This window comes from Cheilinus undulatus, linkage group 16 (genome assembly GCF_018320785.1).
Source record: "Cheilinus undulatus linkage group 16, ASM1832078v1, whole genome shotgun sequence".
Taxonomy (NCBI): Eukaryota; Metazoa; Chordata; class Actinopteri; order Labriformes; family Labridae; genus Cheilinus; species Cheilinus undulatus.
In genome coordinates, this window is record NC_054880.1 from 45,367,712 (window position 1) to 45,511,890 (window position 144,179).

The following is a 144,179-nucleotide window of genomic DNA, read 5'->3' on the forward strand; positions in this document are numbered from 1 at the left end:
TGATTTGACATTTGCTAATGTGTCGATGTGGGAAGGCATGAGGAATTTGAGTAAAAACCGTAGACTGTAAAAATAAGTGGACAAAGCCTGTGTGACATCAGCCGTCTGCTTACAATAGGTGGCCTCAAACAGCTCTTGAAGCCAATCTGTGGAGGCTTCCATATTGAAATCGCTGTCTCGACCGAATTTTGGATCAATCTAAAAGTCTGCACACTAAGCACAACTTCCTGTCAGCTAGCTAGCTAGCATTCTGGTTGACAGAAAGGTAGCTCCTACCTGTGAAGCCATCTGTCAATCAAATGAGGTGAGCCAATCAGTGTGCAGTGAGGTTTTTCCCAAGCAGCAACCTTCCTGTCCTGAAAAATAAAACCAATGTGGAAATGCAAAAAATTGCAATACTGAGAGTGTCCACTTGAGGCTGGCTGCAGGAACACGCAAAGTCCCATCTGGACACCTGTATGGCATCCCATTCTTCAACCAGCATTGGTCACCAGTCAGCCAACGTGGTTGCGTTGGACACTCTGGCGCCAACAGCACGCCCAAGCTGATCCAACAAATGTTCAATGGGGTTCAGGTCAGGACTGCTGGCAGGACATCCCAGCCTCTCCACTCCCAAGTTCTGGAGGAAGTTTCTGATAAACCCAACTCTGTGGGGGCCAGCTAGGTCATCTTGGGATAGAGTTTGGTCCCAGACTGTGGAGGTATGGGATTACCACTGGTTCCAGAATCTCATCAGGGTATCTCTCTGCATTGAGGTTGCTTCCAATGATGCCAGTCAGGCACCTGATTGTTAACACCTGGGGGAACCAGAAGCTCAAATCAAGAGTCAGTACTAACAGCAAGGTAAGCCGTTTGGCGTTGGCTGATTGTCCTCCAGGATTTTCCCACATTTTGCTGGATTGATTTTAACCTCTACCTTTACAAGCCTTCCAGGGTGAGCTGCTGAGAAGCATCCCTACAGCATGATGCTGCCACCACCGTGCTTCACAGTGGGGATGGTGTGTTTATGTACCGTGTTTAGTGTCCACCAAACACAGCGTGATGTCCATTGGCCGAATAGCAGCATACCCACCAAAATCTTTGATGACAAATCGCGACCCAAATTTACAATACTTTTCAACAATTTAGGTTTAAATAAATAAAAATGTTGCACATAAGATCTTTGATGGAACTGAATTTAGGATAGGAACAAGAGCCAGGACAAAACACACATTTTACACCCTCTTTCCCCATGATAATATGTAAATGTTAGCCAATTTTCCAAAGATCTTGAGAAATTACTTCATTAACATGATAAAAGCATCTTTTTATTGCAGAAATTAGGGCTGGGCAATGACTCAAAAATTAGATGAAATTGCAAAATGGCCTGCTGCAATGTGTTAAAATACCACTTTTTTGCAACAGCAGCAGCAGCAGAGGTGTTATGCATGACATATTCAATCATTAGAGTGCAATTGTTTTTTAGATTAGTCAAAAAAAATCTCAGGAGCTCAGTGAATTCCAGCGTGGTACTGTGATAGGATGCTACCTGTACAACAAGTCCAGTGGTGAAATTTCCTGGCTCCTAAATATTCCACAGTCAACTGTCAGTGGTATTATAACAAAGTGGAAGCCATTGGGAACCACAGCAACTCAGCCACTAAGCGGTAGGCCACGTAAAATGACGGAGCAGGGTCAGTAGATGCTGAGGTCATAGTGCGCAGAGGTTGCCAACTTTCTGCAGAGTCAATGGCTACAGACCTCCAAACTTCATGTGGCCTTCAGATTAACTCAAGAACAGTGGTAGAGAGCTTCATGGAATGGGTTTTCATGGCCGAGCAGCTGCATCCAAGCCATACATCACCAAGTGCAATGCAAAGCATCAGATGCAGTGGTGTAAAGCATGCCGCCACTGGACTCTAGAGCAGTGGAGACGCCTTCTCTGGAGTGACGAATGGCGCTTCTCTGTCTGGCAATCTGATGGACCAGTCTGGGTTTGGCGGTTGCCAGGAGAACGGTACTTGTCTGACTGCATTGTGCCAAGTGTAAAGTTTGGTGTGGGCTTATTTTTCAGGAGCTGGGCTTGGCCCCTTAGTTCCAGTCAAAGGAACTCTGAATGCTTCAGCATACCAAGAGATTTTGGACAATTCCATGCTCCCAACTTTGTGGGAACAGTTTGGGGATGGCCCCTTCCTGTTCCAACATGACTGTGCACCAGTGCACAAAGCAAGGTCCATAAAGACATGGATGAGAGAGTTTGGTGTGGATCAACTTGACCGGCCTGCACAGAGTCCTGACCTCAACCTGACAGAACACCGTTGGGATGAAGTAGAGTGGAGACTGAGAGCCAGGCCTTCTGGTCCAACATCAGTGTGTGACCTCACAAATGCACTTCTGGAGGAATGGTGAAAAATTCCCATAAACACACTCCTAAACCTTGTGGAAAGCCAGAAGAGTTGAAGCTGTTATAGCTGCAACGTCATATTAAACCCTATAGATTAAGAATGGGATGTCACTTAAGTTCATATGTTTGTCAAGGCAGGTGAGCGAATACTTTTGGCAACATAGTGTATGTTGAAATTGGGCCTTCAAATTGACCCAATATTACAATAAAAAAGCAGTACGGTTGCATGTTCTTCATAGACTTTTGCCACCATTTTCTTCCAGACAGAAATCCACGACCCATTTCTGGGTCTCGACCCACCATTTAAGAAACACTGGATTCAAGAACTTTCTCCCTCTTGACCATGGAGTCTCCCACAGTCCTTCTGGTGAACTCTAGTCCAGATTGAATCTGAGTTTTCTCCAACACTGTCTTTCTCTTTCCTACTCTTCCACAAAGCTCTGACTGGTGAAGAACCCAGCCAACAGTTGATGTCTGCAGAGTCTCTCCATCTCAGCTGCAACTCCTTCAGTGATAAGAGTCTCTGACTTTTCAAGAACACTTTTCTGAGTCCCTTCATGGTGCAATGGAAGCCATGACGTCCCAGGTACAAGTGTCTTTATTCTACAGTCACTTGTGTCCTTGTGATCCATGAGACTTGAGACTACTAGCACCAACGGCTGGAGCTCTGTTGAATTAGATCCATTTTCTATACCGCTTACCCCGTTGGGGGTTGTGGGCGGCTGGCGCCTATCCCAGCTGTAATTGGGCGAGAGGTGACGTACAATAAGGCACGCTCACACTCATGGCCAATTTAGAGTCACCAATTAACCTAACGAGCATGTTTTTGGTGGTGGGAGGAAGCTGGGGTACCTGGAGAGAACCCACACATGCACAGGGAGAACATGAAGACTCTGCCCAGAAAGGCCCTGACTGGGAAGCGAACCAGGGACCTGCTTGCTGTAAGGGAACAGCACTAACCCCTGCACCGCCACGCAGCCCTTGAATTAGGTCAGTCACTTTAAAGGGGGTAAATTACTTTGTAGAAATCTGTTTCCACTTTGACATGAAAAAGTTTATTCTTTTTGTCAGAACAGCCAAATTTTATCGACCATGCTTGATTTATAAAATCATCAAAAGGCTAAAACATTGATACTTTATACATGCACTGTAGATTCACATGTCAGATACCGCTGTAATGCATTCTGGGTAGTCGTGTCAAATGGTTACATTGTTCCCTCTTTAGAGTGTCCTCCTTTAAAGTCTTTGTCAGATTAATTTTTATTTTAAGTTCATTTAATTTAGATCGAAGAACAAAAATTTCATACCATTACCCAGAATGCATTGCACAACAATAGAAGTCAACATGTGAGTCTAATTTTTAAAGGTTCTCAAAGTGTAGAAGTCAAGCGGTTTGTCTTTGCAGAACATGCGTGTAAAAGACTTCAGTGTACTTCGAATAACGCTGATGAATCTGGGTTCCCTGAAGTGCAACACAGCTGATGATCCAGCAGGGGGAGGCAGAGAGCTTAAAGATTCAGGAAATGTAGAAGAAAAAAGAAATGAAGCAAACTTGTTGGTATAAGTAGAAAAGAAAATAGGCCTCTGCTTAAATAACTGAAGCATTCTCAACATGTTCCAGCAAGAATACAACTTTTCATAGCATTCTAGTATTTATTTATTTGTATATTTTTATTAATGGTTAGACATTAAATTTAAATTTGAGACTTCCCTTCACACAGAGAAGAGACTTATAATTGTTCTGTTTTGGTAAAGTGCACTCTGGCCTGATCTTAATCAGTGTGAGTTACAACAATCATCATAGTTACTGTAAGTGTCTGTCTTTATGCACCATGCTGAATCAGATGATGTGCAGTACATAATGGAAAATAAATGTTTTGACATTAGAGGCACAGTTTAGTGAGCATCCTGACACAGAGCCTCTTTATTTTCTGCCTTTCAGTAGCCTTGACTGCCCTCCAGGGTTGATTTCATGTCATTAAGAGAATAAGTCATCTTCAAACATCAGAAAAGCCAAGCACCGAGCCGTGATTCTGCAGCCAGGGTCATGTGGACTTGTCAGCTGCCTGCTGGGGCTTTCTGACGGCTGCTGTGAAACTCACTCACTCATTATTGGGTATTTCCCAGGAGATGACAGCTCTGATCTGGCTTTGACATAGAAGTTTAACCTCTGGCACATTTTTAAACCGATGGCCCTTTTATTAACCCTTGTTTGCTAGTCCTGCAAAGTGTCTGTAGATCACCGCCTCCTCCTTATTGTCTCAGTCACTGTTCTATCTTTTAACCCCTCAGTACATAAAAGTCAGTGTCTCATTTCATCTCACTTAAGAGAATAACCCCACTGTTCTTCTCTTCATCTTGCAGTGCTTTGAATCTGTTGGTGTAAACTTTGTTCTGTCAGAGATCTGTTAGCTGACTTTCTCCTCCTCTTAGCAAAGATCAGACTAAAAAATAAAGACCCTGTCTAGGGCTGAGCCATGCAAACATAATAAACTATAAAAATGATCAAAATCTGCAGCTTTTACTACAATAATTGCGCAAAAAGTAACAAAGTTCCAACACACATAAAAGCAGTTGCCAATTGCAAACTTAATCATGATTATCTACCAGGAGAAATGTATTACATATATGGGAAGGTAAAAATCACTGTCTCTCAAAATTCTACTAACTTCCCACAAATGTAATAAAACGTGAAAAATGGTGTCATCTTTGTTTATTGCAGCCTTTTTATATCTGTAAGTGTGTTCAACTCAGCTGAAGATGAAGTCCCATCAAAAAACAGTCAGTTTTTGCTCGCCATGAAACAGGAAGTTTTTCCACAGTCTCAAACACTGGTAGAGCCATGAATCTTAGCTCCACATTTTTGAATAAGAAAAAGGAAAGGTTTTTGGGGGCAGTTTGTGCAGAAGTTACCACAGCAATTGGCCAGCAGGTGTCAGTAAATCCACTTCTTTGTCTACTTGGAAAGATTCCTGTCTCTCTTAAAGGTACACTGTGTAAAATTTGGCATTTTAGCGACATCTAGCTTTCAGATTTTAGAATGAGCCGATCTGTCACCGATCTGCGACCCGCGGTAATGTAAATTTAAAAAGCGAAAGTTTAAAGGGGATGATTGTGCACTTATTTTAACATACTTCACATAAATATATAAACATTATATCCCATGTACACTGTTTCTGCTCGGCGAAATGCTGCCAACACATTGTACCTTTAAGAAAAAGAGGATGTGGTCCAGTCTCTTCTGATGCTAGCAAGGAAAACAATAATGGTGAAATGGATCATGGATGACCCTCCAACTGTTACTATGTGGAAGTCTCAGATCTCAGGGGTTGTTACCTTGGGAAAACTTGGACACATGTTGATGGAAGGACTCATCTTTTTCAGCAGAAATGGAAGAAGCCACTGGAACAGTTGGGACTTGACTATAATTTGGACCTTAATAAAAAAAATACAGCGGACAATTATGGGATTTGTGGATCTTGAGTAATGGACATGAGAGCATCTGAAGCCCATAATTTTAGTTACTTTGCAAGTGCAGTGTCCTGTTTGATTTTATTATCTATGTCACAACACATTTTAGTTTATGGGCTATCCAGACTTGTAGCTCTATTATTATTTGTTTGTGTGTTTACTTTGTTCTGTTAAAAACTCAATAAACAGAATTTACAAAAAAAAAAAAAAAAAACAGAAAAGGAGAGGATTGATATCAGTTTTAGAAAATTGTGCAACATCCACTCAGTTCTTGAATTAAGCTGTCAGATGAGTTTAATGTAATTAAAATCTAGTTAATTTTTCAGTTTATAGAAAGCTGAAAAAAAAAAACACTTTTTGCAAAACTCACAGGACGAGGTTATGCTTGCTCTCCCTATGAAAGCAAGCTACGACTACTAAACAGGGAGCAAACTACCTGAGACTAAGATAATATTTTGAGTGATATGAGTTATTATAAAACAGTTAAAAATGTGTAAACAGTGTTTATGTACATCACTATAATTTCCTCAGAGGGCTGTTTTGACACATTTTAACTCTACCAGTGTTTTAAGACTACTTCCTGTTTAATGGCGAACAAAAAAAATTGCCATAACTAAATTTTTGAGTAACCCTGCAAAGCAGATGGATTCGCTTGTTTCTGTGTTTCTCACTGGTGAATCCATCTAGCTCCCGTCGGAACCATTTGGGCCCAGTTAGAAAGTGACAGGACCAATCAGAGTCGTGACGTAAGCAAGCAGCGACAAAAGATCGTGCAATTATGGCGGAAGAGATTAATGTGAATGCTGCTAAAGTGCCAGTTTTATCAGAACTTTTCAAAAACGAGAAAAAGTTGTGTACTGACATGTCTACAGTCGCCATGGTTTGTGTTATGCAGTTCTCTGTGGAGTTTACACCTCGGCAGGGGCTATGACGCCACATGTTTCGTTGCTCTGATTGGCCCATAAAGATGTGACAGACAAAACGTTCATCCAATCACCCTATGATTTTTGTTTTTCCAAAGGCTCTGCCCTTTCCCAAACACTGTCTATGGGAAGTTTACCAGATAGATGAGTGAAACAAATCCAGGTTAGTCAGGTTAGTTTAGATAGATAGATAGCAAGATAGATAGATAGATAGATAGATAGATAGACAGATAGATAGATAGATAGATAGATAGACAGATAGCTAGATAGATAGATAGATAGATAGATAGACAGATAGATAGATAGATAGATAGATAGATAGATAGATAGATAGATAGATAGATAGATAGATAGATAGATAGATAGATAGACAGATAGATAGATAGATAGATAGATAGATAGATAGATAGATAGTCATTTATTGTCATTGCATGGTAAAAACACAATGAAATTATGTCTGACAGTCTTCTCTGTAGTAGCAAACACAGTTGTCCAAGAGGGGGTTAGAAATCTGCAGCCTCACATCATTCATCCCACTGGTGAGGGAGCGGGCACCCAGGAGAAGAAGCTTGGTACAACAGGTTTGTGTTGGACCGTTCTTAGCCAAGCCTTGCTCAGTTTGTTTGCCCCGCTTCCACCTTTTCCCACAACCTCATCTCCCCATCTCTCGCCTCCTCCCCACCGGCTGTAGGTGTTGTGCTGCTCAGCATCCTCCTCCTTTCAGTCCCTGAGTGCCCCGTTCTCCGGATAATCTCCGTCGAGAAAGATGTAAACTCTGTGGGCACGCTGTCAGTTCTGGTGTAAGTGTAGGGCTTTGTTTTGCTGCTAGTGATGGTTGTTGGGCCGCTGCGTTTGTACGCACTGCCCCATGCTTCCTTAATAGGTAGCATTCAGTTTTTGGGGTGACTTGAGCTCAAGCTGACTTGAATACAGTGGCAGCTGTAAAAAGGCTACAACAAACAACAATGCTACAGACATTTATTTTCATGTTTCATCTTACATTTGTGGGAAATGATTACAATTTTTAAAGCCAGGGGTTTTTACCTTCCCACAAATGTAATAAATCCCTTTTAATATAAGAAATAATAATAATAAATCCCTGTAAATGTCACACTTAAAACTTTTGTGGGAAGTTTGTTATTCCTTTTGCAGCAGGAAACTGCTATTTAGTGGGATTATGATATTAAAGCTGCAGATTTGTATTACATTTGTGGTTCATCACCTAAAGTCAAAAGGCGTCACATTTGTTGGTTTGGGCCAAAGCTCATTTAAAATGGACTGAGGCAAAATGGAAAACTGTTCTGTGGTCAGATGAATCAAAACTAGATTATTTGGGGGGTGGGGAGACTATGTACACTGTGTCCTGTGGACTAAAGAGGAGAGGGAGCATCCAGCTTGTTCTCCTGGCTCAGTTCTAAAGCCTGCATCTCTGATGGTATGGGGTTGCATTAGTGCCTATGGCATGGCAGCTCTAACATCTGGAGAGGAACTATCAATGCTGAGAAGTAGAGAGAGCTTTTAGAGCAACATAAGCTCCCATCCAGACAACGTCTCTTTCAGGGAAGGCCTTGACAACACTAAATAACACGCTGAAACCATTGCAATTGGCTTTAAAAAAGATGAGCCCAGGTGTTGAACTGACCTGCCTGAAGTCCAGACCTTTAACCAGCAGAAAACAGATCCTTAAATGAAAATTCTAGCAAAGAAGACCCACAGTTGAGCAGCTAGAATCAGACAAGAATGGGACAAAATTTCTCTCCCAACTGGTCTCCTCGCTTCCCAGATGTCTACAGGCTGCTGTTAAAAGAAGAGGGGATGCTACACAGTGGTAAACATGGCCCTGTCCATACTTTTTTGACATGTGTTGCTGCTATTAAATTCAAAATGAGTTATTAGTTTTCACTTAAAATGACACAAAACCTGATCCAAATTGTAATTAATGAGATGTAATTTGACTTAAACAGAAACACATCTTCGCTCAGACTTGCTTTGAGTCAGAGGAGTTAGGAGAAGCAGGATGAGAGACGTAAACGTCTCAGACCACGCTCCAAGCATCTGTCCATCTACGGATATAAAAAACAGAATCATGCAGCAGATGTGTTTGTGTGACTTTCCTGATGAGTCCCTTGGCTGGCCCTGAACTTTCAGAGCTCCACATTTGTCCAGCAGGGGTCAATGTTTCCTCTGAGAGAGCGGCTGTGACTTCAGCAGTGAGAAAGACCAGAGAGTCCAGGACACCAGTGAAGTGTGCATTTACTAGTATATAAAAGTCTGGAGACCAGGGGGAAATCAGATGCTTTTGTTTTTACTTTTAAAGCAATCATTTTAAATGCACCAGCTTACATTTGAGCAGATTTCTTCTGAAATATCTCTTATTTAACACCTTATTTATCATGCCTAAGGGATGCATGCTACCAAATGACAAATTAAGAAAACAGACCATGTTTAATTGTTCAATTTCAAGTTATCCGGACCAATAATAACTTCATTAGTGCTCACACAGTGGACCGGTTCTTATGCAGCCTCTTTTAAAATGTGCATTTCTCTGTTAGACTTTTGAATTAGACCTGCAGGACCAAGCCAGCTCTAAAAAGCCTGAGAGTGAGCCGTCACTGTGCAGTAGAGGTGACAAGACTCTAGACTCTTACAGGTTGTGGAGCAGCAGCAGGATGACTGATGGCTGCAGGAGGATCATCATCATCATCGAGCAGCTCAGAGAGTTTAAACTGTGGAGACAGAGGGGAGACTATCAGAGCATACTCTGTGCACCATGCCTGTCATGAAGCTACAGTAAACTAGCAGCCTGCAGCATCAGAGATGCAAACATTATAACTTCAGTTATGGACTTCAGAACTTAAGACATAAATTCATTACTCAAATTTGTTCTCAATGTGTAAAATTAAGACATTCTGCAGAAGCTATCCTTTAATTTTTGGGATTAGAAACAATAGAACTATAGAATATCAATACTGGAGTTTAAATCTGTTTTTGTGACTCCAAATATGGGCAAGAAAAGGACTGAGTAAAATATCAGATTTAACAACATTTGTGGAAAAATGTCTAACATATCCCAGGAAACACTTCTTTAAATATTTACAACTGAGAAGTTTCATATACACTATATTGCCAAAAGTATTCACTCACCTGCCTTGACAAACATATGAACTTAAGTGACATCTCATTCTTAATCCATAGGGTTTAATATGACGTCAGTCCACCCTTTGTAGCTATAACAGCTTCAACTCTTCTGGCTTTCCACTAGGTTTAGGAGTGTGTTTATGGGAATTTTTCACCATTCCTCCAGAAGTGCATTTGTGAGGTCACACACTGATGTTGGACAAGAAGGCCTGGCTCTCAGTCTCCACTCTAAATCATCCCAAAGGTGTTCTATGGGGTTGAGGTCAGGACTCTGTGCAGGCCAGTCAAGTTGATCCACACCAAACTCTCTCCTCCATGTCTTTATGGACCTTGCTTTGTGCACTGGTGCACAGTCATGTTGGAACAGGAAGGGGCCATCCCCAAACTGTTCCCACAAAGTTGGGAGCATGGAATTGTCCAAAATCTCTTGGTATGCTGAAGCATTCAGAGTTCCTTTGACTGGAACTAAGGGGCCAAGCCCAGCTCCTGAAAAACAAGCCCACACCATAATCCCCCCTCCACCAAACTTTACACTTGGCACAATGCAGTCAGACAAGTACCGTTCTCCTGGCAACCGCCAAACCCAGACTGGTCCATCAAATTGCCAGATGGAGAAGCATGATTGATCACTCCAGAGAAGTTGTCTCCACTGCTCTAGAGTCCAGTGGCGGCGTGCTTTACACCACTGCATCTGATGCTTTGCATTGCACTTGGTGATGTATGGCTTGGATGCAGCTGCTCGACCATGGAAACCCATTCCATGAAGCTCTCTACCACTGTTCTTGAGATAATCTGAAGGCCACATGAAGTTTGGAGGTCTGTAGCCACTGAAAGTTGGTGACCTCTGCGCACTATGCACCTCAGCATCCTCTGACCCCGCTCCGTCATTTTACGTGGTCTACCACTTGGTGGCTGAGTTGCTGTGGTTCCCAATGGCTTCCACTTTGTTATAATACCACTGACAGTTGACTGTGGAATATTTAGGAGCCAGGAAATTTCACCACTGGACTTGTTGCACAGGCGGCATCCTATCACAGTACCACGCTGGAATTCACTGAGCTCCTGAGAGCGAGCCATTCTTTCACAAATGTTTGTAGAAACAGTCTGCATGCCTAGGTGATGATATTATACACCTGTGGCCATGGGAGTGATTGGGACATCTGATTTCACCTATTTGGATGGGTGAGTGAATACTTTAGGCAATGTAGTGTATCTGAGGCAACCCAATCACTAACCATTCCAGCTCTTTCAGCCTTAGAAGAAATTATGATCAAGAAAGCAATGGTTTGATCTCATTAATATAGAGGTGGCTTACATTTGGTTCGAATGAATCCTCTGTACCAAAACTGGAGACATGGAAGTTAAACTTGAATGTCCATCCATTTTCCTGTTGGCGGTCACGGGGTCTGGAGCCTATCCCAGCTGTGATTTGGCAAGACGCGGGTAAACCCTGGACTGGTCGCCAGTCAGTCGCAGGGCTGACATGTAGAGCCAGACAATCAAGCATGCTCACATTCACACCTACGGCCAATTAGGAGTCACCAATTAACCTAACGACCATGCAAACCCCACACAGAAAGGCCCTGACCGGGAAGTGAACCAGGGACCTTCTTGCTGCTGGGCCACCGTGCAGTCCTACACTTGAATGTGAACATAAAGATTGGAACAAGATCTGTGAGAAGGTTCAAACAAAAACTAGCAATACCAATTTAAAGCTTCTGTAATATAATTGGCTAACGCAGACTTACATAACGCTGTTAATTCCATAAATATAACAACAATAAACCTGACACATGTTTTAAATGCAGAGATTTCCAAACAACTTGCAATGCATTAGGGAATGTACTGAAATCCAAACATTTTGGAGGAAAGTTGTAAATATTCCTTTAGAATCTAAAATGATATTGTTGCATCTTTAGCCATCAAATCTCAAGTTAAGGAAAAAAAAGAAGAAAAGTTGATGATTTTACTATACTTCAGGCAAAACGAATGATAGCTATCAACTGGAAGGAAACTGTTGCACCTACATTAGGTGCTTTAAAGTGTGGTAAACGGTATGTTGACGGAGAGAATAACATCTATCCTGAAAAATAAATTGCAGATTTACAAGAAAATATGGAAATCATTTGAGGAATTCATTAAAAATGGCAACCTAGGAGAGCTTCTACAGGAGCGAAACTGAGAATAAGATATCTAGAGAAACAAAGTGAAAAAAAAAACAGAACAGATGGAGCAGGAAAAAAGGTTAGGAACCACTGATCTAAACAGATGAGAAACAGAGTCATTAATGTCTGCCAGTCTGGAAAGGGTTACATAGCCATATCTGAGCCTTTAGGACACCAGCAACCATGGTGAGAGCCATTATCCACAAATGGAGAAAACTCAGACCAGTGGGGAATCTTCCCAGGAGTGGCCGCCTGCCGGAATGACTCCAAGAGTGCATCAGTGACTTATCTAAGGGGTCACAGAAGAATCCAGAACAACATCTGAAGACCTGCAGGCTTCCTCAACTCAGTTAAGGTCAGAGTTCATGACTCAACAATAAGAGAGAGACTAGGCAAACATGGCTAACATGGTTTGTGAAGAGTTGTTTGGTCCTCTTCTTGGAGGGTTGCATCTTCAAAAGAGAAAAGTTGGAGAAAACACACCTCAGACTCTTTAAAGGTGAAGAGGTCCAACTCTCACCTGCCCGGTGGTCCAACAGGAGACAGACCAGATGGTGGTCTTCTCTGTAGATTTGCTCTTTAGTGTCAAAAACCCAGAAGGTGACAGTCATCAGGGGGGTCTCCTGTAGAGTTGAGAGTCCACAGACGCTCTGGGCCGAGAGCCACCAGCTCTGGGATGCAGTATGGGAGTCTTCTTATTGTTGCTGTGGCTCAGCACAGAGACCTCTGCACCTTTACAAAGAAATAAAGAGTAGTTTTTTAGATTTACACTTTAAACCATGTAATCATGCTCCTGGCTCTCCTGACCTTTGAGAAAGAGTTGCATGCAGTCCACAGATTCCCAGCTCCTCATATGGATCTATTTTCTAGAAAAGGAAAAGAAGAAATAAAGTTACTAAGTGTATTGAGTTAACTCCATGCATGAAATCTGGTACACATATCAAATCCATAGCTGTTAAAAACCCCATGTGCCCCACCTTAAAGCTCAATGTCTATTATTTTTGTTTGAGATTGAAATTTCTGTGATTTTGCCCCTTTCCAGGGAACTTCAGGAGACAAGAAACATCATAGTTAACACTGCAAGGAGGCCAGCCATATCCACCTGAAGCCAGACGTAGAAAAACCTAGATGTTTTCATCAGCAGCATGGCGACCTTAAAGTTTACGATGTCTTTGTGTGAAAATTACAACTTTTTATACTTAATCTGAACTGTAACTATAGCCCAAACACACATTTACTTGGGTTATTGCCTTTTAACTATCAGTTGCAGTTCCTACCCTGCTGGTCAAATCCAGTTCTAATTTGATAAGATAAACTCTAAGACCTTTACCATGAATTCCACAAGTCTAAAAATACTATCGTTGCCTTGGAAATGCCTTCCTTGTCATGTTTTTAAGGAGCTTAAATACTCATGCAGTAAACACAAATAGCACACACAAACCCAGAGCTGAATTTAAAACTTGGATAGTAGTATTCTCAGTGACCCAGTACTTGAAGCATGCTTTTTAAAGCCAGCCAAACAGGCTGGGTGGTCAAATTGATTTCAACCCATGAATTGGGATGCCATGCACTGATAAGATAAGATAAGCCTTGTGACAAATAGCAGAGTTTTTTTTTTTTTTTATGAAGACGCTGCAGCTGTAGAATGCTCTGCAGCTGAGCAACATTCCAGCATGCACCACACCCTGGATATGGCCACAAGTACGCACTCATTGCCAGCACAAACATGGCAGTGCCTTTTTCAGAGCGTTTCTCCCTCATTACAAGGAATTTATTTATTTAAACCAAACATTGGTTTTCTGTTTAGTAGATCCGCCTTATGAAGTGATGTTTTAATTGAACAGAGTCCTCACTTCAAAACTAGAACTAGAATAGAGGAGGCCATAGAGCAGTCATACTCAACATGTGATTCTGGAGCCACATGTGGCTCTTTTGTGATGATTTGTGGCTCTTTTGTGATGATTTGTGGCTCTTTTATGTCTTAATTTGAAATATTATTCCCCTGGAAACATTTAAAAAGGGAATATTTGACCTCAGAAGTAATCCATTGCAGGTCACATTAATCAGTTTTTTTCCCACTCTTCTCCAGTAGGCTTTCATTGTCAAACTTGATTGTCAACCTTTTTTTTGCCTTTGTCTCAGTTGCCCTTATTTGCAATTTTGCAATTTGTAATCATTTTTGCTGCTCTTAGCCCATTTTTGTCACTTCTTTTTGCCACTTTCTGCCAATTTTTACCATCTTTATCCCATCTCTGCCATACAGTATATTTTACCACTTTTTGCCTCTTTTATCCTGCATTTTGCAATTTGCATTTCCCCCTTTTTCCCATTTAAGCTGCCTCTTGCCATTAAATGTCCCTTTTTCCCATTTTCCCACCTTTTTGCTGCTTTTTGCCCATTTTAAACACTTTTCAATATTTTTTTGCCGCTTTATGACCATTTTTGCCACCCGTAACGCATTTTTTGTCACTTCTCAACCATTTCTGCCACTTTTTCTCTCCATTTTTGTGACCTTTCACCCAGTTTTTTGCCATTTTATGCCTATTTTTACTTGGTCACCCAATTTTAGCCACGTTTTTGGTGCTTTTAGACCTGTAGTGCTTTTAACCAGCTTTAACTTACTTTTATTGCCATTTTAAACCATTTTTTCACCACTTTTCACCACTTTGAGGCTCTTTGGTAGTGCGGGATTGAGTAACAGTGCCATAGAGTATTAGGAAATATCTGAGATACTGCAAGACATCAGCTTAAAAATTATAATAATATAGGAATGGTTACTCTTTATGTAAAGAAATATGGTGTATATATATATATATATATATATATATATATATATGTATATGGTAGGGATGGGCGTTTGGAAAAACCTGCCAACTCGAGCATCTACGATCTTAACCTTATCTATTGTTGTGCAGCGCAGAGTAAGACGTGTTTAGTCTCTTTATTAAATGCCAACATCAGATCGACTAAAATCCCCGTGATCAACCAATGTCTTAATGACCAATTAATCGATCATTGATTAATTGTTCCCATCCCTAACATATGGTATATATATGGTATATATATATATATATGTATATATATATATGTATATATATATATGTGTGTATATATATATATATATATATATATATATATATATATATATATATATACACAGTATATAAATATGCTATATACCACATATATTCAACTGCTGAAATTCTACATACTGGATCCTTAAAGGGCCACTAAAAATGACCATGGGGGCCTGATCTGGCTCCAGCCCCTCCAACTGAATAGCCTGGTTAAAGGCCATTCCTGATCACAGAATTGCAATAGCATTTTTGGAATATTAAATCCATCTATGCTATGTAATTATCGCCTTTCTTAAACTGTGCATAGTTTGCTGGGGGGGGGGTGCCCAAGTTCCTAAATTGAACTAAATCTGTCCTGTCTGTTCTTGGGCTGAGGATTAGTCTAATGATCTAATTTTTTATCTTGCAGATTTTTAAAAGAAATAGCCATGTGCATCATCAACTTTGAAAAGCTTCAGTGGATAATGTTTTCTAATATGTGGGTTGGTTCAGATGGCTCAGTTGATCATTACATGGCGTTTCACTGAAAGTATGCCTATTAAATCAACACATTCTTGATTATAAACCATCAATATTCAACGGTTGACAGCTGTAGATGTTGTCCAGTTGAGGTAATAAGGCTAGCCTGACTTTACTAGATCCTCTAGAGTGAAGTTCAGTAAACCAGACTGTAACAGTCAATATTAACCTGCATTTAGAGGCGCAGAGTTAAATCTAATAACTTACATGTCGCTGCATCTCTTTATCTTCACTTTTCCAGTTTAATACTAAAACAGCTGGATTAAATTTGACTCAGGCGGGATTTTCAGCCCATCTTTCTGCTCAAAAGCTAACCACCGCTTGTGAACGCTGCGGCACGCGCGCGCCCGCGTACACGACCACCCCCCCACTCCTAGCAGGAACGAGCGCTCGGCGCACACCCCTCTCTCCTCCCCAGGGCGGAAGTGGGTCCATTTTTTTTTCTCAGTCGGATAAGAGCGGCTCGAGGAGCTGCAGCCAGAGCGACACGCGCCCACCAGAGCGCTCTCCTTACGTTAACGTTAATTCGACCGAAGGTAAACAACGGCAACCACGACGAAGCGAGAGAGGTCATAAATGCTTGTACGGTCGCTAGACCGAGTTTTTCGCGGGTGTGGGGCGTCGTATTTCACGGTAGCGGAGAGAAAATCCTGCGCATTCCTCCACGCAGAGACTCGGAGGGAGACCAGCCGACCGACTGAACGGGGAAGGAGCGCTGGAAGCGGCCTCTTCACAAGGTGGACTGGTGCATTGAACCGCAGAAGCTGGTGACACACGTCCACTGTGATCATTTGACTCTATCAGGGATTCTCTTTTTGTTTTTTGATACCTAACTGACCCGAGGCTCACCATGAGATCGTTGCTTTGATGAATAATTTACGGTGCCGCTGTCCGAGGCTCGCGCAGCGACTACCAACCGACCGTTGGCTGCGCCCGGAGCCGTCTAAACGGGCCCCCATGGTGGACTAAAGAGGACGCCATAACAACCAGACGGGCCTGATTGGAAAGCAGATATAAACCAACAGAAACTGTTCCATGAATGCTCGAGTGGCTGCAGAGCCCAGAAGTCATGTTGCCGAAGCGGTGGGGGAGGAGAGACGGAGCCTCCAGTATTTCGACGCCGATTCCGTGTCACTCCAGTTTCAGGTTTATCTTATGAACCTCCAAAAAGTACCTCTGGACATTTTTTTCCCTCCACAGATGCGCCAACATTGTCTTTATTGTCTGGTTGGTCTCTGTGAAAGGATGACGCGGATGTTTCCCTCACAAAACGCCTTATACAACTGAACCAGGCTGAAATGATCTGAAAAGCATAAAGATTTTTCTTTTCTTACCTCAGAAACAATCTTTGAAAAACCGTTTAGTAGAACTGCCTACCTCCTTTTATTCCGTCAGGTCAGAGTTATATAATACAGAGAAGAATCTGTAAGTCTATGAGCACCGTTTTTACTGTTGAACTGACTTTAATACCTCATGAATCTACCTCAGTGCAACTTTGTTTTCTACCAAACATAACGGGCCAATGTGTCCACGAATAAATACCTCAAACTTTTTGCTGCGCGTGTTGTGAACTCAGTCTGCAGATGGCTTCATTTCCAGACTCGGACCTGCAGACGTGCCCGCTCTGCAAGGAGCTGTGTGGCTCTTCTGCTCCTATTTCATCTAGCTCTTCTACCTCCTCATCTTCCTCGCATACCTCTTGCTCCTCCAGCCAGACCTCCAGGAGGCTCCACGTCCTGCCCTGCCTCCACGCCTTCTGCAGGCAGTGCTTGGAAGGTCAGCGGAGTCCCGGGGATCCGCTGAAGCTTAGGTGCCCCACCTGCGACCAGAAGGTGTCCATCTCTGAGTCGGGGGTCGACTCCCTGCCTTCCACCAACTTCCTCTTCAGCAACCTTCTGGATGTGGTGGTGAGCTCCGAGGAGCAGATCCAAAACAAGAACGGTCACCACCACCGGGGAGGTTTAGGTGGAGGCTCATCCAGCTTCCATCTCCCTCATGGAGGCCTGCTGCACCCGCACAACCTTGGGGAGCCTCAGTGCAGCTCTTGTGATGAGGAGAACCCTGCCACGTCTCACTGCATTGACTGCCAGGAGTATTTATGTGACAACTGTGTGCGGGCACACCAAAGGGTGCGTTTGACCAAGGACCACTTCATCGAGCGCCTCGGAGACAACCTCCACCTTGGCCGGATCAATGCCAACAGCAACCCCAGTCAGCCGGGGGTGTCTGTGTCGCTCGCCCAGTCCCTGCAGAACAACTTCGCCCTGCTGTCCCTGTTCCAGGACCGCATGAGCTTCTGCCAACACCATGACAATGAGGTGAGTATGCGTGAGGGTTAAGGATGCACATGCCAGCATGGTGGGACAGAGGGTGGGCTCACTGTTATGATTACCACATCGCAGACAGGGATGGGAATAGGAGGCCTGGCACTCTGGGACTTCTGACAAATGTGAGGATGTCTTGGCATTTTAAAGCATCCTAGCGGACCTGGTGGCGTTCTCACAGTGTCCTATGGGTAATAGCATTATGTGTATAGCATAGAGGCATACTGGGGGCCATATGGCCTGAGGTTCAAAGGGAGCTGAGTGGCTCTTCACCTAGTTCCCTGGAGACAAAAAGGCACGTGTGCTGAGCTGGATTTATGCACACACATACACACATTAATGCTTGGGTACACACACACACAGACACACACACACACTTATAAGCATAGACACATGCAGAGTCTGGTTAATCTGTACCACACCATCCATTCAGGGCAGAAAGAGGCCCCCAGAGTTACTGCACACATGTTTCTATGACTGTTGGAGGTTCTATCCATGGACACATTGTGGAGATCTAGCTTTTTCTCATAATGGAAAAGACAAGTTGGAACTTAGGGCCTAAAGTTCTTTCTTTTTTGAAGAGCATGTGATCAGGGCAGAGGCAACTACAAAGGCCTTAAACAGGAAACCAGCTTCTTCTTGGTTTAGTCATATGGTCAGGAAGAATAACAAATAGCATTTGTAAGGGTTCTTGGAATGTCCTTTTTCTACCACTTCTGGTTCCTGTTAAGACGTTTGCAGAGAGAGCCTCTCCTGCTGCTCTACAGAGCACTTCAAGGCCCCAACAGCATAGTTCAGAAAAATGTTTTACATAAAGGAGACTTTCCAAATGTCTGTCCAACAGACGTTTCTGTGTGTGGTTAGGCACGTCAGGAATATTTCATATTTGTACACTAGTCTATCAGGCTGTATTATAAATTGAATATATGACTCTCAGTCATAAAACAGATGTGTGCCATGTTTACTGTCAAATAACAGAAACAAGTAGACACTTGAATCAGACAATTCAAACTAAAGTGGCCTTCATTAATGATAAACTGATCAGAATTACTCAACAGCTAAGAATCTGAGCATTTGCTAGCTCAAACACATTTTTTTAACTTATTTAATGTTTAGCTTTAGCTTCCTCTGCCTGTGCTGAGCAGACATATTATTAGCTTCTTGGCAAGTGGCCACCTCCTGTCAGCTATTCTGCCATCCCTGTACACAAAACAGTCGAATCATGAATATAGGAGAAATAAAATCACAGCTTCACAATGCCATGTCAAAAGCTTGTGGCCTTTTAGTACTAGGGCTGAACGATCTAATTGCAATTTATTTCCCCAATATTGCAATTTAATATCTGATTATTTTGAGGTTCCCCATCTTATGTATTATTCAGCAAACATAAGCAATAGATCATTCAATATTATAACCAACACAAGACAAATTAAACTAGGCATGAAAGATTTGAAAATAATATCTAATTGGGATTTTGGCTCATATTGTATATTTGATATTGATTGTGATACTGATGATAATTTTTTGAGTTATTCTCAGTTTGATTAAGAAAAACATACACAAACTGGAAAAGTAGGATTTTAGTTAACTATTCAGAAAAAGACACTTGTATGTATGCATACAGTGTAGAGCAAAACAAACAAACAAACTGGTATTTGATCGGTATTTGAGAATTGCAGCATTTATTGCGATTTAAACTCATTTGTGATCAATTGCCCAGCCCTAGTTGGTACCAGAGATTGTGTGCTGCTCCAAATCGATATGTGCAGATTAGGGCTGGGCAATTAATCGCAAATTAGATCAAACTGCAATATGTCCTGCTGCGAGTTACAAATCGCAGTGGATGTAATATTTCTTTAACCTGAAATTTGTGTCAAAATTCAAGTTTGGAGGGTTTTTTTGCAGCAGAGATGTTATGCATTATATGTCATGCGATCATTCAAGTGTCATTTTTTTAGAATGATCCAAAGAAAAATCATACTTTATTTTTTGTACTTTTTTCTTATTAAATACGAGAAGGACATAAAAATGATCATTCCCTTCAATACAACAATTTATACCCAATTTGCAAAATGAGTCAGAATCATCAGAATTAGTTATTTTTTCAAAATTGTTCAGCTCTATGGGGGCGTGCCGGTAGTCGAGTGGTTAAGGCGCACCATGTACGCGGGCGGCCCAGGTTCAAGTCCGGCCTGTGGCACATTTCCCCCATGTCTCTCCTCACTCCCCTCCCTGTTTCTGAGTCTATTTACTGTCCTCCTCTATCTAATAAAGGCATGAAAAGGCCCAAAAATTAATCTTAAAAAAATGTTCAGCTCTAGTTTAATCTAATATTGTCTTGGTTATGGTATAGAATGACTTACTGCTTGTGTTTGTTGTAAAATATGCAAGATGAGGAACCAAAGAAATAACAGCATATCAAGTCAGAATCGCAATATTAGGTAAAAAAATTGCAACTAGATTATTTTCCCAAATCACTCAGCCCTAGTATCCGCAAACCCGATATCAACAAAAATCTGCCATTATATCATTATCATGACATCAGAATTTTAAAACCGACACATGGGAAAGTCTGAATTATAATTTTAAGTAAGAGAAATATTTAACTGAACAAGCAGTGCTTTCACACAGTAAACCTGTCAGACAAAGGCCAGGGAATAGTGACCTTTGCAATTTATCAGCTTCTGTCAGATTGATTGTTAATAAATGTGTGTTTTAAAAAAATGTTCAGATTAATTTTGGAGTCGGTAGGGCTTATTGCAAACACAGATGGGTGTAAAACTAAAGAGCATTCAGCCAAAAACAATAAAAAAAAATCTAATATGCACTCTAAGGCTGGATGATATGGTTAAAATTTAAAACTCGATTTCTGATTTTAATCTTTTTTCTGTTTGTTTTCAAATGAAAAAGAAACTGCTCAAACAATTTTCTTTTTTTTTATCAACAACATGTAACAAAATTGAGCTGAATGTTCCTTTAAAGGTCAGAGTGGAGCTGTAAACATGCCTTTAAAAGTGCACAATAAAAGGTTATTTAACTCTGAAAGTTTTTATCTTTTTATGATTATTGACACTGAGCAGGACGTTTTTCTTTGTTTGAGAGCACGGTGGTTTAACTTGAGCAATATGTAGGAAAAAACATGCATTTGTTACAGGGTCGCCACAATTAAAATAAAAATAAAGCTTCTTCCAGCAGCTTTTAGTTTTGGTATTACTGCAGTAAAGTTTGACAGAAAATCTCGATTTTAAAAACCTGATTTAATCGACATATAGCCCAGCCCTAATGCTCTCTTTAATTTAGTTCACTCTGCTTATTTCCCCAGTATTGAACAATGTAACTGCACATCACTGGTTTTCCTGCTAGCGAGCTGCTGATCACAAAAGAGCAGCTGAGATTTCCAATTAGTTTTTTTTTTTTTCCACGACCTCAACCCCCCCATGTACGTCCCCTGTCCACTGCCAGTAAATAGGTGGGTTCAGTTTTCCAGTAAGGGCTTCATTTCCCAGTAATGCCTCACTGTGTGTGCTTCAGCCCTGGGGGAGGGAATGACACAAGAGAAGGAGAGTCTTTCTTTACCTTTGAGCACGGAGTGAGCAATCATTGTCTTTCAGCCAGCTCCACATCCATCATGAGCTCAGACGCCAAACCGAAAAACCAGTTTGGCCAATTTGGGAGTATTTTTAGGGTTTTTTTTCCTTTGAAAAGGTAGTTTGTTTGTTTTATATCACGATTTTTAAATTTTAGCTTTTGTAATCTTTGCCAAGGTAACAGTAATGTGCAGTCAGAAAAGACTGAAATAATAATATTAACCTTTAATTATCGAGTACTTCTTAAAATCAGTGTGAAACATGAAGGAACTCCTAAACAGTGCTTCCCAAAGTGTGGTTTAGGGCCTACCGGTGGGCCCCAGATGAACTGTAGACGGGCTGCAGAGGTTTTTTACAGCAACTAAAAATCATAGAAATTTAGTTATCACTTTTAAATACTCAGAAAACAGCCAGAAGTTTTAACTCATGCCTCCTTTTTACAGCTTATTTTGTTTGACATATACAACTGGTGTCATGGTTTAATTGGTGTTTGATTAACTGATGACACTTGCCCCAAATTTAAGAATTTATCAGTGTCAGTGGGGCAATTATATCACTTAGGATGAGTTTGCTGGGCCACAGCGTATGTTAACAGAGAAGAATGTTAGAAATGAAAATTTCTGTGACATTTCAGATGCCTGATTTAACAAAATAAACGGTGGAGATGGTCAAGTGGTTTAAGGCGTGCATCATGGGGCGGCCTGGGATCGATTCCGGCCTGTGGCCCTTTGCAACAGATGTCTCTCCCCACTCCCATCCCTCTTTCTGAGTTAATCCACTGTCCTCCTCTATCCAATAAAGGCACAAAAAGGTCCAAAAACATCAAAAATGTTTTATGAGCCACTGCCAATTTTTTTAATGATCCCACAAACACTTTCCAAATAATGTTACTGTATCTGAGCCAAAGCATTTGCCTCAATTTCCTGCAAATTCTGCAAACATATAAATAAAAGGTGCATATTAGAGTCTCATGTTATGGTTGTACGGCAGCTTTTGGGTGGCCTCAGAAGATTTTCAGGTTTCAGTTTGGGACAGGCTGCTCTAAAAGGTGTAAAACAACATGGTTACCTTTTCCATTGCAATAGCCCTGCTAAGCTCCGCCCACCTCTGACCTTTCTGTTGTCTTGTTTTATGGGCGGTGGAGGCGCATGCTCTAAGAAGTTTGTTGCTTGTAGTGAGGAATCTCCTGAAGTATGCTCTAACTTTTCCGGCGTCTCCTGTCAGCGTTGCACTTTCTGTTTCCTCTCTAAAACCAGAACATACATGTGCAGCCAGCTGACCATCAGCTGGAGCCTCTGCAGTGTTGTCTACTTCAGTTCTTTACAGAATACACACGCTACTCCGCCTGCTTTAGTCCTGGCTGCTTCTCTGAGGTGTGGATGGTGTGTCAGGGCCCTCATACCTCATGTGTAGTGAGAATTATTGAGTTTTTCCAGGAGCTGGGGTCTGTCCCCTCAATAGTGTTACGTAACCCCACTGAGGAATTTCTCCTCTCCCAGGAGATCGGTGGTGACGATAGTTAATGCTCACGGCTCGCCGCTTTAGCAACCAAACAACAGAAAGAATTTGCTTGTTAGGTTTTCGTAGAAATTTTGTCTTTGTCTCCAGTAAATTAGAGCTGCATGAGTGGCAATGCGTGGAGTAAACAGACTAAAGAGTTTGGTTCCCGCTGCTAAATACTGCTTTCACAAGCAAAAATGCAATTTTGACTGCTCCAATAATAACACATTATTTTAGGAAATAATAAAGTCCAAACCACACTTGTGATTAAATGAAAGCACTGGATAATTCTGGCTGTTAACAGGACGCCCAGTATAGTGCTTGATTCAGTTCATTGATACTTTACTCCATTTTATAACCAACTAAACAGGTTAAGAGTGTTATATTTAAAAGGCAGAGACAGTACTGACCATGTAAAATCTCTAGCTTCATTTTAATTCCATCAAACATAAAGAAGAGAGTAGCTAGTTTCTGACCTTTTTTTTTTCTCTGCTGTGGTTCCAGAGGAAAATTTGCTCTTCAAATCCTGCACTGACATTTCTCACAGTCCTTACATCAACATTTTTAATCCCAGAGCCAAACAAACCATCTATTTAAATAAAAACTGTGACTTTAAAACATTTAGCTTAATTCTATGCAGAAACAGCGTTTCAAAACAGGATAAGGCAAAGGTACAAGACTCTACAGGATGTATCCTGATTCCTTTTATTCACTGTTAATGAGAGTTTTTTAGACTTTCAAACTGTGCATGCACCTTCTCTCTACACTTATCTCTATTGTAGTGTTTACATTTTAAATACTAATGCTGTGATATGTTGTAGTTTGTTCTCGTATACAGTTGTTGTAAGACACTCTCAGGATTACAGCAGGGCCCACCAATCTAAGACACTCTGGGAACGTTGGTACTGTAGTATTTTTGGCTGAGATTGCAAATAAACTGTTTTTCTTTGGAGGTTTGTGTCTCATAGGCCTTAGTATCATATCACAGCATTTTTCTTGTCCTTTATGGTAACAGTATTACATTTCAGTGTTCCAGGATTAAAAAGAGATAATGTGTTTAAATGCATATTTACATGTTACAACCCCCTCCCTCCCCACAAACAAACCTGTGATGGCATACTCAACCCATGCCTGAGCAGAATGTCACAGGAAGTTTTTTCTTGGCGTCTCTGTGCTCTATAATTTCTTCTGAAGTGTCGTCTCTCCCCTCCTCTCACTGACTTTCAGCACAGTTCCTGATGTGGGCGTTCACATTAAAAGCATCTGAGAGAAATGACTCCAGACTTGTTGTGAAGAACTTGACTTAAGTAGCGTGTTTGTGATTGAATTAGCTTCGCTTTGGTTGGTGCATTAATGCAGCTAAAGTTTACAGCTGAGCTTCTTTAATGCCACAGCCTGGATCTCTGACACATCGTTGGTTTCAAACAAGTCATGAGTTACAAACTAGTGCCGTCATTTGATTAAAAAAACTCAAATTTGAGGCTTAGTGGTTAATCCCAATTAATTGCATATGTGGATAGTTTGAGAAAGATTGCATTACTGATAGATTTAAAGATAAAGGTACCAAAATATTAGAAACAACAACATGCTTCTGAAACTTTCTACCAGCATCTGAAACATAGAGGTGGAAACCAAGGAGAGATTGTCGACTTACTATTCAGTCTCATTTACGGATTTCATCCATAGAAGTGTAAAAATGAACAGCACATAAAATTTTACATGTTCAAGTTACAAAACAACTTCAGCCAGTTGTGTGATGGCATCAGAGTGCAATTAATCAGCATCTTTTGTTTAATCACACTTTTCACCGCTGTGATTAATAAAAGAAAATGTTGACAGCACTAGTTTAAAACTAAGTCTGAACAATCAAGTTTTAATTTAATATGACATTATGTTTTAACTTCCTCATCTTATGTATTCCCAACAAACAAGCAATAAATCATTTTACATTATAATGAACACAATGTTTGGTGGATTAAACTAAAGCTGAACAACAAGGCAAGAAGGATTTTTTTTAAAAAATTAGTCTAGAGAAAATTTACATCTCAAATTTATCAAACTGAAATTTTGAAATGCATTTCAGGTTAAAGAATAGGGCTGAACAATTTGCAAAAATAATCTAATTGCAATTTTTTTCCCCTGCAATATTGCGATTTAATATGCAACTATTTTTAGGTTCTTCATCCTGTTATATGTGTTGTTCAACAAACATGGGAACAAAGAAATCATTCTATCTTATAACAAGCACAATATTAGACAGGTTCTGCTAGAGATGACCGATTTAGAAAAAAATGTGTGATTTTGGCTCAGAAAGCAAATTTGAAGTATTGAAGGGTGATAATTTTTCACATAATTCTCATTTTGATGGAGAAAAATAAATACAAAAGCCAGAAAAGTAGGATTTTTGTAGGAAATAAAAATCTAAAGACACTTGAATGTTTGAATTATGTGTAGGCCCAAAGTATGAAAAAGTGCATCAAACTTGTATTTTTAAATATTTCAGGTGAAAGAAATATTGAACTGTCTGTGATTTAAAAATTGCAGTAGGACATTGTGATTTAATCTAATTTTCAATCAATTGTCCAGTTCAGTTAAAATACAGCCTTTAAGAGATGCTTAAGCTGTTTTGTTTTAGTAATTGAGGTTTTATTTTATTCTGTTTTAACTTTGGAATGATTTTTAGTTGTTTATCCTCTTGTTTTATCATTTTTCTTTAAGTTCTTCTTAAGTTTTTTATTTCCCTATTTGAGCATCTGGCCCTGAGTTACCTTTTACTGTTTTTATCTCATTACAGCACCCTTCTATTATTTATTTTCTTTTCATTTTAATTTTACTTTTAATTTTGTTTTTATTTATTGTTTATTTGATGTGGACATCACAATTACATTGGACAAACCAGGTGGATTGTTTGAGTGTTTTAGCACTGATTCGCAACACTTGTCCACAGGAGGCTTTTGATTATTATTTGATTATTTGAGGATATTTTATTCTACACTTTAATTTAACCTCCATTAGGGCTGGACAATTAATCAAAAATTAGATTAAATCGCAATATGGCCGGCTGTAATTTTCAAATCGCAGAAGGTGCAATATTTCTTTAACCTGAAATTTGTATCAAATAGTTTAAAACCTTCATTTGTAGCAGAGATGTTACGCATTTCATATCATGTAATCATCCAAAGGCATTTTTTGGAATAGTCTACAAAAATACTGCTTTTTTGTATGTTTTTCTTATTAAATATGAAGTGACATAAAAATTATAATTCCCTTCAATACATCAGTTCCTATCAATTTGCAATACGAGTCAAAATCATCACAATTAGATATTTTAAAAATTTGTTCACCTCTAGTTATATTTAACATTACGTTGATTATAATATAGAATGATTTATTGCTTGTGTTTGTTGGTAAAAAATATAATGTAAGGAACTTCAAAAAATAATTGCTTATCAAATCTCAATTGCAATACTGGGGGAATAAATCATAATTTGATTATTGTCCCAAATCGTTCAGCCCCCAGTGTTTACTCATTTTAAACCTTTAAGGCAGTGTGTTCTTGGTGCATACTGGGTACAAAAGTGTCCTGTTCTTATAGAGCAGTGATACTCAACGCATGGCTCTTTTATGTCTAAATTTAAAATATTATTCCCCAGGAAAATTATAAAAAAAGGAAAATATGACCTCAGAATTAGGCCTATCCATTGCAGTTAGTTTCCCACACTTCTACAGCCGGCTTTAATTGTGAGCCTTTATTTTTTGCATTTACATTTCCATTGCCCTTATTTGCAATTTTTTTGCCCTTTTTACTATTTTAATCCCATTTTTGCCCTTTTTCACCAGTTTTGCCTCTTTTATCCTGCTTTTCACAAGTTGCATTTTTTTCCCTTTTTGCCCATTTAAGGTGCCTCTCGCCATTATATGTCACGTATCCTATTTCCTCTCGCCTTTTTTCTGCTTTTTGCCAATTTTAGTCACTTTTCACTCATTTTTTCATCACATTTTTGCCGCTTTTTACTGTTATTGCCACCTGTAAGGTTTTTTTTTTGTCACGTGTCACCAATTTCTCCCACTTTTCTCCACATTTTTTGCCACTTTTCAGCCAGTTTTTGCCATTTTTTGCCTATTTTACCACTGTTCACTCATTTTTGGCCACTATTTTGCAGCTTTTCTTGCCAGTTTTAACTTATTTCTATTGCCACTTTCACCCACTTTTTACCACTGAGATTGTGCTCTTGCAAAGGTATTTTTTAAAAATTTGGCTTTTTGGTTGAGCAGGGTTGAGTAACGCTGTTATAGAGTCTTTTATTTATGATGCATTTTGCAAATACTGTGTATGGATTGCGGGGTGGGTGGGTTAGAGGGTTATCTTCTTTTATTCATCTGTCTGTTTGTAAAGCACTTCATGCTGCATTGTCTTGTATGAAAAGTGCTTTATAAATAAAGTTTGATTGATTATGAGATGAATCTCTGTAGCACTGGGCTTATCATTGCAGCTTGCGTTCAAGCATCAGACAGGCTGACAGACACTGCAAAGCAAACTTACTCGCTGCATGTTGCTGTTATTACAGCCGGCAAACTTGTGGAGGAAAGAGCGCACGTTTTACTTGTTTATGCTTGATTACAATCGCACGAATGGGTGACGCTTGGTTAGAAACCTAGCTGCCTGTAATGTTAGAGAAAAGCATCCTAATGTCACAGATCACTCTTGCTATGCCAACTGTGGCAGCAGTTGTACCTCATGTGTGTACTAAATAATGCATGCATTTTAAGGCAGTGATGATGGCGCTGCAGAAATCCAACCAGTGGCAGAAATTGTACTTGAGACGGCGACCACTAATTTTTTATAAACGTTTGCCTTCTACTGGAGTATATGCCATCGTTTCCCACTCAGGCATCACGTCTCAACTCTGATCATTCTGACATTATGGCTAATAATCTAATCCACGTTGTAAAAGGGAATGGGGTTTTTCCTTCTGGAACTGTTGAGCTCTATTGAGACTGTGGAGTGGATCTAGTTTGTCTAACTCTGCACACAGACATGGATGATTAGAACTGCATTAACTCCACATAAATATTGATGCTGAGCAGCAAAGAGAACCAGCCGCATCTTCAGAAGAATACTCACCATAAGTGCAGTCATGAGTGAATATGTTTGCCTGTTTAAACAGCATAAATGTCAGCTGTTACTCATCTGAAGATCCAGCAGTCACATTGTGTGTGCTGTATGTGTGTGTGTGACGTGGAAATGGAAAATTGGATTACATCAAAGAACTGCCCTCTGCTCGCCGTGATGTCACCCTCTGACATAGACGTACATATGAAGCTCAATCTGAGAGACACCTAATGACATGATAATCCTACAAAGTGTCACTCTATGCTTTAGATTAAATTGTTGTCACCATGACGACACCCTGGCTGTGCACGTGCATCCCAGCAGCGCACACGCGCACCAATAGTCTTTACATAGTAGGGGAGGGGGGCGTCTCTGAGGCGGACCGAGAGCAGAGAGAAAGTGGTTGCCGGGCAATGATTGCCGACAATGCACCGCGTTAGGATGAGGTGAAGTTGAACTAATCAGTTTGACGGCCTTCCAATGCTCTTGTATCTCCTCAGGGGCCGTTTTAGTTGAGGAAGACAGTGGGATGTTCATTTGCAGTGGGAGGTCTGGGAATTTTATTGCAGCGGGTCACACATTTCCCCAATTCTTCTTCTCTTTTACTGCTCTGTTGTGCAGTTTCTGCAAAGGAAGACTATCACTGAAAACATATGCTGGGTTTGCTCTGCGATCACCAGGATTGCTCCCCCTCTCTGCTGCTCGAGAATGTTTGTAAGGAAACCTAACCCAACACTGACGCTGATACAAGGCCAGAGGAATTCCTGTAACTTGAGTTTATACCTCCTGGGTTCTCTTTTCCCCTTCACTCTCTCACACACCCACCGGGTATTTCCTCCTCGGACTCCTGCCTTTCTCATCAGCGCTCTCTGTCTGCTCTCTGTCAGAGACAATGGAGGTTATGGATGCAGAAAGTCTCCTCAACATGATTTAGCAGCTGTTGCTGTTGAGGGGCAAGTGATTACATTTCATCACTCCTGGAAGTGTCCATGTGAGAGGGTGGCAGCAGCGCTTTCTTTCTACGAGCATCCCCCATCTGTAGGTAGTTATCCTCTGAAGAGGATTGTAGTGTGTGAGAGGGTGTGTGTGTTTCCACACGGCCAGCAGAGTTGGATTATATGAAGTTGGACTTCCAAGGTTTTAATGCGCAACATGTGCCCAGTAATTAGAGAGCATTCCCTGTTTCCTGTGTGTTGTGAGTGTGTTTCATGTAGGTTAAAGGGAAGTGTGCTTGTGTGTCCCAGCTTTGATGTCCATTTGAGGAGTTTGGGCCGTATACATTTAATGGATAGAGAGGAAGGCATTTATCACATTCTCTTTGACAACGGGATTTAAAACCCATTCAAGAGCTGGAACCTGCTACCTTCCTCTCAATGACTGGGCACAAATGGGATTTTAATTGGCCATTATTTGACCTCACTCAATGTGATTGCGCTGTTAACACATCTGACATTAAGCTCTCAACCCTGTTCAGGGGACGCCGCACAGCTCCTCGCCACAGTTGTAATCTCAGTTGTCATAGGAAGTGCTCCGCAGTGCACCCCACTGCAGTTTTCAGATGCTAAAGCAACATTTCTATTACCTGAAATGTGTGTGAAAACACCAGTTTTAAACTTTTTTTGCAGCAGAGAAGTTTATGAGAAATTAGGACTGAATAATTTGCAAAAAACGAATTGCGATTTTTTTTTCAACCTAATATTACAATTGCGATTTAATATGCGATCATTCTTAGGTTCCTCATCTTATGTATTTTTCAACAAATTCAAGCAATAAATGATTCCATACTATAGCCTACATTCAGCCAGGACACTCATACGTTTCATTGTAAAACTGATCTACTACAGTTTTACTTGGCAGACGGCTCTGCTCTAAAGATGCTCCCCGGTTAGTTGAGCATCTGCTTTGACTTTGCAGGGAGCGCATGGTTAGAAACCCCATACAGATAGATGCATGTATGACAATGTGTATGGAAAACAATGAAATTATTCAGAAGCAATTAATCCATAGTAGCATGAATCTGAATATGAGGGAGTGACAAACTTTAAGCTACAAAGGAGGTGGCTGGGGTGGAGGAGGTGAGGCTGGCTATCAGCTGATTGCGACTTGGAGAATGAATTTTTCACTAAGCTTCATCAATTTACATGGAATGAACTATTTTTGCTCATATTGCAAATGTGATGTCATTTGCTTTATTGAAGGGCATTATCATTTTTATGTCACTCATACTGATTAAGGAAAACGAACATAAACACAAAAAGGAGGATTTTTGTACACCATTATAAAAAATTGTACGCTTGAATGTTTGCATAGTGTGCATAAAATCCCTGCCGATGCAAAAATTAGATTTTTTAAACTGGTATTTTGACAAATTTTAAGTTAAAGAAATATTGCAACTTTGATTTGTAAATTGAATCAGGCCATATTGCGATTTAATTTGCAATTCATTTCCCAGCACTACAAGAAATCCTACTTTCCTTATTTTTTGAAATTCAGAATGAGGATGACATAAACATGATCATAACCTGATGCACCAGATAGCCAGCTTCATTTATGCATTGCATGGTAAATATGTCACATTCATCTGGGAAAACCTCCATACAAAGTGTTAGGGAACGGTAGGAGTTTTAAAAACAAACTCTTAGAGGAAGGATTAGACAAATGTTGTGTCAGTTGCATTCATTTCAGGCCAATCAGAGCAACAAGACAGAATAAGGTAATAGGCATTAGGGCTGGGCAATTATTAAAAAATTAGATTAAATTGCAATACGGCCTGCTGCAATTTTGAAATCCCAAAAGGTTCAGTATTTCTTTGACCTGAAATTTGTTTCAAAATACCAGTTTTTAAACTTTTTTGCAGCAGAAATGTTATGCATGACATATCATTTCATCATTGTCTACAAAAAAATTCTACCTTCTTCATATTTATACTTTTTAAAAAATCAATATAGGAATGACAAAAACCCTTAAATGCAATAATTCATATCCAATATGAGTCAAAATCATCAGAATTAGACACGTTCAAAGAATTGTTCAGCCCTTGTTTATAAAAGAAAGTTAAGAAATAATTGCATATCAATTGCAATTGATTATTTTCCAAAATGGTTCAGTCCTAGTAGTCATGGTCAGCTCTGGTACAGTAACGTAAGCTCAGCAGTAAGGGGCTGTCGTAGTTCACCAACAGTGGAGCTTGTTGTTAGATAAAACTCATGATGTGGCTGGTCAGAGGAAGTGCAAAAACATATTCTTCACCAAGAAAAGCTTCCATCCTCTTTCAACAAAGAAATGCTGTCCAGATCTGATTGGAACTGTCGCTAAAGCTACATCCGAGCTAACAGCTTCGCCAGCCCTGCAGTACAACTAAACCCTGCGTGTTACTGTCTCAAACTCATTCTGAGGCCAGTTGGTTGGGGAGTGAAAACATCTTTTCCACCATGAAAGACTTATTTGCAATTCTTCTGGCTATTTTGCTCTTGTTTTGATACAGAAATGTGATTGCATGACATGTAATGCGTAACATCTCGGCTGCAGTAATGTTTAAAACCGGTATTTTGGCACAAATTTCAGGTGTAAGAAATATTGCATCCTCTGCGATTTGAAAATTGCAGCGGTCCAAATTGCGAGTTAATCTAATTTTGCGATTATTGCCCAGCCCTAGTTGTCAGTGACATAAACGAGACTGCAAACTAAAATAAACACAAATTGCAGCAGAAAGGTGTAAAAGTACTCTTTCATGGTGTGGCTTCTGCATCAGCCAATCAAGACAGAGCAAGTGCAAATTCCAAGTGTGTTTATTTTGTAACTGAAACTTCTGTGTGTGTGTTTACCTCCTGATCAGGCCATTAAACAGAGTAAGAGTCACAGTCGTCACACACTTGTAAAGTCCTTTAGAGCTTTTAAAGCCACCGCTGCTTCGTTAATAGTGTGTTAAACTTGAATATTTATGAATCTGTGACTCAGAGTGACCTCTTAGATTGTATTTATCATCTCAGACACCTGAAATAAGATCTTTTTTACATTTTGAGTCTGGTCATATAGTGAAGATCAAACTCTAAATATAGGTGATGGTTATAACTGCATGAATTTTCAGCTTCTTATGGGTAAACAGAATGTTTTCATTAATATTGTGTTAGCTTTCCTTGTATTGCATGTACTGCTACATGTGAGGGGCACATGCGCATTGATGTTCCCGCCCCCTTGTGTAACCAGGCCATGTTTCAGTAAAGGCCACGCTCTTTAGGCTGCCACGTTGGTATGCCAGCCATGTGCGTGTGTGTTTGTGTGCGACAGACAGGCGACGAATGACTGAGGGCTTTGGGAGTGGAGCGGAGCAGTGAATGTTTGTCAGCAGTCTTTTAAATAATCGTATATTGTGTTCTTTCTGGATCAAACCTCGCAGGTTTTTTAAATGAGCGGATCTGTAAAGGTAACAAAGAAGGCACACGGGGGAACAGGAATGTCTGGTCATTTATTGAGGGTCATTAAGATTGACCCTAAGCTGCTCCATTTATCATTAACAGTTTCTCTGTTTCAGTCCATGCTCCAGATGTGTCTCCCTTTGCATGTTTTTCCTTTTTTCTCTCTGTTTTAGCCGGACCCCCTCTCTCTCTTCTCTTTTTTTTATCTTCCCCCGACACTCCCACCCTTTCACTTCCTTTGCACCTTTTTTTTTCCTGCTCAGTATTAAGCACAGGACAGTTAGTCACATGCTCGCTGGGTAAGGAGGCCAGCTGACTGTGGTTTGTTTTCCTTCTCCGCTGTGGGCTCATCCAATCAGATCGTCGGCTTACGGCCACCGCCCCCCTGTTGTATCTGGCAGAGTTTCAAAACATCGGCAGGCATGTGCGTGTTGTGTCCGTGGCAACAAGCCAACATGAGAGGGCGGGGCGGCGGCGAAAGACTGTAAAACAGCAATGTGAGCGGAGGGAAGGAGGGATGTACAGAGCTGAGAAGGCAGGGAAAAATCTGTATGGAGGCTGTCTGGAAAAGATGACAGCAGGTGTCTGAGTTCCATAAAAGGAGCTTTGTCTGGCTGATGGTATTACTGGGATTGCTGGGAATGTTGGGATTGGGTATTCTACAGATTATCCAGCCTGGATATAGCAGACTGGCTTATAGCAAGTGCTGCCTATCTGCCCTTTTCATAAGCGAGGTAACCCTCCTAATCTATTTCCCCTTCTCCTCACCTGAACCTTTACTGTAAGAGAATAAGCCTTGCTTTCTCACAGAACAATTATTCAAAAAGCAACGTTTGTCAGTGTCATGTAGGCCTGATCTAAGACTATTAAAACTGAGATATCGAGTGTTCTGCTGAAAGAGATTCAGATGTTCTTGTGTGGTGAAGCCAAGCCTTCCAACATGCTTTTGCAGGATTTTTGAATGTAGCATGTTAAAGGTTTGTGCATCGTACATTTGGGGGTCTTATCCAACTTTATTTTCTTTTAATGTGAAGACTAGGGCTAGGAAATTAATCGCAAATCAGATTAAAACACAATATGGCCTGCTGCAATTTACAGATCACAGGAGGTGCAATATTTCTTTAACTTGAAATGTGTAAAAATTGCACTTAAATGCATTCATTTTTTGTATGCATTCACATGACCTGTCATTTTTTAGAATGGTTTTAAAAATCCTTCCTTTCAGTTTTTATGCATGTGTTTCTAATCAAAATGAGAATTACATATAAATGATAATCCTTTCAATAAAGCAGTTGATATCAAATCTGCAACAGTAAAATCAGTTGAAATAAGATCTTTCTTCTAAATTGTTCTATGCATTGATGAAGCTTAGCGTTAGTTTATTAAAGTGAAACCCTCAGGCGTGATCACCTGATACGTTATCACCTCCCAGCTCCAACAGCCAATCACAGCTCTTTCTCTCAACACAGCAGTGTTTTTAAATATGACATATCTCTCACTTATCCCTGCTTTCATTAATACTGATGCACCACACTGCTGCTGCAGCAAAGGCTGAACCTCCTCCACCCCAGCTGCCTCTTTTATAGCTTAAAGCTTGTTGCACCCTCATTTTCAGATTCATGCTACTATGGATTCAGTGCTTCAGAAATAATTTCATTGTTTTCAATACACACGGTCTTATTTATGGAATTATTTATTGCTTGAATTTGTCCAAAAAAACTTAAGATTAATCCAAGAATAATCACATATTAAATCGCAATCGCAATATTTGGGGGGAAAATCACAATTAGATTATTTTTGCAAATCATTCAGTCCTATTCCTGACTAAATGTAGTTAAAATAAAGAATGATTTTTTGCTTAAATTTGTTGAAAAATACATAAGACATGGAACCTAATAATATTTGCATATTAAATTGCAATTGCAGCATTCAGAAAGAAAATTGCTGTTAGATTATTTCTGTAAATCCATCAGCCCGAGTGAAGACTCGTGAAAGTTCCAACATAATTTATAATGCCAGCCTAAAACTCCAATAACTTAAATTTGTACACCTAATATTTACAGCAGATAAAGCCCAAACATCGATAGTTAATATCTGCAGGAATTTTCCTAACTTATCAGATACCCATAATTCCCTTTTTAATCAAATATGTGCAGGTAAACCATAAACACTCTGCAGAAGCCCAAACACAGAGCCTTGTGTGCTCCTCATACGACTATGAAGCTCTGCTAGTCCTAAAGAATGTTTACAGAACTGGTGTGTGTACTGTAGAGTGAGATAAATGGCTGCAGACAATGATTCATCAGATCGACTCCCTGACATCTGGAGATAGTGTTTAGTGCCTTTCCTTATTCATGTCTCAGGCTGAACTGGTGATGTCGATGTAAAGCAGAAGTATGAAGCTGCATCTGCATCCTGTTGTGCACGGAGGCTCAATGTCTGGGTGACGTGGTTCCACCGTTGATAGCCAAACGGAGGAAGAAAAAAGGGGCGTGGCAATGACTAAGCCGCTGGGGCGGGACGGCACTGTGTGTGGGGGCATGTAGAGCCCCTCCTGGATGTTTACACCTCTTACCTCACCTGCTTGTGGAAATGTGAGTGCAGCGGCCGAGGGTACCTCATTACAGGGCTGTCGGAGAACTACAGCATGTGATGGACTTTATTTTTAAGACTCTAGTATGAAACACAGAGTAACAGCGGTTATGCTGTTGGCTGCAGGGTAACTAGCATTTGCACAGTGTGGCTTTTTAGGTAAAAATGTACGATCAGATAATATTTAAAGTAAACTCGATGGTAATACAGAGAATTAGAATCTGAATGTTTCCTAAAAGGAGCTGCATTTTTAACCATCTAGGTCTCAGGTTACTGAACACATTATCGTCTGACGTCAGCTTCTAGGAATGTCCCTTTAGTGCGTGTTTGTTTGTGTCCATACGCTTCTGACCTTTCTTGTTTCTGTCTGTTGACACGTGGTTAAAGGAAGAGCACATAAGCCCGAGGCTCTGACACACTTTATGAAAAACAGGCTAACGACTGCACGGTTAATCCCCCTTTTGTCAAAAATGCATGCTTAAGAAGAAGCCTGGAGTTTAAAACTGTACATTTCTTTGTCACTGATATTATAAATCAAATTTAGCCCCAAAAATTTAATAATTTAAATGATGACAATTCCTACAAAGGGGTTTTATTATTCTAAGAGTTTCTGTTGATCGGCTAGACCACATCTCTTTTGCTTTATTAGAAGCTTTAGAAAGGTATAATTGATGCATTTATGTTTTGCATGATTTTACAGTTAGCTTGGCATTTTCTGTAGAGTCCCTCTGAAGTATTTCACTAATGCATTTTATCCTGGATGCAGCATTTGTAAAAGAAAGTTTTCAGTAGTTCAGGCAGCGTTGTAGATTTTCAGAACATGTCTACAGCTCAGATAAAAAATGTCCATTTATTTACAGCTTTAAAGTCACGGATGCCATGTTTCTGAGCTGCACTGCAGAACAATCTGAAGCACAGATGGAGACTTTTTAAAAATGGTATTTGGACACGACCCTCACGGATGTCGGCGCCCTCTCGCTGTCAGTTACAAGTGGCGAAGTTGTTTGACAGAACGCGCTCTCACTGTTCCCAGAGCAGTCCTAGTTTTTCTGGCACCGCAGTGTGACATTACATGGCCTTCGACCCTTCCCCCCACACGCCTGTGCATGCAGGCAGCGAGTGCTGCACGGAGCGATTTTACTGGCTAGCTGAGCTCGTGCCCTCTCCCCCAGTTCCCAGTACCTCTGAGGGGAGGGAGGGAGGGAGGAGAGGAGAGGAGAGGAGAGGGGGCTGATCTTGCTGCTGCCTGTGTGAGCACAAGGCTGGGCTCATAGTCAGCATGCATTTATGTTAATGTTTCATTGAAGAGTCACACTTTAGCTGTTGTCAAGCTTTTGTTACTGAAGTAGGAGAGTCAGGAGGAAAACAGAAATAGTTTAGGCATGTCCAAATAGTTCTTGTTTTGTAGGTTTTGTTAGATTAGTTAAAAAACTACATGGGATTTCTCTATGAAAGCATGGATCATCATTTATTTACAGCTGTATTGTGATGTTAAGCAAATATTATTTATTTATATTGCTAGTCTACAAATAGTACTTTCAAGAGCTGGTCACCTTTTTTCTTCTTTCTGCAGTGATTTTTGATTATTTGATTTATAAATGCATGCATTTCCAGATTTCTCAGTAAATGTGTGGCTTTTCAAAACATCAGATGTTCTGAATGCATCAAAAAATGTCCAGAAGATGAAGCTCCAGGAGCAGCACCAAGAAAACAGCCCACAAGATAGAGACAGAGATGTTTTTAAAAGTATTTTAATTCTTTCAGAGGGATCTGTTTGCTCTATGATGACCATGAGCACAAACAGCCAAACCTGTGGGGGTGTGTCTGAGCGTAAATTCTTAATGGAGGAGCGTAATGGGCAGGGAGGAAGAAGCAGAAACATCCGGTGCACTAATGAAATACAATAACTTACTTCCCCAGCGTAGCAGAGCCCCCATGTTCAGAGCTTTATAACTGCTGATGGCATCTTTGTTCCAGCCCTGCAATAGAAAAAAATCAGCAGGTTTGCAGTTCTCAGTGTGTTTGTAGTTGTTTCAGTTGTTGGAACATGGGACATGATAATAAGTAATAGATTTATTCCTGCAGCTCTGCCTGACGGCCTCCCTCCAGGGTGGTTCTGTGGAATTTACTACTCTGGTAGCGTGACACCACGCCTTTTTCACGTCTTTTTAACTTGTTTTTCCACACGTAGTGTCACATGCACAGTGGAAGCTTCTGGTTTGCACGTGTGAGGGTACTCACCTATGACTGAGAAATGACTGATCTACTCCAGTAACGCAGGTGTAGCAGAGCAGCTGAAACCCCAGAAGCATTGTGTGTGGTGCATTTATTTATCTGAGCTGTTGATGATAGGCCAGGTCAAAATGGAGTCAAGAAAAGACAGGGAACAGGACCATTCCTTGAAGACCTCTGGGAAGAGCCTGTATCCTCTTCGAGTCAATAATATTGACTGGAGTTTTCAAGAGGCTGATGTGTTATGTAATCCACAACCTTGTGTGTACGAGTGAGGGTGTTTCACCTCCAGCACTGTTGACAACACATCAGCAGGAGATTGCATTAAAGATATCTGACGCCTTGTGCAGGTGTTTGTTATAGGATCTAGTTCGGTGAAATCAGACTCCAGTGTTTTCAATCACAGGTCCGCCTCCTCTGTTCTGCATTTTGCCCTGATTCTACAAAGTTAAATTTATACTGATAACCTGGGATAATACAATTAAAATTATGCAGTTCTTTTACTGCTCAGTTCTAGCTGATGTTTTTAGTGAGGAGTACAAGTGAAGTCCTAGAGCACTGCATGATAAAAATAATCTTTTTTATTTACAGATGCACATCCGCCCTAATATTCACAACAAAAACACACGGAGTGGTTTTACTTATAGAACACTCTGGCTAGAATCAGGTAAAAACATCACTGAAACCTGTAGATTATAAAAACATGGATGAAGGACAAGTCTACACGTATGAACTCTGGTTTTCTCTCTCAACACTGTAACACAATGTGGATTAACAGACAGGGAGATCAAATGTTCACTCGTGGACTCAATGAATACATTCAGGCGTAAAGATGGCAGAGTTTTGTTTCGTCACTCTCAGAGAAAATAGATTGGCAGCTCCTACTGAAAATATCTGCTCTGGTTCTCTATCTCATTCATGTTTTGTGCTGCTGGCTTGTGATGGACCACAGTTATTCTCTGCCATCCACTGAGCCGACCTTGGAGTGAGTCCGAACCATGTAGAGATGCACCGCTTAGCTCCGTCCACCTCTGCTGCTAGGCTTTATTCAGCAGAATCTACATAAGGTGTATTTGCCACCACTTATGAAGAATTCCACCTAATGAGGAACAACAGTGGCCTTCCTCAATGGTAATGAAAGAAATCGCAGATTGCATTGCAAGTAGTTTGAGGAGATGAGCCGTACATTTCTGTGCATTGTCTTTTCTTATTGTTTTGATATCAAGAGTTGGGGATGAGATTCCTTAAATATTTTCTTGTCTGTGGTTTTGGTTCAATCGTCTTATCATGTTTTAATACTGATAACTGATCCCCCTTTCATTTTACCTTCAACTCAATTTCAAAAGCTTTTATTTGTCCATTAGGAACTTCATTTTTGTAGAAGCATCGGCCTGTTTAAGTTATGGTGTAGTTGTATGTTTATTTAATCTATTTATTTATTTATTTGTTTGTTTGTTTGTTTGTTTGTTTGTTACAAGGGACAATGCACATTAATGAACATGGACATGTAAATGTGCCAGATTGTAGCCATAGGCTAATCTCCATCAGTTATTCCTGGCAGGTTGATGGTTTATACAACAAAGAGTCTATTAAAAATCTACATAGAAATCAGACAGCACCAAAACCAGACAACATAGTACAATAAACTACCAAAATATATAATATAATAGACCCAAACATAACAATACAGTAGGTTGCTGCATGACCTTAGCTCAAGACAGACCAGGAATAAAGTGACGATTGCAGTTAACATGTATAAGGCAGACGATGAAGTGCTGTAGTGCTAAAGTGCAAGTGTGCTGATAAATTGCACATGATCATGAGTGTGCTGAAAGAAGAAATTGCACATTGCCCTTGGCCTGGTTAGTTAAAGTGCTAATATTATTGCACATAGTTAGCATTAACAGCTGTGTTTATGTATAGATGCTACTACCTCCTTGCTTTATCATGACTTTTACCATAGCGCTGTAAGACGTTCTCCAGTTTGTCTGCAGACATAGACTCTGCTAACCTGACATGCCAGATAGATTTTTTTCACACATCCATCTGGTAAACCTCCCATAGACGGTGTTTGGGAAAGGGTAGTGCCTTTGAAAAAAACCTCGGAGGGGGATTGTATGAAAGTTCTGTCACATCTTTACGGGCCAATCAGAGCAACTAAACACGTGACGTAGCCGCTACAGAGGAGTAAACTGCATAGAGAACTTCATAACAAGAACCATGGCAGCTATAGACATGTCAGTACACGACTTTTGTTGTTTTTGAAGAAAAAAAAAACTCACTGCTCTTCTTTGTTCTTTTAACAAAGAAATGTTGTCAAGTTCTGATAAAACTGGCGTTTTAGCAGCATCCACGCTGATCTCTTCCTCCATAATTGCACCGGCCTCTTGTTCCTGCTTGTTTACGTCCGACTCCACCGCGCCTGAAAGTACTGCCCCTCGTCACTGATTGGTCCTGTCACTTTCTAACCGGGCCCAAACGGTTCAGGTGGGAGCTTTGAATGATGGATTCGCCAGTGAGAAACACGGAAACGGGCGTGTCCATCTGCTTTGCAAGGTTAAGACTGCCATTTGAACCAGATAGTTCGGACTTGCCTCCATCAGTCCTGAGAACTTGTTTCCAGTCACCTTAGGTCCAGTTTTTCATGTTTCTTTTCCTTGTTCCTTGGATGAAGTAGGTTTTTTGTTTCTTTTTTTGCAGATACACAACTCTTCAGACCACTTTGTCAAACATCTTTTCACAGTTGTCAGAGATGTGGGTTTTGACCTTGTCACGTTGATTTCCTTCCTTATTTTTGGGGCTGTTTTTGGCCGATCTCTCTTACTGGTGACACTGATACCATTATCCTCTGCTTTTGTAGTAACCCTCTTTCTTCCAGACCTTTCTCTATCATCATTAATTTTCTTTTTTCTGGCCTCTTCAGGGTGGACACCTTTAGCCTTTTGGCAATTTCTCTTTCAGTGTATTGGTCTTTCCTCAGTATACAAATCTGTGCTCTTGTTTCTTTACTCAGCTGTTTCTTTCTAGACATTTCTGTGGTTGTTTGTCAGAGATATGGTCACAGTTGAGAGTTATTGGGGTTTTTGTATACAAACTCTCTAAAGCCAAAGAGCTAACGTGGCAAGTCAGCATTTACATGTGAGGATCTTACTCATCACTGTGAATATTTATAGTGCATTACACTACTTTTCATGTAATTGTCAGTATTAGAACAGCTTCATCTGATGATGGAGTGTTGCTGATCTGAGTCCTGTATACTCGGTGGGACAGTCTCTCATCAGAATGCAACATATCATGGCACCATCAATCTGACTGTCCCTCACCCCCCAGCAGCCTCGACCATGTGTCCATCATCCACAATCTCCACCTCTCCTCCACTCCAGCCCAGCTGCATTCCAAGCTTTTGTGTGTGCTGTCCCCTTGGAACTTTAGGAGATGTGGATGAGGGGGTGGGACTGGATAAGAGGGGAGAAAGACTGACGGAGCAGTGTGGTATTGAGCGAGAGAATGGGACCAGAAGAAAACGATGCACCGGGAGCTTAAAGAGATGGCAGAAGGAGGAGGAAGTAAGATAAGGGGGAGTTGTGTGGGGGTCTCATTAGATTATGCTGCTCCCCAGGGGAACAGTCATTATTGATGGATTGATTGTAGGCCCCTCCCCATCCGCTCACGTCCCTTGCTATTGGCGGCCATTGATCTGGTGTCTCTCTGGGATATGATGGCTAGTGCATATTTAATTAGCCTTCAATTACAAATAATCAACATTCAGACAGGGGCTTTAAAGCAAAGCTTAGCTTCAGCAGCAAAGGTTAAATGACATTTTTCCTTCTCATCCTGAGGGACAGGAGGATCTGGTTTTATCAGCCAAAATTAAGCATTTCTGCTTAAACCAAATGTGACTTGTGTAATACTCCTATATCTGCTTACAAAATAAGGAAAGTGTAATGTAGTTTTTTGTTTATTTTTATTGTAAAACAAGCATGAGGCTTCAGCCAACTTAATAACTGCAATAAATAGTTTGAAAAATGTGACTTGTGACTAAAATCCCTTTATGGCCCTACTCCTCAGATGCTGAATGAACGTCCAGGATGAGTATTGATCGAGTCTTGGTGGCCTTTAGCCCTTCGGTGCTTCTCCTGGCTCTGTTTAGGAAGAGAGGAGCTCTCTGGGGTGTTGAGCCCAACCTAAGCTTCCCTGGCAGCACATGCATATGGATGGCTTGTTTGTCATTCATGCTCTTTTCTCATTAATGAGATGTGTGTGTTTGGAAGAGGAGGGAGAATGCCTCTTTAACTGTGTGATCAATGTATTTGTCCTCCCAGTCTCATTTCATTGTCAGCCTTCACCACTCACATCAGGATTAAATGTAGTCACAGGTTATGAAATTAACAGGTCCTTATTAGACTCGGTCTGATTGTAATACATATCAGAAATATGTCCAATACTGCTTAAAATGCACCGAGTTTATGCACCAATCCGATACCATTTGGTAACTTTATATTAAGCTTTGTTTCACCATGCTCAGTGTTAGCACTATAAACCAGAAATCAATTCTTCACTGCAGGAAAACACTGCAAGCATGAGCTACCATTTTAGAGCAGCGAAGAAGACCCAAAGGAGCCACTGCAGCAGCAAAGAATGATGGCTGCATGACAGTTTTTCTCTGAACGTTATCGTTAAAATGCCTTCTAGACCGGCGCTGTTGTGCACGACAAGAAGTGGCACAGATATCAAAAGTTAGATAACTTTCGATGCAGCCTCTTACTTGTTTTTCCTCTTGAAGCTAGCCGTTGTTCCTTCCCTTTGACACTGTTGATGCCTTTGGGGCAGCATTTTCAGCGAGCCTGGAGCTCGTGTGACTTTTCAGGACTCTAATGATTAAATCAACACCAGTAAACCCGATATAGACCGTCTTTTTATCCATTTTAATCCAATTATGATCAGCTATTACTGCCAGCTCGAATGCTAACCGCCATATTGTTTCCCCTTTGTGAGGGTCTGCCAGCCAATGGCAGGCATTTGATGCAGCCCTCTATGTTATTACTGTTGAAATATTAAGGGGTAAACGCAATAATCAGCAGAAAAACAACTTTAGGGTCACAGAGATGCTGTGTGTTATTCTATTTGTTGAATCAAATGTAGCAGTGTTAATTTTGACAGAACTTTTTATTTTAGTTTTAGTTATAGTCTTTTGCCAAAAATATCTTTCAGTTTTAGTCTTAATTTAGGCATCTAAATTGTTTTAGTTTTACTCTAGTTTTAGTTGACAAAACTTCCCAACATTTAGTTGACTAAATTTACAGTAAATTTAGTAGACTGATTGGATCTCTCCCCAACTTACCCCGCCACCACGCAGCTAAGGCAGTTGTGATTGGACCTCCCCCGTATCTCATCCCACCTTTCCACACAGCCAAAGTAGCTGTGATTGGATATACGCCTAACTTGCCTCTACTTTCTACATGACGAAATTAGGTCTGATTGGATAAAGTCTCTGTCAAACATTTTCGTCTCGTTTTTATTTGTTGACCAAAATGTCAGTTAGCCTAATTTCGTTTTAGTTTTTGTCCATGTGCACTTGTTTTTATTAGTTACTGTCTAGTTTTGTTCAGAGGAAAAAAGGCTATTAACAAAAACTAGAATGAAAATAATTAGTCAGCAAAATTAACACTGAAATGTAGGTCAAAAATAATTTGCACACTGGTATCAGATCAGTACTCAGTATCGGCTGATACCCAACACCTTGGTATCAGGAAGGAAAAATGGTATTGGAACATCTTTAGTCCTTATAAACATCTACTTGGGTGAATTTTGGGGAAACTTTGGTGTTGTTGTGATTGCATTTGGTCAGTTGCGGACGCAGCAAAACTTTCATATGTATACGTCTAGCTTTTCTCAGTTTTCGCCTTGGCGTTACGCGGAGCTTCCATCATTCTGAACTCAAAACTAACTCGCCCACCCACCTCTCTGTTTTTCAGGTATTTCTCTTCTTCTGTGAAACCTGCTCTGTGCCTATCTGCAGGGAGTGCAGCGTGGGCCGTCATATGGGTCACACCTTTGTTTACCTACAAGACGCCGTACAGGACTGCAGGGCCATCACCATCCAGCTGTTGTCGGATGCACAGCAGGGGCGGCAGGCAGTGCAGGTGAGACACATTCTCAGGTCTAAGTGGAAGATGCTGTTCAGGGCCTTGGAAGTTCTTTTTTGTATCCACCCTAACATGTTGTCTGATTTGCTTTGAGTGTTCTTTGGTCTTCATGGTGTAATGGTAGCTAGGAATACTGATTAATTGGGGACTTCACTACTAGCACCAGTTGCCTGGGCTTCTGTTGAATTATCACTTTAAAGAGGGTAAATATTTATGCAGCCACTTTTTTACCTTACATATTTTTATTTAACTGACATTACTTTGTAGAAATCTATTTCCACTTTGACATTAAAGAGGTGTTTTTGTACTATTTTTGTCCAAAAAGTGAAATTTTATAGACCATGAATGATGATAAAATCATTCAAAGGGTACAACATCCAACAGGGTTACTTTTTCTAGGCTATGCATGATTCTGTCACTTGATTGGTTGAGCTGCAAGCAAGACTCTTCAGGAAAACAGGAAACACTCCTTTAAGTTTTACTCGATGAAAATGTTCAATAAGTTTTTCAAGACTGCAGAAAAATTTGAATTTGTCTCTTCTTCACAATTCTGCAGTCCTACAAAAAGAGCAACCTTTATGAAGGTCAAACTTCACAAACCCACACTTACGTATCTCTCTCCTGGAGACATAAAGGAGGAGCCGAGGAGAGCATCTGCACCTCTGCATCGTTCCTCAGCACAAAGCATCCGACTGTTAGAGATGACCAGCCTGAATATGTTTGAGAGTGACCAGTCCCGGCCTGCTGGGAAGCCTGGGGTTAGAGGTGTCCAGCTGGCCCTGAAGGGGGGTGGGTCACATGGGGTGAGGTCTGGTGGGGGCAGGGCTGAAGGTCAAAGGGGAGGAGGAGTGGAGAGGAGGCTTGGGGGGAGGGTGAATGAGATATTTAAAGGATTTCAGAGAAAGGAAAACTCCTCTCCTCTGTTAAAGAAGTGGAACACTCTGCCCTCCCCCTATTCAGTCACTCCCCCGCTCTCCCCACCTCCTTTTTACTCTCACCCTCCCACAAACACTCACACTGCCTCTTTTCATTTACGTAATCATACATTTGTGGCCTCCCCTGTGAGTCCAGCTACTACAGAACAAGTGAGGAAGTGATGATAGGGTTTTATTAATGTCCTTTAACAGGATTGGTTTGATAATGAGCTGAAACAATTTTTTAATTAGTGAGCAACTGGCAGTAAATACCCATGCATGCTATTTTCACATTAGATTAAATAAAGTCAGTGATTTGTCATAGAAATAGTGGTTTTCTGGCAGCTTCGCGATGCTTTTAACAGAGGCATAATGCATTTAGCCAAATACAAAACAACCACAGGCTAACATGCTGTAAGAACCGATGCAAAAGTGCCGCTGGTTGACAGGAAATGTTTACCATGGCCACCTTTGTGCATTAGCTACTGTTTCAGATAAGATAATAAGATAATACTTTATTGTCCGATTGCTCGGAAATTTGTCTTGCATCACCAGCTCATCCAACACCAACTGCTACATTGTAAATTAAGAAAGTCTCGTATGCATCCTTTGTGGAATTTGAAGTATGAAATTTTGAATTCTTAATGTTGATGAACAGTTTGAGGTTGATTACCACACTCTGGAGAGCGCACAAATGTCTACAAACTTTAAACCATAGAAGTCCACCATCCCGCCGGTGTGACGTCATCATATGCTACATTTTGTTCTGTGTGGGAAGTTTTAATTTTAGGACTCTTTCAGTTTTTGTTTGAGATCAATAGGCCAGTAAGAACAGGAAGTATGATAATTTAAATTTGATTAAAAAAATACATTTTACACATGGGGTACACGTGGGATGCAGTGTTCCACACTTTTTTTTTTTTAATAACTTTTCATAACTCTTACATCATTTTTTAAAAAGGAAAATATCCCCTCATTTGTACCATCAGCTGATCATTTGTTCTGCAAAAATGCAGTCCATGAATTTTAATTCTTTAAAATAATTCTGTCCATAAGACATTGTACACTGGAACAATAAAACAATGGAGAAAACGCACATGTATATATGTTTATTTTTCTGCACTTAGCTTGCTCACTTAAACATTTTTGTTTGTTTAATTTGCTCCGCTTGGAAATCCCTCACTGTCTTGGAATGCAAAGAATGCCACGCTGTTCTTTGTATACTCAAGTACACAATTTTAAACTTCAGCATTGTTTAGTGGATGAGAACACCTAAAAATACACATATATTCTATGTTAAAGTCATTGTTTTTTAAGCTTTATAATCTGTTCTTATTTTGGTGTGTTTTTTGTAGGTCCTATATCTAATACAGTACATTAAAGTCAGAATAATTTCAGTTGAGTTGAGATTGTGCTGAAAGCATGATACCAAACATGAGCATGTAAACATTTTCAAGGGGTTTATATTCTTAAAAGTGTTAACAAAATGTCAAAAATAGCTGTGGACTTCTATGGGTTAATGACTGTTTCATTATACTTCATGTGGTAGTTTGGTTGAAGGATGATGGTCACTGTGGATGTGGTGGAAAACAGCATCACCAAAGTCATTGCTGTACATCATCAGAGAACTCTAACCTTGCAAAGCAGATGGATGTGCCTGTTTCTGTGTTTCTCACTGGTGAATCCATCTTGCAAAGCTCCCGTCTGAACCGTTTGAGCCCGGTTAGAAAGTGACAGGACCAATCAGCTATGAGGGACAGTACTTTCAGGTGCGGCAGAGTTGTGACGTGAGCAAGCAGCAACAAGAGGCCAATGCAATTATGGCAGAAGAGATCAGTGTGGATGCTGCTAAAGCACCAGTTTTATCAGAACTTGACGACATTTCTTTGTTTAAAGAAGAACAAAGAACAGCAGTGAGTTGTTTTCTTTTCAAAAACCATAAAAGTCGAGTACTGACATGTCCACAGTTGCCATGGTTCGCGTTATTCCTCGGCAGTTGCACACCTTGGTCGCGGCTACGCCACATGTTTTGTTCATCCAATCACACTCCATTTTTAAAAAAAATCCTCTGCCCTTTTCCAAACGCTTAGTATTGAAGGTTTTTTTGTGTGAAACAAATCCGTCTGGCGTGTCAGGTTAAGAGAGGTCTGCATACAGTAAACTTGTTTATGTATCTGTTTCAAACAATAGCAATGCCTTCTTAAATTTGCTTTTCGCATAGTTTTTGTTATGAATTTTTCAAGGCAACTCATTTCAAATCCAGTTAAAAATGCAGTTTTAATTGTATTATTTGACCACTTGAGAGTGAAGTAATAATTTATAAAAGAGTCAACATTAAGCACCGTTTCCCAAGTGTTGCTAACTTTAACTTCGCTTGCACCTCTGGCCTTTGTATGGTTCTGCTGAATGTGGTTAGACTTTCACATACTTTGTTTAAATGCATGACAGGAGCTACATTTAACTTTTCTCCATTTTTTAGATCATAACTTCACCAAACTATGATGCAACTATCAGAAGCTATCAATGCTATACTTTCACTGTTTGCATCAAATCATTGAGGCTGCATGGAAGAGGCCACTAGCTGGAGCTGCAGTGGCTCCTCTCCTCTCGTTGTTACAGCCTACCAGTATGTACAGGGATACTACTGGTTTAAGCATTGGCAGAAATTTAGATATCATATGTGCTAATGATATTAAGCATCCCTAATCTTTTGAGTTCTACAGTCACGCTGTGCTCTAGGAGGTTGAGTTTTTTCATTATTTTTCAAAATAATATGTTTTAAAAAATTCATTTTAAAGAGAGTTTAACATATAGATAAGAATAAATACATGTTACATGAAGTATTGTCTGTATTTCTTGTTGGTTTTGTGTTTAATCAGTTTTAAGGGGAACAGGATTTTAAGCCCAGTGTTGTCTAATGGACCTGTAAGGTAGAGGAGTGTTACGACTTTGTTGAGCTCTCCTGAAACATGAAACACGAGCTGTTCCACTCAGGTCATGTGACGTGTTGGCATGTATCTCCTCAGCAGAGCCTGCTTCTCCACATATTGTTCTTGAAAATGATGGCTACTCATGCCAACCAAGGTGCTCTTCAAATTCCCTGATATTCCAACAGGAAGAAGCTCAGTGAAAACAGAGTTTCAAATTAAAACCAGGAACATGCCCTTGTTTTCCACTAAAAGAGAAGCTCCAGGATCCATTCTGCTGAGTCACACGAAACAACGCCCACCATCTGGCTGTGTGTTGTGGTTGGAGCGTGTTTGTCCATTTGGTCCCAGGTCACCATGGGAGTAAATGCTGACGCCAGATAATATGTAAAAACACACACACACACACACAAACACACGCTCCTATCCCCTGAGGTAGGAAATTTCCGCCCACTCCACACCCATTATCATCCCTGACCTGTAACCCTGGGCTTGTGACCTCCTGGTTGGCCAGAGCTCTATAGCTCTGTGCTTTGATTGGTCAGTCCGGCCCTCTTTGTGTTCTAGGTTGTTCTCTTCAGGGAATAGTGAGGGAATAAAGGAAAAAAGCAGGGATGGAGGTAAAATGATGAAGAAGATGATGAATTCAGTTGGGCCGGATAGAGAGACAGGTACCAAGCATGCTCCATCTGCTGAAGTCCATCAAAAAAAAAAAAAGAACAATAAAGAAGCCATAAATGAGTAGAATGATAAATCAAGAACACAAAAATACCATCCTCTAATAACGGAGTACAGAGGACGATTGGATGGCGGAGCATGTTTCCTTCGGCCTCCTTCCTTTTTAATGGAGAACAGTCCTTCCTGATTCCTTCTCGCCTGCCGTCTCCCTCTCTGGGGGCCTGATTTAGCTGACCCTTTAGCTGCCCATCTCAAATGGCCAGGCAAAAGAGAAAAAGGACCCTGCTGCCAGGCTTTGTTCTTGCAGGGCTGCAGTAGGGGGTGGAGGATATGTGTCTTAAGACAGGGGTTGCAGATCATGACCTGTAGAGGTTTAGGCGACCTTTGATCCGTATGGCTGATATCACAAAGGAAGCCTTATCCCACCTCCCCTTCATTCCTGTGAGGTCCAGTCCGCCCCATGACCTCACAGAAAACACCAGAGGAAAAGGAAAATGTGCAATTAGCCCAAACATTGAGCTGTAAATTAAAATAGAGAACTTTTTAAAGGACTCTCTAAAGCTAAAACCCTGTAGTAGCCTTTAAGTTTGTTTATATGTTAATGCGAGGCAGTTAATCGAGTTTTAATAGATCCTTACAAGATTTAAAGAAACCAACAAATCGAAGGTCAAAGAGGAAGCATTTCTAGGTGGTTTGACTCAGCAGGGGATTTGCTTTTCTACCACAACCGAGCTACCCATTTGAGGATGCGTCTAGAGCTGATGATGCTCATAGATCTCATCCACAGTCTGATCTCTTCACTATCTGATCTGATTGACTTTACATCATTTTAGAGCAAATATCAAACTGTGGATTTACAGCGACGTTCACCACTCGTTTCTCATTCTCTCTCTCTTTCTTTCTTTCCGAGATCAATAAACAAACAATAATTCACACGTATCATTAAAAACAGAGATTTTTCCTGCATAGAAGTTAAAGAACAGTCTTCTGATCATTGATTTATGGGTCTGTAGGAAGCAGAAATTGAACACACTCATACTTTTGGATTGGGCAATAGGAATGTCATGCCTCGCTAGCGCCAGTTAATAAATTAAAAATCGTCTCTATCATGGGCTAAATGTTTCAGAATCTCCAGCATTTTATTTGTAAGAAGTCTAGAATTTATTTGTGTATAAGAGGGGGAAAGGGTCAAACTTTTGTTATGAGTAAGCGCGGAAAATTTGTGATCCTCTGCGCCTGGTCCGTCCTGATTTCACTCGTCAGTGTGAGAACTCAGGCCTAGTGTGACTATCAGACCGTAGTACAAGCACGTATGTCTGGAGTTTTGGTCCTGTTCCGTAAACGTTTCAGTCTCACAGTGAATGCTGACATTAGACCACCACTGTTGGGCTGCATCGCGCTGTTGCCCCACAGCAAGAAGGTTCCTGCGTCACTTCCCGGGTATTCCCAGTCCAGGGTGTACCCCAATTCTTGCCCAATGACAGCTGGGATAGGCTCCAGCCCCCCACGACCCTTAACGGGATTAGCGGTGTAGAAAATGGACGGATGGATGGATGTTACAAAGTTGTAGTCAGTCTGAGCAGAGGCAGAGATAAAACATATTTCCCCATGGGCTGAAAATTTATCAGGGGGTGCGATATAAGGAGCAGAAGGGAAGATTGCACTCAGCAGGACCTTTCTGGCATGGCCAAAAAGGAAATCAGCATGGCTTTGACTGGCTCGGTGTGGCCAAATGTCCTATAAGGACACATTCACACCAGAGCTGTTTGGTCTGTTTTAAACAAACTCTGGTTCGTTTCCCCGGATAGTCTGGTTCGTTTCGAGTGGTGTGAAAGCTCACACGAACTCTGGTGCGGACCAAGCAAGCGGACTCTGGTCCGCTTGAAACAGGGGGTCTCAGTCCGCTTCCTAATGAACCCTGATGCGGTTCACTGGAGGTGTGAAAGCAAAGCAGACCAACTTGTGAACCTAAGGCAGGAAGAGGGATAAACCGTAATGATATACGGATTTATGTGATTTAATACGTTCAAATATGTCAAATGTAACATTGTAACATTGTAAACACATGTCGGTATCTCGCTTAGCGTCTGTGTATCCATGGCAACACGTTGTAGTCCATGCTGATTTATTCGTCTCCTGTAAAGGACAACATGCTGGACAGCTCACCACCTTGCCAGCTGCTCATAATGCCGAAATGCAAGAGCAGAAACCACAAGACAGCGTAAATTCTGTATTTTCATTGTTTATGTTGAAGAAAAGACCGGCAGAAGGAGTTTCGTCTTCTTCTACACCTTCTTTTCTTCTTGGTCGCCGTTTGTGATGACAGTGCCCCTAGTGGACAGAGGTTGTAGGTGTTCAGACGGTTTGATCCGTTTGACCAAGACAGCAGTGTGAATGTGAACCAAACCAAAGGAAAGATGTTGCCATTTCTGTTCCAAAACGGACCGAGTCCCTGGACTATCAGGTGTGAAAACGACCTAAGAGGGGGTTGCAAGATGCCTTCCAAAAAACAATGAATATTTTAAATGGACTTCAATTGTATATTTTACCCATTTTTATAGAAATATAAGCAGAAAATTATTTAAATTCAGAATCAAAGCATGTCCATTCCAGAGATTTATGCTGAAGTCAAAGCAAAGTTAAAAAAAAAATTCGTACTATATTTGTTGGCATGTGACGTTTTGTTTTTTGATGCGCACAGCTGCGTTCAACTATGCCTCAACCACCTTTAGAAACCATGGGGTCCCGGTCTCTGGCACCGTTATTTTGGGGGTCAGGGGCTGAAAAGGTCAGGAACCCCTGAACATGAATGTTTGTGTGGACGGATGATGAGATAGGGTTTCTACCCCACGTGACTCTAAGATCCTTGAAGGGGACATATTTTACCCCTTTAAGACAAGTTTATATTGGTCTCAGAGGTCCCAAAAACATGCCTGTGAATGTTGTTGCTGGAAGATTTCTGCATGTCTAAAGACCCCTCTGTTTCAGCCCTGCTCAGAACGAGCTGTTTCTGTGTCTTTAAATGTTAATGAGCTGTCAGACTCCACCCCTTGGCCAAGCCCCTCTCAGGAAATGGATGTGGCTTAATGGATGAGGAGGGCGGAATTTTCTTCTAAGCGGGGTTTGGCCAACTGAACCTGGGGACGGGGCTAACTTCCCACATGACATCATGAGGGGAAAATCTGAAAACGGGTTGTTTTAGCACACATTTTCTGAAAGGTGGAGAAGTTGGGGGGGGGGGGTTGTTCTGGTACTTTAGGGGATTGTGGACAGGCCAGGGGCACATGTTTTTGTTAGAAAAGCCAGAAAAAGTGATTTTTTTTTTCATAATATATTCCCTTTATTGCAAAGAGAGTAATTTCAAGAAAATGTCAACTCAGGAAGTTTTGAATGGTTTGCACTATAGAACGGAAACATTGATTTTACAATTCATAGTTTAAGACCTTTTCTCAGAACACAACAAACCCATCACTTTTGAGGATGTTAGGTGCCCTTAGATGCTGAGAAAAGCTGTACTTGTGTTTTTTCCATTAAAGAGACTTTGGATATCAGGAGTAGGTAGGTGTCTGTCCAAACAGGATGTGTCATTTTGAGCAGTGTGAAGTGGCTTCCTATTCCTGACCTGTGTTTCCTTTTCCTCTCTGCAGCAGCCACTAAATATTACAGAGGAACAGATTTTTAAAAAAACAGGGCAGGTGTAGGTCGGTCATTTTCCAGGAAGGTGTAACATCCAGTGTCCTTTCTTTTATTGTTTCCTCATCCTCCTCCTCATCCTGTTTCCTATATCAGTAATAAAAGACTTGGCAGATTGATGCATGTAGACAGGTACTTTGTCCCGCTAGAGAGCGGGGGCTTCTAATGTGTGTCATGTTTTAGTTTCACTGTTTGCCTCACAGTATTACAGGGTAATTTTAATCTTGGTGTTCAGTTGAGTTCTTTGTAAACTCGCTGTGGGTACGATGTTATATCCCATTATTTAGACCCCATCCCTGTGTTTGTTTCCTCAGCTGAGCATGGAGAAAGTCCAGGCCATGGCAGAACAAGTGGAGATCAAAGCCAAGGTGGTTCAGAGCGAAGTGAAGGCCCTCGTCCTCAGACACAAGAAAGCGCTGGAGGAGAGGGAGTGTGAACTACTGTGGAAGGTGAGACTTTGAGTCTGATTTGCACAATTCAACGAGGATGAGGTTGTTCCAGATTTATGAGAAATTTCAAAGTTTCGGACATGAATCTTGCCAGTGATTGGCATCTATCCTTCCTCCGTCTTTTCTCTTGCATGTGAGCAGGCCTGAGTACGTTGCTATGGTTACTGTGTTGGTTGAAACTGTCTTATGCCCCCTCCCCACCTGTTCTATCAAAATTAAATTTATCTATGAATATTACAAAATCACTCCATCTTTCTTGGCTTTGTTGCCTGAATGTTTTTGACACAAAACATGTGCAACACCAATTATAGTTAACAATTCTTGCAAGTGCACCGAACAAAACTAAGCCCGCGTATCTGGGGTCGCGGTGGCAGCAGGCTAAAGCAAGTCCACCCAGACATCTCTCTCCCAGCAACATTTTCCAACTCCCCCTGGTTAATTCCAAGGCGTTCCCAGGCCAGATGAGATATATAATCCCTCCAGTGAGTTCTGAATCTACCCCGGGGTCTCCTTCCAGTAGCCGGAAAACCTTCACAGGGAGGCGACCAGGAGGCATCTTGATCAGATTCCCCAACCACCTCAACCTGGCTCCTTTTAACGTGAAAGAGCAGCAACTCTTTGAGATCCTTCTGGATGTCCACTCTCCCTATCTGAGCCCAGACACCCTCTGGAATCTCATTTAGATTGCTTGAACACGCCATCTCATTCTTTCAGTCATTACCCAGAGTTCACGACCATAGGTGAGGGTTGGGACAAAAATCCACCGGTAATCTGAGAGCTCAGCTCCCTCTTCACCATGACAGTTCGGTACAACGTCTGCAATACCGCAAGTGCTGCACTAATCCGCCTGCCAATCTCGCCATCCCGTCTACCCTCACTCGTGAACAAGACCCCGAGGTACTTGAACTCCCTCACTTGGGGCAAAGACTCACTCCCCACCCGGAGGGAGTAACCCACCGTTTTCTGGAAGAGAACCAAGGCCTCTGACTTGGAGGTGCTGACCCGCATCCTGACTGCTTCGCACTCAGCTACAAACCGTCCCAGTGCCTGCTGGAGGCAGAAGAGGCCAACAGAACCACTGACCATGTACAGACTCAGTGATCTGAACGTAGATGCAGGTAAACACAGTCACACCTGGATACCTAGAGAGGGCCGACTGTATCACCTTTGCACACAGAACCAGGAAGAAACAGAAACCCACTTCCTGCTGCACTGCAGTGAATATGAACACATCAGAACAGAATGCATTTATCAAATCAAACAAAGCGTTCCTCACTTTCATTCTCTATAGCATGAAATTAAAATAACGTACATATTCGGAGAACAAAGAGTCGTCTGCATATATATATATATACAGTGCTTAACAAATATATTAGACCACTTTAACCCTAACCGAAGTAAGGTTTGTGCCACAGCTGTCCTAAATTAACAGCATTGGTAATTACAAAAATCATTTTGATGTTTCTGCAATGGTTAATACACCAATATGTATTGCTCTTTAACCCAAATGATATTTTTAAGGCTGAAATAGAATTATTATTGTTATCCATGAATTTTCAAATTTACTGATTTACAAAAAAACTGAAAAAATAGTACAGCACAGTAATATTTCTTGATTAATGTGTCAAATTATAGTTATTTATATTTTTCTGTTATTTACTGAACAGAAAAATGAGTTTTAGTGGTTGAATGTTATGCTTGATTCATTTCTGACTTCTCAGAGAAGCCCAGTGAGCCGGCTCAAATTTGGGTATAAAAAGGTGAATTCAGTTTGAAATTCCTCATTCCTGTTCAAAATGGTAAAACGTGGAGAGCTGACTGAAAATGAAAGAGTCTGCATTAAAGCACTTCATGATGCTGGATGGTCTCTGAGACAAATATGACAGGTGGTCTAATACATTTGTTAAGCGCTGTACATATAAAATAATCTAGAGTTGGTACTTTTTTCTGCTGTTATGTTTTTGTATACAGATAGTCTGTGCAGGCCTTCTAGGGTTAAGGTTACTCAGAGAATTAGTGGGGTTTGGGATTGAAGAAAGTCTTACTCCATGGTTAAACCCATGCTCCTTGATCCCTAACCCTAAAATGAAGAAAACCCTTAAAGAGGGAGACTGTACAGTGCACATTACATGCAATAGTACTAGTCACGCCTCTTAAGCATGCACAAAAACATGGGTATTATATCAGCTATGAGAACAACCAGATACTTCTATACGTACTCATGCTGTGGTGCAAATCTTGGGCATGAAAAAACAAAACCATTAATTTAGCCGACCCCCTGCTGGTCTACCTCAACTCTTACTTCTCAACCTTCCTGGAAGCGGGCTCAGTGACATCGTAAAAAACCAGGCTGTGTCCTGCTGCCTCAGATCTTCCAGCTCGTGTGTGTGCATGTGTGTGCGTGCAGGTCAAAGTGTCACAAGATGGTTTTCACTTACTCATGTTCCCCCTTTAATCCTTTTTACACTGCTACAGGACTCACTCTGTATCCCTGACCCGATAAAGTCATTACAGGCAACCACAGCACACCCACAGACAGAAACAGACTCACAGTTACTAAAGTTTCCTGAATATAAACAATCTGCTTCTTTGTGATAGCTGGCTATGCTAATTCCTCTCTGTGTAGTTTGTCAATAAGAGGAGGGGGGAATGACTTATTTCAGACAAAGCAGTTGAGTAGACGTAGTTTAAAGATGCTAATCAGCTCTGTCTAACTATCAGATGACAAGGCAGGGTGATACGGCCTAAAATTTATTTCAGGTAATGCTTTTGCTTGCATATTGAGGTGCTACAGCCCCCCTTCTCGCCCTAAAACAAGCCTGTAATCTTAACATCAGCTCACGTCGGGGCATGTCTCCCTGTGTCAATTTTAGTTTAACTTTCAGCTATGGGATATACCTAATGTTAGCACTTCTAAATGCATCAGTGATGATGAAACAAAAAACCCATTTTATGGCAAAATAGAAGTAACCAATTTGCAATACGAGTCAAAATCATCAGAATTAGACACTTTTAAAGAATTTTTCAGCCCTTATTTATGAATAAAATAAAGTCAAGGAGTAATCAATATCAAATTGCAATTGCAATAATGGGGAAAAAACAATCTCCATTAGATTATTTTCCCAAATCATTCAGCCCTAGTATAAAGTTGAAATTAAAAGTTGCAGGGTCGAAGTCATGCTTGAACTGCTTGCATGCAATCCTCTTAGACATTGCACTTTCTTTACCTGCTATGTACCTTCTGCATGCTCTGGCGTCTCTGCCTCCCCTGCTTAGGTGTGGTTGACTCACAAGCTGTGTTGAAAAACCTCCAAGTCATACAAGACAAATCCGCCAGCACTTCCTGTTCTACAAGGAAGCATTGATGACGCCTTGTGACCCGCCTCTGCGCTGTGATGGAGGAATTCATTGCTGTTGGTTGTAAAAGAGCTAAATGTGACCCACAGGCAAAAAGCTGTGAGACAAGTCCTCCTCTCTCTAGAGCAGTGATACGCACCATGTGGCTCTTTTGTGTCTTTATTTGAAATATAATGCCGCTAGAAAACCATACAAAGGTCATCTTTAACCTCAGAAATGTTCCATTAATTAGTTTGTTTCCCAACTCTTGTACATTTGGCTTAAATTGTCAACCTTTATTTTTGTTTGGATATTTCCATTGCCTTTATTTGGAACCCCCCCTCCCCGCCACTTCTAATCTATTTTTACAGCTTTTTAAGCCCAAATTTGCAAATTTTTTTGCTCTTCTTCACCAGTTTTGTCCTTTTTTTGACCTGCTATTTGCAATTTTTCCACTTTTTGCCATGTTTTGCCTCTTCTCACCCATTTAAGCTGCTTTTTTCCACTGAATGCCACCTTTGTTTCATTTTGCCACCTGTAACTCATTTTTAATCAATTTTGCCACTTTTTCTCCCCGTTTTTGCCAATTTTCACCCATTTTACCACTTTTGTCTCCAGTTTCTGCCCATTTTGCCACTTTTGCCCATTTTAGTCTTTCACTCATTTTTGCCACATTTTTACCGTTTTTGAATATTTTGCCACCTGTAACTCATTTTTTGTTTTTGATTTTTTCCATTTTTCACGAGTTTTTGCCTCTTTTATCTTGCTTTTTGCTATTTGCAATTTTTTCCCCCCTTTTTGTCTTTTTTTGCACCTTCTTGCACATTTAAGCTGCCTTTTGCCATTGAATGCAACTTTTTCCTATTTCTGCCTATTTCAGTTACTCAGTTTTGCCACATTTTAATGTTTTTGGACCATTTTTTATTTATTTGTTTATTTGATAAGGACAGTGCACATCAATCAACATTTTCGCAACACACGTCAATGTAAATATGCCGGAATCAGCATAATAGCTAAAATTCATTCATTTGCCACCTGTAACTCATTTTTTAATCAATATTTGCCACTTTTTTCCCATTTTTGCTAACTTTCACCCATTTTTTTGCCACTTCTTTGCCACTTTTTGACCATTTCGCCACTTAATCTTATTTTTATTGCAACTTTAACCCATTGTGGCGCTTACAAAGGTATTTTTTAACTTTGTGGCTCTTTGGTTGAGCAGGGTTGAGTAACACTGCTCTAGACAGTTTTTTGCACTGACAATGAGGTAATGTCTGAATGTATTAAGTACATATATGAAAGGCTCTATACGCTGCCGCTGAGTGTTTTCAACGGAGGAACTTAAACTAGTCATCTGTCCATTAAAGAGCCTCGCTTGAGTCTTTGTCCTCGGTGACTATAAAGTGTAACTCTAGTCTCACAGATGCAAATTGTAGTTCCACTTATGCCAAGAATGAACAAAAGACCCCTCTCCTTTGCACTCTTTGTTTCTGTGGGTATTCTCTCCAGCTATCAAAAGTCCTTCTAACTATAAAAGCAGTCAGGCTTTTGTGTTTTAGCCCCTTTGTTAGGTACCGGTAAGTAAGAGCCCGATCCCTGCTTCTCAGGTTCTATCACCCTCTTTAAAGCCTTTTTTTTCTCACTGCTGGTACTGTAACATTATCTGTCCCCTGAAGCATGAAAGCAGCAGATACTTGTTGTTAAGAGACCCTAATTCTTTTTATTATGTGTATGTCAATGTTGCCCCAGAGTTAAACACTGATGCTGCATTTTCCCCCTTGTTTATCAGCCCTTAAAGGCAGCATGTGTAATATATAGTACTTTAGGCAGTGTTGTACATTGCAGTGTTTTGTCTCCTGTTGCATTGTTCAGAAATTTAAAACCCCTCAGCAGGCGCCAGGGATGCTACTCCTTTGGCTACCCTGTGCCATGTTTACTCACTGAAAATTAAAATAAGACGAGAGCCTTCTTCTAATGTCCTTGAATAGAACAAAACCTGCATGGGCTGCACAATGCTGCCATCTGGTGGCAGCTGTGCATACAACAGTGTCTCTACTGAAATAGAGGACACACACAAAGTCAGTTTACATCGTCATTCAGCTTTTTTTAAATGTGCAAGAAGTATTTAGCGAGTGAGGGAAAACAGAGCTAACAGGTCATCAGTATAAGTGCAGAAAATAACTCTTTATTTTAACCTCAGTTTAAAGAAACAGATCAGCAGAGAACCTCTGTGATGCCCTTTATGTTTAACCACAAAATCTCACTGTCTGATGTTAAATATTCTGTACTTTGCCTCTCTCCGTCTCCCCACAGGTGGAAAAGATCCGTCAGGTGAAGGCCAAGTCTCTGTACCTGCAGGTGGAGAAACTGCACCAGAGTCTGACAAAGTTGGACAGCACTATCGCTGCCGTTAGCCAGGTGCTGGATGAGGGCCGCCACCTCGACGTGCTCCTCGCCAGGGAGCGAATGCTCACCCAGATCCACGAGCTGAAGGCTTTGAGGGGTCTGCTGCAGCCACAAGAAGATGACCGCTTCATGTTTACTCCTCCAGACCAGGTAAACACCTGCAGTACCTTTGTTAATGCACATTTGATGAAGTGGTCATGCTTGCTTTTGATGTTATTACAAACAATATAGTCCGGTTTTTATTATCAGACTTGATTAAGTGTTGATGTGATGATCAGTGCTTCTTGTAGATTTTGCAGCAAATTATAACAATACTGTGCTATTTTAGGTCATAATAATTGTAATATGAAATGCTATGTAATGTTGCTTCATCTAACAACTGTCTGTAACTCTTTGTTGTTTCCACAGGCTCTGTACATTGCCATCCAGTCCATGGGCCTGATCAGCAGTGGGGCGTTCGCCCCAGTCACCAAAGCCCATGGCGAGGGTCTTAAGAGTGCGCTCCGGGGCAAGCCTGCCTCCTTCACTGTAATTGGCTATGACCATGACGGTGAGCCGCGCCTCTCTGGAGGAGACTCGGTGTCTGCGATTGTCATGTCGGTCACAGATGGTAACCTGTCTGCTGCAGAGGTGACCGACCACCAGAATGGTTCCTACACCGTCAGCTACCTGCCTAAATGTGAGGGGGAGCATCTCGTGTCCGTGCTGGTGTGCAACCAGCACATCCAGGGCAGCCCCTTCAAAGTGATCGTCAAGTCAGGGCGGAGCTACGGCTCCCTGGGCTCCCAGGTGTCATCTTTTGGGTGTGAGGGGGAGGGTGATGGTCAGCTGTGCCGTCCCTGGGGCATCAGTGTGGACAAGGAGGGATATGTGGTGGTGGCTGACCGGAGCAACAACCGCATACAGGTAGAGCAGAACGTGTGATTCTTTGCATTTAGTCTATTAAAATCATCACTGTACCCTCCTTTTCTGTATTCTTCCTCAAGTTCAGTTTGTCTTTACTCAGTCTGATATGCCCCAAGACTAGACGTGGTTTGAAAACGGAGAGTTCATGTTGACAGTTTAACTTGTGCATTAAAAATGTTTAGTGAAAGCTTTTCATTAAAAAGGAAGCATAATCATGAATGTCATGTTTCCTGTCTCCCCTTTATAGATATTCAAGCCCTGTGGTGCCTTCCACCATAAGTTTGGCTCTCTGGGTTCCAGGCCGGGTCAGTTTGATCGTCCAGCAGGGGTTGCGTGTGACAGTCAGAGACGAATCATTGTGGCTGATAAAGACAATCACCGTGTGCAGGTACAGACACCCAGAATTAAGCAAACACTGTTTAGCATGATTTCTGGAGCTCTGTTGTATTCACATTCACCAGAAATCCACAGAACATTTGCAAGAGACAAAATGCATGTATAAAATAGCTTAGATTTAGAGCAGTGGTTCTCAACTGGTGGGTCAGGGCCCAAAAGTTGGTCTAAAAGTCTGACTTACAGAATCCATGGCAGAACATGATTCCATACATATATTTACCACATTTTGGTGTAATAAAAAGTTAATTTTGGTTGTTTCCCTGAGGTCTGAGTTTATTTATCTTATTATTTTGGGTTAAAAGTTTCTTGGGATCTTGAGATAAAAATAGATTAAGATGTTACTAAAGGTGGGTCAAATGCATCTTGCGTGTCCTTCCATGGCTTCTCCAGTGATGCACATCTTAAAACTGTTGATTTTACCCTGCCTTTTTGCTCAGTCAGATATTTAGCATCATTTCTGGTCCAAGCTGCAACATTTTTATTAAAAAATGTGAGTTGCTGGAAATTTTTCATCGATTGTAGTCATGATTTCTCATCGAGGTAGTGGTGGGCCCTTGGGCTAGACCGGTAGAGAACCAGACATGATCAGACAAGCTCACCTCATTGGATAGATATTTGTGTCTCTCATGTGTATATTGGACAAAAAATCACTAGATAACTGCATTTACAGTAAATTTGAGTTCATAAACTCACCAGAAGGCCGCCTTGTTTTGGTCTGCACTAGTAGTGTGATGCCACTTGGCCATTCCCATGCAATAACCGGCCGTGTCAGACTGGCTGAATGTTTTTCTGTTTTAATCTGTTGCACATGTCCACTACAGCACGCACCGTCACAGCTTTCATACCAGGTTTGAGTTTGCTGCATGTTGGTTTTGGTCTCCCTGCTGTCAAGCTCTGTCATTCCTCCCAAGTTTTACCTCATAAACCTCCCTACGAGTTAAAGGATTCAGTGAAAAGAAGCATTCTGGGAGCTTTTCAAAATAAAAGCATTATGTACAAACAAAGGGAGTTTCTCCAAAGAAATGCTAAAGCGGATGTGTTTTCCTACTGTGTTTATCGTTACCTGCAACATTTCGCACCATGTGGTAACAGAAAGCTTCATAAATAAAAGTAGAAGGCTCAACTCAACTTTATTTATTTGTAAAGCACCTTTCATACATAAGACATGTTGCCCAAAGTGCTTTACAAGGAGCAGACAGACAGTAAGGAACAATAAAAACCAAAGAGAACAAAAGATAGAAAGAAATAGAATAAGAGAAACTGAAGAAATAGAGACAAGAAAAATTAAAGAGTCATTAAAATACAAAACCATAGATTAAAAAAATAATATCATAAAAAATGAAATTACCACATGTTAAAAGCCAAATTAAAAAGATGCGTCTTTAGTTAGGTCTGGGGAACAACTTTATTAAACATCGCATTTTAGCTTATGGCCTTCCTCTGGTTCATCAAGAAACAGATTTCAAATGTGGATGTAAATATTTGCTACAAAGAGGTAAATATGGCTCTGTATTCATTATTTTCCTGTCTAGTTTGACCGATAACCGGTCGTGGTGTAAGGAAAAAGTAGAAGAGACCTCAAATCTCAAAATTCTCCATCCATAAGATGTGCAACGTCTCCACAGCGTGTGAGCTACAGCTCTCTGTCCGTCTGAAACACTTAAAGGTCACATGTTATGCAAAATACACTTTTTCAGGCTTTTGTAACAAAAACATGTGCCCCTGGCCTGTCCACAATCCTCCCAACAATCAGAAAAATCCTCCCCCTCTCTTTCTCCACCTATCAGAAAATTTGTGTTGAAACAAGCTGTTCTCAGATTTTACCCTCATGATATCATGTGGGGAGTTAGCCCTGCCCCCAGGTTCAGTTGGCCCTCCCTGCTTGGAAGAAAGGTCCCCTCCCCTCCTGATCCTCCACTCAGCTGCCAGAGCAAATCCATTAAGACACATCCATTTCTGGAGAGGGGCGGAGTCAGACAGCTCATTAACATTTAAAGCCACAGACACAGAAACAGCTCGTTCTGAGCAGGGCTGAAACAGAGGGGTTTTTAGACATGCAGAAATCCAATACTGGAGTGTTTTTTCAGCAACAAACTTCACAGGCATGTTTTGAGGACCTCTGAGAACAATATAAACTTGTCTTAAAGGGGTGAAATATGTGACCTTTGAGGTATAGTACGCTGTGGAGCGCTCTGGCCAAGTGACGTTACAGTACCAGTGCAGACCAAAACATGACGGCCTCCTGGTGAATTTATAAACTCAAATTTATTTAAAATGCAGATAACTAGTACATTTCTCCTTCAAGAGGTGAGAGATGCAAATATCTGTCCACTAAGGGGAATTTGTCTGATCATGCAGGGTTCCTTTTAGAGCATGTAAGCTTCTGTAAAACGTGTAAATGTTTACGCATGAACTCTGCTCCTGCTCCTTCGTCTTTGAACATCTGTAACACTATAGGGCTCTAAGACATTTGTTTTGTCTGACAGGTGTTTACTTTTGAGGGCCAGTTCCTGCTGAAGTTTGGGGAAAAGGGTACCAAGAACGGGCAGTTTAACTATCCCTGGGATGTGGCTGTCAACTCTGAGGGTAAGATCCTGGTCTCAGATACCAGGAACCATCGTGTGCAGCTCTTCGCCCCTGATGGCTCTTTCCTCAACAAGTACGGCTTTGAAGGGGCCTTGTGGAAACACTTTGACTCTCCCAGAGGAGTGGCCTTTAACCACGAAGACCACCTGGTGGTGACCGACTTCAACAACCACCGGCTGCTCGTCATTCGGCCAGACTGCCAGTCGGCTCGTTTCCTGGGCTCGGAGGGAACTGGGAACGGGCAGTTTCTACGCCCCCAGGGCGTCGCCGTGGACCAGGAGAACCGCATAATCGTGGCCGACTCCCGCAACCACCGAGTGCAAGTGTTTGAGCCCAACGGGAACTTCTTATGCAAATTTGGCACACAGGGGAGCGGTTTTGGACAGATGGATCGCCCCTCCGGTGTGGCGGTGACGCCTGACGGAGTCATTGTGGTTGTTGACTTTGGAAATAATCGCATCCTCAAGTTCTAAAAAAAAAAAAAAAAAAAAAAAGTTTATTCTCTTCCTCTGTTTGCCCTTTTGCAGTTTTTTTAAAAATGAAGGACATGGAGGAGAGAGAATGAATCAACAGACACAACGGGAGGAGAACTCAGAGAGGATTGAGAGCATGTTGAAGTGAAGGGAAATTAAAACTGTAGATGATTATTTTCTGCATTTACATTGATCTTCTCCTAATCAGATAACTGTGGTATGTATTATTAAGGGGACCTCTACAAATTGATAATCAGTAGAAGAAGAGCCATATTTCCCTTCCTCAGTCTCTGCTGCTCTGAATGTTCTCTGCGGCTCTCCTTAAGTATCCATCTCAGGGATTTTCTCACTTTTCTTGAAATCTTGTACCCTCTGCTCCAAACCTACCTCATTTAGCTCTTTATGAATGTACTCATAGTCACTGAGCAGAGGTTTTAGTCCGTGAAGTTTTACAAAGAAGAAAGTCTACCTCTATACTTTGTTATTTAAGAGAGACAAAAAATGGACTGTTGAGTTTAATTTTTGCACAGGATTAATGGAATTCTTGCTGTGCATTTTTGAAATATGAGTTAAAGTGAACCTCCTGAATGTTGTTGCTGAGACAATACTCAGACCGCTGTAGAGGCTGCATGATTTATTCTCATTGGAGGGCTTCGCTCGGAGAGGAAACAAGGGTACACTAGTGTCCTTTTTTTGTTTTTGGCTGCATAGATTTATGCTTATGCAGCAGCCCTTGTCTCTTTGTGGCTTTATGAAGATCTTAGTGTCATGATAGCTGGAGAAGAGTGCCCATAGCGATGCCAAACTTGATAGATTTAAGATTAGCTCAGGTCATGGTAGGATTTATTCAGATCTGTACTTTCAGACTCTCCCTATAGCTTTATTAGCTAACGATGAATTTATCGACACGAAAAAAAAATCCCAGAAACGATCCCCATATAATTCCTCCCATAAATTAAGTTTTAGATCATCCTCACACCCCTGGCCCCTTAATGTCCCGTAAGATTGGATTAATTACTTTTTAAACAAATTTTAAAAAAAAGTGTCCAGCTAGCATGAAGATGCAAGAATTTGTATGCAAGGAGAGAGGCAACTCCTTCAAATGGGAGAATTTACCAAAGGATTTTGGAGATTATTTTTCAAAATCTAGCGATCTCGACGTAGAGATTTAATCATTTCATTGTATGACACCTTTATGGTGAGGCATGCTGTGTGACAAAAGCCTCACAAGTAGACACCTAATTTGGCTGTCCGGAGGACGTTAATGACCTCGCTTTGAAAGACGTCTAGAATAATAATTTGGATTTAGCTGGTGGTTTAAAGCCACCAACTTTGGCTCCTGGGGCATAGGATTTAGTCCAGTCCAATGAGAGGGTGAGATTTCACAGCCCTGCCCTATTTATTAATCTCTGGAGATTAGAAGGCCTCCCCAGATTGAGCGCTAGTAGACCGATACCTCTAAAGATGGAGGTCTAAAGACCTACTACTGGAGTCAACCAAAGTTAGAATTTCTGCACAATTGTAGATATGGCAATTTAAGAAGCTTAAATCCCCTTTAAAGACATTTTTCTTGAATAATCATTGTTGCCCATAATTAAAAAGTTATGCAGTTGAGTCCGCAGTCCTCTCCACGGTAGGCTTAGAAGAATTAAGAGTGCACACTTCATAGTTTAATGTGCATAAAAATGTCCACATCCTGCTAAGACTAAGGCCTTGATGATGAGGCAGGTTTTAAAAGAACTTCTCCGTCTCTGCAGGGATGTTTGTAGAGAACAGAAGACACCCACACCAAAGAGAATTCTTTTCCCCTCATGCCATTCTTACCCATTAAACAAAGCCACATTTATTTCCATTTAGACAGCCCAAAGGCTCAAAGTAGCATCTCAGATTAACCTTCGTATCCAAGTGTAATCGCCATAGAAACGACCATAATAGATACTAACTCTGTGTGGTGGAAGCATCGCGGGGTTTTAAACCCCCTTGCTCTTATTTCAATCTGTGTCCCACTGGAAGCACTAGACAATTAAGGTTCTGTTAGCAGCTTTTTAGCTTAGCATAAAACATTGGGACTAATGAGAAAATGAACCGACTGGCTCCCACCTCTGAGGTGAGGGTCCGTCTGCACATGATCAGGATTTACATCATCATATCTCAGATATCCTGTTTCACCTCCTGAATACCTCAAACGTGTCACTCACAGCTTCTGTGCATTGAAATACCTCATCATGTTACCCATTCTGAATACCTCATTTTCACTCTTGTATTTAAGCATACCTCATCATATATTTATGCATAACGAATATACCTCATTCTTTGTATCATCTTGTGTTACAGTACAGTACATGTCCCATAGCTCTTGGACCAAAGATCATGGTACTGTTTGACTTAAATAGAAATTTGTATTATGATCATCGCTCCATCTTCCAACCCTGAACAGCTTTAGGTTGTTCGCTGCTGTAATGCCTGGTAACCTTTGCCTTTTATCACCAAGAAACCAAATATCTCAGATGAAAGCGTTGTGCCAAAAGGATCTGTGAGAGGTCTGTGCCAAACAGGGTTGGCGTTTGGACCACGTGTTGTAGACGACACATGTCACTGGACCATTTTATCATAGATGCAAATGTTAGATCAGAGCACCTGAGTAGAAACCTTGCTCTCTGATTGGATGCACTTAAGAGGGCTGGGCCCCGTTTATCTTTACCTCATGATGATGATGATGACGGTGATGATGATGAACATGCAGATTCCACTTGTACTTTGTTACTGTGCGCAAGGGGTGACAGGAAGAGGACGTGGCCTCTTTTAAAGAGTTAAGAACTTCACAAACCCGCCTTTGAACACCTTAAGATATACCTCAACCTTGAGCACAATTTACCGACATCTCAGTGTGGATCTCAGGATGCTGTAGGACCCTGAGACCAGTGTAAACCCCCCCCCCACTCTCACTGTGTGGTAAAAACACATAAGAGGATCATGCCTAACAGGTGACAGCAGGCTGGGTTTTATTTAAGTGGAGCTTTTAGCACATTGATGGTGAGCCAGTTGCTTTGAACCCAACATAAGATCGTTTTTTTGTTTTTCAGTATTACTCTGTGAAATGTTCACTCATGTTGCATCAGTTTTTTTTATTAAGATTGCAGAATTCTATCTTTAAGATCATTAGGTCTTCACTCTTAAAGAGGAAAAATGTATTTTAAACCTTTGTTTTTCATTTTGTTGCATGCTTTAAAAAGTCCTTGTATTATACTGATGTCTCTCAGATAGGTGTTGCAAAACTCAGATGGGGTGGGTAGCTGATTATTGGGATGGTTTTACCAAAATATATACCCAAAGATTTGTATGTGTGTGTTAGGATTGTGTTGGATGGATTATCCTTTGACCTTTGCGATTGTATTTCCTGTTCTCAAGAGGCTCTGCAGACCTGTTTGGCTGGCCATGCCTCCATTCCTGAGAAACAAGAGAGGCAGAGTTTTCAGAGAAATGCCCCTCGACCCTTAGTGCTTAGTTTTCTCCCTCTAATATGCACAATATGTGTAGACATATTAATCTCCTTTCACACTCAAAGCCCTGTAACTTTTTGGAGGTAAAAGCTTCCTGCTGAGTGTTTAACTTCCCCAACATTGATGAATCCACAGGGCGGCCATGTTTTTTTTTTTTTAATTGATTCAGTGATTCCCACTTTCATGCAAGGTGCAGCTAGGATTCTCCTGCACAATCTAGCAATCATCTTCCTCCCCCTGTCTTTATAATAAACCAGGAAGTGAAGTGACGGCTGCCCAGCTGCACTCCTGCTCAGCTGGATTTATCTTCACAGCGCCCCTGTGGTTTTTTGTCCATCGTTTTATTTCTGGCCTCTCATGGCTTAAAGAGAAAAAAGCAGAGCTGCACCAGGTGATGTGTGCAAGGTCGTAGACCTCCTTTTAATGATTGTAAACGCTAAAGAAAGAAAGAAAAAAAAAGTTTGAAATTTAGAAAGGAAAAAATTAAAAACTCAGGTAGTTCTCAGCAGCCCTGCCCTGCAGGTGTCTCATTGAAACGTGTCCCGTAGTGATGATGTAGTGACTTTTTTTCCCTGTTATGAGCTCTCATTACTAGTCTGATTCTTTTGCGTGTCCATTTGATAATTATAAAACAATTTATTTTAAATCTGATACAATAAGGATTTTGATTAGCTTCTCCTGATTAATCTTTTGTTTTTTGTTTTTTTTGCCAATTTCTGTTTTACAAAAACGTACAAATACGTGTCACCACTTGATGCTCATTGGCTCCTTTAGAATGTATTTTGTGAAGAAAGGAGTTTAATTGGATCTTGTTGATGCTCACTCTATACAGTCAGCTGCTGGGAGTAAATAAGACGCAGAAACTGTTTTTTGTTAGCATTTTGTGCTCAGTGTTCAGCACCAGCAATACTCAGAGTATACGGTGGAATCAGCGGTCATAGAGGAACATGCAGCATGGATCAGCTTTAACAGAAGCCCTGCAGACAAGGGGTGCCTGCTCTTCTCGTTCCCGTGGTCTTGCTCTCCCAGCGGCTGACTGTGTGGTGTGTGTACTGTGTTTGTGCGCTGCATCTGTGTCGTCTAAGCAGAAATCCACTGAATGTATCCTCCTAACAGTCCAAGAGGCAGGGAGAGCTGGCAGGGCCAGCTGAGTTTAGATGGGTGCTGCTGGCACTTCCTCAGCCAGGCGTGTGTGTGTGTGTGTGTTTATCAGTCAATCCTTGTCCGCGTGTGTGTATTTGCCAGCACACCTTCCCCTTTCTCTTCACACACGCGCACATGTCTGAATGCGGGGTGAAGTGCAGATGTCAGGTCTTCAGTCTAAATAAGGCACAGGAGACGATAATATTTTGGCCTCCTGCTGCTCTCGTTGTACTCTGTGGACTTTAAACATTTCCTATGCAGTTTTTGTTTGCTTTTTTTGTTTACACTTAAATAAAGTTGTATTTCTTTGACTTCAAAATCTGTGACTCTTTTTTTCCCACATTGCACAGCTGATCCTTTGTCAAGCCCCACCCTCCTAAACTTAGCACAAAATGTAAGAAAATGTGTGTTTGGTGGATAACCTCTTTATTCTTGGCATTAAATCTTATATGATTGGAAAGTCTGTTTATTACCCTTTTTAAATGATGCCACGTCTGAAAGGAGCATGCATTGGTAGGATGAGCAGCAGAGCTGAGTATGTGGGTAGTACCCATGAAAAATGTTCCAAATCTTCTCTGACAATGCCGACCAGCTTATTCTAATGTTGCTGTTGACTCTTGTTTTGAGCTTGTAGTTTCCACAGGTGCTGACCGCCTGGTACCATGATGGACTGATCTGGATCTACAAGCTAGACCGAGATGCTGCATTACTTAGAGTGAGCACCTTGTTTTTGAAAATGACTTTTCTGTTTCCAGCTAGAGCTGCTGAAAGATTGCAATTTTTGATCACTACTACAGTCAGTTTGTCTTAAACTAAGGGTAATTTACTTCCTGTGGAGACTCAGACCTGCTTTTATTCTGAAAAAAAATAAGCAACCCTGTGTGGATTGAAGATTATGACAGTAACTCAACCACAGAAAAAGGAACTTGTTACAGACTGAGAAAGGAAATCAGGGAACAGCATAAAGGTAAATGTTTGATTAAACAAGGACGACTTTTGCCTTCACTGAGCTGTCTGTGTGGGAAGGAGCTGTTTATTTATTTTACATCATTTTGGCTGCAGGGAGACGCTGCACTGGCTTTGTGCTGAAAGGAAAAATTAAGCATGCAATTCAAGATATTTATTTATTTTGATTAATTTAACCCAGGAAGCCTCGTTGAGATAAATCTCATTTACAAGAGAGTCCTGGCTAAAACAGGCAGCATGTTCACAGAGTTACAGACATGAACATTAAACATAAAAACACCACTAAACAGATCAGAGTCATCAGTCTAAACATCTACATCCTGATGCACCTTCCTCCAATGCCTTCTATCTTCTTTAACCCATAAGGACCCTAAGTAACCCAGGTGTCACATGACCTTTAAATGTCCTGTAAGAGACCTTGTAGAGCTTTTTTCTTGACTTAAACTAAAAAAGTCCCTGACTGAAACACACTGAACATTCTGATGCAGTCATGTGATTGGTTGAATATTTAAAAGTGGAATAAATGAAATAGATGTAGAAACTAGAAAAGCACTCACAGAGCGTAGACCTCCACCATTAGCCCTGTCGCCCAGTAGTGAAGAATCCTTTAATAAATTCCTGGATTCCTCCCCATGTGCCCCCCACCACAGCATTTGTCGATTACTCCCTCCCCGTGGGGTGGAAACACGGTGAGGTAAAGCATTGGCTTCACATCATGGTAAAAGCGTTTCCTGCTGGTGCCGACAGATGCACTGACAGTCTCACCCATGGTCTCACTGGACGACTGGAAGTCATGACAGAGGGTTATATACTCTATATACTCTATAAACTCCAAAACTTTGAATAGAAACACACCCAAAATGCTGCTGGGATTGAAGTTACTCATGTCCGCCATCTCCTGGTGTAAAGTGGTAACAGCGCAGACCTCCACCATTAGCCCTATCTCCCAATAGTACAGAATCCTTTAAAAAAATTCCTGGATCCAGACGGTGATCCGGATCAGTCCTAAAATCTAATCAGTTCTTCCTTACGCCATTTCTGACATTTCATGAAAAATTTCATCAAAATCCATCCTTAACTTTTTGAGTTATGTTGCTAACAAACAAACAAACCCACCTGATCACATAACCTCCTTGGCGGAGGTAAAAAGGGGCATAACTTGTAAAATCAGTGGTGAAAGGGCTAAAAAGAGCCAACAATGGGATTAAAATGGCAAAAAAAAAAAACATATAGAAATGTGACAAGAGAAAAAATATGGAAAAATTGTGAAAAGTGGTTAAAAGTGACAAAAATGGGTTGAAGAGGCAAAAACAGGTGGAAAAAAGCCAGATAAACCTGTAAAAACATGTCAAAAACTGAGTTCAAAGTGTGAAATAAAGGCTAAAGGTAAAATACAGTTGCAGAATTGTTTTTTAAAATGGGGATAATGGCAAAAATGGGTTACAGAAATGCAAAAAATTGTGAAAAAATGGGTGGAAAATTGTGAAAAGCTTTTAAAAATTGGCAAAAAGGGTATAAAGTGGAAAAAAGTTGCAAAAATGGCTAGATGAAGTAGGAAAATGGGGATCAAAAGTGAATTAAAAGTGAAAAAATGGGCATAGAGTGGAAAAAAGTGGCATTAATGAACAGAGACAGTGGTGAAAAGAGGTTAAAAAGCCCTTATTCCACTGATCCAGCACACATGCATTGATATCATTAATAAATCATGACTGTGGAGGAACCATTCACCGGGTTTTTGTGTTGAAAAAAGCCCCTGAATTTTGTTATTAAATCTAATTGATTCTGACTTATGCTTATCAAAAGTAGTTACTAGGTGATATTTGTGCTTAAATACAAGCAAAAGTTAGAAAAACAATATAAAATGAAAGTATTTGTATGTGACCCTTGGTGCAGTATTGTGTACATTATCCCCCTCAAGAGAAGATGGGGGTCACCGATCTCTGACGCTGTTATTTTGGGGGTCACGAGCTGGAAAGTTTGGGAGCGCCTGCTCTAGACCAGTGGTTCTGGTCTAGAGCAGGGCCCACGACTGTGCCTTGAGGCAAGTCTAGGTGTACCGTGGGAATTTGTACAACCATAAGTTATTACTACAACTTTGTCACAAGCACTGAAAAAACCCTGAGAATGCAGAAGTCTTAACCTTGCAAAGCAGATTGATACGCCCGTTTCCTTGTTTCTCACTGGCGAATCCATCTTGTGAAGCTCCCATCTGAACCGTTTCTTCATTTAAAGAAGAACAAAGATCAGCAGTGAGTTGTTTTCTTTTCAAAAACAACAAAAGTCGAGTACTGACATGTCTGTAGTCGCCGTGTTTCGCATTATTCCTCGGTAGCTGCACACACGCAGCTGGATAGCTGCTACGTCATGTGTTTTGTTGCTCTGATTGGCCCGTAGAGACGTGACAGACAGAACGTTCATCCAATCACACTCTGAGTTTTTTTCAAACCCTCTGCCTTTTCTCAAACGTTTCCTATTGAAGCTTTCCCAGATGGATGTGTGAAACAATCCATCTGGTGTGTCAGGTTACATTTTTGCCACTTCTTATTAATAATTTTGACCCATTTTTGCCACTTGTTGGAACCTTTGGCCACATTTAAACCAATCCTGCTACCCTTTTGCCCATTTTTGCCCCTTTATAATCCCTTTTAAAACCTTTTGACACCTGATTGCAACTTTAACTAATTTTTGCCACTTTTCTGCCATTTGTAACCTATTTTGCCACCTTTTGGACACTTAAAACCTATTTTTGCCACCTTTCCGCCCACTTTAGCCTTTATTTGGCCACTTTTTTCCCAATTTTCCCCTTTTAAATCACTCTTAACCCATTTTTGCCACCGTTTCACAACATATTACCATTTGAGACCAGTTGTTACCCATTTTTGCCACCTTTATGACACTAATGTTTTTGCAAAATTATCCCATTTTTGGCCACTTTTTTGTCAATTGCTGTCCATTTTTTACTTTGTCTTGCTACTTATTGCTCAATTTTACCATATTTTTTGATCACTTTTAACCCATTTTTGCCACCTTCCAGGCCCCTTTTGCCATCTCCATGATTCCTCAGTTGGCTGGGCCTCAGAAAGCTCTCCCCTTTACCCCCTTATCGGTCACCTTGACTGTAATATTATTTCAAAGTCTATTTTGTATTGATTTAAACATGGCGTGCCTTGAGATTTTGGCTTGACTTTAGGTGTGCCTTGGGTGAAATAGTTTGGAAACCCCTGCTCTAGACCGGTGGTTCTCAGATGGTGTGGCAGGGCCCACTAGTGTGCCTTAAGGCAAGTCCAGGTGTGCCGTGGGAATTTGTACCATATGTACCATATTTATACCATACCTTTATGGCTAGTACTGTACCCAGGCCTGCCCACAGACCTGGACCCCTGAAAAACCCCAGATAATGGGACCTCCCCAGTTGGGATGTATTGATATCAGTGTGTGTGTGTGTTGGATCAGTAGCATTGGTGCTAGCATCCTGGCTAACAGTTACCTCATTAAAAGCTGAAAAGCAGGCCGAGCTATTATTGGGTTGAAGTTGGTGTTAAAGAATTTATGCTATTTTTAACCAAGTTAAAAAAAAATTTCTACCCATTTTTGCCACTTCTTATTACAATTTTTGATCAATTTTTATCACTTTTTTGGGAACTTTTTGCCACATTTAACCCATTTTTGCAACCTTTTTGCCACTTTTCACACAATATCGTGATTGTTTGGCCATTTTTTGCCGTTTCCTCCCATCAGTTTTACTCCTTTTTACCACCTTGTAGTAACTTTAACCTGAATTGCCACTTTTCTGCCACTTTTGATCTATTTATGCCGCCTTTTTGCCACTTTTTGCACACTTTTGCCCTTTTTTTCTTATCACTTTTATCTTATTTTTACCACCTTTTTGCACGGTTAATCCTTTGAGGCTAATTATAACCCATTTTTGCCACTGTTTTCACAATTTCAACAAGTTTTGGCTAATTTTTTTTAACCAATTTTCAACAATTTCTGACTTTGTTTAGCCACTTTTTGCCAATTTTTTTCCATGTTTTGTCATCACTTTTAACCCATTTTTGCCACCTTTTGTCCACTTTTGCCATCTCCATGATCCCCAGATGACTGGGTCCCAGAAAGCTCTTCCCTTTATCCCCCCTTATAGGTCACCTTGACTGTAATATTATTTAAAAGTCTATTTTGTATTGATTTAAATATGGCATGCCTTGAGATTTTGGCTTGACTTTAGGTGTGCCTTGGGCGAAAAAGTTTGGAAACCCCTGCTCTAGACGGTCACAGAGAGCAAAAGTAAATCCTGTGACTGAGTCAGAGTGAAGACTGGAGCTTCCAGAACTTTTCACATGAATAAAATTACATCAAAAGCCATATTTCCAGTCTTCTTCTTTATGCAAACAGCTGTTTTTATAAAACAATCTGTGGGAAGCATGTAGCTGAAGCTTTAACCCTTCCTGCAGCTACATGCCTCTTTATTTCCATGTTTACAGAAATTCCCATCTCTCCTGAAGCTGTGTGTGTTCTTCCTCTCTTCTTTTTAGTTTATTAAAGATATCTAATTAGCGAGCAGTCAAACAACCTCACAGCCGGATGCTAGCACTCTGAAACTCTGTGAAGACATGGACGTGCTGAGACATGTCAGGGTTATTTTGAGCCAAATGGGACATTTGTTTTAACAGAATTATGTTTTTTTAATTGCACAGTTATATAAAGGGGGAGTGTAAACAGGTTTGTAGAAATGAGAAGAAAACACCCACCAAAAAGGTCTTGAGGGTGGGATGGGGTGGGGGTGGGGGGGCAGGCCCAGGCCCAAAGTACCCTTACCCTTGGATTTGAGACCCCTGTCCCAAAGACGTGCAGCAAAGACTCTCAGTTGTAGTTCCCTCCATTCACAGCTTGGTGTCAGCAGAGTTACATTTCAGATTCACCCCAGAGCTGGCCTCCTGTGTTGATCCATGCTGTAGTGCAATACTGATGCTTTATCAGACCAACAGGAGGAATAAATGAAAATTAAAATACCTGAAATGTGCTGTGAGTATCTGTACAGCTGAAGTTTCTAGCATGGAGGTGTGCCTTCATATGCTACAGGTAAAGACGGCAGTGACTGGGTCAGTGCAAGAAACTGGTTTGGCAGAAATCATTCATGAATTGCAGATTTGCAAAGTTACAACAAGAATCCACGGTGAGACACGACACGGCGTCACTGATCAAACACAGCAGGCTGCGCCTCAGACATCCCCCGGAGCGCTGAGCGGGGATGACACGAGCAGAGGAACACCTGTATGTGCGAGGCCCCAACAGATGGCTGGGAGGTCCTTGGTTACCATGTGTTTGAATTGGAGTCTGCATGTTGTGTGTGCGTACGAGTGGTTGGACGTGGCTCTCAGAGGAGCCAATTAGCCGTAGCAGACTGAGGAGGGGCCGCAGAGCACAGAAATCCAGATTGTTTTACGCTGGTAGCGGCACAGGCTCGACTGCTCTGCCAGAACCAGAGCATGCACCAGTTAGCACAGAGCTAGATTACATGTTTACAGTTTTACTCGACCGCTTTGAATTCAGAGTATGGATAAACACCTCCCAGCCTGTTTCAGACCAAGGATCTACACAGTAAAACAACCACATCATAGTCAAATGTGAAATAGAAATGTTATGTAACCCTGACATACCATTATTGTTAAGATTTTAAATTCACCTTTTTACTCCAAACATGTTCTTAGATTTAAAAACATCATCAGTTAAGGTGTAAAATGACTTTTTAATATAAATCAGTTATGTAATGGATACTGCTGTTCAAATAGTAAACTCTGCAGATGACAGTCAACTCAAACTGAAACCTCTCGGGGCTAACATTCAGAAAGTATTCACCGCCTTAGATATTTGACCCTTTAATGATTTTAAAAACCAACTTTTTAGTCTTTTTAACATGCATTTGAGTTTGTTTTATTATAAGTATTTATGATGTGTGCTTGGACAGGCCAGCCTGGTAAAAGAGGTCTTGATCCCGCTGGGTCTTCATCTGAAGAAAGATTAAATAAAGATCATGCAATTACAAATCAATAATGGTAAGTAAAATTTGGCTTTATGATAAAAATAACAAAAAAAAACTCTCTTTAAAGTCAAAGAAAAACAGATATCTATGTTGTAATGCCAATTAATCAAAGATATGTAATGTAAAGCACGGTGGTGGCAGCATCATGCTGGGGGGATGTTTCTCAGCAGCTGGTCCTGGGAGGCTTGTAAAGGTAGAGGGTGAAATGAATGCACCAGAATACAGAAAAATCCTGGAGGATGATGTTATACAGTCTTATACAGTATAGAGGATTTGTGGCTGGACTTAAAAAGAGCTGTTCACGCCCGATCCCTGAACAACCTGGCAGAGCTTGAGCAGTTTAGCAAAGAATGGAGTAAAATTCCAGAGTCCAGATGTTTGAGCCCGACTGAGACCTATCCACACCGACAGGAACAGTGAAGCTTGTCGGTGGATAAAACTAATACCAAAGCTCGTGAGCAGAAATGTAAAAACATCTCTGCCAAGAACAGCTTTCAGTAGCTGGGTTTCCATTACAGTTTTTTGCTAAATAAAAACAATATTTCTTAAATTATGATTAAGTACAATTGTGCTTTGAATACGTTTCCATTGAGTGGAGCTTTGGGCATAGGCTAGGTAAAGTCTGTATGTATGGCAAAAGCCACGAATAAAGGTGAAAGTATGATGTTAAGAAAGGTCTCTTCTCCTCTTCTGCCCACACGTACCGCGCCATGTTGTCTCAGAGTGACTGGTCATGTGACACCGTACGTCACGTCCCATGACTTGTAAATGCAGAAAAAGTTTTTCCATTACACTTTTGTGATATATTTCTATATCGAAACGTCTGAAAAACCTCCTCATGAAAGCGTAAAAACTTTTTTGCGATATTTGAGAAGTTTTTTGAAATTCAGGTGTTTCCTAACCTTGCAAAGCAGATGGATTCCCCTGTGTCCGTGTTTCTCACTGGTGAATCCATCTTGAAAAGCTCCCATCTGAACCGTTTGGGCCCGGTTAGAAAGTGACAGGACCAATCAGAGTCGTGACGTTAACAAGCAGCAGCGGGAGCTGGTGCAGTTATGGAGGAAGAGATTAGTGTGGATGCTGCTAAAGCGCCAGTTTTATCACAACTTGACGACATTTCTCTGTTAAAAGAAGAACAAAGAACAGCAGTGAGTTTTCTTTTCAAAAACAACAAAAGTCGAGTACTGACATGTCTGTAGTCGCCGTGTTTTGCGTTATTCCTCAGTAGCTGCGCACACGCAGCTTGATAGCGGCTATGTCATGTGTTTTGTTGCTCTGATTGGTCGGTAGAGACGTGACGGACAGAACGTTCATCCAATCACACTCCGACTTTATTTCAAAGCCTCTGCCTTTTCTCAAACGTTTCCTGTCGAAGCTTTCCCAGATCACATCCATCTGGCGTGTCAGGTTAGGTGTTTCCAATACCAGTTTTTTATTGTGCTGTTTAAATTTTGCACATTTCTAAGGGTAATGGAAACCCAGCTATTGTGGCTCTTTGCTCTTGTTCTGATTAAACTGATGTTATATGACGCCTACATCCACATGTGGAAAGTAACTAATAAAATTTACTCAGATTACTGTAATTGAGTAATTTTTGGGGGTACTTGTACTTTTTTGAATAAACTTTTATACTGGTGCTTTTACTTCTACTTAGGTAAGTTTTAACCAGAGTAACTTCACTTTTACTTGAGGGCGATACTCTTGTACTTTTTCCACTTCTGTTGAAAACACAGGAGCACAGACAGAGAGAAGATTCCACATCACCAGAGTAGATCTGAACTCCAGTCCTGGTGAAATGTTCTTCAGTCTTATTTGACTAGGTTTGACCCACCAGTGTTAGTTCAACTCCATAAAGAGTCAACATTATCTAAGCTCCGCCCACTGTCATCTCAAATCTGGGGGTGTGTGTGGGCAGAATTCCCATCATGCTCTAGGGCAGAGTGTTAGATGTGTTTTAAGTGTGTTTATGTGTGTTTAGATGTTGTCTATTGTACTGTTACTGAGAGACTGATATACTTGCCAGCTGATGGTTCATGAGAAGCACCTTTGAGCTTTTTCAGAAAACTGGTTGATCATTGGTTGATCTAATTCTTCACACATTTCCCTTCATTAGAGAAAGTCAAGATTCACCTGGAAGCAATTTACCAATTCAGGACAGATTTAGAAAAAAGTAATGGAAATATAGAAATATGTTTGACATGTTATGACAACATGTTCAACCATTTTGCATGTAAAGACTTATGTGATGAACTAATGCCTAAATGTTGTGGGGGGTGAGACTATTCAACAGAGACCCATTATAATACATTTATATCAACATGACATGAGCAACTGATAATGAAGAAAACAGCAGAGAATCATTACATATACAGAATCATTTACATGGATGTACCAAAGCATTTGCAACTTGATCAAAGAAATGAGAAACTGCTTTTATGATGTGCACAAGTGACACAATGATGTGAAGATTGAACAAGTAGTTCTGAGAATTTCAATTCTGATCTGAGAAATGTACCAAAGCTACTGAGAAAGACTGTAAATACTCATAAATCAACAGGGGGACATAACAGCGCCCGTGTCTCTTCCTCTCTGTCTGATCACCTGCAGAGACGCACAGGTGACAGTCTGAACCTTTTATTCCTCATTTCAACTTTAATCTTGACTTGTCCAAAATTACTTTCTCCTTCAAAAATGTCCCTAATCCTCTTCCTTAATTCCTAGTACAAACCCCGCCAGTAGCTGCTGCCTCATTCTCCTCATATGACACTAGCTTTGTTTACATGGACCACTTGTAATCAGAATAAATGCCTGATCTGAATAAAATCGCGTCATATAAACAGTTAATCTGGAATAAAAACCTCAGGTTCGGCTCATTCGGACAGAAACTTTATTCTGATCGAGAGGAGTGGTTTATGCCGTCATTTGGATCGAATGAAAACACCCAATCTGATCATCTCTCCCTGTTTGGGGTGGTTTTTGTCTGACTGCTCATGTCCATCCCACGGACGAAGAAGACACAAACATGGAGAAAAACAAAACTGATCTGTTGCCGACAGTTTTTTTTTAGTTGAAGCTTTAAAAGAGCTCAGAACTGTTGATCAGGTAGTAGACAGGAAATAGTAGAACAAATCTGAGTGAGCAAGAGTTAAAACAAACCAGCGAGTGCCGGCAGCTTACTTGGCCCCGTCCACACAGAGACGAATTCAGAAGTATACCAAAAGGTTTTTGTCATATCGGCGTTTCATCCACACGGAAACAGCGTTCTGGGTGACTGTAGAGGATACTTTTGAAAACAGGTCCCTGAGTGCACAAATCTGTAAACGATTACTGTTTTGCCTCTGTGTGGACGGCCAACTCCATCTCTCTTGAAACGATTACGTCACAATCAGCGTAGCTCTTTTAAGATGACTGCCTGGGTCCGACCAAAACAATAATAGCGGACTACAGGGTTGTGTTGGTGCTGCAGAAGCTACTGAGCTTGTTATGGCTTTTACAGCAAACCTGATGCTCCTTTACCACCACCGTGAAACGCAGAAACCAGATGTTCTTAATCCAATGCAGAGAACAACCAGGAGGGCAACTAGAAGAAAGTTTGTGTCAGTTTTGTGAGATCTTCTTCCCTCTTTTGATGCATTTCCGTGGCAGCAATACAGCGCCACATACAGGCTTGGCATATGTACTACAGCCCTTTCAGTCGTTTTCAGTGGTTCTGTGCTTACACGGATATTTCCTGAAACGATCTCGTCTTTATGGAAAACTTTTTCAAAACAAAACGGCGTATCATTTTCATCTCCGTGTGGATGCGGCTTTGAAACAAAGGCGAAGAAGAATTTTTTCTTCTACAGCAAATTTTCGGGAGAGTTGACTGGTGGGACGATGCTCAGTGTCAGAGCAGCTGTATTCAGATCTAATAAACCTCAGTCGTATCTTTAAGCGTCCACATGAACAGAGAAGTTTAAATCTCCAATCAGAATAAAATTCAACCGGATTGTTGAAAAAATGCTCATGTAATTGCAGCTACAGACCAGTCAGGTCTGTTTTCAGATTGGAGCTTTGCAAGATGGATCTGCCTGATGACTAGCATGGAATCTGGCCAATCCATCTGCTTTGCAAGCTTACCTGTCTGTTATGAGGTTGACCAAATGTTACATACATACTTTAAACATGGAGACTGCCATCATCAGGCTTCAGAAATCTCCTTCAGTAACTAAACAGATGGCATCACTGCAACTTTATCCAAGCTACTTTTCGATTCAGTTCAATTCAGTTAGCTTTACCAGCATGGAAACCATCCTTAGTTTCTCTGCCAAAGTAATGTGCAAATTTCCAATAATAATAATAGCAGAAAAAGTACTATAATTGCTATAAAAACACAAAAACCCTATTTGCAGTCTTTGGTGTATACATGCAAGAGTAAATCAACCAGTCAGCAATATCTTCTGCTTGATTTCAGTGGGACTAACATGTTTATGTCACTTTAAAGTCAAGCTTGAAACTAAGAAAAACAAATACTTTCTACCAACATGATGTAAATGCTTTAAATGAAATACTTCCATGCTTTATTAATGTTTACTTTGTTCTTATTTTATCAGTGTGACTCACTTTGTGTTTGGTTTGAAACATGCCGGGCCTCCAGTCTTCAAGGGTAAGATTTTCTTTGAGCAGGTCAGAATGAGTGACACAGACCCCTGATGCTGATCTTATCCTCCAGAGCGCCCTGACACACGATGGCGTGGGTGATGACGACCCCTCTCGAGCACAGCCGAGCGAGCGGCAGTGTAACGTGGAGGTGACGGAGGCTGTGACGTTACGTAGCCTCCAGAAAAACGTGACTTCATATTGAATTCCAAACTAGTCCTGAGGAGAGTTTCCTCTCAGAGCTGAGGCGTCAGGATGGAGAGAAGCAGCAGAGAAACAGACGAAGGTGGATGGTTTCAGTCGTGATTTTCACACTCTTCAAAGACTTTTCAAGCTTATCGGCTTTAACCTGCAGCCAAGAGAGATCTGCAGTCTGCCTCACGATGGAAACAAGAAAACAACTCTGCATGTGGGACAATGAAGAGTTACACACAGTAATACACATGTGAAAACATGAACTACATTCAGTATCTGCATTGTGCCACATACATGGCACAGTTTACGTGTGTCTGCTGCCTCTTTCATGTTTTCTGGTCGTAATCTATGCTGTGAACAGACACTAAATCTTCAGCACTGCTAAATATATCATGTGTTGAAATCATCCGTATGTCTTGCAATGTCGTTATGTGTCACTGATGCTGCTGCTGGGATGCTATGCTGCAAGCCAAGAAAATAACTTCACTTTTACTGCACATTAACCAGCATAGAGACATTCTGAAACACCGTACATCACAGCAGAACCTCCTTAAAATCAAGAGTCCCACCCACACTGACATTTGCATGCATTCTGCTTTTACATCCAGGAGGCACCTACATATACATTACATAGTTCCATAAACCAGCAGCAGTGATGGCCAATAAAGCAAGTGACTAAACTCAGAGGATGAAGCACATGGAGGAAAACTGATTAGCTGACTGGAGACAACACTTATTTTAGAGCTCCTTTAGAGATAGATGAGTTTGGGTGACGTATCAGCCGTGGAACATTTGCTGTCTTATAGCCGTTTTATTCTCTGATTAATTTCTTCCACGGATGAATTTGATCATGACATCTTCTCCCGTTGGTGAGTCACGCAGACCCTTCTTTATCAGTGTCGTTGGGCAGAATGTGATTGAACGTGAATAATGTGAGGGGCGCATCGACCAATAATAGGATTATAGACTGAACGCAGCCTTGTGACCTCAAGTTTTGTCTCGGCTGACCACTACTCTCTAGTCATCATGCATCGGCAGAGTTTATTAGACACACATCCACACACTTGTGCGTGCACACGCACACACCTGACCAATCCATTACAGCAGCCAGTGGACTGATAACCACACGAAGCGACAGATGCAACATGGAGCCACGTAAGAGCTCATTGACCTCTGCACTGCTCCAGCCGCCGTGTGTTCGCCGGAGGAAATTACCCATCCGTCCATCCCATGCGGCCTCCATGTAAAATATGAAAGCGACTGTGGATCACTACACCGCCTGCACGGACAGAACAGTCCAGAAATGTGAGTCCTTTCAGGCATGTGTATGACGGGGAGAAATAACCACAGCAGGGAATTCTGAAACCAAATCAGCAGAGTTAAACGAGTGTTTTTGTGGCTCCTCTCAGGGGACTTTTGTTTTAAACCACATTAGAATGCAGATATTAAGGAATAAAGAAGCTGTGATGGTGTAGGAAAAACATTATTAATGCTGCAAATCTCCATGCATGTTTGGGGGAGGTATACAAACTATTTTGCTGCTTACTGGAGAAATAATGTAACTAGATTCTTCTATGCTTCTATCTCACACATGACTATGGTATAAAGATGAGGTAGCATGGCGGCGCTCCATCCCTAGCAGCAAAACAAAGCCCTACACTTGTACCTGAACGGACATTCTGTGAATAAGAGACTGTCTTTGACTACTGTAAAGGAAGCAGGCCCGCAGTGTTTGCATCTTTCCTGACGGAGATTATCCGGAGAACAGGATGTGTAGCGCCACATTATGTAATAACCCTAACCATAGGACTTAGTGTGGGCTCCAAGGTATGCCCTACCCAACTACCTTGCCCTAACTCTAACCGCTTAATGACTTCTGCCTAAACCTAACCCCCCTTCAGGGCTCTAGACTAAACACCTAACCTTAACCCTAGGACTTAAGGTGGGCTCCAGGGTATACCCTACCCATAATGCAGCGTTATTACATAATGTGGCGTTATTACATAATGTGGCGTTATTACATAATGAATTGAAAATTTATTACATTATTACATAATGCGGCATTATAACATAATGCAGCGTTATTACATAATGAATTGAAAATTTATTACATTATTACATAATGCGGCATTATAACATAATGCAGCGTTATTACATAATGAATTGAAAATTATTACATTATTATATAATGCAGCGTTATTACATAATGAATTGAAAATGTATTACATTATTACATAATGCAGCGTTATTACATAATGTGGCGTTATTACATAATGAATTGGAAATGTATTACATTATTACATAATGCGGCATTATAACATAATGCAGCGTTATTACATAATGAATTGAAAATTTATTACATTATTACATAATGCGGCATTATAACATAATGCAGCGTTATTACGTAATGAATTGAAAATTATTACATTATTATATAATGCAGCGTTATTACATAATGAATTGAAAATGTATTACATTATTACATAATGCAGCGTTATTACATAATGTGGCGTTATTACATAATGAATTGGAAATGTATTACATTATTACATAATGCGGCATTATAACATAATGCAGCATTATTACATAATGAATTGAAAATTTATTACATTATTACATAATGCAGCGTTATTACATAATGAATTGAAAATTTATTACATTATTACATAATGCAGCGTTATTACATAATGAATTGAAAATTTATTACATTATTACATAATGCGGCATTATAACATAATGCCGCATTATTACATAATGAATTGAAAATTTATTACATTATTACATAATGCAGCGTTATTACATAATGAATTGAAAATTTATTACATTATTACATAATGCAGCGTTATTACATAATGTGGCGTTATTACATAATGAATTGAAAATGTATTACATTATTACATAATGCGGCATTATAACATAATGCGGCGTTATTACATAATGAATTGAAAATTTATTACATTATTACATAATGCAGCGTTATTACATAATGTGGCGCTATTACATAATGAATTGAAAATGTATTACATTATTACATACTGCGGCATCATAACATAATGCAGCGTTATTAAATAATGAATTTAAAATGTATTACATTATTACATAATGCAGCGTTATTACATAATGTGGCATTATTACATAATGCAGCGTTATTACATAATGTGGCGCTACAGGGCACTCAGAGACTGAAAGGAGGAGGACACGGAGGCAGCATGACCACTACAGCCGGGTGGGGAGGAGGCAGAGACGGCGTTGTGCAAGAAGGCGGAAGCAGGGCAAACTAGCCGGGCTTCAGGCTAGGCTAAGAGCGGCCCCACACAAACCTGCAGTACCGAGCATCTTTCTCGCAAATGCCCGCTCCCTCGCCAACTAGATGTACAACATAAGGCTGCGGATTCTAACCATCGCTTGGACGACTGTGTCTTGATAATAACAGAGACCTAGCTCAGTGTTAATTCAGTTGACTAAAACTATGACTAAAAATGTTCCACAGCCTTTTTTCCATGAAAAAATTAGACTAAAACTAACAAAAATAGATCTGTGATGACTAAAACTGACAAAAAATAAGTTTAGTTTTCGTCAAGGTGACTAAAATTAGACTAAGATGTAATGAAGTTTTCCTCTGACATTACAAATCCGTGATATTTCTCCACTGTGGGTAAATCTGTCTAAAAAAACAATGCATCTGTATCTATTCTGCCTCTCAGCTGTAGAAAGCAGGGACCCCAGGTTTGGCAGCGTGCAGAGAACACACTACCATGATTTAGGCAAGAAAATAAATGCTTGGACTAAAAGTAGAGACTAAAATGTGAGGACTTTTTATGGTCTAAAACTAGACTAAAATGGTTTGAGTTTTTGTCAACTAAATCTAGACTAAAACTAAAAAGGGTAGAAATGACAAAAATTTGACAAAAACTAAAATGCATTTCATTTAAAGACTAAAACTAGACTAGAAATTAACACTGACCTAGCTGAACGAAAACATTCTGGGCCTAACCGTGGAGCTAGTAGGCTGCACCACACACAGAGCAGACCGGACACCTGACCCCAGTACGACTAGAGGGGGTTGTTGGCTCTCCCATCTACCAGAGTCGTCTCCACAAGTGGGCTTCCAGGATCCTGATGGACCCCTCACACTGCATCACCCAGAAAAACCTGTCAGAGCATCTTTCTCGCAGGTGCCCGCTCCCTCGCCAGTGGGATGGATGACGTAGGGCTGCGGCTTTCTAACCACCTCTTGGATGACTGTGTTTGCTGCTACTGAGGGGTCTGCTGAATGAAATTTTGTTGTGTTTTTACCATGCAGTGACAGTAAACTATCTATCTATCTGTCTATCTAGAGCTGTAGCTCTGTGTTGGAGGGTATGGGCTCACAGTTTCCACTCTAACAACACCAGTTTACTCACTCACCAGTTCTCTCTGAAGTTTCTTCCCACTGTGTCTCCATCCGTGGATGCTGATCCTCTGGCACTTTATCACCACTGGAGTCTAAATCACTGATTTTAGTTTTGTTTTAGCTTAAATTGTTGTTGTCTCTTTCAAAGCACACACGCTCAGACAGCCAATCAGATGATAAAGGCGGAAGAACATGAAGCTGAATTTTGAATCATAATATTTCTAAACACAGAGGCTTTCTGTGTGAAAAATAAAACAGCTCCAAAATGTTAGATAGAGCATATGTTTGAGCCAACATTGTGTCCAGGCCTTTTTACCTGAAACTCGCCTTATTACACAGAGAAGCTTTCCCCGTGTTACGCTGTTTAGTTTTTCTATCAGCGAGTTCTTCTTAAAGGGCAACGCTCACTGAAATCACTGCAGGCTAATGCCACTACTATTGCCTAGTGCCACAACTTCAAAAATACTGAAATATCCCTTTAATTCTTTAAAACACATGATATTGGGAGTGCAGATGGTGGAGTGGTTTAAGGCGCTACCCATGTGCGCATGTGTGTGGTTTGAATCTGACCTGTGGCCCTTTACCGCATGTCTCTCCCCACTCTCTTCCCTGTTTCCAAGTCTATCCATTGTCCTTCCTCTATCAAATAAAGGCATGAAAAGGCCCAAAAATAAATCTTTAAAAAAACAAACACATGATATTATCCATGTAATTACTCACTTTAATAGCAGCAAAACAGTGTGTAACATTTACTTCCTGTGTTTTTCTCATCAAGCACACTCAGGTGAAACTATGCCCCCTGCTGGCTAAATCAGTATCTGCAGGACCAAATAGTGTTACAGTTATTTATTTGTGTGGGTTTTAAACCTCCTGGTTCCTCATGCTAGACTTTCTGTCTGGAGATCGTCTCAGATGTGTTCTTGATTGTCGTTTACTATTTCACACTCCTTGAGATGAAGCGACTGATTTTTGGTGCTGCTGGGTCCCAAAACCCTGCAACTGTACTGCAGACTGTGAACTGAGGACTCTGTTCAGTAAACAGGAGATTACCATTTTAGTTTTATGGATAAATATCACATAACGGGTGAAAAGCAGTAAAAGTAGAGAGATCTTTGGAGTGCAGATGGCCTAGTGGTTGAAGGTGGTTGGCCCAGGTTCGAGTCCGCCTGTGGCCCCATTTCCCACATATCTCTCCCCAAATCTCTCCTCCCTATTTCTGATTCTCTCCACTGTCCTCCTCTACCAATAAAAGCATAAAAATCTTTTTTTAAAAAAAGGAGAGTGCTCTGGCTGCAGACTGTACGTCTGTGACAGCTTCTCAGACGGCATCTCATCAGCAATGTCCACATCGGGCAGCTGCGCCGCACACCGGAGCACTGCGGGTTTGGTCCGACCGAAGGCGAGCGACCTCACCCACTGGAAGCGAGTCTAGAGCGCTGCACTGCGATCTGTGGTTTCATGTAAAAGTCTTTGGCTAAATGTCCCCAAAAGTTAACTTTTCTTCTTCAACGGTGCCGTTGTAGCTCTGTGACCCACTGACCTCTCTGTGACCCTTTGCTCTCGCTGCGGGATGAGGCGTAATGTTGATATGGTGATGATTTAGGATCAGGAGTCTATGCATTGTTTCATTTTGAAAGAACCGGGTATTCTACGCTTCCTCTTCTGGAGCTTTCTGATTGACGGGTATTGGGCGCTATAAATAGACCTGCAGCGTATTTCTAACAAAGCGGAGCCAAGTGTCGGTCCAGTAAGATGCCGCTGCCAGTCTGGAGCACCGTTTGTGGAAATGCTCTGATAGATGAGGGAGGTAGTGATGTGCTGAGCAGTGACGCGGTGCATATGCTGTATGTGGAAATTGGAGGTCAGAGAGTGGCCGTCAGAGATGTACGGTCTGCAGCCTGTGGTGGTTAAGGGCGCATTCACACCAGAGCTGTTTGGTCCGCTTTAAACGAACTCTGGTCCGTTTTTCCGGATAGTCCGGTTCGTTTGGAGTGGTGTGAAAGCTCAAACAAACCCTGGTTTGAGGTGTGAAAGCAAAGCAGACCAACTTGTGAACCAAAGACAGGAAGAGGCATAAAGTGTAATGATATACGGATTTATATGTGATTTAATGCACTCAAATACATGTCGGTACCTCGCTTGGCGTCTGTGTAGCCATGGTAACAGTCATAGTCCATGGTGATTTATTCGTCTCCTGTAAAGGACGACATGCTGGACAGCTCACCACCTCGCTGGCTGCTCATAATTCCGAAATTCAAGAGCAGGAACCACAAGACAGCGTAAATTCTGTGTTTTTTCATTGTTTATGTGGAAGAAAAGACCGGCGGAAGGAGTTTTGTCTTCCTCTACGCCTTCTTTTCTTCTTGGTCACTGTTTGTTGGTGGCGACAGCGCTCCTAGTGGGCAGAGGTTGTAGGTGTTCAGATGGTTTGGTCTGTTTGACCCAGAGAGCAGTGTGAACGTGAACCAAACCAAAGGAAAGTGCAACAACGTTGCCATTTCTGTTCCAAAACGGACCGAGTCCCCGCACTATCGGGTGTGAAAACGACCTTAGAGTAGCCTTCCTGGTTTGTTACGTAATCCAACTTAGAATGCTTTTTAGTGCAAACCAGAAAGGCCACTTTTAAACAGCTTTTCTTCCTTTTCGTGTGAAATTCATCAACAAAATGGAAATAGTAATACACTGGAGGAGGGCAGAGCTGTGCTGTGTCTCTACTGGACTTAGAATTATCTAGTAGGGCCACACCTTTATGGGGATGGGGGCTTAAAGACCCTGAAAGTGATGATAAAAATCTGCATTTAGGTTTGCTGCATGAAAGCTCACTTTGTTATGAACCCCCCGGTTAAATTTTAGTCAAATAAAACATCTTTAAGTTTGAGAAATTAAACTTCAAAATCATGAAAAGGCAGTAAAATCTGCTCCAGGTAGGTGTGGGCGTGTCTGTGGAATGAGCTGAAGCCACACCCACTCATGCAATTATCCCACCCGTTGACCTTATGTTGACCTTACGATCAGAGCCCAGCTGCTTGGCTCTGTGCCAGAGAAGAGACAAAGTCTGTTTTCTGACTCAAATCTCTGTTATGATGCTTTAAAACCGCGTTACTCAACCAAAGAGTCAAACTGTTGAAAAATGCCTTTGCAATGTAAGTGGTGAAAAGTGGCAAAAATGGGTTATAGTGGAAATAAAAAGTTAAATGTGGCCAATAATAGTCAAACAGTGGCAAAAAAAAGTGGCAAAAAGGGGCAAAGTAGGCATAAAAGGGGCAAAGTAGGCAAAATAGAAATTGCCAAAAAATTAGTAAGAGGTGGCGAAAAATAACTAAAAAAATCACCAAAAAAATGAGTGTGACTAAAATGGGCAAAAATGTTGGAAAAATGGTAAAAAAAGCAAAGAGGGATAATAAGGGGATAGAAGTAGTAAAAATGGGCGAAAAGACAAGGCAAATGTGGGCTTTAAGCAGTAGACATGGATTAAAAGTGGCAAAAACAACATAAAAAAAAATTGCTAATAAGGGCAATGGAAATATACAGACAAAAAATAAAGGTTTAAAATTAAAGCCCACTGTATTAATATGGGGATTCAAACTGATTAACCCTTAAAGCTCACAGCTATTTTTTCACCGTCATGTCTCGTCTGGACTTTCTTCTTAAAAACTTGTAAAACATCAACCCTGTGGTTCACAGTCATACAGCTTTTTATTCAGGACAACCTGGGCTTTAAGAATACATCTACTACAGTAATGTCACTTGAATTTTGAAAAAGTTATAGGACTCTAAATACAAAAGACAAAAACAAATAGGAATTTTAAACTCAACGATTTAAATGATAACACAGTAAACATCAGTAACTGAGCATTATCTTTGCACAGGCTTGTTCTCTCATCTCTTGGGGACAAAACAGTGAAAAAATAAACATTCTGTGACTGACGGTTTTCAAAATATCTACATATATACAAAAAAGTCTGCTTTTTTGCAGTTAGATTCATTTGTGCCATTCCTTTAAGCAGTCACTGGTTGACTACAACTCCCACAATGCTTTGCATGTAAACATTGCCCTCAATAAATATGGTGCTGCCAACCAAAGACAGCCAACTAACATGATCAAAAATGACTTAAAAATGGACAAAAAGACGCATATTATGGGATCTAACACCGTGGATTTAATATTTAAAGACCCTGAAAAGTCACAGAAGTTCTGGGCTCATTACAACAGTGTCCTTAAAGCTACGGAGACATCAAGAATAGCAAATGAATGGTAAAACGGTCAGCTTTTAGAGGAAAAAAAGAGTGTCTATGAAGAATGGTTCAAAAATTATTAATGTTTTTCTAAACTGTGTCGCTTTTTGTTGTATATGACAACCCTGTCCTCAGAGACCCCGAGAATTCAGCCAAGTTCTTGGCTCACTAGAAAATGTTCTGTAAGAGCTACGAATGCATGGAGGACATATATAGAAAGGCACAACACAGAGCTTTCAAAGAAAAAAACAAGTTAGTGTCTATGACTTATGGTTCAAAAGTTACCAAGCAATTTACAAAGGGTGTGCCTCTAGCATGGATGAATGCCACTGGAGCTCTAAGGGTTAATGTGACTTGTAATGGATAATTTCTAAGCTCAAAGTTTCCCTTTTTAATGTTTTCTGGGGGAATAATTTTCAAATTAAGACATAAAAGAGCTAATCTTTCAAAGCAGATGGATATGCCCGTTTCCTTGTTTTTCACTGGTGAATCCATCTTGCAAAGCTCCCGTCTGAACCGTTTGAAGTGACAGGACCAATCAGTGAGGAGGGGCAGTACCTTCAGGCACAGCAGAGTCGTGACGTAAACAAGCAGCAGTAAGAGGCGGGTGCAATGATGGTGGACGACATTAGCGTGGATGCTGCTAAAGCGCCAGTTTCATCAGAACTTGACGACATTTCTTTGTTTAAAGAAGAACAAAGAACAGCAGTGAGTTGTTTTCTTTTCAAAAATAACAAAAGTCGAGTACTGACATGTCTGTAGTCGCCATGTTTCGCGTGATTCCTCAGTAGCTGCAAAGCTCGACAGCGGCTACGTCACGTGTTTTGTTGCTCTGATTGGCCTGTAGAGACGTGACAGAACGTTAATCCAATCACACGCCAAGCTCTTTTCAAATCCTTTGCCTTTTCTCAAACGTTTCCTCTTGAAGCTTTCACATCCATCTGGGAAAGCTGTCAGGTTATAAGGAGCCACACGTTGAGTATCACTGCTTTCAATGATCCACAAACACTGAGGCTGATAGATTTGGTAAATTTGCCTCACAGTGAACATAAAAACAGCATTTAACTGACTGCTAACTTTCAATAAAGGCAGAGACATCTGCTAACAACAGACTGGACTGAGATGAACTGCTCTGTGATTTTAGATTGGAGTGTTAGAGGGGCGGAGTCACTCCCCACTGTGGGCCAGTGACATCACCAGCCCACATATTAGCCCCACCCACAATAAACCCAGCCAGGAAAGAGGCGAAAAACTTTCAAACTTCAGTCACACGTAGATCTCAGTGTTTACAGCAACCTTATTCCAACATTTCTTTAGTGTTAGTCAACGGTGGTTTAGTCATTTCTAAATCAGTGTGAAAATGTGACATTGTACCTTTAAAGCTTAAAAAAAAACAACTTTTTTTTCCCTTTTATTTACATTTTCTTGTTTTTTGCCTCACTGGAAGCAAAGCTCCGTCTCTCCAGAGACTAGTTGAATTTGATTCTTTGTCTTTTTTTATTGTTTAAACAGCCAATTTGTCATTTCCTCACTCCTTGTTTGTTACATAAACCTCCTACGGGTCAGTCACGCAGAAAGAGGTGAGCTGCCGTGGATCTGATAATCCTATTACTTATTCATTCAGCATTTCTGCTTCTCCTTTTTACGCTCAGCCTTGTCACAGATGGAAACAGCCGGGGGGAGATTTCCCATGCTGCCTCAGTGTGAAAAGGTCAGCGCTCACATTCATTACCCGGACAGAGATCAAACACTGCCATTGTACTGTACGTCTCTCAGCACTGACTCATCCAGAAACACCTCATTTTCTCCACGTCTCCGTCCTCGCCTTCTTCTGCCGTCTCCTGCTCTCTCATAGAGATTTCTGTTTGAACATGACGACTTCTTCTTCTTCTCTGACGACAGCAGACGGCCCAGCAGTGAGGGGCTTCAAAGTTTGTTTCATGTTGGTGTGCAAAGGCTGGATTTTTCTCTAAAAGTTCTGACTGACTTTAGAGACGGCTGGCATTTAAGTCAGCTTACTAATTAGTAATGAGAGCGCTCATCCCTGTGTTAAACAGAATAAACAGTTTAGAAACTCCATTTTCAGTGATTACTGGTGCTTTTAATTCACTAAAGTTAAGTATGAAAATGTTCCCCCTCCTCTTTCACATGACTAGAAACTCATACGGAGGTTTTTGGGGAAACAGCCACTGATTTTAAACCACAAATGTTAGCCATACAATGCCAGAGAGACATCAGAGATGATCAGAACAAATCCTTGGAGAACCAGGATTGTCTGTACAGGCTGTTCTTCCTAATTAATCAAACATTTCTCTCAGTAATATGCTTCCCTTTGAAGTTGGCTGAGTTTTTATAAAGTCTCTGGGGTTAGTGTTTCTTTCCTGAATACTGAGACTTGCTTTTTTCAGTGTGTTCGCTTATGGTGGAGATTTTCCTTAGAGGATAGAGCCCTCAGTCTCCCAACATGAAAATCAGACTGTAGCTGAAACATAGACCATGAAACGGTGGCTGTAGCTCAGTCTGTGTCATGAAGGGTCAGTCCTAAGGCACAGTAGATACAATATATTGCCAAAAGTATTCACTCACCCATCCAAATCGTTGAAATCAGGTGTTCCAGTCACTTCCATGTCCTCAGGTGTATAAAATCATCACCTAGGCATGCAGACTGTCTCTACAAACATTAGTGAAAGAATGGCTCGCTCTCAGGAGCTCAGTGAATTCCAGCGTGGTACTGTGATAGGATGCCACCTGTGCAACAAGTCCAGTGGTGAAATTTCCTGGCTCCTAAATATTCCACAGTCAACTCTCAGGGGTATTACAACAAAGTGGAAGCCATTGGGAACCACAGCAACTCAGCCACCAAGTCCTGGCAGACTTGCACAATGGTAGGTTTTAAAGGGTTAAGGCAATGAACAAATCACAGATTTAAAAAAAACCCTAGTCAAGTCAGAATCTTTTAAAAAGTATAAATCATGAACTCATTTCTTCCTAAGAAAGGTTGGGATCATTTAAACAGAAATAAAACTTGTTTATTTTCTCATCGACTTCTTGGAGGCTGTCAGTGAATTACAGAGCTAACTGTAGAAGGAACAACACCACCAGCCCCCTCTCACACACACACCCCCTCTCACACACACACACACACCCCCTCACACACACACCCCCTCTCACACACACACAGCTGAGAGGTGTTTTTTTTAGTGACTTGGAGCAGAGGTGGCGTCTGACTGACAGAGAGCGTTCCAACCTGTCCATCATAACCACAGTCCTATAATCATGCACGGATCTACAAGCTTGAATATTCCTGACAGGCTGCATGGTGGTTCAGTGTCACCTCACAGCAGCTGAGGGTCCCGGTTCAAATCTCCAGATGGACAGATCTTTTCTGTGCAGACATGCTCATTAGGTTAAGTGGAGACATTAAACTGCCCCTGGGTTTAGATGTGTGACTGATTTTCTGTTTCTGTATGTAAGCCTTGCTCCAGACCCCTATAACCTCTAAGCAGTGTAGCTGACATAAGGATGAATACTTCTGATGGCTGTGATGGCCTATAAAATTATTCAACCCCCCTAGATGTTTTACTCTTTTATTGGTTTTATAGACTAGTCATGGTCAATATAACTCGGCTCTTTTGATAAAAAATGAAAATGACAAAAGGAAGATTGGCATGCCTAAAGCTCTGACTGGTGAAGAACCGGCCAACAGTTGTTGTCTGCAGAGTGTCTCCATCTCAGCTGCTGAAGCTTGGAGCTCATTTACACATGTGACATATTGATGGGTTAAACTGAACTCTGGAGGATGTTCAGAGCCTTGGATTTTTTTTTGCATCCATCTCCTGACTTACACTTTTCGATAACCCTGTCTCTGAGTTTCTTGGAGTGTTCTTTTGTTTTCATGGTGTAATGGTAGCCAGGAATACTGATCAACTGGTGAGTGACCTTCCAGACTCAGGTGTCTTTACAGGTGCATCTCAAAAAATTAGAATATCATGAAAAAGTTCAACATTTTTGTCACTCTATTCTGAAAGTGAAACCCATATATTTTATAGACTCATTACACACAGAGTGAAATATTTCAAGCCTTTATTTCTTGAAATGTTGATGATTATGGCTCACAGATAAGAAAACGCAAAATTTAGTGTCTCAAAAAATTAGAATATTACATAAGATCAATAAAAAAGGATATTTCAAACAGAAATGTCAGGCTTCTGAAAAGTATGTTCATTTCTATGCCTTCAGTACTTGGTTGGGCCTCCTTTTGCATGAATTACTGCATCAATGCAGCGTGGCATGGAGGCGATCAGCCTGTGGCACTGCTCAGGTGTAATGGAAGCCCAGGTTGCTTTGATAGCGGCCTTCAGGTCATCTGCATTGTTGGGTCTGGTGTCTCTCATCTTCCATAGATTCTCTATGGGGTTCAGGTCAGAATCAAGCACAGTAACACCATGGTCATTGGAAAATGAAATCAGCATCTCCATGGTGCTTGTCAGCAGAAGGAAGCATGAAGGTCTCTAAAATGTCCTGGTAGACGGCTGCGTGGACTGTGGACTTCAGAAAACACAGTGGACCAACACCAGCAGATGCCATGGCAGCCCAGATCATCACTGACTGTGGAAACTTCACACTGGACTTCAAGCAACATGGATTCTGGTCCTCTTCTCTCTTCTAGGTCCCAGAGTCTGGAGGAAGAGTGGAGAGGCACAGAATCCACGTTGCTTGAAGTCCAGTGTGAAGTTTCCACAGTCAGTGATGATTTCGTTTTAAATACTTTATTTCAATGTATATGAATAAAATAAATAAATAAATATATATGTATATACTTTAAATTTATGGCGATAGGAGTGAGCGTGCCTGGTTTTTTGTCTCTGTGTAGATATACAGAGATATGCAGCCCAGTGATTGACCCCCACGACCCCCAACGAGATAAGAAGTGTAGAAAATGGATCCATGGAGCAAACAAACAAACAACACTGAGATATTTATACTTTTGGTTTTATATTTCAGGAAACTTAAGTAACCTACAGGCTGGCAGCTTTTTAGAGCTGAGCTCCTGTAAGTTCAACTTTAGCTGTAAATAAATGACTGTAAAACAGGTTTAGGCTCACAGCAGATTCAGAGATCCTACTGTTCAACGCTAGGAAGAAAATATCTCATACCCTAGAAAAACAGTCTGATTTCCACTCCCCATGATGACTCTACATTTTTTTAACTTCATCATAAGAAGTAGGAACTATTTTTTAATCGGCCAGTGAAACTCAGTGTGTGGCTCTTTTGTGATGATTTGTGGCTCTTTTATGTCTTTGTTTAAAATATAAGTAGAACCTTATAAAGGTCATCTTAAACCTCAGAAATGATCCATTAATCAGTTTGTCTCCCACTCCTGCACAGTTGGCTTAAACTGTGAACCTTTTTTTTTTTTGTTTGTTTATTTTCATTGCCTTTATTTGCGATTTTCCCCCTTTGTTGCCACTCATGATCTATTTCTACAGCTTTTAAGCCCAAATTGCCACTTCTTTTGCCCCTCTTCACCAGTTTTTCCTTTTTTGTCCTGCTTTTTGCTATTTGCAGTTTTTTCCACTTTTTGCCATGTTTTGCCCCGTCTCACTAATTTTAGCTGACTTTTCCATTGAATGCCTCCTTTGTTCCATTTTTGTGTCCATTTCAGTCTCTTTTCACTCATTTTTGGCCACATTTTTACCATTTTTGAATATTTTGCCATCTGTGACTCATTTATCAATTTTTGCCCTTTTTCACCAGTTTTTTCAATTTTTTGCAACTTCTTGCACATTTGAGCTGTTTTTTGCCATTGAGTGCCCTTTTTTTCCCATTTTTGTTGCCACATTTAATGTTTTTTGACCATTATATATTTATTTATTAGTTTGTTAAGGACAGTGCACATCAATCAACATTCTTGATTGTAAATATGCCAGAATCAGCACAATAGCTAAAATTCATCCATTTTCCACCTGTAACTTATTTTAATCATTTTTTGCCATTTCTTTACCGCTTTTTGACCATTTTTTTTACCGCTTATATAGTGGCTCCTGCAAAGGTATTTTTAACATTTCGGCTCTTTGGTTGAGCGGGGTTGAGTAACGCTGCTATAGGCTCTTCAGAGATGATTTATTAGAGTGAGACAGTCATCCGTCTCATTTTTTTACTGTATTGGAGCAGCAGCGTCAACGACCCACAGAGAACACGTGGGCTGAGTTGACGTCTCATTCATGACGAAGACAAACAGCACAGCGAGCTGAACGATGTGTGCACAACATTTAAAAGTCATCTGATAGAGATAAGGAGCTTTACCAGCTTTGTTTCCTCTGCTGGGATAATGATTCAGTCGATATCAGTGGAGTACAGCAAACACAGCTCTATTGGCAGAGGGGGTCAGGGATCGATTAAGTGGCACATCACTGGTTCCTCATTCTAAATCAAACAGCTCCAGGAGCGCTAGGTATCCGGATCAGTGTGCTCCTGTACAGATGAACCTGTTCAGACTCAGATCTCCATAATCCTGGAGACGGTTCAAATCTGAGCTCAAAACCCAAAACAAGCACCCCTCACTTCTCAAGACACTCCACCCCCAAAACTTTAGAGTGAGCAGCGCTCCACCTCCATCAGCATACAAATCCAGAATCCAGAGCATGAGCTGCCTGAGGGTGATGCAGCCTCAGCGGGGGAAGCAGATCTGATTGGTCTAACTGTCTTTCTGGTGGGCGAGGATGTAGAGGAGAGAGAGGACCAGCGGGGGCAGAGGTCAGACTGCATCGCTCTCACTCTACCTGTTGCTCTCTAGACCTGCATTGTGTTGTTGCCCCGAGCTACTTCCTGTTTTTACTCCGTTCTCAGAGCCAGAGCTGTGCAGAACTTCTTCTACACGCAGACAGACTGACAGCACTCTGAGGAGATCTCTGCAGAGCTGAACACAGTATGTTTGGTTACAGGATATTTATGACACTTCTGTAGCTGTTATTATTTGTTCAGTGTAGCATCCCTATGCTACCATGCTGCTCAGCTGATAGACTTGTATTAATGTTGAAGTAAAGCCCAGACTGTCACGAGGAGATACTGAGTCATGCATGAAATTCTATTCATTATGTCTGAATTAAACGATTAAATCCTACATGGTTTATCTACTAATTAATACAGTTAATTGATTGTCAATTAACATGTTCAATAAACAAAAACAGCCTTAACATGGAAAACACCGTCCATCATGTCATATCTCTGTATTTCTCTGGTAAACTTGTTCTAATTCTGCTCCCATTTGATTGGACGGCTGCAGAGGGACCTGAAGTATGGGAGGAGAGAAAGACATGCAGCAGACAGCACAGAGATTGAGAACTGATCATGTGACCAGAGCGTTGAGGACTACCGTCTCCACCTGCTCCACCCACCAGGCTCCACTTTATTGATTTTATTAAATGTATTCTCGATATTTAACTGTAAATATTTATTTTAAACAGTTTTTAAATCCCAGCCCGTCAGTTATTGACTGTTTCAAACAGCTGAGGTTTACTTTGTGTCCGTTTATCATCTGTTAGAATCTGTTTCTCCTCCTTTATTTATCTCTGCTGCTGTTGTGATGTTTCATTGGCTTCCACTGTGTAGCAGCGTCCAATCAGAGAGTGATATCCAACAAGGGGGCGTGTCTTTCGGTAAAAAGAGTTCCAGGAAGCTGCTCTCATCAGTCTTCACATCTCAGTCTTAGGTCTTCAGGCTCTCTTCACTGCATTAAAAACAGCGTGATTCTGTACTGGAAACCACTGAATGGGCTCTGGAACTCTTCCAGAAATCTTTATCTGTCATCACAGTTTATACAACTTAAAGCTCTTTTATACAAAGAAGAAGCCACATATGAACACAATCCAGAAATGCTGTCGTCTTCTCTGGAGCTAAAATGAAAAACTGTTCTGTGGTCAGATTTGAAATTCTTTTTAGAAAACATGGACGCCGTGTCCACTGGATGAAAGAGCAGAGGGACCAGCTGTGTGACTATCAGCTCACATTTCTAAAGCCTGCATCTCTGATGGTGTGGGGTCACATTAGTGCCTATGGCACTGATACTCAACATGTGGCTCCTTTATGTCTTAATTTACAACATTATTCCCCAGAAAACTTTAAAAAAGGGAAACTTTGACCTCAGAGATGAGCCACACTTATCAGTTTGATTTCCACACTTACACAGTTGGCTTCAATTGTTAACTTTTACAGTTTTCTGTATATTTCCATTGCCCTTATTTGATATTTTTTTCCACTTTTACTCAATTTTACTGCTTTAAGCCCACTTTTTTCACTTCTTTTTGGCAGTCTAATAAAGAAATTCTGGTTGATCTAAAGTTAAAACACAAGTTAAAAAAGGAACTTTCTTTGGATAGAAAAGTAAGAAAATGGGTAGTGGGAGCAGGAAAGGTGAGAAATGTTCTGTTAAAGATGCAGATGACGACTGAACTGTCTGCAACGTTTACAGGTGGAACAGAACGTTGAAAACACAGCAGTGTGCTTATTTTCCATCACTGGGACAGCAGGGAGATGAAATGTAGAGTATTGTTTTGTGAATAAAACAACATGATTATCATGATGAACACTAGTTCTGAAGGCCATTTTCAACCTTTATAAGTCAGTTAACCCTTCATGGGGCCAGGAACCACATATGTGGTATAGGTCGGTATTCCAGCGGTTGAGAAAAATGGATACAAAGTCATTTTCTTCAAAATGATCACTTTTCATTTTCTTTCATTTTATGCAAGTCCGACATTTAAACTACTCATTCGATGAAAAAAGTAAGACAAATGTGATATTTAAAAGTATTAATTTTGTGTTTTAAAATGCCTGGTTTCAAAGTTACTACAGAGAGATTGAGGGGAGGGTGAAGCGAAACTGCTGGGTGATAATTGACCTACGGCTAAGCCACGCCCCCTCCACTCAGACAAACAATGAGCATTCAGTGACGGGCGCTATGGCAGGTGTCACAGTAGGAGACATTTCACAGGCGGCCACTGATGAGTTTTGGAGACAGAAAGATCACATATCATCTAGAAGTCACCAAAAGGGTCTAAACTACACACTGGAGGATTATATTAATCATTTTATTGTGGAGAAGGTCGATAAAAAGCTTCAGTTACAAGCCAAACTTACAGGTCCCAGTGCAAACGTGATAAACCGCATCTCGTTGCCATCACAATCTCAGACCACAAGATAGAGGATCAGCATCAAAGAGCCACTGAAGTTCAGGTTTTAGGCTCAGAATATAGAAAAATAGAACGGCCTTTTACCATCTTTACCCAGAGTGTCTCTCTGTTAGTTTGGTGCTCCAGTATTTACACTGAATCATTCAGCATAACGTCTGCCAACCTTTGTTATCTCTGTTATTACAGAGTGAATGAGTGAATGAAGCTAAACTCCAGAAGTTAACGTTAGTTTAACTAGAGCGCTTTGGACAACAGCTGACAGTGATGTACGATCACCAAAGAACAAAAACTAGAACAAACAATACCAACGAACTCCCAACAAACAACGTGACACAACGAACACCGTAGCTAGGAGGTAACGTTAGGCTAACTTTAGCTAACGTTAGAGATGTTAAAGATAACTTCATATTTCTTACCAGCAAAGTGATGATATGTTGTCTCAAATACGATGTTGACTTACCTCAGAACAGATGCAGACATCCTTGCTAATTTTGTTCACGCTGAGTTGATGTTGTGGTCTACTGCACAACTTTCTGGGTTTAGATGTGGCTTAGGAAAGGGTAAAAGACACACTCCATCACCCAGCCTCTCAGGATACCTTGTGTTGTGTTGGAGTCACATGTACCCCATGAACACTGTTTGACCGTTTTTAAACTTAAAATCTCAAAAAAACCTCATAAAACCGGACGAAAATTGACTTTCTCCCATTCATTTCAATGGAAGTCAAGGCAGAGGATGTCCGAGTGTGTGGAACGGCTATACGTACTGTGATTGGCTCATTGCATTTGAGGGCGGGACTTAGCCATAGGTCAATCGGCCACTAAGCCTGGCATTGTATTTCAGGCATTTAACTCATTCAAAAATCCCAGAGACTTTCAGACCAGGGAACTAGAAGTGCTAAATGCTAACTCACTTCCGTGTTTTCGGACTCATTCCTGCACCGGTCTATGGATGTGGCACTCCTGAAGGATCAGGAGAAGAGGGCAGAATTTTCCTCCAAGTAGGGAGGGCCAACTAAACCTGGGGGCGGGGCTAACTCCCCACATGACATCATGAGGGGAGATCTGGACAGCTTGTTTCAGCACTCATATTCTGAGAGATGGAGAAAGACAGAGGGGAGGGGATGGATTTTTCTGGTACTTGAGGGGATTGTGGACAGACCAGACCATGTTTTTGTTAGAAAAGCCTGAAAAAGTGATTTTTGCACAATATTTCCCCTTCAGTGTTCTGAATCTAGTCTTGTTTAAATGAGTTTAACATCTAAAGACAACCTCACCATGTGTTGTTCAATGAATATTTTTTAGTTAATTCCCTTTTTAATGTGAAGTAATTTCTCATTTGAAAATATGTGTTTATTTTCCATTAATATTTAGTATGCATAAACATAATAGATTTTCATTCATAAATGGAAAGAGAGTATAAATGGTCACTTCAGTGACCTTCATTTTCATCATGATAATGATAGCAATAGTATTGGGATGTCGATTTCAATGAGTGCCCAATAAAGGGTTAAATCTTTTGCAGTACTAATGATATTTTGGTAAATTCCCTCAGACTTTACCTGCTCCAAACGCCATGAATAAAACCACAGACTCTTGATGCTGGGAGGCTGCTGGGAGATTCTCCTCAGACTTGAAAAGCAAACATCTGTCAGCCAAAGCCACAGTATCTGTGAAGCCTCTTGGCTCATCAAATATTGAAGCCATGGGTATTAAAAATGCACAGGGTTAACAATAGTGCGTTGTTTCTCTGATCTTTCTCCTTCTGATCGTGTCTAAGAGAAGCTCTGGGCACATCCATTACAACAGCTGTCCTCCACTTCAATCTCACCTCTTCTGTGGTTTTATCTCTGCTACCAACCTGTTAATTCCTCTTTGATTCCAGACTTTCTTCACTTTTCTCTTCGTGAGCCGCTCTGACCTTCTCACTGCGATAATTATAGAGCACTGCTTTTATCCGTATTTAGACATCACACTTCATCACATAAGCTCCAGTTTTCTGCATTAAATGTGCTCACAGTTTCACACAGGAACACACTGCTACTTCTACCTTGTCTTATAAATCACATCAGAAAAGTGACAGAGCTGCATTTGAAGTGCAAATCCTCTCATTTCTTCAGACTCTTCAGACAGCCATCTTTCACTCCTGAGTCCATTTCCTCTTCTTTTATTCTCCTCTTCTTCTTTCCTCTGTTACAAAAGTTATGAGTATAGACTTTAATGAAGACCAGGGAGACTTTAGAATCAAACATCACTGTAAAGGTCTGCAGGCATTCATAAGTGGAGCGAGGGAAAGACTCTCAGAAGAGGAAAAAAAAAATCATTATTATGATGATTATTTCACTTTTTCAGAGCTGGAGACACTTTTGATGTAGGAAATAATAACCCACATTACAGCCAGCTGTAGTAACATGACGTTCCACACTGCATGGACCCTTCTTGTACACTATATTTCCAAAAGTATTCACTCACCCATCCAAATCATTGAAATCAGGTGTTCCAATCACCTCCATGTCCACAGGTGTATAAAATCATCACCTAGGCATGCAGACTGTTTCTACAAACATTAGTGAAAGAATGGCTCGCTCTCAGGAGCTCAGTGAATTCCAGCGTGGTACTGTGATAGGATGCCACCTGTGCAACAAGTCCAGTGGTGAAATTTCCTGGCTCCTAAATATTCCACAGTCAACTGTCAGTGGTATTATAACAAAGTGGAAGCCATTGGGAACCACAGCAACTCAGCCACCAAGTGGTAGACCACGTAAAATGACAGAGCAGGGTCAGCAGATGCTGAGGTCATAGTGCACAGAGGTCACCAACTTCCTGCAGAGTCAATCCTACAGACCTCCAAACTTCATGTGGCCTTCAGATTAGCTCAAGAACAGTGGTAGAGAGCTTCATGAATGGGTTTCCACGGTAACAGCTGCATCCAAGCCATACATCACCAAGTGCAATGCAAAGCGTTGATGCAGTGATGTAAAGCACGCCACCACTGGACTCTAGAGCAGTGGAGACGCCTTCTCTGGGATGACCAATGGCGCTTCTCCATCTGGCAATCTGATGGACCAGTCTGGGTTTGGCGGTTGCCAGGAGAATGGTACTTGTCTGACTGCATTGTGCCAAGTGTAAAGTTTGGTGGAGGGGGGATTATGGTGTGGGCTTGTTTTTCAGGAGCTGGGCTTGGCCCCTTAGTTCCAGTCAAAGGAACTCTGAATGCTTCAGCATACCAAGAGATTTTGGACAATTCCATGCTCCCAACTTTGTGGTAACAGTTTGGGGATGGCCCCTTCCTGTTCCAACATGACTGTGCACCAGTGCACAAAGCAAGGTCCATAAAGACATGGATGAGAGAGTTTGGTGTGGATCAACTTGACTGGCCTGCACAGAGTCCTGACCTCAACCCCATAGAACACCTTTGGGATGAATTAGAGCGGAGACTGAGAGCCAGGCCTTCTGGTCCAACATGAGTGTGTGACCTCACAAACGTGCTTCTGGAAGAATGGTGAAAAATTCCCATAAACACACTCCTAAACCTTGTGGAAAGCCTTCCCAGAAGAGTTGAAGCTGTTATAGCTGCAAAGGGTGGACCCACGTCATATTAAACCCTATGGATTAAGAATGGGATGTCACTGAAGTTCATATGAGAGTCAAGGCAGGTGAGCCAACACTTTTGGTAATATAGTGTATTATTATAGCTTTATTAACACCAACCATGCTGTTGTGATCTGTCTCGCCGTCGTTTATTTTGCCGTTATGATGCCGATGCATCCATCAAGCTGAACAGGGCAGACACAGATAGAAAGTTTGTGTTCCTGCTGTCAGCAACGAGGACCAGAGATGTGTGGCAGCCTGTGCTGCATTTTTAAAGCTCTCACCATGAATAGGGATGTGTATTTTTCCATCCACAAACACAGTGTTTAATCTTTCTATATCTCTGTCTCAGGGGGCTCCCTTCAGCAGAGAAACATCAACCACCAGTGGGACGCTGTTAACATCTTCAGCAGGGGAATACTCCAGGCTGAAGTTAAAAGATGAAATGTTGACAGTATGGTTGTTTCTCAGAGACAGCAAAAATTCATCTGCAGCTTGTTTGTTTGTTTCTGAAGTGTAATTCTTCATTCCAAAGTCCAGCAGATCTACAGCTCTGAGAGAGAAACGGTCTATTCATGCAGAACAAAACCAAAAGATCTAGGGGGATATTTACTCACCAGGATCAGCTGGTATACATGCTAAAACAAAAAAAATCAATCACAGCTCTGAGTCTGTGTGGATAGGTCTCAATCAGCCTCAAACATCTGGACTCCGCAATTTTACTCCATTCTTCTTTGTTAAACTGCTCAAGCTCTGTCAGGTTGCACAGGGATCAGGTGTGAACAGCCCTTTTCAAGTACTTTCTAAACGTTCTCAATTTATAAAGTTCTACCAAGTCTTCCTGGATTTTGCTGCATTCATTTTACTCTCTACCTTTACAAGCTTTCTAGGGCCGGCTGCTGAGAAGCACCCCCACAGCATGATGCTACCACCACTGTGCTCCACAGCGGGGATGGTGTGTCTACCTGATGTCCAAAAAGCTCCATTTTGGTCTCTTCAGACACATAGAACTTCCTTCCTCTTGACCATGGAGTCTCCCACAGTCCTTCTGGTGAACTCTAGTCCAGATTGAATCTGAGTTTTCTTCAACAGTGTCTTTCTCTTCTCCACTCTCCCATAAAGCTCTGACTGGTGAAGAACCCGGCCAACAGTTGTTGTCTGCAGAGTCTCTCCATCTCAGCTGCTGAAGCTTGGAGCTCCTTCAGAGTAGTCATAGGTGTCTCACACGCTCACTCATTCATAAATGAAACAAACATTCCTAAAAGTTCTACAAAGTACTGTATATACAAGCTTACACAGCAACAGCTGGACGGTTGATACTCCAGTGTTTAATACTCAACACCCAAAATGAGATTTTAACATAGTCTGAGTTATGGGCGGCCCTAGGGCCATATCAGGACCCCCAAAGCTTCCTGTCCGGCCCTCAGAAGATCGTTAAACTCAAAAAGGAGGAAAAAGAGATGCTCTGGTTTTATGAGTTTCTTTAGGCTTTAAATGTCTGCAGCTGTTAAATCCATCCCAAAAACAATTAATATTAAAATAGTCTTAAAATGACTTAACACACCATCCATTTTCTATATCGCTTATCAAGTTGGGGGTCGCTGGGGCTGGAGCCTATCCCAGCTGTCTGGTCGCCAGCCAATCACAGGGCTGACGTGAACAGACAGACAAGCAAGCACACTCACGGGCAATTTAGAGTCATCTATCAACCTAATGAGCATGTTTTTGGTGGTGGGAGGAAAAGCAAACTTCCCACAGAAAGGCCCTGACCGGGAAGTGAACCATATGTGAGGCAACAGCGCTAACCCCTGCTCCACCGTGCCACCCAATGACTCAACATTTGATCTGTTTTTACAGAATTTCACTTGTCATCTGTTATTAATACATACTTTTAAAAATGGGTTAAGACTGGCAGAAATGTTGCAAAAATGGCCAGATGAGGAGGTGAAAATGGGTAAGAGAGTGGCAAAAATGGGTAGAAAAGTATCAAAATGGGTCTTGGAGTGGCACAAAGGGACAAAAATTGTCAGGAAAAGTTGTTAAAAAAGGTTAAAATGTGGAAAATATTGGACTGAAGTGGCAAAAAGTCTCAAAAATGTGTTAAAAGGGGCAAAAATTGTGCCAAATTAATGAAAAGTGGTTAAAGTGGCAAAAACAGATGATAAGCAGTAAAAATGGATAGAAGAACGGCACAAAAGAGAAAAAAAAATGGCAGGAAAAGTGTTTTTATAGGGGTTAGAGAATGGCACACATGTGTTAAAGAGGCTTAAAGGGGCCAAATGTATCAAAATGTGTTAAAAGTGGCAAAAATTTAGCAAAAGTAGCCTGGAAAAACATTAAAAAAGGGTTAAAGAGTGGCACACAGGGCCAATAAATGGCAGGAAATTTGCCAAAAGGGATTAAAGATCAGCAAAATGGGTGAAAGTTACAAAAATTGGTTCAAAAGTAGCAAAAATGATCAAAATGGGTTACAAGTGGCAAAAAATGTTGCAGAAATGGTCGGAGAACGTAGTGAAGAGAGGTTAAAAAGTCTGAAAATGAGTTAATATTGGTGCTAATTCATAATTGGGGAGGGTCCATTCTCTGGGTGTTTCAGGGGCCTAACCTATGCTATGGTGGCCCTGAAGGCCAACAGGATTTACATTTCAAAAGTACAAAATACATTTAATAGAACACAAAAATGTTTCACAAATCAAAATATTTCACAAAACGAAAATATTTCACAGAGCATGAAATATATTTCTGTGTTTGATAAATTATTTGTTTTTTTTTAATGTATCTGTATTTTGTGAAATTTATTTTGCACTTTTGAAGTATTAATTGTGTTGGCCTTCAGGGCCACCGTACTATTCTGAGGGAAGGCCTGTCTCTGTGTGGCCTGCTGCATCGTAGATAATAGGGATAGATCTCACTGGTAATGCCTGAAAACTTCCTGCTTTAAAAAAAAAAAATACTAATACCAATACAATAATGTGTTAATCAGACCAAAATATTGATTCAATGTTTGTTTATTTGAAAGTCTGGTCCCCAGAGTTTCTAAATCTGGCCTTAGAGCAAATGTACTGGATGACCCCTGGATCAGGTTATAGACCAAACACACGACACCCTCATCAACCCTCAGCTGGTCATTTTGTGGCCAATATTACAATTTATTATTAATATTATCCTGCTAAACTGAAGAGGAGAGTGTGGTCACGTCAGATCTGTTTGACTTCAGCTCTGTCGCTCTCCAGTATGTCTGCTCTCATACAGATTCAGCTGAAGTCCGTCATCAGAGCCACAGACTTCCTGACTCTCCTGAAGCAGCTCTTGTAGAGAGGATATCTTGCAGTGACAGATGCTTCATAAGTTCTACAAGGAGACTTTTTTTGTTCATTCTAACTGTTGTAGAAGAAGCCATCTGGGAGATGGGCGGCTTGGCTCTGGTGAGATCGTCTGTCGGGCTTTAGCAGCCTCTTGAATCTGGCTACTTGTCTACGGGATTTTCTGTAGATTCAGGGTTTTTTTCAGTTCTGGCATTCTCTATAAAAACATGGCTGATGAAATGGATAATGGTGACCCTGCATAAGAATTTAGGTCAGTTTTTGACAGCCTCTTCTGTTTACGAGAACACGAGTGGAGGATTAACAAAGACTTTCTTTCATTTTAACTTTAGCTACAGCAAAAATATGTAGGGATATAATGTGGCGCAGTGGAGAGCTAACTGGGCCTCAGAGTACAGCTGCACCACTGAAGGATCTCTGCTGTGGCACCTGCTACACCTGGGCAAAATAATAGCATGCAATCAACAAGAACAAGCAGAGGATAAATACAACACAAACTGTTTGAAATTCACTCTGCTGCATGGACAGAGTCATGGGTGCGCCTGTCACACTAGCATGCTGTAGGAAACACTCAAAAACCTGTGCAGGGCCCTTTAGCAGGAGCAGCTGTGCTACGAAACACTGCCTAGACTCAAGTTTAAATTTGTGAAATCTCTCTCTCTCTCTCTCTCTCTCTCTCTCTCTCTCTCTCTCTCTCTCTCTCTCTCTCTCAGTGTGTGTGTGTCTCTCTCAGTTACTAATTCTCAGTTGCTCCTGTATGTCCTTGGATAAATTTTTCATACACAAATGCAGTAGGGGACCTGATTATGGCCCACCTTTGAATAAAACATGTTTAAATACATGGAGGACATTATTTTCCAGATGTTCTGCTGCCGTGTGTCCCCCACCTCCAATTTGAAAGCAATAAACTATTTGTTCAGAGGCGGGCGCTCTGGCTGACTGTTAGTATTTGAGGAGCCGTGGGGAGACTGAAATGCAATCATGAATATTACACTTTAGTGAAAACTAGGTGAAAAAAAACACAGAAAAAATAAAAAGATCATCCTATAAAAGTGTTTACAAATAAATAGTTAACCCTTTTTATGGACCACACACACAGATGGAACTTCTTTATTGTTAGGCATGCTTCATGTTACGTTATATTGGAAAGGTTGCGTACCACTATAATGGTTTATTTGTATTTGATCTGATTTAGTCATGGCCCTCATTTTGTTCTCTTCCTGCTCTTGTGTTTACCTTCCTCTTGGATTTCACTCACTTGTTCCACCTGTTCCCTGTTTGTCACACCTGTGTCTAATAAGTGCTCTATTTAGTTTCTCAAAGTTCAGGGGTCAGCTTGAGTAGTCCAAAAGAAGTCCTGTCATATCCACTCTTCCTTAACCCCGGTGAAAAAAACATCACAGGGTCAAGGAAAGGTGGGAGGAAGAGGATGATTAGGGAATCTGACCGCACTTTTCTTAGGCGGATGTTACAGACGGGACGTGTCATTGTGTAAAAACTACAATTTAATGTTGATGGACTACAAAATCCACATCTCCATGCTGTTACGAGCAGAGAATGAAACGTGAAATCTTGATGATAAATATGAGCTCTTTCAAGTTTTTATAGCTGTTTTTCTCTCCAGGATGATGGTGGCTGTGAACTTCAGTGTTTCCTAGGCTGAAGGACATGAAGGAAGCAAGGGAGCTCTTTTCCAACCATATTTTAGTCTTAGTCCGTCCCACCAGAGACTCATGGAGAGACTGGAGGAATCAAGCAGAGGACTGAAGCCAAGAGACCGATGTTTAACAGCCCATGAGACGTCCTTCCCTCTGCAGCGTCACAGGAAGTGACATCAGTTTATGATGGTGGGGGCTGATCATCAGTCAGCTGATCATCAATCAGCTGATCATCAGTCAGCTGATCATCAGTCAGCTGATCATCAATCAGCTGATCATCAGTCAGCTGATCATCAGTCAGCTGATCATCAATCAGCTGATCATCAGTCAGCTGATCATCAGTCAGCTGATCATCAGTCAGCTGATCGTCAGTCAGCTGATCATAAGTCAGCTGATCATTAGTCAGCTGATCATAAGTCAGCTGATCATTAGTCAGCTGATCATAAGTCAGCTGATCATCAATCAGCTGATCATCAATCAGCTGATCATCAGTCAGCTGATCATCAATCAGCTGTTCATCAATCAGCTGATCATCAGTCAGCTGATCATCAGTCAGCTGTTCATCAATCAGCTGATCATTAATCAGCTGATCATCAGTCAGCTGATCATCAATCAGCTGATCATCAATCAGCTGATCATCAGTCAGCTGATCATCAGTCAGCTGATCATTAATCAGCTGATCATCAATCAGCTGATCATCAGTCAGCTGATCATCAATCAGCTGATCATCAATCAGCTGATCATCAGTCAGCTGAGCATCAGTCAGCTGAGCATCAATCAGCTGATCGTCAGTCAGCTGATCATAAGTCAGCTGAACATTAGTCAGCTGATCATAAGTCAGCTGATCATTAGTCAGCTGATCATAAGTCAGCTGATCATAAGTCAGCTGATCATTAGTCAGCTGATCATAAGTCAGCTGATCATTAGTCAGCTGAACATTAGTCAGCTGATCATCAGTCAGCTGATCATCAATCAGCTGATCATCAATCAGCTGATCATCAATCAGCTGATCATAAGTCAGCTGATCGTCATTCAGCTGTGAAGAGGCATAAACAGCTGATTGTGTCTGTATTGTTCTAATCAAATCTCCACATTTACACAGTTTGGTCTCAGTGTCTGATCACAAACACCTGAACATGAAGAGAAACTGCAGTCTATTAAAACATGCAGGTGAAGGCTAAAGGTCAAACCTGACTCTCACTAATGATCAGACTGATAGAAATTTTTTTGACCACAACATGAATTTAAAAATTGTTTCTTCCTGACAGACAGACTGCTGCTCTGTCTAACTTTAATTCTCTTCATAATCTGATAAATAGAAATTACTGACTACTAAAAGAAATATTTATCTCTGATTCTTTTGATTTTAAGAATTTTAACATGTTTCATGTTTGAAAGTGAATCAGAAAACAAATCCAATATTAAACTCCATACTGTTCCACTCTTTAATATTCAAATATTTAAATTTATTCTCAATATTTCACTGTAAATGCTTATTTCAAACACTTTTTAAATCCCAGCCCAGCAGTTATTGAGTCTTTTAAAACTTCTGATGTTTATATTCTGTTTAGAGTTCATTAAATCCATTTATCGCCTGTGAAGTTTAACTGACTCCACTGTGTAGCAGTGTCCAATCAGAGAGTGATATAAGGGGGCGTGTCCTGAGTCTTACATCTCCAGACCAGTGAAGGGTCTTTGGGACGGTCTTTAAGATGATGGGTCAGAAACTACTTCCGGTTCGACCGAGGACTGAGGACTGATGAAATAAACCACCTGGGATGCGGCTCGTAGCCTTATCAAAAGGATTGTTCAGACAGGACCTTCTTCTTCATCTTCGTCTTCTTCTTCTTCAGAGAGGTTTATTGGTGGTTAGCAAACACAGAAGTTGGGCATGTCTGCCACCTACTGGTATGGAGTGTGAACCAGCAGATCTAATCCTCTCACTTTCCTCTCTGTTTAGTTTCTGCCTCTCAGTCTTTGTCAGTTTGTTGTCTATCTCAGAGGACTCCTGTGTTTCAGATCATTCCTAAATCTCAAATACACTTTTGTGTGCTACCTTTGGGTCCTCTTATGTTCTACTTCTTTCTGCAAACCTGACTGATTTGTTCTTTATATAATACTTCACTGTCTTTGAAATGGAGCGTGATTCAGAAACCTGTGTTATTTATGTTGGTTGGTTTATGAAATGTTAGTCAAAATAAGATAACTTCAAAGGTTTGGTGTAGATGAGGTTCAGTTCTAGTATGGCGTTTGGCCTCTTAGTTTTATGAATAGTGAATAGTGCTGAAGGCAGGGGCACTCTGTGGAAATGTACCAGTCATTCCAGCTCTTATTTAAAGTCATTGCTCTGTTAGATCAACTTTAAAATTATTATTTCAAGAGGGAAAAATTACATGTTTCTGCTTTAGAGGTAAAACAGAGTTCAAAAGCTTATAAAAACAAGATTCCCCTCCAGTTTTCAGTTAAATTTGATAAAATGTGTTGTTTATTTGTCATTCTTCCAGGTTTGCATGGATGGATGGATGCTTTATTAATCCAGAGGGGACTTGTTCACGAGTGAGGGTAGAAGGGACCGTGAGATCGACACGTAGATAGGTGCAGCATCTGCAGTATTGCAGACGTTGTACCTCCCCATCGTGGTGAAGGCGAAGCTGAGCCAGAAGGCAAAACTGAGGCCCAACCCTCATTTATGGTCATGAACTCTGGGTAATGATGGGTAAGATGGCAGGTTCAAGCGATCAAAATGAGATTCCTCAGGAGGAGGGCTCAGCCTTAGAGATAGGGTGAGGAGCTCGGACATCCAGAAGGATCGTAAGATAAGATAGAATAATAAGATAGAATAATAATAATAATAAGATAGATAAGATTCCTTTATTAGTCCCACAAGGGGAAATTCCAGTTTACAGCAGCAAAAATTATCTTAGACAAAGCAGGCCATTGGTGACAGAAACACAATAGAAATAGAGTACAAATAAAAGTAATATTGCAAGAGCAGTAATAAATACAAAAATATGGAAAATAAAAACGCTGACTTACAAATTATAAATAGTATTTACAAACAGTTATGTACAGGTTGGGTATATTACAGATTGGGTGTGATGGAGATATAAATGTGTGCACCTATATACACATATATACACAAATATATATACAAACATGTGTACATACATAAATATTACTTATTTCACGGATTATTTTGAGCAGTTTCTGTTGTAGAGTCTAACAGCAGCAGGAAGGAAAGACCTGCGATACCTCTCCTTCACACACTTCAGGTGGCTCATCCTGTCACTAATGGAGCTCCTTGGTGCAGTGAGTGTGTGTTGGAGGGGGTGGGAGACTTTGTCCATCATGGAGGACAGCTTGGCTGTCATCCTCCTCTCCCTCACCTCCTCCACAGGTTCCAGAGGGCATCCCAGGACAGAGCTGGCCGTCTTTATCAGTTTGTCCAGCCTCCTGTCAGCTGCTGTGATGCTGCTCTCCCAGCAGACCACACCGTAGAAGATGGCCGAGGCCACAACAGAGTCACAGAAGGTCTTCAGGAGTGCCCCCTGCACCCCAAAAGACCTTAGCCTCCTAAGCAGATAGAGTCTGCTCAGACCTTTTTGTAAAGTGCAGTGGTGTTATCAGTCCAGTCCAGTTTATGGTTCAGATGAACACCCAGGTACTTGTAAGATGTCACCATCTCAATGTCCCTTCCCTGGATGTTCACTGGTGATGGGGGGTAGTGGGGGCGCCGACGAAAGTCCACAACCAGCTCCTTGGTCTTACCAGCATTAATCTGGAGGTGGTTCTGCTGGCACCAGTCCACAAAGTCCTGGATGAGTCCTCGGTACGACCGGTCGACAATGGCAGAGTTGTCAGAGAACTTCTGCAGGTGACAGGTGGGAAAAGTCAGCAGTGTAGAGGGTGAAGAGGAACGGCGCCAGCACCGTTCCCTGGGGGGCCCCTACACTGCAGAGGACAGTCTCTGACACACATCTTGAAGTTGAGCCGCTGCTTCTTCATGTCCAAAGGAGCCAGCTGAGGTGGTTCGATCATCTGATCAGGAAGCCTCCTGGTCGCCTCCCTGTGGAGGTCTTCTGGGCACATCCAACTGGAAGGAGACCTCGGGGTAGACCCAGAACTCACTGGAGGAGTTAGAGATCTCTTCTGGCCTGAGAACGCCTTGGAATCCCCCAGGAGGAGTTGAAAAATGTTGCTGGGGAGAGGAACGTCTGGGTTGACGTGCTTCGCCTGCTGCCACTGCAGTCTGACCCTGGATAAGCGAGAAATGGATGGATGGATGGATGGACCCCCCCCCCCCAATTATACGTAGTTTTCTAGTATGTACAGGTCAGTGTGCATTGATTGTATGGTTGCAAGATGTGCAAATAGTGCAAGAATGCTGACAAGGCATGTGAAATGTGGGCAGATTTACAAGAGGAAGCTAGGATAACTAAAGATAGGTAATGAGAGCAACTGTGCATATGCGGTAAGGCATTTTACTGCAGTGATTTAAGTTACAGTTGTATATGCAAAGATGATGAAATATCACTGACAGCTTTGCCTCAGAGAAACAATAATGCATAACGGTCTTGACTAGTTCTCTCTGCTGGATTTCTAATTCTTTGTTAACTTTTAGAACCTAAACTCAAATTTAGAGCTTGGTCTTGTATTAACAAGGACATAAAAGAGCAGGTTAAAACTCATATTTCAGACCACAGCCCATTTACAGTGGAGCAAACAAGCAGCTGATCCCACGGTGTTGGACCAATCGAACAGATGCTTCCAGGAAAACGAGCTACAGAGGCAGAGAGAGAGGGGAAGAGATGCAGAAACAGAAAGAGAGGAACCAGACATTCTTAAACGCTAACACGTAAACACGTCCAGATGCAGAGGCAGCAGGGGCAGCGCTTGCTTATCCAGACAAAGTATGCCAAACATGAAGCATTCATTATGATTCATAGAAGCACCACTATGCATACTGTATGTCAGCAGGCCTGAGGCTGTGCACATCCATATGCAATCAGCCAGGAGGGAGCTGGATGTGTGTGTGAAGACAGCTGGGTTTCAGCGTGGCTCTGTGACCAATCTCTTCATGTCAGCTCTGATTACCATCATTTACTGTCTCATTTTCAGACCTTCTCTGTCTTAACTCAATCATCCCTCACAAAGCTAAGAATCAGCCGGATTGGCTTTATCTGGGTCAAAGTGGATTCTTATAATTATGTAATATTGACGAGGGTTCTGAAACGTAACTAGGCCAAGAATCAATATACAATATTTCCCTTTTACCCTCTGGCTATTTCTAATTACATCAACTTTTTCAATGTCTTTTTCACTTCTTAATATATTTCCTTGTTTTATTACAATTAATGATCCTAATATTCATCTTTTTCATATGCTGTTATTTTGGTATACATGTGGTTTGAATGGGAGTCAACGGGACGTTTTTGTCCACAAGTGACTCGAAAAGGTAGCACATTTTAAATCAGATTCTACACAAAAACTAATAAAAATTACTGTTTTATATGTTTTTAGAAAAAATATGACCATCCTGCAATCAAACTGGCATTTAAAAGGTTAACATTTGGTTAAAGGAAGATTTCACACTGTTTTGCTTTTTTCATTAAAAAAAAAAACCACATTGACTTTAAGTAATCAAACTGGCATTTAAAGGGTTAAAATCCTCAAAATGATTATATGTTTGGTAGTTTTGAGCACAGCTGAAGTTGTTTAAGAGATTTATGCAAAAAAAGCAGAAAAATTTAATAATCTTTTAAGTTTTTATAGCAGTTTTTTGGAAGTGGACATTTTTTGTCCTTAATGCTTTAAAGAGTAGTAAATGAAAGTGATGACTGAGGGTTAAAGGACATGTTGAGCGCTGACCTTCTCAGTTTAAGTCTTTTTTGTCGTGCACCGGTGAGAGGTTTAGTGTTGGGAGGGTGCTCCTTTTCTTGCTTTTTTGTGCATGGTTAGAAACCACCATATGGATAGATAAATTTATGACAATTTGTATTTAATACATAAAATTAATTCAAAATCAATTAATCAATAGTAGCATGAATCTGAATATGAGGGTGCAAGAAACTTTATGCAATAAAGGAGGAGGCTGGGGTGGAGGAGTTAAGCTTTGCCAGCAGCATTAATGAAAGCAGGAACAGTGAGGATTCAAATACACCTCTGTGTTCAGAGAAAGGGCTGTGATTGGCTGTGGGAGCTGGGAGGCAATAACTGTGATCAGCTGGCCGTCAGCTGATCACAGCTGTGGGCGTATGACTGCTGTGTCCTGCATGAACTAACACTAAGCTTCAGTCATACCCTGATCACTTGTACTTATAGGAATCTCTCTTTGTCATACTGCCACCTACTGTTGACGAGTAGTACCACCTCATATACAAATGCAACAAGATCAATGTTTCAGATCTGATGACGGTCTGTGGAGGATTAACTCACCCTTTCTGCTGCGCTGCAGCACACTGCAGGGTTTACAGTTACCGGCCCTACAGGGCTGATGATTGCAGCCTTAGTTCTTTTTGGAGCCTATCACCATTAGAGTGGTTGTCAGAGCTGTTGTTATTTCATACATTATCATTTTATTTACATGTCATATGGCTAGTCTGCGCTGTGCTGTCCCTTGGATATGCATTTTTGGAGATAATTACTAGAGTGGCTGTGAGAAACTCAGTGTGCTTAACAGAAAAAATGAGTTACTGGTGCCAAGAGTGAAAGTTTCATCCTGATTCAACACAAAAAAGGTACACAACTGCTACACATGAATAACTTTTCAAGGTCAGCAGGTGGCATGGTGGAAATGATTTTCATGCAAACCAATGAATAAAATATGCTGGAGTGCAGACTGACGTTATACCCAGCAAAATCACCTCACAACACCAGAGGCATTAAGAGCATGCATGCATTTAGAGATGAGCTTCATTAGAGATCTAGATCTACGGACATGACAGCAGGATGTGGCATGGCTCTTCTTTGCACGGCGCTGTGAAGTCTGCGTGCCTTTTGGCATTAGTGCTTTCTCTCCTCCTGAATTCTGTTTTCAGAGAAACACATCAATAAACCAAAGGACATCTAGAAATCACGCTCACCCTTTCTTAATGCCAAACAGAGCTGCTGATTCATTACACACCATCTCTAACTGTCTCTGAGCTGAGTAAGAAGCCTCTACCAATGTCAAGCTGTGACGTTGGCTATGAGACAAACTGGGATTCTCCCTGGAGGGAGTCATAGAATAACACATCCTAAGTACTTATACTGGAGCCTGGACAGTATCAAATACAACCTCTGAATGTCAGATAGGCAGGTCTGATGGACTGAACTGCTGCTATTTAGATACACCAATGCAGCGGTTCTCAATGTGGGGTTGGGACCCCTTTGGGGGTCCAAAGACACTGAGAGGGGGTCTTAAAAAACCCTAGGAATATTTTTTTAATTTACACTGTTGCCACTTTACTCCAGTTTTGCCAAATTTCAACCTGTTTTCAACACTTTTCCTCCAATTTGAACCCATTTTTGCCACTTAAAACACATTTTTGTCTATTTTAAACCCTTTCCACCACTTTTTTCTTACTGGTTTTGCACTTCTAAAGCAGATCTTCAAGAGGGTCTGGCTGCAGCCCTCGAGAAAAACTCTATGCTGGGGCGTTCGGTTGGAGACCGAAACCTCTTCACTGGGGCGTGACGTCATTTCCCAAGCCTACGCTAAGGCGTGCAGCGTGTTAGCTCTTGTAAGCATGACCTAGCTGTTGTTAGCATGACTACAACCCTGTGCTTATGACACATTAGCATAGCCCCGTAAGCTGGGGCAAACGGGGCTATATTTGGGCGTGCAGCAACACACCCCAACCCCTACGCTGGACCGTGCAGTAGCAATCGCTGACCCATACCCATATATATGGGTCTACGCTATTAAACCCCAACTGGTTTGGTTTAGGCATTTAAATCCGACTGGTTAGGTTGAGGAATTAAAATCCGACTGGTTAGGTTTAGAGTCAGCCTGTCGGCAAGCGGATAGAGCTCAAATTTTGTCGCGGGTAATATATGTCACGCCCCAGTGTAGAGGTTTAGCCCCAGTATATAGGTTTCGCCCCAGCGTAGAGGTTTCGCCCCAGCGTAGAGGTCTCCAATTGAACACCCCAGCGTAGAGGTTTCGCCCAAGCGTAGATGTTTCGCCCCAGCGTAGAGGTTTCGCCCCAGCGTAGAGGTCTCCAACCGAACGCCCCAGCGTAGAGGTTTGGCCCCAGCGTAGATGTTTCGCCCCAGCGTAGAGGTTTTGCCCCGGCATAGAGGTTTCGCCTTGGCGTAAAGGTTTCGCCCCAGCGTAGAGGTTTCGCCCCAGTGTAGAGGTTTCGCCCCACGTAGAGGTTTCACCCCGGCGTAGAGGTTTCGCCCCCGGCGTAGAGGTTTCGCCCCGGGGTAAAGGTTTCACCCCAGCGTACAGGTCTCCAACCGAACGCCCCAGCGTAGAGGTTTCGCCCCAGCGTAGAGGTTTCGCCCCGGGGTAAAGGTTTCACCCCAGCGTACAGGTCTCCAACCGAACGCCCCAGCGTAGAGGTTTCGCCCCAGCGTAGATGTTTCGCCCTGGCGTAGAGGTTTCACCCCGGTGTAGAGGTTTCGCCCCAGCGTAGAGGTTTCGCCCAGCGTAGAGGTTTCGCCCCAGCGTAGAGGTTTTGCCCCGGCATAGAGGTTTCGCCCCAGCGTAGAGGTTTCGCCCCAGCGTAGAGGTCTCCAACCGAACGCCCCAGCGTAGAGGTTTCGCCCCAGTGTAGAGGTTTCGCCCCAGCGTAGAGGTTTCGCCCCGGCATAGAGGTTTCGCTCCAGCGTAGAGGTTTCGCCCCAGTGTAGAGGTTTCGCCCCGGCGTAGAGGTTTCCCCCAAGCGTAGAGGTTTCGCCCCGGCGTAGAGGTTTTGCCCCAGCGTAGAGGTTTCGCCCCAGCGTAGAGGCCTCCAACCGAACGCCCCAGCGTAGAGGTTTGCCTGAGGGCTGCAGCCAGATGCCTCTCCAAATCTTGCCCCTCTCTGCCTGTCAGTGGCACTGTTTACACATTGTTGCTGCTTTTAACCCCTCTTCACCACTTTTTACATCACATTTCACAATTTGATAGGCCCATTTTTGCCACTTTAACCCATTTTTGCCTGTTTCTGCCTCAGCTAACTCTTTTTTGCCAGTTTATATCAATTTTTTTTATCCCATTTCACCACATTGCTACCTATTTCTTCCACTTTAACACAATTTCTACAACTTTTTAATCCCTTTTACCACGTAATATACATTTTTTCTCACTTTAACCCATTTCTGCCATTTTTTGCCCTTATTAACCCATTCGAGCTATTTCAACATAGTTTAATTCTAAGATTTACATTTTAAGAGGGATACTTACCACACAAATGAATTAAAAGGTATTTGTTTCTTTGATAAGAAGTGTTTTCATGTTAGTTTAACTTTACAATGGACTATGATGTTGCTGGTCCCCAGTTTGGCTGGGTCCCAGAAAGCTCTCCCCTTTATCCCTCTAATGGGCATTCTTGTCTCCACATGACTATTCTTAATGGTGCATGACTGTGTTCAACCACCTTCAGGTACAGTGGGGGTCTCTGGCAGCTTTATTTTGGGGGTCCTGTGCTGAAAAGGTTGCAAACCACTGCACTAATGGATGCTTAGAGTCCATCAGCAGAAGTCCAGAGCACCACTGACAGCTGTATCCTCACGACCTCACACCAAAGCTGCCTCTGTCAGACCCTCTCTCTTCCTGAACACTGCAAAGTCTTCCCGTGGAGTCCGCTTGGACATGTTTCTTCTAGTAATTGCCAAATTCGTGTCACGTAACAACTCTGAACTCTCCCAGAGCCAACGTCTGCCAAACTCCACTAACGCCTGATGAATTATACAGAGTGAGGGGGAGTTAGGGATGGGGGAGAGGAGTGTGTGTGTTTGAAAACCATTAAACCCCCTGCTGTCATCAGCATTCAACAATTGTTTAGAGAAGGATGACAAGCCCTCGTTAACACGGCTGTGAGACGAGCCAACAAACACGTCAGGATCCTTCGCCTGATGACTGTCTGTCGCTTATTCAAATTCAGCAAAGCTGTCAGAAAAACACTGTGAGGCAGACTGGTAATGACATAACAAAGCGGTCACAGGCAGAGCTCTGCTCAAATGGCACCAATTTATTTTTCTTGTACTGTGCTTTGAGTAATTGTAAATGTCATCTTCAAATAAAAGTATAAAGTGAACAGTGACAGTTTTTAGGTCACACTGCTGACCAAAGGCCTGGTAAGTAAGTCAAGCATTTAGATCAGGGGTGTCAAACTCAAGGCCTGGGGGGCCAAATCCGGCCCATGGCACAATTTTTAGACATTTTAAACTCATAATTTTGAATTTAATTTCATATTTTGACCTTATAAAGTCATAATTTTGAATTTAATTTCATATTTTGACCTTTTAAACTCATAATTTTGAATTTGATTTCATATTTTGACCTTTTAAACTCATAACTTTAAATTTAATTTCATATTTTGACCTTTTAAAGTCATAATTTTGAATTTAATTTCATATTTTGACCTTTTCAACTCATAACTTTAAATTTAATTTCATATTTTGACCTTTTAAAGTCATAATTTTGAATTTAATTTCATATTTTGAACTTTTAAACTCATAATTTTGAATTTAATTTCATATTTTGACCTTTCAAACTCATAATTTTGAATTTAATTTCATATTTTGACCTTTTAAAATCATAATTTTGAATTAATCTTAGAATCGATCAATGTTACCCATTAAGGCCCTCAGGTTAGACCCAAATTCAGACTTGCTGTGGTTGAGTCTGACATCCCTGATTTAGATGTAGTTTTATTGATTCAGTTTATTATTGCAAAGTCAACATGAGCTCACTCAGTGGATGTCAAAACCTCTGATAAAATTCTAGGTTATAGCACAAAAAAAAAAAAAAAAACTTGGGTGAATATCCTGATATTATGTGCTTTCCTTCAAGTTTTTCACTTTTCATGACTGCAAATTTGATTTTATGCCACAGATTTTTACAAATCAACTAAAATCACTCTTTGATAGCATTGATTTGTGCGATTGTCTTTTTCCACTTAAAAGAAATAGTAGTCACACTATTCAATAGGAGAAAGATTTTCACAAATAATATTCCAAAACCAGGCCACACGTGGGCCAGCCTTTCCTTTTTCAAATACTGGTTTTCGTACCATCCTTCAAACACTGAGTTTTAGTGGCACATGGGAGTCAAACAAAGGCAGCAGATCAGCCATTAGGTCACATATAATGCAAAAATCACTTTTTCAGGCTTTTCTAACAAAGATATTTGCTCCTGGCCCGTCCACCTCTTCCTCCACCTTTCACAAAGTGTGTGCTAAAACAAGCCGTTCTCAGTTTTTCCCCTCATGATGTCATGTAGGGAGTTAGCTCCGCCCCCAGGTTTGGTTGGCCCTCCCTACTAGGAAGAAAGTTCCCTCCTCTCCTGATCCCCAGGAGAGCCACATCCATTAAGTCACTTTATTTCCTGAGAGGGGCGGAGTCAGGGGCGGAGTCAGACAGCTCAGTAACATTTAAAGCCACAGACACAGAAACAGCTCTGCTGAGCAGGGCTGAAACAGAGGGGTTTTTAGACATGCAGAAATCCAATACTGGAGTGTTTTATCACATAAATCTTATGAACCAAAATCACAGCAGGTGTCTATGTATGCTGACCAGGCTTAAAACAATGAAGGCCGGTTAATATTAAAACATCATCATCAGAATTCATGTGAGTACAGTGCATGTTACAGGATGCAGCAAAGACCCTGATGATGACCCTGATGAAGGCTACATGCCTACATGTCGTCGGTCTGATAAAGTTGTTCTCTAAACTACAAGTGTTGCTGGAGATTTCTGTTCTCTACAGCAAGGGTTCTCAACGTTGGGGCCGGGACCCAATTGGGGGTCGCAAGACACTGAGAGGGGGTCTCCAGACGCCTTAAAAAAAAAAAAGGAATATTTTTGAATTACTTCAATTTTGCCTAATTGTAACCCATTTTATCACTTTCCACACTAATTTTGCCAACTTTAACACATTTTTGCAACTTAAAACCCATTTTTTGTCCATTTTAAAACCTTCCCACCACTTTTTTCTGCCTGTTTTGCCACTTAGAAACTAAATCTTGACTCTGCCTATTGTTGGCTCTGTTGACACATTTTTGCTACTATTAACAACTTTTACCACTTTTAAAGCCACATTTCACAATTTAAAATACCCATTTTTGCCAGTTTGTGACTATTTCCGCCTCAGCTAACCATTTTGTCACCAGTTTATATCAATTTTCATCCCATTTCACCAAATTTCCACCTATTTTTGCCACTATAACTCCATTTCAGCCACATTTGAATCCCCTTTTACCACTTAATATTCCCATTTTTGCCATTTTTTTTTGTTTATTTTTTGCTACTTTATCCAATTTTGGCATTTCTGACCCATTTCTGCTACTTTTCAAATTTAATTTCACCACCTTTTCCACCATTTTTGGCCATTATTAACCCATTTTAGCTATTTCTAACATATTCTAAATCTGTTTTTAACAAAAGGATTTACATTTTTAAAGAGGGCCACTTACTACACAGATGAAATAAAATGTGTCTCTTTTATAAGAGTAGTTATTATTCAGGTTAAATATAAAATACCCCAGCATAACTTGACAATGGGCCATGATTTTCCTGGCCCCCAGGTCAGCTGGGCTCCAGAAAGTTCTCCCATTGTTCCCCTAATGGGCGCCCTTTTCTGCTCATGACCTTTATTTTTGGGGTCGCAGGCCGAAAAGGTTGAGAACCACTGCTCTACAGGATGCAGCATAACCACTTATTTGTTAAATAAACTTTCAGAAAAATCTGTTTTTCCTCTGTGGAGCTATCCTGGTGGCCGCAGTGGTGCTAGCTATCGTAGCCATCTTATTTGACCTCTTTTTCTCTGACACTACGTTTGGGTGCTGAACACCCTGAATCCTCGTCTGATTACTAATGCAGAGAAAACTTTAGATTTCAGTCCTGCCTCTCAACTTCTTGACCTTTACACTCTCAAAGCGGGATGATAGGAGATTTCTTTTAAATTCCGACAAGTTAGGCAAATTTATAATGATATTGACTTCATCAGTAACACCAACGGCAGTTCCCTTCTCTTTCCAAACATGCAGAGTTAAAAACAAACTTTGACCAGAATATTTTATCCAATTTTAGACCGATCTCCAAACTTATTTTATCAAATATTTTAGAGAAAGCATAAACAATGAAGTCCGTTTGAAAGGGTCTTAATGATTTGATTGAGCAGCAGATAATAAAGACTGTACTATGTCGACAGTCGATCACAGCTTTTTTACTGCCAGGCTCAGACTGGGTTGAGATCCATGAAAATGCACTTACCTTTGCTTTTTTAAATCTTATCTTAATAACAGAAATTTTTTATTTGAATTTGGCAATTCAATAGCCGCCTCGGCTCCCCTTATCTGTGGTGTCCCTCAGGACTCAGTCTTAGCACCACTTTTATTTTCCTTTAACATGCTGCCTCTGGGTAACCTTGCTAAGCAGATGGAGTCGCCTGTTTCCATGTTTCTCACTGGTGAATCCATCTTGCAAAGCTCCCGTCTGAACCGCTTGGGCCCGGTTAGAAAGTGACAGGACCAATCAGTGACGAGGGGCAGTACTTTCAGGCGTGGCAGAGTCGTGACGTAAACAAGCAGCAACAAGAGGCCGGTGCAGTTATGGTGGAAGAGGGTGGATGCTGCTAAAGCACCAGTTTTATCAGAACTTGATGACATTTCTTCATTAAAAGAGGAACAAAGAAGAACAGCAGTGAGTTGTTTTCTTTTCAAAAACCACAGAAGTCGAGTACTGACATGTCTACAGTCGCCATGGTTTGGGATATGCAGCTCTCTATGGAGTTTACTCCTCAGTTGCAGCTACGTCACGTGTTTTGTTGCTCTGATCGGCCCGTAAAGATGTGACAGAACTTTCAGAGGCTCTGCCCTTTCCCAAACACTGTCAATGAGAGGTTTACCAGATGGATGTTTGAAACAAATCCATCTGGCGTGTCAGGTTAGCTTCTGGACGCTCTTACTAAAAAATAAAACTCATCATTCTGCTTTGCCGATGACACTCAAATTTATTTCCCCCTGAACTGCCACATCCCTCAGTCCTTACTGTTGCTTCTTGACTGCTTTGAGGACTTTAAAGATTGGATGGCGCAAAACTTCTTAAAACTAAATGATCATAAAACAGAGGTAATCCTCTTTGGCCCTCCTTTTACCGACCGAATCCAAAACACTCTCAGCCCATTAGCGGCACATGTCAAACCCTTCGACAAAACAAATAAACTCTGTGGTGAGAGGCTGTTTCCTCCAGTTAAGAATTTTAGCCAAGAGAAAGTCATCCATGCCTTCTTATCTTCCCGTTCCCAATTTCACTAACAGCTGACTGTGGAATATTCTGCAGGGTTGAAATTTCACAAACCTTCTTATTGCATCCATCACAGAACCATGATTGAAGTCCCTGATCTCTTCAGGATGACCCGTTTAGGATCACAGATGTTTGTAATGGACACTGCATGGCTGTGTCTGATTAAATCACCTGAAATAATACATTAAATAAGGTTTGACTAAATACTTTTGTCCATATAGTTTGGTGCGTTGAAGAGTCTGTTTACTGCAGTAAAGACAGACAGTGAAAATGATGATAATAATAAAGCCTTGTCTCTGTGTCCTTAACCTCCTCATTCACTCTGAGATTAAAGTTCTTCACTGTCTCTAACAGTGAGGGCTGTCATGGCTGGAAAATGAACACTTTCTCTTGAATAACGTCGGATGAATCCGATTCACCTCTCATGCTGCCAAAAACAAGTGCACCAGCAGTTCTCACTACTGAACCTGTGTCAGATTAGTGTGACTTCAGCTGCCTTATGTCCTGCATGCAGCAGGCTCTGGCTCTGGTTCTTCAACCATACGGTGGAAGGTAAAACCCACACGGCCCCACAGATGCTTGTTAAAAACATGACCACAGCTCATTCCTTAACAACCACTTCTGTTGTGGTTTTGAGTCTTAAGATTAGCTTATGGTACATTAATGATTAACACAGTTTAAGAGAGACAAAGCCTCACTTTAACTATTTTTCCTGTAGCTCTTCATCTGCACGGCTCCTCTTGAATCTAAAAGGCTTCTCAGGTTAAAGCACCTTAACGGAAAACATGATCTGACATTATGTTAGACAGGTCATTAGCAACTGTGGGTCAGGTTTCCTGAACCATTTTACTGTTCAACTTTTCAGTAAGTATATGCCATAAATCTGAGACAGCATGAATATAAAAACACTCTGCAGATGCCTTTTTGGCCAAATGTTCCATTTTATCCTGCGAGTGCAGAGCTCAGTGTGCAGAGATTGCATATTTCAGAATGTGGTCACTCTGGCAGAACTTTGGTAAAGTTAAAACAAGTGCTTAACATTTATGTACATAAATTACTCCAATATCTGAGGTAAAGTACTTAAGTTATCAAGTATTCAAGATATCCAAATTTCCAAGGCATCACAGAAGCTAAGAAAAAAACTGATTATAAAAAGATGAGACACTTAAATCAGACTTACAAGACTAATGACGACATTTTATAAGCTTTATTGTAAGATAAAGAGCAAGAGCAAGACAGCATGTGAGTTCTCCTGCCTGGGCAGTCCGGGGCAGGCTCCTTTAGCATCAACATTAACATGGCCATAAATGACAGTGGCATACAACATAAGAGGAAATAGCTAAGGTTGCTCTCTTTAAGCTTGTTGTCTCTCTGTCAGCAACAGTCTGAGTCATGGCAGAAGAGTCATCTGTATCAGTAACCATCTTCTGTTTTAGTTGGCACAGAGCGATCCTGAATTACCTCTGGCTTGTATTCTTATACAGATACTGTTTCAGTTTGTCCGTTAAAGGACACGTCTCTAACGAGCTAACGACCCATATCTGAACTATTTAGTCTTTGCATAGTTACATCTAGACAGGTGGATTGGTGCAGCATCAGCAGAACTGCAGGCGTTGTGCCTGTCTGTTGAGGTGGAAGGAAAAGTTTTTGATCTTCCCAGTGGTCTAGCTCCCATCCCTCACCTGTGGCTATGAACTCTGGGTAGTGACCGAACGGATGATGTTGTGGATACAAGCAGATGAAATGTATTTTCTCTGGTGGGTGCTGAGATGAGGGAGAGAACTAGGAGTAGAGCTGCTATTCTTTGGCATTAATAGGAGACAAATGAGGTGGTTTGTGTATTTGACCTGGATGCTTCCTGGGTGCCCCCTTTGGAAGTCTTCTGGGCATGTCCAATATGGAGAAAACCTCATAGAAGACCAGGAATGTGCTGAAGGGATTATATATCCTGTCTGGTCTGGGAATATCTCAGGATCCCCAAGATCCCCCTTGCCTTCTGTTGGATGGATGGATGGATGGATGGATGGATGGATGGATTGATGGATGGATGGATGGATGGATGATGGATGGATGGATGGATGGATGGATGGATGGATGGATGGATTGATGGATGATGGATGGATGGATGGATTGATGGATGATGGATGGATGGATTGATGGATGATGGATGGATGGATTGATGGATGATGGATGGATGGATGGATGGATGGATGGATGATGGATTGATGGATGATGGATGGATGGATGGATGGATGATGGATGGATGGATGGATGGATTGATGGATGATGGATGGATGGATGGATGGATTGATGGATGATGGATGGATGGATGGATGGATGGATGGCAGGCTGGATGGATGGATGAATAAATGGATGATGGATGGGTTGTTGAATGGATGGATGATGGAAGGAAGGTAAATCGATAGAAATCCAAAATAATTTATGTATTTAATCATCCTGCTGGTCCCATTTGGGGTCACAGGCGACTGGAGTCCATCTCAGCTGTCATCAGATGAGAGGTGGGATACACCCTTGTCTAGTGGCAGGTCAGTCACAGAGCTGAAATACAGAGACAAACACACAGATACACTCACATCTATGGGCAATTTGGAGTCACTGAATGATCTAACAAGCATGTGAGGGAGAGTTGAAATATATTGAACCCATGCAGCATGGGAAGAACATATAAAAGGGCCTTGTCAGACAGGTATTTGCACCTGGAACCTTTTTAACTGTGAAGCAGCAGCACTAAGCACTAAACCACCGTGCAGGCCTGGTTATTTACAGACACATCATAGATGTTAAAACAATAATGATGGAATATGAGGCTTATTCAATTCATTTATTGAAGCAGAGCCTTTGTCATATGTAAATATTGGCCTTGCATTTTAGGGTAATTTGCCACTGAAGGTTTAAACTTAATTTATGCAGTTTAGAATAAAAATCTTCAACACACACTGACAGTATCATGATGGAGTTAATCTGGATGGCCTGAGTTAAAATAATTGTTTTAAACAATGAATAAAATGCTCATCCCATAAAAAGTAATCAATATTTATTATTTGTTCAGGTTGTGGTTGATATTTACAGCTGTAGAGATCAATAGAGTTTCTGTTGGCTAGTTTTATATCCTTGTAATGGTTTTTCTTTATGAGAGATAATGAGTCCTGCAATGAAAATGTTAAAAAAGTGGGAACATTGTGTAGCAGTGGAGGAAGGGGGATGAGGAAGTAAAGAAAAAAACAGCTAAATGTTCAAAGCTCAGACCCAGACCTGTCCATCCAACTCCGGCTGAGCCAGTTCTTCTTTGCTGCTAGATTTAAACCAGAAAATGTTTTCAAGTCTTTGCCTATGGAGGGAAGAAAAAGAAGATATAGCCTTGTCATTTTTTAACTAATCAATTTAAGCAAAAACAGACTTTGAGAGGACAAAGGTGAACACATCAGAGACAGACTGGTTGTTTGTGAAGGAGCCATCGAGGCGAAATGCCAGTGTTACCTTAGAAACTGAGGTACAGATGGCAAGAAAAGCTGAAGATGTAGCACATTTGATAAGTCAGCAGCATCAGACAGCGCTAAACATGCAGGAGGTGATACATCGGCAACCACGGGCAAGGAGAGGTGGGAGACAGCCTGCTAAAGAGAGAAGTCCCTGACTGCTGCAGGCCCATGTGGGAGACACCAGGTGCTCCGAAGACTGTAAGACTGAATACAAGACTCTAGTTAGATGCTAGCATCTGAATCAGTGTGAAAAGGGCCTCCACACAATGAGACAAAATGTTGGTCATTTTATCACACTTTATCATGTTTTGTCCACTACAAGGGCATTCTGGAGGGGACTGTCATAATTGGTCTACTTTGAAGGTAGGTTGTCATGTTTTGTCCACTACAAGGGCATCCTAGTGGGCACTTAATCATGTTTTTTTGTCCACTAGAGGACATCCTAGTGGTCACTTTATCATGTTTTGTGTACTAGAAGGGCATCTTAGTGGGCACTTTAGCATGTTTTGTCCACTAGAAGAGGATTCTAGTGGGCACCGTGTCATGTTTTGTCTACTAGAAGAGGATTCTAGTGGGCACCGTGTCATGTTTTGTCTACTAGAAGAGGATTCTAGTGGGCACCGTGTCATGTTTTGTCTACTAGAAGAGGATTCTAGTGGGCACCGTGTCATGTTTTGTCTACTAGAATGGGATTCTAGTGGGCACCGTGTCATGTTTTGTCTACTAGAAGAGGATTCTAGTGGGCACTTTATCATATTTTGTCTGCTAGAAGGGGATTCTAGTGGGCACTTTATCATATTTTGTCTGCTAGAAGGGTATTCTTGTGGGCACTTTATCATGTTTTTTGTCTACTAGAAGGGGATTCTAGTGGGCACTTACCATGTTTATGTTTGCTAGAGGGGCTTCCTAGTGGGCATTTTATCATTTTTTTTCTAATAGAAGGACATCCTTGTAGGCACTTTATCATGTTTGTTTGCTAGAAGGGCATTCTAGTGAGCACTTTATCATGTTTGTTTGCTAGAAGGGCATTCTAGTGAGCACTTTATCATGTTTGTTTGCTAGAAGGGCATTCTAGTGAGCACTTTATCATGTTTGTTTGCTAGAAGGGCATTCTAGTGGGCACTTTATCATGTTTTGTCTACTAGAAGGGGATTCTAGTGGGCACCTTCTCACGTTTTGTCTACTAGAAGGGGATTCTAGTAGGCACTTTATCATGTTTTGTCTACTACAAGGGCATCCTAGTGGGCACTTTATCATATTTTGTCTGCTAGAAGGGGATTCTAGTGGGCACCTTTTCACGTTTTGTCTACTAGAAGGGTATTCTTGTGGGCACTTTATCATGTTTTTTGTCTACTAGAAGGGGATTCTAGTGGGCACTTACCATGTTTATGTTTGCTAGAGGGGCTTCCTAGTGGGCATTTTATCATTTTTTTTCTAATAGAAGGACATCCTTGTAGGCACTTTATCATGTTTGTTTGCTAGAAGGGCATTCTAGTGAGCACTTTATCATGTTTGTTTGCTAGAAGGGCATTCTAGTGAGCACTTTATCATGTTTGTTTGCTAGAAGGGCATTCTAGTGGGCACTTTATCATGTTTTGTCTACTAGAAGGGCATTCTAGTGGGCACTTTATCATGTTTGTTTGCTAGAAGGGCATTCTAGCGAGCACTTTATTATGGTTTGTCACTGGAAAGGCAGCCCTGGACGGCCCTTGCCCTTCCATTTACCCTCTCAGTCCACCAACGCGCTGTGGAAAGAAGAGATGGACTCTTATCTCTGTTAAATTCATTGTTTTATTAGACTGATTCAGAAACTTCTAAGGTGCAGATTTGATGTATTGTTGCTTTACTGGTGTTAGAATAACCTAAAGGGGGTCATTCATCAAGCAGGAAATCCCAACACATTTGTAATCAATATCAGTACTCATGAGATTTCCGTTGTCAAATTGATTAAGTTGGTCTAAACTGAAAGTTGTTTTCCTCTATTTTCTGTCTTTTTAACCACATTCTGTGCACTTGTGGAGCTCTGACTGCAGAAAAAGTGAGTCAGGTCTCATTGTTAGCATTTGATAAAAGTGACTGGTCCAAAAACTTGGGAAAGGAGATACTGTACCAACAATATTACAGCAGAGCTGCTTCCTAAGAAAAGCACAGCCAATAAAATGATCTTTTTCCTGTGTGAAGCCTGTGTTTGCTCAGTGGGAGTAACCTATATCCATTCTCTCTGTCAGCAGTGACACAGCATCATTTATAATTCAGCACGAAGACCAAGAAGAGCCAGAGGAGGGATAGGGTGGCTTTCCAATAGACAGCTCCAAGGAGGAGCAACAATTATCCTCCTCTCCAGTTCCTCTCATCCCTGAGTGTGTCTGTGCATAGACACACAGACTCAGGAACAGGTGGAGATGCTTGCCAGTTGTTTCAGCACAGAAGAACTTTTCTGTCATATAGATTACTTTTTTTTATGCAAACATTTTGCTTTACATTTTTTTGACTGTTTGCCTAGAAGAGCGTGGTAAATACATAGGAAAATCAGGGGAGTAGTTTTTCCAGTTTAAAATATTTTACTCAAAAATAGTTAAATTTACTAATTTTTTAAAGTATATTTATTACCAACCACTGTCAGGGTTGGAGTAAAATCACAGATGAAACTCTGCTGGAGTGAAACTTTAGCCACACCCACTTAAGCTTTGATTGCAGTCAGTCAAAGATGCAGCTCGTTAGACGTCCCGGCTGCGGATAATCCTTGGTAATCAAGATCTCCTCACCTGAGATGAGCTCTCAGGCCCTGTTCACACAAAGGTGGGTATTTTCAAAAACTGAGTTTTTTTCTGTGCTTTTTGACCTTCTGTACACATGTGAACAGCACTTTAGGTCACTAAAAACTAGCTCTGTTTCCATGTAGATAGGGTAAACAGAGCATTCGGCCTGAAATGTCACTCCTCTGTTTAACATCACTGGGATGTCATGTTCGTTTCCATAGCAATGTTGGATGCAGCCAAAGTCATGGTAACTGGACTTGCTACAGAACTTTCTCCATGCTTACTCAAACACAGTTGCTCTCCCACTGTGCTGAAGGGAAAGAGACACCTGGATGGACTACAGAGCTCACCAGTGTGTTATAACCCTCCGCCAACATCGTCAGTTTGGATCCGACCCTATTCAGGTTAATGGGACAACTTTGAGGAAACAGGCATTATGGATAGGCAGTGAGAGAATTCCCTCATGTCAGGACATTATTCCTGTCTGTCAGTAAACTGTTTCACCTGTACAGTAAAGGACAGACGACAGCTGGCATGATGTGAACTTTACAGCAGCCCGTTTTATGTCTTTGTGTGGATGTAGATGTTCCTATTGTTCCTATTATTATTGCCCAAATATCGATCATATGTTATGATATTTCTAAAACTTTCAGGTCAAATGAAGCCAAACTGGTACCCTAATCAAGAGCCATGTGGGAGCCTAAAGAGCAAGGTCTTTTTGCTGAACTGAGCCAAACGATTTGCATCACTGACAGGAGCCAGAATTCCTGTCACTATTTGCCTCGTCTGACTCCATTTTGTCCTCTTTTCTTGCGGTGTCTAAAGGGAGTCGTGTGACTCCAAATTCGTGGCTGAATCACAGGGAAATCGCACAGTGTACGCCCAGCTTAATATCTATAAATAGTTCCGGTGGAAAGGCAGCAGGATTATCTATGACACCAGCGTTATTTAACCTGACCTGGGATCAGTAAGCTACATTAAGGGCGCACTCACACTAGGCCATCCGTACCGTGCCTAGGCCCGTTTCAGCCTAAAGTCCGGTACGTTTGGCCAGTGCGAGTGCAATCGTTCCGTGCTTCGGCGCGGCACGCTTCGCGGCCCCGGCACAGATGGACCAGGTGGGCCTAAATGCAAATGAAGGAGCACAAGCGCGGGTATGTGACGTAGCCCCAAGTAACAACAAAAGGACCCGCCCCAGAGCAGAGGTAGCAGCTGCAGAGACAGCAGGATTTTTCAAGAGAGAGAGAGAGAAATATCTGTTTTGTCTCATTGTATTTAATCAAGCTACAAAGATTTTATAAGAGCTGAAGAATTTAACTTCACACAGCTCCATGACCTCTTTCTAATGGATCCCAGTCTGGTCCACATTTCTGACCAGTTTCAACCAAAGTCAGGCTTTAATGACGGTAAGAGATTTTTTGGTTTGTGAAATAAAACTTCTTCCCTTGTTTTAGTGACCAAACAGCAGCTCACGGGATAACAAACACCTTTCATTCTCTGTGCGTAAAGGAGAGTGCCAAATACACGGACAAGTGTGTGCCGGTTAATCTCATGGCTGATTTAACCTCTCTTACTAAAGAAAAAAACATAATACCAAAGTATCATCGCCTGAATTAACTTACCTCTAATTCTATTTTATGTCACCAAGCAGTGAAATTGGGATCTTGATTGCTGACGTTTGGATGGAACATCGTTTATTAATCCTGAGGCACATTCACTTCCAGCTCTCATCAGAGGGTTAAAATAGCTCTCGTCACGTTAAAAACATCTTTTATCTGAACATTTAATCCTGCTCTGAGCACAGACTGTCCGGTGACATGAGAGCTTGTTAGGTGCACCACTGAAAGGCATCCAAACGTAAAAGAATTCCACGGGGATTCAGATCGTATATTGACGCGCAGAAGAGCAGCTGTAGGGGCTCATATGAGATAAAAAGTCCGGGTTTCATTCATCAGAAGTGCTTGTTACTCTGATCAGACTCCAGATTATATGCTGTGAGCGATATTCTCCGCTATGAACCGCGTTTTCTCTCTCTCTCCTCACTGGGCTCTGTATAGTTAATGTAGCTGCTGATGTCAGCTGAAATACCTCTGGTGTCAGATCAGATATCGTATAAATCTGTTGATATTTTACAGCCTAAAAAAACAACACTTATAAATACCGAGTCATCAACACCTATAAATTCATCAACGGTGGAGGCTTCATGTGATGACGTCGGCGCGTGACGTATCCGTGCCCAGGCCTGGATGCGTTGAGCAGTGTGAGTGCGGGCCAAAGGGGGGACAGGGGAGGGGGTGAAATGGGCTTCAGCACGGTTAGAATACGGCACGGTAAGGATGGCCTAGTGTGAGTACACCCTAACAATACAGAGCCCAGTGAGGGGAGAGAGAAAGAGAGAGAGAGGTTCATAGCATACGCCAACAGCATATAATCTGAAGCCTGATCTGAGTTCCAAGCACTTCTGCTGCTGAATGAAACCCAGACTTTTGGACTCGTATGAACCCCTACAGTCATCCCTTGGTGTCCGTAAACTATCTGAATTCACGTAAGCACGTAACAATTTGTAGTGAGAATCTATCCAGAACAACTAAAGATGAAACCAAAATCTAAGGCTGTTGATATCACACCCTCTAAGGAGGAAAGATAGTGATACAAGGGGGGAGAGATCCTTTCTCCTTCCTAAACCTACACCTTCAGATTATCCTTCAGGAATGTCACTGAAAGAGGGGGGGGTTCTCTTTCCCCCATGGCTGACAACTTATCAAGGAACCATGTTCGAAAAACAAGAGTTTCTCAGGCAGTAGGACTCTTAAACTGCCATTTTGATGAAAGACAGCTCCCAACAGAGATAAACACCTTAAAATCTGAATCTTTCGATTGGTCGACCAAATGGTGAACCTCCTCAGACTAAATCCTGTCTTCCTGAAAGCTGTAAGAAACTTTGCACTACGCCTCATAAATCTAAGGACTCTGTCTTCCTACAGAGCCGTGGCAGAAAGCAGGCGCATATCGTAAATTCTCGGTGTTATCTCAACCACATGAAGCTGCAAGGATTGGAAGTATCAAAAAAACTGTCTTAAATGTTATGTTTCTAACAGGACATGTTCATATTTGGTTGAGTCTGTTTACAAGGAACAGAAGGACTTGCCATACTAATCTCTGGCATTTTCCCTTACTGAATTATGGTTTTATGATCTAATTTAGTTGTATTTCTCCAAGTTGACGAACAGAGACTGAAAATCGTCCCTGGATCAACATTGCCACCTTGTGGTCAAGTTCCGTCACACCCAAATGCATAAACATTTTCTAATGTATAATTGTGCGTATAAACAATTAACTGTGTTTCTAATGTTTGTGTGATAGTTTATTGATAGTATTCTAGAGTTTTTATAACCATGTTGTGTTATCTCTACATTATCCGATTAACTTGATGATCTGGTGGAGTGGATTTAATCAAACACTGGGAGCGCTTCAAAACCAAAACCCCTCCCTCTTGTATAAGAGTAACTTCAGAACTCATAAGAGTTCAGAGAGTGTGTAGAGAGAGTGTGGAGTTCAGTGAGCAGTTCAAGCGGTCAGGTCTGGACAGTCCAAGAAGATGCTCACTGAGGAGAGCTCTGTTGAGTCTCCTTGGGCCTCCAAGGCCCATTCTTGATCCAAGCCTTGTGCCAAGTCTGATAAACAATCAGACTTAGAATTTTCCTTATCCAGTACAAGATTTTTCCTAACCTTTTTATAGCTTCGTGCTAGATTTTTGTAACGCAGAGTTTTTGTTTTTCCTTCTTATCACACAATCGACTTCACTGTGAGCCAGCAGTCACGTGGTGTCGATGCGTTTGAGTTTATCCGATTCTTTAATTGGACGATCAAGAACAGTTTTGGAACGAGAGACAATCCTTCCCAGAGTACGTAGACAAGAGTCTGTACAGCCGTCCCTACAGTCTGAGCGACCCATCGGCACCGCAGCGGCCCAGCTTGAACCCATCCAGTTCGGACCAGAGTTGGCACGCGGTAGCTTCGGGCGTTCAGAACTTGCCAGGCGCCTTCCTCCGGGCCCCTCCAGACGGGTCCTCTCCTCCTCGCCTCCATCGAACGGCTGGTATGATCCAATTCATCTCTCTGGTGCTGATGTCTCCGAAATTCCAATAAATTAGTTCAGATCTATTATTCTTCCCAATTCACCCTCCAAAGTCTTAACGTCGGTTAAAATTTTTCCGTTAGGATTATTAGAATAATCCACTCTCACCAACTAAGTTAGCATCCTTTCTCTTTACCATATTTAGTCATGTTCTGTTTATTCATTTACATTATCTATTCATATAACCTGTGATTTATGTCTGTTATTTTGTGATTTTATAATAAATCTTCAAAAGACAGTCGTAGTTTGGGAATTCATTCTATTAAGCAGAGAAATAGAGTCAATGTTATGAGAATTTACTACTTTAGGAATGAGATTGATTTACAGTTAATGTTCTTGTTAATTAATTAAAGGTTTTGATTAATTAATAATTGCAATATTTTATTGGTTATTAAATAACCAATCCGCGTAAGCGGTGGTGCCCTATTCTTTACGAGGTTTACTTGATAATATTAATTTATTATCAACACATTTTCACTACATATTGAACTTACACTGGTCAAACGTACTGGACTTTAGGCTCAAACTAGCCCAGCCTAGTATGAGCAGTGTTAATATCGTCGACTAAAACTAGACTAAATTAACAAAAATAGATCTGTGATGACTAAAACTGACAAAAACTAAGTTTAGTTTTCGTCTGACATTCAAAATCTGTGATATTCCTCCACTGCGGGTAAATCTGTCTAAGAACAATGCATCTGCATCTATTCTGCCTCTCAGCTGTAGAAAGCAGGGACCCCAGGTTTGGCAGGGTGCAACACTCTACCATGGTTTGGTACCAAATTTAGGCAAGAAAATAAATGCTTGGACTAAAAGTAAAGACTAAAATGTTTAGAGTTTTTGTCGACTAAAACAAGACTTAAACTAAAAAGGGTAGAAATGACTAAAATGTGAGTAAAACTAAAATGCATTTCTTTAAAGAATTAAACTGAATGTGAGTGCACCCTTAGAGTAAGATACAGCTCTGCGTAAAGCATTACCCATTTATATATGGAGAAGAAACTGTTAATGAGCAGGGGTGTAATAGTACAGAAAAGTTTCGGTTCGGTACATACCACAGTTTTGAAGTCACGGTTTGGTACGTTTTCGGTACGGTGATTGAAGCGAATAAATATAAAAATAAATAGGCTGAATAAATTACATGTGAATTGTTGATAATGCTGCAACCTCCTTCCAAAAGTTCTTCAATGATTAAAAATATTAATAAATAAATACATTTTTTAATTACTTGGTTATTTCAATTAATATATTGATATATTTATACCAATTCTTTAAACACTAAAATTTCCCTGCCAACTTGAACACATCCTCATACAACCTTGTTAAGTATGATTTCAACATGGACTTCAGTACTGGATTACTATTTGAACCAATGGGACCTACTCCAAAGTTTGGGAGAACTTTTCACAGCCCATCTAGGTGGATAAAGAGGTTAGAGCCATGTGAAATCTGAGGATAACTTTACCAATGATGCAGCTGCAGACATGATGGAGTCCCCTCTCCCCCTCCTCTGAGGCTGATAATTGAAGGTAGAATTAATTTGATTCACAAAACCAGAGCACCACTGTTAGAATAAAAACGATCTTGAAGAATAGGAAGTTCATAACAGGCTAGTGAGACTTTTTGTTGTTCCTCCTCGTTACAGTGACGTTCCTGTTTGAGTGGAGTCTTTTCAGATGCTTTGATTGGTCCGCTGGATGACGTGCTGTCAGCTACACAGCTGCTGAATAATGTCAGCGCCGCTGTTGTTGTCTTTGTCCACTGTTGTATTTGACTGGGAAACAAAGTGTTCCTAAACAGGACACTTTTATCTGGGAATATTCAGGCTGTTGTTGTCGTTTGCTGTAGTTGTGTGGTTGCCAGGACAGTGTGATACTGAGTTGTTCTCTGGTTTTCCGTCTGTGTATGAGCTTCGTTCCACATGTATCTGTTTGTACACGTCTGTTCCATACCCAGAGACCTGTACTGAATCAGTATGGTACAAACACACGTACCTTTACACCCCTAATGAGGAGGAATCATTTCATTAAGGACTGACAAACAGCTCTGAAAGGATTAAATACATCACTATACATAGTAAAAACCAACTGTAATAAGTAAACTTTGTTCTCTATTACTCTGTGTTGAGTACGATTGCTATAGAGTTGTTTTATTTTGTTAGTAATGGAGAACCTAATCATCATTAGAGTAAAATAAAAACACTTTTTAGAGTAAAAATCTCTGCTAGCAGAGTGATCTCTACTCCAAATAGACTAGGACCAAATGTTCAATTTTTCAGAACTAAATTTTATTTACAAATTTACTGTGTAGTCTTTAGTCATGAGGCTTCTTCTTAATTGTCATTTTGATGACAAACACTTGTTTATTTACTTCCAGTGTCTTCCTCAAAAGCATTTTAATTGCACAGTTTTGAAATGATTAATGAGGCCTAGTCAACATTATTAGATGCAGAATATTTACACAGGTTTTCTGCAGCTTTCTGACTCTAAACATGCAGTTTGAACACAGAAGAATGGCACATGATCACAGTAAGAGCATTTTTTATGCTGACACTCTGTGTGCAGGGAATTGCTCCCTGATATTCGCCTCTCTCTGTCCATAATTGGAGCATACATTTAGTGGTCTTTGCTTTGACATCTCACCTGTCAAAGAAGTATCGATCAGCCTCTTTCACTGAGAGCTATTCTTCCTCTAAAATGCTGCTTAGAGCATCAAACCTGCACAAAAGCTTCCACACTTCTATGTTTGTGTTGGGCTAAAAGATCTGAGGTGCATACTTATTTATAAAAGGCACAACACAAATACAGACTCGGATGTTTGTCTATCTTTGGGGAAGCAAAGAAACAACAATGCTGTCTTTATCCGTGTCGTGTCCCCAGATGAAAAGCCTTTTCTAAATCAGCAAGTGCTGCTGTTACACAAGAAGCCAGGAAGAGATCAACACTTACAGGAGAAGTTTTTCAGGGAGTAGCCCGGGGCGATAAACTAGGCTGCTCAGTGTAAATATGAACACAAAATCCATGTTGCTGCTCCTGAATTCTCCCCTGAACCATCACACTGGTAGAGAGAAGGTTTTAGGATGGATTTTATGGCTTATGCCCTACTATTACCTAGGGACCTCTGGTAATTTATCATAATTGCACAGGACGTCTGTGTTTCTAATCCCATGTGAATCCATGTCTGTAATTTGCAGATCAAAAATTCCAGGGAAAGTGACCATATTTCAGCACACAGAGGTCCATGGTTATTTTAATCCTGAGTTAATCGACGTCTCTAATTTAGGCTGGTAATTTTGTTTTTTGTGGTCTATGCAGCTACTTCTGCTCCTTTTTTCTTATAAAATAAGAGGCTTTGAAAGACATTGTTTGCAAAGTTTTGGCACATCTAGGTCATAAATAGTGCTTTCAGTTAATTTCAGCATTATTTATTTAAATTTAGCTCCTCTGCGCTTCCTTTTACACGAGCCTGATCTTAGACCAGTCTTATTTTGCCATGCATCACTGTTTCTGCCTATTTTTTTCTCATTTATTTCCCCACAGTTTTCCACTTTTATCCTTTTGGGGCCAAATTTTAACCACTTTTTCATCAAAACTGGTTGAACTTTCTATACTGACTGTGCAGACAAGGAAATTATTTTAGGCTTATATTTAAACAAAATTGTATCATAATGTACAGCACCTCTGTGACCTTAAGTTTTTTTTTCTGCAGATTTTTTAGTTGAACTCCTAAATATTAAAATAATACAGAGGGCTGCATCACAGGCTCTTACTATTGTTCTCTCCTTTAGGCTCTCTTCAGGCAGCATGACGTGATTATGGACCAACCTGCAACTGGCTGACAGACTCAAACAAAGGGTCAAAAATATGGCGGTTAGCATTCAAGTTAGCATTCAAGCTAACGGTAATAAATTATCGTAATGAGATTAAAATGGATAAAAACATTCACTATAGGAACAACCCTACTTTTAACCCATTTTAGCCACCCTTTAACCACTTCCCACCTTTTATGCCCCTTTTTACCTTCCTTTTTTATTTAGATTTATGTTTTTGGGCTTTTCGTGCCTTTGTTCTATGGAGGAGGTGTCGGAAACGGGAGAGAGAATGGGGAGAGACATGGTGAAGGGCCACGGGCCGGATTCGAACCCAGGCTGCCCACGTACATTAGTAGCACATAGACCGCTAGGCCATCTGTGCGCCCTCACCTTCTGCCTTCCCTGACCCATTTTTTCCTGTCTTTTAACCAGTTTTTGCTGCTTTTTACTATTCTCCCATCCATTTTGTACCTTTCTTGACCCATTTTTGCCCTTTTTTCCCAATTATTGAATTATTTTTCCCTTAAAGTAATTTCAGTTCCTTCTACTTTATTCTCTGGCATCCTGACATTTGTGCACATCACGGCTTAGCGATGAAGTCTTAACATTACTTTCAAAATATTTGAGTCAATTTGCCGTTACACGTTATAAAATAATAATAATTTTGTTTTATGAAATGGGGTTTACATTTTAATTCGGCTATATTGCATTATGGCAAAAATAAAGCGATTATTATTCAGTTTAAAATATCACAACTTTATAATGGATCATGGTTTTTCAAAGGCCCCCCATTTGGGTGGGTCCCAGAAATCGCTCCCCCTTATCCCCCCTTATGGACGGTCATGTGTGTAGGACACGTGAAGAAAACGTCACCTGCAGAATTTGATGTGCAGGAGATTGCTTTTTTTGTATGAATTTTGGAAAAAAAAAAAAATGAACCCTTAGAGCTCACAGCTATTTTTTTCACCTCCATGTCTCGTCAGGTCTTTTTTCTTAAAAGCTTTTAAAACATCAACGCTGTGGTGCACAGTCAAGCTCTAAACTTTTTTTTTTTTTTCAGGACAACCTGGGATTTAAGAATACATCTACTACGGTAATGTCACTTGATTTTTGTTTTAGGACTCTTGTTAGGAATAAGCATGATAGAGTCCCTCTTCCTTTCCTTTCTTTTCTCTTTGTAAATTGTTTTGGACTGGTTTTCATGTGGAAAATAAACATTGGGTTAAGCTGTGTTGGAATGTCTGACAGTCTTGAATGCACCATGCCAGAAGTGTGCACGAAGCTGCGACTGTGTCTCCTTTAAATGACATCAGAAGACTCGGGTAGTGGGGAATGCTGCCACTGAGTCTACATCAAACCAATCCTCTCAGACTTACATGAAACTTGTCTTTGTTTTCTGAGTTATTCCTCAACTGAACTAAACTGAACTTAAAGGAAGCTTGGGCTGGATGAACCACGCAACGCTGCACGAACGAACCACGCCGGAGGCCCTGATGACATCGGCGTGCAGGTGAGCTCAACCAGTCCCTTTTTCCTTCATCTCCTTTCTTTTAATACACTGGATGTTAGGGCTTTAGTTTCTGGCATTGTTTATTTACCAGGGTTTAGCCCGTAACACTCTAAAGACATAAGAAAAAAAACAAATCGGAAATTGAAACTCAAAGATTTTTATTGATAACACCCAGTAAACAATAGTGACTAATCATTTTCTTTGCACAGACTTGTTCTCTTATCTCTTGGGGACAAAACAGTGAAAAAATAAATATTCTGTGACTGACAATTTTCAAAATATCTACATATATACAAAAAAATTCCATTTGCTTTTTTGCAGTTAGATTCATTTGTGCCGTTCCTTTAAAGCAGTAGAGACGCAACATCTTGTTCATTAGAACGGCGTCCTTAAAGGCTACGGAGACACTGAGGGTAGAAAACGAACTGCAAAATGGTCAGCTTTCAGAGGAAAAAACACGTGTCTATGACTTACGGTTCAAAGTTAATAACGTTTTTCTAAACTGTGTCACTTCTTGTTGTATACGACAACGCCATCCTCAGAGACCCTGGAAAATCAGCCAAGTTCTGGGCTCACTAGAAAATGTTCTGTTAGAGGTACAAGTGCATGAAGAACATATTTAGAAAGGCACAACACAGAGCTTTTACAGGGAAAAAAAAAAAGTTAGTGACGACTTGTGGTTCAAAAGTTACCAAGCAATTTACAAACGGGTGTGCCTGTGGCACAGATACATGCTGTGTGAGCTCTAAGGGTTCAGTATGCATTTTCATCGCTGCAGCCATGCATCATCCTCATGTTTTCCTTCAGAAATGTCTGTAAGTTTGAGTAAATCACAGACATTGCTTATCCCATGTGAATGCACCTCACTAAACACTGACATCAGGGGATATTTCACAAACTGTCAGAGGTGCACAGGTACGTACACTGCCTGGCCAAAAAAAAAAAAAAAAGCCACCAAAAAAGGTCACACGCTCTAATATTTCGTTGTACTGCCTTTAGCTTTGATTACAGCACGCATTCGCTGTGGCATTGTTTCGATAAGCTTCTGCAATGTCACAAGATTCATTTCCATCCAGTGTTGCATTAATTTTCATATTGATGATGGGAGAGTCTGACCACTGTGCAAAGCCTTCTCCAGCACATCCCAAAGATTCTCAGTGGGGTTAAGGTCTGGACTCTGTGGTGGCCAATCCATGTGTGAAAATGATGTCTCATGCTCCCTGAACCACTCTTTCACAGTTTGAGCCTGATGAATCCTGGCATTGTCATCTTGGAATATGCCCGTGCCATTAGGGAAGAAAAAATCCATTGTTTAAGAAATGAGAAGTTACTCATTGCATCAGCTGGGGTTAAATAACTTGTTGCCAGCTGAAAGATAATCGCCCATGCAGTAATTATCCAGTAGGAGGCTCGTACCTATTTGCTTAGACAAATCCAGGTGGTGACTTTTTTTTGGGCCAGGCAGTGTATGAACAGGGCATTAGTGGCTCATTGTCAGCTTGGTTTGTGGGTTTTTACAAGGAATAGTTCCCTGTGTAGAATTTCTTTCCAAGCATAATTTATCCGCTTGGTATTAGAAAATCTGACCACTGCATAACTGACACGTATGTGAGCAGCAACATTATGACATAACAAAAAGAACACAACTTGAATTCTCGCCACTGATGTTTAAAGTGCAAATCTCTGACATGATGACATTTGTATTGTTCTGTTGCAGTCTCCACTTATAGTCTGAACTCTCCTGACCAAGCCTTTAAACCTTCACGTTCTCATTCCATGCTGTTTACATTCTAGTTATACAAGCGCTACCATATCCCGACCATTATGATCGTACTGTAGGTCACAGTAATGGGTGTTCAGGCTGTAATTTCCACCCCTTCACAGAACACTTAACCTTTTTCTCTCTCCATTGTCCTTTCAACCTGCACTGAAGCTCTGACACCCTGCTGAAGATCTGAGATATGCACTCTAAAGTCCTGAGTGGTGCTGATGTTCTCTAACAGGTGTAGGAGGGTTGTACCTTTGTACCTTTACCACTGTGTTGAATCTAAAGATCTGAGAATATCAAAGATAATCTGGGTTTTACTGTATTTTATTGAAAAACTTTATCTGATTCATCTGATTCCAGGATTACCAGGATTTTCAGACTACTATTCACAGAGAAGGCAGTACAGCGAGTTTGTCCTGTGTTTTCCTCAAACTAAAGGACACAGTTTCTGTTTCTGTATCTGTGAGCCGTTCCTGGTGGACTTAGTAAGAATCCTGAGATTCTCCTCTTTCTAACAATGTATAACAGGGGTGTCGAACTCAGTCACGGCAGGGGCCAGATTCTGAATTTAGGCCTAACCTTTGGGCCTAACAGTCTTAACAGTTGAATAGAAACTGTCATCCTCATTTGCAGAGATCAGAAACAGAACATCAGAGATAAAAAAAAAAAAAATCCAACTTATTTGTTCAGAAAGTCAAAACAGAAAATCATAAGTCAAAATAATGTTTTAAAAAGGCAAATTTATAAGCTAGAGTTGAAATCATGAATTTAAAAGATAAAAATATGAGATGGAATTTGAAATGAATAGTTTTAAAGGTCAAAATATTAGGTCAAAAATTAAAAATGAGGTGTTTTAAAGGTCAAAATTGAAATGGGGAGTTTCCAGGTTAAAATATGAGGTCAAAATGAAAAATGAGGAGTTTTAAAGGGTAAAATATGAGGTCAAAATTGAAAATGAGGAGTTTTAAGTTCAAAATAAAAGGTCAAAATTGAAAATGAGGAGTTTTAAGGTCAAAATATGAGGTCAAAATTGAAAATGAGATTTTAAATGTGAAAATATGAGGTCAAAATTGAAAATGAGGAGTTTTAAGGTCAAAATTCGAGACAAAATTTGAAATCATGAGTGTAAAAGGTGAAAAAAAGATACAATTTTTAATTTTGAGACTCAAATGTCAAACTGTGGGATTTGATTTCAAAGTTAGGAGTTGTTGAAAAGGGCAAAGTGTGAAATAAAATTTAAAGTCATGATTTTTGAAGGTCAAAATATGAGATAGAATTTTAAATAATGAGTCTCAAAGGTCAAAATATTGGATTTTAAGTCAAACTTAGGTGTAGAAATGGTCAAAACATGACATTTAATTTAATATTATGAGTTTTAAATGTCAAAGTATGACTTAAAATTTTAGATTGTGAATCTAAAAATATGAAATGAAAACACATTTTTTCCGACATCACTGACCTTTTATCTTATTTCTGTTCTTTCCTTTTTCAAAATTTAGTGACTTTACGAGTGTATTTTAAATAATCAAGGTGAAGTTTACATTTTTAGAATGGAGGAACTCTGCAGACCTCATACTGGTGGGTCAGTAACAGCTAAAATATGATTTGAACTTGGGCTGGTTCAAACTGTACCATGGGTCCAATTTGGCCCCCGGGCCTTGAGTTTGACACCCCTGGTGTATAACATGACAAAGTTCACTCAATATTTCACGCTTTTATTGAGTCTGTTAACCACTTAAATTCCAAATGACCAGAATACGGCCAGTGCAGGAGAGAGGGCTAGGTTAAAGGTCTCATATTTTACCCCTTTACGACAAGTTTATTTTGGCCTCAGAAGACCCCAAAACATGCCTGTGAAGTCTGTTGCTGAAAAAAACACTCCAGTATTGGATTTTTGCAAGTCTGCAAACCCCTCTGTTACAGCCCTGCTCAGAACGAGCTGGTTCTGTGTCTGTGGCTTTAAATGTTAATGAGCTGTCTGACTCCGCCTTTCCCAGGAAATGGCAGTGGCTTAACGGATGTACTTCCTCTAAACCTCTTCCCAGCTGGCAGGAGAGGGTGGAACTTTCTTCGAGTGGGAAGGGCCAACCGAACCTGGAGGCGGGGCTAACTCCCCACGTGACATCATGAAGGGAAGATCTGAGAATGGCATGTTTCAGCATACATTTTCTGGAATATGTGTGGGGGGGTTCTGATACTTGGGGGGATTGTGGACAGGACAGGGGCACATATTTTTCTTGAGAAGCCTGAAAATGTTACCTTGCAAAGCAGATGGATACGCCCATTTCTGTGTTTCTCACTGGTGAATCCATCTTACAAGGCTCCCATCTGAACTGTTTGGGCCTGGTGAGAAAGTGACAGGACCAATCAGCGACAAGGGCAGTACTTTGAGGTGCGGCGGAGTCGTGACGTAAAAAGTGACAAGAGGCCGATGCAATTATGGTGGAAGAGATTAGCATGGATGCTGCTAAAGCGCCAGTTTTATCAGAACTCGACCATATTTTTTCGAACAAAGAAGACCAGGTCTATGGAAAGTTTACGGTGTGTCAGATTACTGAAAAAGTGTATTTTGCTTAATATGTGACCTTTAACTATGTCTTCAGAGGGCCCCAGGCAGTCGCCTAACTCCCCCTAATGGTAAAGTCCACCTCTGTTTGGGAGTGAAGGTTTCATCATCTGATATTTTGTGCATGTTCTATGGTGAATAAAATGGTTTTATGAGATTTGCAAATATTTGCATTCTATTTTTATTTCCATTTACCCAGTGTCCCAACTTTTTTGGAATTGTGGTTGTAAGTATAAAGATTTAATATCTATTTCCCCTCTTGAATCTTTGTTGGAAATAATAAAGCCTTAACTCTGATGTGTGTCCAGCTCTGGAGATAATCCACGGTTTATTGGCGTTATTTTTTCTTTGATGTACAGCTGACCAGACAGGGATGTCTTCTTCTTCAGAGACTGAAGACTACAAATTTTCAAACTTAAAGAAACCGTTGAGTATGTTGAGTGAATGCAAAGAGAAAGTTTCTGGATACGGTGAGCTCTCTATCTCAGGCTCTGAAGATTCTTCAAAGGCAGGTGAAACAATGTTTTCATTAATGCTAATCAATACTATCGACTGTCCTGGGATCCTTTGAGTCTAATCGAGCTTAAGTTTCAGGCTTGCTGCTAATTACAGAGTCCTCCACTCATCCTTCTCTCGCCTCTCTCCTCCTTTTTCACATCACTTTTCTCCTTAACCTCTCTGGAACCTTTTCTCTCTCTCCTCACTGTCGTGCACTATATCCATGCTTCCTTGCAATACATTAAAAAAGCCTCAGAGGATTTTCAAAGGTCAATTTGATTTATTTCAATTCAGGGCAGAGGGATCAGATAAAAACCAAAGTTCTGCTCTATTACGACGCTTCCACCATTTTTGTGCGTTTGGATTTTTGTCTCCAGAGGTGGAAGGGGAACCGTAACAAAACCTCGAGAACAAGAAGATGTGGGCAATTTGCACATGATAATACGTGTGACTGTCTCCATCACAATAGACTCGACGCTGCGGCGAGGCGAGTTCGGTCCCATCAACCCATTCGCCAGAACAATTGTCAGGAAGCATGCAATGTAATAGGTCTCTCTGTCCTGTCCGTACTGGTGCTTGATCTCCTGGGAGAATAATTCACATGACACTGGGAAGTCGCTTACAGCCCAGCATGCAAATGGAAAAGGCTTCATGAGTGCAAATGAGTCACACACGTCCAGCAGATCTTTTTTTTTCCTAAGAATTGAATTAAAACTGAAACTCCTGCTTGTGTACAGACATGAATATTTAAAAGAGTTAAAGCAGATGAGAAGCTACTGAAAAAGACTCTAAATTTCAGTGTACAGAAATGCTGCTCCTTTGGAACGGATATTTGATTAGACATTTCCGGATTCTTTTAGGTGCGTGTGTCTGTGCCAGTGTAAAGAGGTATCTTGGGCTTCATCTTCCTCTGAATATTGCAGGTGTCTTTCTTTGAACACACTTCAAACTGAATTCATTGGGCCTGAAGTGCCACTGGACCACCTCTGCTTCCACACACCGCCTGCACTGTCCCCGTGTTGGCCTGCATCAATAACCAGAGCGTGGTTACGCCGGTGATGCTCTATTGAAGCAAGTCTCCACTTGAGGTGAGGATGCCCCCTTTAAGGCCTCATGAAGAGGATTACTACCAGCAGGGATGAGGAGATTTATGACACCGTGTGCACTTTCATTATTCAGCATGACTGCTCTGAATACAGAAATCCATTTCAAATATAGAAATGATGGCACAGTCTTAAGTTTTCAAAAGACTTTAAAAAATCTATTCCTGATAACTTACCATGGGTGATAGCTCTCTAAGAAGTGGTGCTTATTATTTGCATTTAGATTGAGATGAGTTTATTTATGTGCATGGAATGTGTATGGCAAGACGAAATGTTCTGATACCTACACTAAAAAAGGAATAAGGATGTATAACCATGACGAGAGACTGTAGGTACATTAGCCAGGGAAGCTTTTATTAAAGGGATACAACCTTGATTGGAACCGGACACTGTGTCCACCAAGTGAGTCTGAAACACAAGTGTTTTGGGTCTTTCGAACATCATACACTCTCATCCAGGTGACCCAGCTGAGGTTGATCAGACCCCAGCTTGTGTCCAGGTAGCGCTACCCCACCCATGGATCTCCACTCTTGATCCACAGCCACCTTGAGGCAACATCAGCCACCTCCTTGATGGCCCTTTGCCTTCTGGCCCCTAAGCTTGAAAAGCAGATGGTTACACCCGTTTCCGTGTTTCTCACTGGCGAATCCATCTTGCAAAGCTCCCGTTTGAACCATTTTGGCCCGGTTAGAAAGTGACAGGACCAATCAGTGACGATGGGCAGTACTCTCCGGCAACGGCAGAGTCGTGACGTAAGCAAGCAGCAACAAGAGGCCGGTGAAATTATGGGGAAACAGCTTAGCGTGGATGCTGCTAAAGTGCCAGTTTTATCAGAACTTGATGACATTTCTTCATTAAAAGAAGAACAAAGAACAGCAGTGAGTTGTTTTCTTTTCAAAAACAACAAAAGTCGAGTACTGACATGTCTACAGTCACCATGGTTTGCGTCATTCTTCGGTCGCTGTGCACGCGCACCTCGGTCGCGGCTACGTTACATGTTTTGTTGCTCTGATTGGCCCATAAAGATGTGACAGACAGAACAGTCATCCAATCACACTCAAATCCTCTGCCCTTTCCCAAATGCTTAGTATTGAAGGTTTTCCAGATGGATGATTGAAACACATCCATCTGGTGTGTCAGGTTATAGAGCCATGGGTCTTCTTAAAAATCTTTGAATGAGAGAATGATATAAGTTTAGAAAATTCAGAAAAAGTTGCTCTTGAGGTAATTCCCTCAGAGGGGTTCATCTGATCCAAAGAGAAGTGATTTTACATTTAATAGAGTGCAGAAAAAAACAACTTTTTCTGTACATGAACACAACTCACAGGACAAAGTTGTGCTGGCTCTCCCTATTAAAGCAACCTACTGTTTCCTAAAGACCCTGTAAAGTCAAATCCAAAGTTTCTGTCTTAACACTCTAGATATGTTGGAATATGGTTGCTGTAAACATGTGAAAACACTGAGATCTACATGTGACTGAATTCTAGATTTAGACGGACGGTTTAAAACAGACTTCGTCTTTTCTCTGGTACAGAGCCAGGCAGCTGCACTCTGATGATGAGGTCAGCATTTTTAAAATCTGACAGGATCGTATTTCTCCTGAGTGGGTGTGGCTTCAGCTCATTCAATAGACACGCCCGCACCATCCTGGAGCAGATTTTACTGGCTCATTTTTTATTATTTTGAAGCTTAACTTTAGAAACTCAGAGATGTTGTTAATAGTTAGGGTTAATAACACAGTGGGCTGTCAGACAACAAAACCAAATACAGATTCATTTTCACTTTACAGGTCTTTAAACATACAGATTGCAAACTTCAGGACACTAAAACCACATTTTCAGTGGATTGAGATTTTAAGTTAGGGTAAAACAGTAAAACAGGCTGGTTGAGCAGTTTCTGCATCTATCGACGTAGAATTACCTCTATTTTGACACATATTAACTTACTTCACCAAGACCAAAGGCCCTACCAGTGTTTTAAAACTCAGAAACTACTTCCTGTTTCTTGGCAAACAAAAAATTGTGACCTGAGCTTAAGCTGACTTGAATCCACTGGCAGTTGTAAAAAGACTACAACGAACAACAATGACCACAAAAATGTTAAGTTCATATTAAAATTGTGGGAAATTATTACAATTTTTACCTCCCCACAAATCCGTGTGTAGTGCTTGTTCAGGCAAGCCATAGAGTCGAGTCACTTCCATATATTTGATATCAGCTGATCTCATCCGTCATCAGCTGACGTCTAGCTTATTCACTCTAAGCTCACTACTGGCTAATCGCACTCATGCTGCCATATTTAAACTGCTTCAGCCTGGCTGTGCTTCCCTGCTGCTCTTTGAACCCTCCTCCACCCCAGCTCCTCCTCTATGCTATATCTGACTAAATGTCATTCTGTGGTCATTGATGCCTGCTCTGCTCTGGGTTTATTTCTGCTTCGCTCTCTTTCCTGGTAGGCACAGGAAGAGCAGGAACTTGTCCTTTTCCTGCTAGATGACTGCCAAATATAAAAAACAGCATTAAGAGCCATTAAAAATGGCTAATAAAGAGAACAAATGCAACTGTAAATCATGTGTTTCTTGACAAAGTGGTCCTGACTGAAACATAATCCCAGAAAATGTCATAGTTATTATAACTGCAGTAGGAAACTGCTGTTACATTTGTGAGAAATAATGAAAGTTGTAGGATTATGATGTTAAAAACTGCAGATCTGTCTAATGTTTGTTGTTTATTACAGTTGTGCGCAGTTATGTTTGCTGGGTCCGGTTCTGTTCTCAGGCCTTGTCCACACGGAGACGAAAACGTTATATTTCTGTTTTGTTCTTATTTTCCATAAAGACGGTATCGTTTCAGGATATGTCCGCGTAAG

At 41.1% G+C, this 144,179-nt stretch overlaps 1 protein-coding gene across 1 annotated transcript; it reads left to right on the forward strand.

Moving 5' to 3' along the window:
* Positions 1–16,140: 16,140 nt before the first annotated feature.
* trim71 (tripartite motif containing 71, E3 ubiquitin protein ligase) lies at positions 16,141–67,303 on the forward strand. The gene is made up of 7 exons (XM_041809065.1): positions 16,141–17,994; positions 43,415–43,582; positions 52,112–52,246; positions 57,896–58,138; positions 58,397–58,894; positions 59,142–59,282; positions 61,777–67,303. The coding sequence occupies exons 1-7, from the start codon at positions 17,260–17,262 to the stop codon at positions 62,347–62,349; spliced, it is 2,493 nt and encodes an 830-aa protein (XP_041664999.1). The 5' UTR covers positions 16,141–17,259; the 3' UTR covers positions 62,350–67,303.
* The last annotated feature ends 76,876 nt before the right edge of the window (positions 67,304–144,179 follow it).

Coding starts and splice junctions, on each gene's coding strand:
- trim71 (XM_041809065.1), top strand. CDS start 17,260: ATGGCTTCATTTCCAGACTCGGACCTGCAGACGTGCCCGCTCTGCAAG. Junction 58,139..58,396: donor TGTTTACTCCTCCAGACCAG/GTAAACACCTGC, acceptor TTGTTTCCACAG/GCTCTGTACATTGCCATCCA. Junction 59,283..61,776: donor AAGACAATCACCGTGTGCAG/GTACAGACACCC, acceptor TTTGTCTGACAG/GTGTTTACTTTTGAGGGCCA.